The sequence below is a fragment of the Adiantum capillus-veneris genome, chromosome 9, assembly GCF_014529385.1.
Source record: "Adiantum capillus-veneris isolate H3 chromosome 9, ASM1452938v2, whole genome shotgun sequence".
NCBI lineage: Eukaryota > Viridiplantae > Streptophyta > Polypodiopsida > Polypodiales > Pteridaceae > Adiantum > Adiantum capillus-veneris.
Genome location: NC_140939.1, coordinates 120,382,149 through 120,526,327, shown reverse-complemented (window position 1 = coordinate 120,526,327; position 144,179 = coordinate 120,382,149). Strand labels below are relative to the sequence as shown.

Here is a 144,179-nt window from a genome sequence, read left to right as displayed (position 1 = left end):
ACTTTAACACAAACATTAGTCAACTTCGATCGGTGAAAATCAATTTCGATGACGAAGTGCGAGCTCTCCTTATACTATCATCTCTACCGGATAGTTGGGACAACCTTGTGATGGCTGTAAGTAATTCTATCTCTGGTACAAATACTCTTAAGTTTGATGATGTTGTGGGTGTTCTCCTAAGCGAGGAAATACAAAGGAGAAGCACATGAGAATCATCAAGTGCTGCATTGTCAGTGGAAACAATAGGAAAGCCTAAGGAGAGGTTCAAAAGCCAAAAGGGTCGTGATCGCTCAAGACGGAGCAAGTCTTGCACAAAGTCAGTTCTTGAATGTTGGAACTGCGGCAAGAAGGGCCACGTCAAGAAGGATTGCTGGTCCAAGAAGAAGAAGGAGACTGAGTCTCAAGACAACAGGCCAACATCGGAGGCCAATGTGGCAGGTAAAGTAGAGCAAGATGCTCTAATTCTCTCATTAGACAATGTGTCTAATTCCTGGATAGTAGATTCCGGGGCTTCATTCCATGCGACACCACACAAGCAACATTTCCAAGATTACACCAAAGGTAATTTTGGGTATGTATACTTGGGAGATGATGAAGCTTGTGAGATTCTCGGCAAAGGTACAGTTTCTGTCAAAACTGCTAACGGAAATGAATGGAAGCTTAAAGATGTTAGGCATGTTCCTTCTCTTCGCAAAAATTTGATCTCTACAGGACAATTGGACGATGAAGGTTACAACATTGCATTCGGAAACAAACAGTGGAAGATCTCAAAGGGATCTTTGGTGGTTGCCAAGGGAGAAAAGGTCGGTACACTTTACTTGTGTACTGTTAGCATGCAACCTTTAGCTTGTGCAACAACTACAGAAGTTGACAGTGCGGCGTGGCACTATCGACTTGGGCATATGAGTGCCAAAGGAATGCAAATCCTTCAAACAAAGAAGCTTCTACCACGTTTGAAAGAAGTGGACTTAGAGTTCTGTGAAGATTGTGTTTATGGTAAACAAAAGAGGGTAAAATTTCAAAAATCAGGAAATGACAGAAAAAATAAAAAACTTGAGTTGGTTCATTCTGATGTTTGGGGTCCTGCAAGTACACCATCACTTGGTGTCTCATTGTACTATGTAACATTCATAGACGATGCGACTAGAAAAACATGTGTTTATGTCATGAAGAATAAATCCGATGTATTTTCCATATTTCAAAGGTGGAAAGCCTTTGTGGAGAATAAAACAGGTACCAAGGTTAAATGCCTCAGATCCGACAATGGAGGTGAATATTGCAGCCAAGCTTTTGAAAGCTTTTGTGCTAGCAATGGCATTCGGAGGCAAAGGACAACCCCAAGGACACCTCAACAAAATGGGATTTCGGAAAGGATGAACAGGACAATCATGGAGCGAGCACGAAGCATGCGGCTACATGCTGGCCTACCGCTTGAGCTTTGGGCGGAAGCTGTAAGTACGTTTGTGTACTTAATCAATCGGTCACCCTCAATGGCATTGGATGAAGGAGTTCCATAAGAGGCATGGACAGGTAAACCGGTGAATTATGCATTTCTCAAAGTGTTTGGGTGTGAGGCTTTCATGCACATAGATAGAAGCCTAAGATCAAAGCTAGATGCAAAGTCCAAAAAGTGTTTCTTCATTGGCTATGGAGAAGGTGACTTTGGGTATTGCCTATGGAATTCCGAAGATGGTAAAATCTTAAGGAGTAGGGATGTAATTTTTAACGAACAAAATATGTACAAAGATTACTTGGAAAGAACAAAAACAAAAGAAACAGGTGATGAGTACATGGAGCTTGAGGACGGTGAAGACTCAAGGACTGCAAACGGTGAAAATGTGCAACAACGTCAACCAAATGAGGAGCCTCAACCTATTCCCCGAAGATCTACAAGAGCAAGTAGACCTCCAAAAAGGTTTGTTCCTTCCTTCAACCATCTCTTGATCTCAGATTCTGGAGAGCCAGAATCATACGAAGAAGCTATGCAACATGAATCCAAAGAAGAATGGACGAAGAGCATGCAAGTGGAGATGGACTCACTACATTGCAACCAAACATGGGAGTTGGTTGAGTTGCCTAAAGGTAAGCGGGCACTTCAAAACAAATGGGTGTACAAGCTGAAGGAAGAAGAAGGTGGGAAGAAAAGGTACAAGTCTAGGCTTGTGGTAAAAGGGTTTTCTCAAAAGAAAGGTATTGACTTCAATGAAATATTTTCTCCTGTTGTAAAAATGAACTCAATTAGGCTTGTCTTAAGCCTTGTGGCTGTTCATGATCTAAATCTCGAGCAAATGGATGTAAATACGGCATTTCCTCACGGTGACTTAGAGGAGGAAATCTACATGCTTCAACCAAAGGGGTATGAAGTAAAAGGTAAGGAGAAAATGGTTTGTAGATTAAAGAAGAGCTTGTATGGTTTAAAGCAAGCATCAAGACAATGGTACTTGAAGTTTGATCGATGGATGTTGGATCATGGATTCACAAGATGCAACTCGGATCACTGCGTCTACACGAAGAATTTGGGAGATGGGAAATTCATCATCCTAATGTTATATGTTGATGACATGTTGATTGCAAGTGCTAACATGCAGGACATCAAAGACCTAAAAGAGGAGCTGTCTAAATCTTTTTCAATGAAAGATTTAGGTGCTGCAAAGAGGATACTTGGTATGAAAATATCAAGGGATAGGACGAAGAAGACAATAAAGCTATCTCAAGAAGATTACATCAAGAAGGTACTAGAAAGGTTTGCAATGCAAAATGCAAAACCAGTTTCTACACCTTTGGCTGGTCACTTTAAACTAAAGAAGGATATGTGTCCAAATACACAAGAGGAGATAGCCTATATGTCTAAAGTTCCATATGCTGCAGCGGTAGGTTCTCTAATGTATGCTATGGTCTGGACAAGGCCAGACATTGCACATGCAATGGGAGTTGTGAGTAGGTTCATGGACAACCCAGGTAAAGAGCATTGGCAAGCTATGAAGTGGATACTTAGGTATCTAAAAGGGACAAAAACAAATGCTTTGTATTTTGGAGGAACTGATATTTTTCTAGAAGGGTATGCTGATGCAGATATGGCAAGTGACAAAGATACTCGAAGGAGCACTACTGGCTATGTGTTCATTATTAGAGGCACAGCAGTAAGTTGGGCTTCAAAGCTGCAGAAAGTGGTTTCACTTTCTACCACGGAAGCAGAGTATGTAGCAATGACGGAGGCAAGCAAAGAAATTCTGTGGCTTCACAGATTCTTAGAAGAGCTTGGATTCAAACAAGACAATTGTGTCTTGTACAGTGATAGCCAAAGCGCTATCTATCTTGCGAAGAACTCAGCCTTTCATTCAAGGACAAAGCACATTGAGGTGAGATATCACTTTATACGCACTCTTTTGGAAGAGGGACAACTAAAGCTAGGAAAGGTGCATACAAGTGAAAATCCTGCAGACATGTTTACAAGGGTGGTCAACAAGGAGAAGTTGAGCTTTTGCTCATCTTCAATCAGCATTCAAGGATAAGAAGCCAGGATGGAAAGCAGTCACAGGTTTGGTTTGGAGATCAGTTTCCAAGTGGGAGATTGTTAAGTATGAGCCTGATTTACCCTTGTAATTTTCTGTGTGGTAAAAGCACACATTTGTAAGGCCCCCATTATGAGGAGAAGCCATCGTGCGTGAAGGAAAATCACTCACCGGAAACCAAAATTTTCACGGACAAGAATTAGGGGCAACTTTAGGGGCCTCGGGGGTGAGGCCCCCGAGACTTTTTTTTCCCTCGCCGGAATATTCCTTTTCGTCAGAATATTATGGCCGGACGGCGGCCGGAAAGTGGTCGGAAAACAACCGATCGGTTGGCCGGTGGTCGGAAGTCAATGGCCAGTGGCCGTTGGCCGAATTCAAAAGCGGACTTGTCTTCTCAAGGACGGCCACACATGGGCGGATTGGAGGGTCCGATTTGGACTTATCTACACAAGGGCGGCTACACATGGCTGCCTCTCAAGAGAGAGGGCAGCTCTTTTTGCCTATAAAAGGAGGCCATTTCTACACACATTTCGTAGTGTGAAGTTGATGCAACAAGGTGAGTGTGAGGTGGTGAGAGTGAAGCAAGGCGGGAGCTCCATTAAGGGTATAATCCCTTTGTAAACTACTTCTTGTTTTGAAGTACTAAAGCCATTGAGTGGTTGCTTTCCCGTGGACGTAGCCCACATTGGGTGAACCACGTATATCGTGTGTACTCTCTCTCTCTCTCTACTCTATAATTTCGTGTATGTAAATCCGTCTCTCTCCATTAAGTAATCTACTCAATTATCTATTTAGCTACGTCTTATTTCTTAACAAACATGAGCCAAAGGAAGAGGCCAAGACTGAGTCTGAGCAAAAAGGATTAGATGAGGCCTATTATGCATTTTTGGACCTGCTAGCTGCAGGCTATACAAAGGAAGAAGCCTCCATAGTCGCATTTGACTTGGCGAGGACATGGCATAAAGAACAGATGCAAGGCATCTGGCTAGTGGAACTTAAAGAAATTGCTACAGACACTGTAGACCTGGACCCACCCTCTAATGACTGGGACATGGTAATGACAAAGCTAGCCGTGTTGCGAGCACAATCCATGGCTTCAGAGGAAGAAATGACGACTCTCAAATCCACTAAAGAACAGATCAAAAAGGAAGTGGATTCTCTGCAGGCACAAAGCCAAAGGCAAAAAGAGAGAGAAGATGACATGCAGGCCAGCTTGGCAATGGCTCTACAAAACTGCCAAGCAATGGAAGAAGCAAATGAGACAACAGCAAAAAGAATACAAGCAGCTGAAGAAGAGTGTCTGCAGCTCAGCAAGTCATTGCGAGATGCTGAAAAAGAACGGGATAATCTGACGCTACAGTTGGCAGAAGAAACAAAAGAAGTTGAGGCCATGAGGAATGCCAAGGAAAGAGCAGAAATAGAACAAGAAGCAAGCCTGGATGAAATCCTTGAGCTCAAGGACCAAGTAAAAGTTAAAGATCAAACCATCCAGAGGCTGCGAGCATCACCTGCTAGAGTCAGAGCTACGAGCTCGACTCAAATCATTTACGAGAGTCAAATATATGAAGAGCAAATGCAGGAACTTCAGAAAGAGCTGACTCTCAAGAAAAAGCAGAGGTTAATGATGGCTGAAGGTTCTATCGCAATGCAAACAAGAATGGAGGACAGCCAAAAAGTCCTACAAGAAGAAGTGGAGAGCATAAAGATAAAGCTCGAGGAGGCGGAAAGAGTAAACGCTGAACTTAATGACCTCCTCGTGAATATGGGCGGACAAGCTGAAGCGGAGAAGCAAACACTCCTCAGGCAAATTGAGGAGTTAAAAGGCCAGCAACAAGCAGAGGCAGAAAGCTCAGAGCCAGCCGCCAATGAGGGCATCGACCTCGAAAATGTGGCAGATCTTGTGGACACACCCATGCAAGAGGAAAGCATAGCAGGATCCTCTCAAGAGCCGCAGGATCTAACACAAGAAGAGGAGGAAAAATTGCGTAAGGCAATAGAGGCAAAGCTAAGAGAAAGCACAAAGGAAGCCTTGGAATGGGAGCAGAGGGTCTTCAAATCTATGACAATTCAGAAGATTGACGCCAGCAATCTCAGGCGCAAGTGGCTTCAACCCTCTCTCCCATATCCATTGCTGAAATATGAGGCAACAACAATCAACAAGCGGATCAGAGAAGAGCCAACGGTACCTCTCTACAATGCAGACACCTCGAGGCCAGAAGGAGTTAAGCTCATAGTGGATTCTCAACCAAAGTGGAGGAAGGCTTGGCTTACCAAGTACCACAATACCTAATCCATCTGGTAGAGGCAACTAAACATATCAGGGACAACCTCCGCTTCTGTCCTCTACCAAGAATTAGGACGTGGAAGACACAAGAAATTTTGCAAAGAAGCCAACCCACTTGGCTGAATTACCCAAAGCTATCGGGCGTGAAGGTAGGTGAGAGAATAAGTGTCCAATACATGGTGAAAACCCTAACGGGCGCCATAAAATTGTTCACTGGCTCACCTGACCTTACATGCATTATGATGAGAAAAATCTGCATAACCATCCTAGCAGTGTTCGAGACCTTCAAGCCAGGCCAGGTGACCGACAACATATTCTTCTTCCAGGATACATAAAAATGTGCTTATGATCTGTCAGGTCAGCCTTCCAAGGAGGTGATACATGCGTTGTACCAAAGAATCATGTTTCTACCATCCTATCACCTCCAGGCTTTTGAAGAAGCATTTTATACGGGGTTCTTCACCATGAATACAGATATCTTTGGCCCAACAATGCTGAACCTACATGCAAGGTACGAATCACTGCTAAAGATGCGGGAAACGATAAGATGAAGCAGCTGATCAAGGCCATGTAGGGGACGACATGAACAAGGAGGGGGGGGATGTTAGAAGCTAGACACACCCCACGGCATCTAACTACTCGGCGGACTATTATTTTTGTAATTATTCATTCATTGAGGAAAACCCGATTTTTCACCTTGTAAATATTGGGACTTACAGAAGTTTCCGGATTGTATCCCAGTTTTGATAGTTAGATTGAGTAGATGGTTGATTTTGGAACTTTAGGGTTTGAAAAGTTGTAAAGTATATATACCACTTTTTGACCTTAATGAAAAACCTTTTTGTCATCTTAAAACAGTTTGAAGTCTGTGAGTGAGCGTACTGTGTACGAGAGAGAGAGAGAGAGAGAGAGAGAGAGAGAGAGAGAGAGAGAGAGAGAGAGAGAGAGAGAGAGAGAGAGAGAGAGAGAGAGCTTCATCTTGATGCTACGTGTGCTACGGTGGTCGGAATCAAGTGCGGAGAAGTGCAGTGTGTCGCCCCCGACTAGAGCTACGCGCCGATACCAACATTGCACGCGTACGGTCCGGCTTTGTGAGCTCCTTCTACGAGCTTCATCGGTTGTTTGGGTGAGCATACGTTGTCCGATTTTGCATTGCAGCATATGGATCCACGCGTCCGATTTTGCATTGCAGCATATGGATCCACGCGTTCACATTGAGTAGAACTACACATTAGGCACTTTAGATTTTGGAAACGAAGACGTGCAGGTTTCAGCCAGACATCCTACGTGTTTCTGCACCGGGTGTTTTGGATTGTGATTTTGGTTAATAAACCTTAGGGAGAGCACCCTATTGGTATTAGTAGGGTCTCCTTCAAGTTCTATGGTGTTTCGAGATTGTTTGATGGGTATTCGGCTCTAGAAAGCGTTGTAGGAAGTTTCCTCTTTTGCACTCTTGAAGGTTGTGACTTAGACAATTGGTAGAGACCTCTGTAGGAATTAGTTAAGAGTCGGTCAAGTGTAGGTTGACACCTTATGCTTGCTTCCACGCGCTTACGGGTCAAGCTTCGTCCTTAGTTGACATTACATGTTAGGTGAGTTCTCGCTGTGCTGACGTCCATCGCGGCGTATCCGTCCAACAAGAGTCAGCGAGAGAGGCTTCTGATTCAGGAAAGACACAGTTGACTTTGACCGTGCAGGAAAGGGTGTCGATACGCGCCTCTGTGGCCTCTATGGAGAGTGACTCGGGAGGGCTAAACAATGAGGCAAAATGGGCCCTCACATATTCAAGATTCTGCTCGTCCGAACTAATTAGAGAAGCCCCTTTAAACAGTGAAATACGATCTCTGGCATTCTTCTTTTGAAGGGATTTGAACATTTCCTTCGTAGGCCTATCCACTTTTCCTGCCGACCACTGCTTGAAGAAAACATTAGCGTGCTTGTGAATTATCTCCTCCTGGTTGTTGATTTGCCTCCTGAGGGAGGAGATCTGATCTTGAATATCTGATGAGGGAGGGGCTGCCTCCAAGATAACCAGTTCGTCGTAAATTTCGTCCCTGTGTTGTTTGCGAATAGTGGTGACCTCCTTTCTGAACCTGATCAGGTTGGCCTGGGTGTCTTTGACTGCTTTGCTCCAAGCTTTAGAGGGGGAGCGGAATTCTTGGAAAGCTTGAGCCCAGACACTCTTAACAGATTCCTGGACCACTTTGAATTTGAAAAGGGAGGGATCGGTGTGGAACCAGCTATTTCTAATTTTAGAACATTTGTCATCCATCGTAAGGATGATAGGATAATGATCCGAAATGCAGGTGTTGTATCGGGTCTTGGCTTTTACCTTGGAAAAGGAATTTACAAGGGAAACATCCAGGTGGCACCTGTCTAGTCTAGCTTTCTTGGCAAGATTACCTTTGCCATAGTTTTGCCAGGTAAATTCACCAATCATCCCAGCATCCCAAAGCTGCTTAGTTTGCTTAAGGGAATCCCAAGCTTTCTGCTCCGCTCCTCTGACAGTAATTCCTTTGCACAGAAACCTATCCTCAAGGGTTTCAACCATAATAAAGTCACCCACGATAATAAGGGGTTCTTGGAGGAGTGATAGCTCCTCCCATAGCTTAGTACGGTCTGCCATAGACCCACCAACATAAACCCCAACTATCCTGGCGTTGAGAGGGTGGGGATGAAGAATGAGCACCAGTTGTGCCCTGAGCACTGGGCTAAGTAGGAGGATTTGAATTCTTCAGGGATTCCAAGAACGCAACCTCCCGAGCCATGGGAGTGAGAGTCGACAATCCAATGGTGCTTGGACGAAATAGATTCCAATGCAGAGGACAAGTTGGGCCCCGAGGTCTTGACTTCCTGGAGGACTAGAAAATCAGAGGGACTATTCCAAACCCAGGAGGCAATCCTCTTGACTTCGTTTGGGTCTGAGAGACCCTTCACATTCCAGGAAAGGACTTTCATTTGGTAACCCACTTGTTCTTGTTGTTACTAGCCTGCCTAGTCGGTGTCTGGGCAACACTCGCATGATTTCTTTTATTATCCTTCATCACTTCCATAGGTGAAGGACTATTATGGGCAGGGACCAAAGCCAGTTCGACTACCGGGACATTCTCTTTGTTGAGGTCCAACAGGGATTTCTTGTCGTGTGCATTGACTTCCTCATCCAGACTGATGTCTGTTTGAGGTTGTTGAGCTTGAGTTGGGGGGATGAATTCACCAGAATCATCCGAGTCGGAGTCCACAAACTCATGTAGCTTGGCCAGTATAGCGAAACGATTCGGGGATTTGCCTTTAGGGTCCTTTCTTTTGGCAGTGTTAGTTTTATTCGTGGCATTGTTGTCCCTCTGTCTCCCCTGGTTGGGAGGACTGGGATGCTGAGTGGGTATAAGGGATCTGGTTGGGGGGTCCGACTGAGGATGGGGGGTAGGTGCCGGGGGGTCAGGGGGAGCTTTGAGAGGACATGCACGCACAAAGTGGCCTCTTTTGCCACAAAGGAAACAATTATCAGGAAGATACTTGTACTCAATCGGCTGGTCGAGAACTTCACCATCATCAATCCGAATTTTGATGGAAGGGGGAAGCTTGTCGGGGTGGGAGATATCCATCTCCACCAGAACCTGAGGGTGCGAGTCAGGGTTGTAGAAGTCTTGCTTAGGTCTGCCTTCTAGAACCGCAATAGGGGAGAGGTGGCTATACAGATGGAGGGGAAGATTGGTAAATTCTACCCAGACAGGGAAGTTTCTGGAAGCAGAAACCTCAGGGTTGAAATCCTTGTTCCCCCAAAAAAGACAGAGGGGTGAGTTTCTTATGACCCACTGGCCATAGATCAACCCTTGAAAGGCCAACTCAGGCTCTCGAAAAACGAAGAGAAAATGGTTCTTGGGTAGACACTGAATGGACTCAACTTCCAACCCCCTAGAGGCCCACTGTTGTTTTACCCAGGATTTGAGAAAATCCACTGGAGGATGAGGTCCCGCCAAAAGACCAACCAGTGCTTTACTTTCCAACTCCCTTTCCACCTTTCTGACTTGAGAGGAAGGTAAAAGGGTTGAGGGCTTACTTGTTGAAGCTTGTCCTTCGCTCTGTTGACCATGTTCAACGCCTGGGCAGCATTGAAAAACTGGGGAGGACTGATGTACGCCTCCTCCGGGAGAAGCTCCAGCAACTTCTTGATGTCCTCCTGGTGACTGGTGGACGGGGAAAGGGCCATCGTGGAAAGATTTTTCCTCAGCAGGGACTGTCGAGCAGAAAGGGTCTATATGAGTTTATCCGCCAACTCTGGTGGAAGCACTTTGGAGATGAGGGGGTCCTCACTTGCCAGGGGTAGAGGGTGACCGATGGGGGCCAAGTGTGGGGAAGGGACATTCGGGAGCAGAAGTGACGTGCGATGAGGCAAGGCATTAGATGTGTCCCATACATTCGTTGAGGACGACGCGTGAGATTGGAAAGGGGGGCGCTGGGGAAATGATGAGGAGAACATCCCGCCCTTGCGGGCAGATACGGTGGAGCAGAAGAAGAGCTACGCAATAGCTAGCTTGCTAGATGCAGGCTAACCCTAGCTCCCGAGAGAGAGAGATTTTCACTCTACAAGCACTTAAGGAGCTCTTTTCTAAGTGCCCCATTCGCTCACTTCTCTTTATTGTTGTTGCTCTACAAGATTGCCACAGAAGTCCAACAACAAGAAAGTAACTTAATTGCACGGATTGGAGAAGTCTTTTACATCATATGAGACTTAGGTTGGTCCAAGCTCATGCAAATTGCAAAAATTGAGAATGAAAAGACAATTTATATAAGATACATTGCTTCAAAGAAAAAGGATTTGGGGAATATCTAAACTTGCATATTACAAATGTACCCATGGCTATGTTAGATTGAATCAGTGTGTGGCCGCGTCTTGTGCGGCCAAAAAAAGCATGGCCATTAGGTCACACACATACACATATCTATAGGTATGTGTGAGGGGTGTACTCTAGTCCTTATAATCACTCCAAGAAGAAGGCAACTTCCTCTCTCTTTTTTATTAGATCTTGAGATCAAGACTCGTCAAGTATATCTTTGATATCTGTTTGACAATAAAAATTCTCTCTCTCTCTCTCTCTCTCTCTCTCTCTCTCTCTCTCTCTCTCTCTCTCTCTCTCTCTCTCTCTCTCTCTCTCTTTTTGGGTGACTCTACTTTTCCTTTCAATGGCCATAAAGAAATCCAACCCTCAAATTTGAAGGGTAACTCTACTTTGATAATTATCTTAAAGAGCTTTCGGAAATCCGAGCTCTCGATGCTTCCAAGCATTGCACAATGCACACACACACACACACACACACACACACACACACACACACACACACACACACACACACACACACACACACACACACACACACACACACACACACACACACAGAAGCTTTGATGTCATAAGAACACATCAAGAGACCTCAAATCTCTATCTGACAAGTCTTGAACTTAAGACCTCGTATTTAAGAGGGAATTGTGATAACCAATCTAGCACACTCAACATTATTGGAGTGAGAAACCATACAACGAGCAAAAAAACCGAGCATGGTATTTTGTCGAGCAAAAGTAAAGAGAATTGTAACAGAAAAATCTTTTTTGTATTAAGCCCTACCATAATGTCAAGTGCAGGCAGTTTAACAAAATGGTCAATCCATAGAAGGTGATCGTTGCGACAATATAAATTCTTAATTGATTAAGTAGCATAAGCTATCAAAACAATGCAAGCATAATAGGCACCCATCTTGCAATGACGATTTTAGGGAATCCAAAAAAATAGCTAATCCATATGATAGTAAACCTTTGCTCAAATAGCCAATGCTATGTTGAAACTCTGGCCCCACACAATGCTTGGAAAAGCTCTACTTTTGTCAGAGATGCCTGATGCACAAACTCATGAGCTACAGAATCCAACCCAAGGACTAAAAAATACACAAAGTATATGCGTTTGCAAGGCACGTATGTGAGGTTTTTGTTGTCTTTTTTTTGGAAATCCTCACAAGTACATCGAGAGAAGTCTGCAATGTTCACAACATAAGTAACCCCCTTTTGAACCAAGCCAAGAGTGCTAACATGAAAAATATGCGACACATTAGGTACCAATATAGCCTCTCTCACTAGATGTGCTTGCATGCTTCGGCCCAATGCTATCCTCTCACTGAAGTATTTGGTAATTTTTGCCTCTATTAACATGCTTTCCATCTCTAAATCTAGCATGGAAAGAACTAGGTTGTGCTCCACATTGCCCACTAGGGCGGAGATTCTATTGTGCTGCCACATTGTTGCCTTGTAGCACAAATCCTTTTTTTAAAACAAAATCTCAATATCCCATGAAAACAGAAAGGTTCCCTCTTCCTCAATCCACATTCTTGGGGCTAGGCCAAGAGGTCTAATAATTATCTCATCAATATTCCATGCATGAGTGTTACTATCATTGCAAAATCGTACAAACCCCTCCACAATTCCTCTGGTTTGGCATCCACAGCTGGATATTTTCTCCTTCCCCAAAAGCAAGGGGCAGGAACACCATTTTGCACATTATCTAAAAAAATTTTTATGAACCTACCACAATGCACTTTCTCTCCAGGAAGAACACCAAAACACGTCATTTTTCTGCCAGCCGTTGTGCACCTAATTGCCCAAACTGTTTGAAGCACCTTCTTCTCCAGCCAGAGACTAGGAGTGATGGAAACATTTTTCTTGCTATATGATACAATGTAAACATGTGCAGTGACAATAACACACTCTCGTCTATGGCAATCTTCTTCAAGAGTTTCATGGGCGTCAAGAAAGATTGACCATGATTTTTGCACACTCTTTTCCCATAATGTATCTCTATTCTTCTTTGGACTTTGTATTTTTGTTTCTAGAACTATTGATTGAGATGCATCAAGAAGTTTTCCATTTTATGTGGACACAAACACTGGCTACCAGGTCTGCCCATAATTGTTCATATGGATGATTGCATGCCCTTCAGTAGGCAATGCAACACACACTTTGAAGAATTGCTAGTGACATATCTGCACAAGTAACTTCATAAAGACCAATGTTTTTTTATAACCAATTGAAGCATTCACACTTGCATGTTTAAACTTGGAAAGATTTGTTCTTGGGACAAAAGTATCTGACTCATCTTGAGCAACAAATTTGTCTCCCCATTGTGTCACTCTAACATTCCACCATGACAACCAAGTTTCCAATACTAGAACATCATGCAAAATATCATGTCGTGTTCTCCAAAATTGTTTGAGTTTGCCCTAGAGTTCACCCTAGCACACTTGTGCTGCACGTAACCATTTCAAACACAATATTTTATGCTCCATATCACTGTCAAATCCTAACAGTAAATGTTCATGATGACTTCCTATCCACCCACGTAGCCGGTTCCCCTCAACAGGTCAGTGGATTTGCTTGAGCATATTTGACATAGTCCTAAGTGTTTTTCCCCCCCACCTAAATCGACTACACCTCTCTCAACTCATTATTGGCGTTCAATTTCTCTCAGTAATGTTAATGGACTACACCTATATGTTCCATTTTCCTCCTGTATTGGGTTCCCTCAACTTCTTATCATTACAAGATTTTCAATGTCTCAAGCTAATCCCTCTAATTTACTTATCGTCTTAAAACCCTAGCCATCTAAGATTCTCATTGTTCAACTCGTTGCTTGGCATGTAATCTGGATGACTTTTGTTTATCGACAGGATCCGCCAATAGGCAGCATTCTTGCTGCTTTGAGCTTTTACGAAAACTTGTTGGACGGTACCCTAACTGCTCCCGTGTCGACGCGGGACAATCTAAGTTAGAGTCCCAATTTTTCTAGAGTGAAATAGAGTTGTGCAGTCTTTTGCAAGGCAAGAGAGGACATGGCTAAGAAAAGTTATCGCAAAAAGGAAACTTAATCGCCTGACCCAAAAAAAAATTCTCTTCAGAACACGATATGGGTGGTCACAAAAACATGTTGGACACTAACCTAACTACTCTTGTGTCGATGCGAGATAGTTTAGGGTAGAGTCCCAATTTTCTTGGCATCAAATGGATTGCCATATTGCACATATGATAACTGTAAAAAGACCAATATTTTGCTTATTGCATTTTGTTTAGAGTAGTGGTGCACTAGAGGTGAGCGAGTTCGAGCATCAAGGAAGGCCAAATATATTTTTATGTCTTTTTTCATTTAATTTATGATTTAATGTGAAAGCTTTAGCTCTTTCTTGTTAATTGGTTTTGTTCCTTAACTGGTTTTGCACCAACGCGGTATGCTGAAGGATCGTGTTCGGATAGAGAAAGAAGGCAATGGACTGAGGTATGTTGGGACCCTATCTTAATAGCCTCCGCGCCAATGGGGATCGCTTCAAGGGCCATGTCCAAGTTGAGGAGAAATTAAATAGATTGAGAAGATCATCTAGCGACCTTAATTGGGACACTATCCTAAAGGCTTCCGTGTCGACGTGGAATGGTTTAGGAGTGTCCCAAATGTACAAATTATCAATGTCTCGGTAGGTCTCCCCCATATGAGAAAAAGGAAAAATCTTCCTATTACTTTAGGATGAAACCTTGAAATGTGGAACACGAAAGAAATCAAAAGTCCTTAGAGAAAAATAAGAATCCTTTCAAAACAAGGCTTGCTTTAACAGGAATCTGCGTCGCGTCACTACTGCACGATGAAAACCCTAAGGCCAAGGGTTGGGCTAACTGTAGGGTGGCTAGTCTAGAGATCTAGAGCTACGTGAGCTTGGTGTTTTGGAGGTGTTGCAGCTTTGAAGGCTACCAGGGAAGGGCAGCTTTGAATGGGGGTAGGGGAGCTCCTGGGATGGAGCTCTCGGTTGCCCTCTCCTTCCTTGGGTGTCTGCAGGGGGACAACACAAGGCAGTTCTTTTTGGGGAAGGGCTTGGAGGCTGCCCGCCCTCATTCTGTTTGGTGTATGTTGGTCGAAGATGGGACTTTGTGAAATATTCAGATCTGATGGTCGGCAGCTTCACAACCCTCAACGTAGCATCTTTGGGTTGTTGGCATGGACTTGATGGGTTTGATGCTTTGCAGTTCTTGATGTTGTTTGGTAGGCGGTTGGCTAGTGACAGCTAGCATCTCCTTTAGTGGCTTTGATTGGCACTCTTGTTTCCGTTGATGGTGCCTAGCTCTCCGAAAAAGCCCGTGGTTCGTCTGTTTTCTTTGGCGGTTGGAGTTTCGGCGTACCAAGTGATGTTGCGGCCTCTGGTCTGAAGGTGATGGAGGCCCCCCCCCCCCCCCCTTCCCCGCTTTGAAAGCGAAGGTACTTTTTTCTCTATCTCTCGAGGGTGGCTCCATAATCAGTTGTTGTATTGGTGGGTTTCCTTCATGGGATGGGATCCTGCATAAAAGTGGCAGGTCTATGTAGGATTTGTGGTAGCCTCATGATGTATTTCCATGCTTTGCTAGATATGGTGATGTTCTGGCTCGTTTATGAGCCACCACCGGGACATTTTTTCCCTCACTAGGAGGTTGTTTCCCCGTGCATTGTATATACGCCCATCACTCTAGGACTATCTTATCTTTCCATTGCACACTAAGTAATATACTCTCTATTGTGTGCCTTGAGCTTCTTTTGTATTCTCTAAGTTATGTACATTTCCCTGCAACCCTATTTTCAACAATTGGTATCAGAGTAGGTTGCGTCCTCCCGGGCTTAGTCACCAGTAGCTCTAGCACACTTGCTCACTTTCTTCAATTTTTGTGAGCTTTGGTTAGCGTGAACAGGTCAATAAATACTTTGGGAGAGCATGTAGAGCTTGGTCTGCTCGAAATTTTCATTTGGACTCATTTCGGCCTTTGTTTCCATTACAGGCAGTACTGTACATGTTATTTCATCATTTTGTGTAGAATTTTTGTCAATGTTGCTTTTGCATAACAGGTCCCTTAAAGTCTTCTACAATTAGTGCTATATAGCGCGTGTTGGCCCCACCTCATTTATCCTCTGTTCTGGAAGTTTTCACATATGGTGCAGGGGCTAACAACAACATAGACGTGTTTAAGATGTTTGTCTGCTGAGGATAGATTGGATGGTGACAATTACCATATGTGGGCTTATACATGATGCAACATGTCCTTGTGTCAAAGGGTGTCTAGAATATTGTGCAGGGCATTGATGTACATCCTGGTTCTGAGGATGTAGGTGATGTTGAGGATGTTGCAGGTTTTGGTGGTAGGATTGTTGCTTTCAGAGCTGTTTTGCCTATGGCTCAACAAGCTTGTTGGGATGTAAAAGATGTGCAAGCTCATGCTTTGATTGTGTTGTCTCTAAAGCACACTATTACTCCTCACATTTTCTCAACAAAATCTACAAAACAAGCTAAGGATATTCTGGTTGGTCTTTATGCAAGTCGCAATGAGACAAAAATTGCATTGCTACGTAAAGAGTTGGAGTCAAAGATTATACATGAGGAAGATGAGATTGACACTTTCCTTGTTGGTGCCAAGGATATCAATAAGAAACTAATTTTTGCAGGCAAAGTGATTTATGATAGTTTGCTTGTGCAGACTATTCTTGATGCATTGCCAGATTCTTACCAGACTTTTGCTAGTACTTGGAAACTTATGACCCAAGGAAATTCAGAAGTTGTCGGGTTTGATGCATTATGCACATTGATGTTGCAAGATTCACTTTTAGAAAAAACAGGACTAGATAGCGTGCAATTGAACAAGCCTTTATTGATGCTCAAAGAAAAGGTGGTAACAACAATGTAGACAGTGGGCAACCTCTGTTCCGGTCGAGGGGGGGAGTATATGTATCATGAATTTAATACATTTTTGGTGAGTCGTGGGATAAAACACCAATCCATAGTTTTGTATACACCTCAACAAAATGGTGTTGCTGAGAGAAAAAATAGGTTTCTTATGAAAATGGCACGATATATGGTCAAAATAAAGCTTTATCACATTTGTTTTGGCTTGAGGCTATTATGTGTGCCACTTATGTACTTAATAGGTGTCCTACAAAAGCTTTACAGTCTATGACTCCTTATGAAGCATGGCATGATAGAAAGCCTTCTATTGAGCACATGCGTGTTTTTGGATGTTTGGCATATGCTTTGGTGCCGCAGATGTAGCACAAAAATTGGATGATTAGGTTGTCAAGTGCATTCTTGTTGCTTATAGTGCTAAAAGCAAAGGTTATAGGTTGTATCATCTGCAAACAAAGTGTATCTTGTTCTCATAGGATGTTGTGTTTGTGTTAGATTTTTTCTGACAGTAGTGTAAGCTCACAGGACATTTATAACGCTTCGTTGCCTCTTTTCAATGGTGGAAGTTCAAATGTAAATTCCAATGAGGAAAATGTATAGCATATGGGGGTTTTGAAAGTGTCACAGATTAGCCTATTACTGATGCAAATGTACATGATGTACTTGATGAGGAAAGGGCTGAGAATGAGTAGGCTAGAGGTATGCCAAAATGGCTGGTCCATATTTTGCGTGATAGTAAATTGGATGCACCTTTGTCTACTCGTACTTGTTGAGGTTCAGCATGCCTCGTATGCATCAGATTGTTATGCTTTGGCTGTGTCTAGCTTATGTGATGTTGAGGAACCTTTGTCTTTTGATGAAGCACAAAATTCAAAAAAATGGATGGCTTCCATGCAATCAGAATGTGATGCACTTATAGAAAATGACACATGTACTTTATGTGATTTTCCTCCTGGAAAAAAGGCCATTGGTACAAAGTGGATTTACAAGTTGAAATGCAAGCCGGATGGCAAGATTGATTGCTATAAGGCTTGACATGTTGCAAAGGGTTATGCACAACAAAAAGGCATAGATTATGAAGAGACTTTTTCTCCCACTTGTCGTATGACTACTGTGTGTTTTCTATGTGCATTGGCAGTAGCTCATTTTGATTGGGATGTACATCAGTCAAATATTGTTATTGCTTTCTTGAATGGTGACATATTTGAGGAAGCTTATGTAACGCAACCTCACGGTTTTGTCATTAAAGGGCAGGAAGATAAAGTGTGCAAATGTAAGAAATCTTTGTATGGGTTGAAGCAATCTCCTTATTCTTGGTATGAGAAGGCCTACACTCATTTGGTCAAACAAGGACTTCGTAACATTTCATGCTTGGCAGTTCATGCATATCATGGTTGAGCAAGAAGCAACCTACTATGGCCACTTCCAGTTGTGAGGTTGAGTACAAGGCAATCTTCTAAGCCACGGTTGAGTGTGTATGGTTTAGACGCCTTATTGCTGAATTGGGTGTTGGACAGACACTGCCAACAGTATCTACACTCACAATCAGAGTGCATTGACAGTTGCAAGGAACCCAATTTTCATGCTCTCACAAAGCACATTGAGGTACATTACCAGTATGTTAGAGAGAGTCTCTCAGCAAGAGAGATCAGCTTGGCTCATGTGCCAACTTCACAAAGGCATTGTCTCATGAGAAGTTTGAAGCTTTCTGCAAAGCTTTGGTCTTACTCCCCTTTGTGGACTAATCATGTCCTCAGGGCATGACACTTCCCTATACTTTATACTCCATGGGGGATTTATTACCATATGCATGTCATAGTGATGTGTGTGAGCACGCTTAAGACTGATGGGGCATTTTTTCCCTCACTAGGAGGTTTTTTCCCTGTGCATTGTATATACGCCCATCACTCTAGGGCTATCTTATCTTTCCATTGCAATATATTCTCTGTTGTGTGCCTTGAGCTTCCTTTGCCTTCTCCAAGATGTGTGCATTAACCTGCAACCCTATTTCCAACAAAAAGACTTTTCATGTCCATATAAAAGAAGTGGTCCAATACATTTCTTCTCCATTACCTTTTTTTAGACATTTTCTTCTCTTTAGAATTTCTTTGCACTATGCTATGTAGTAGAGTTTCTTTGTGCTATGTAAGGTCGTGAATTTTTCTATTTTATTATTTATAAATCATATTAGTAGGACTCTTCTATGTAGGTTTATTGTAATCCCACCAAAATTACACTTAACCTAGGGTTTTTTTGAATTTTTTGAAATCTTTAAGTTTTTTGAGGCCATTAGGAGATACCATTATGAGATTGTAAGTTTGTAGTGATTAATATTTGTCCAAAACAGGTATATAGATGGGAATAACATGCTACAAAAACTAACAAGTGTGTTTTTGATACCCAATGTGTCTCCCTTTTAGCATGAGGATTGTAGGTTTGGCAGCATAAACGGCTCCTTGTCTGCATACAACCGATGAATTTCTATTATGATATGCGTTTGTGGGATATATCTATCAACAGATGCAAAGGGCTGAACTGAAATAGAGTGCTAGAGTTAAAATGTCTTTATTTTCATTGCAGTACAAGCTTATGTCTAATTATGACCTTTTTGAGCAGTTGTTAATAATGTCCTTTAGCCTTATAAAATTAACCTTAAGATAATTGAAACTAATAAGCTATCACTATCCTTAGCATCATTTTCATAAAATGAACCTTTTGGGACACTACCTGAAACTATCTCGGGATTGCAATTGAAGCATTGGATTGAAGAAATAAAGTCTAGTGGTAATTATGGTTTTTTTCATGCTACTACAAATTGGAAATTGATTTATGGTCATCCTATTACTACCTTTATTATCATGTATATACAATTACCCTTTTGGGACATTGTCCTAGACTGTCTCTTATCAACACGAGACGGTTTAGAGCAATGTCCGATAAGGTTTGCATATTTGGCCCACAAGGTTTACATGATCTACTGCATAGAGAGATTGCATTTTCCATGTGTTAAATTTGGAGAGAATTAAGTGTCCAGGGTTAAAGTTTTTATTGAAATGAACAAAAGTCTTGATTTTAAATGGAAAATCTAGGTATATGTAATGGAAATTTTGTTGGATATTTCTCTAGCAATTGTTGAATTTTTTTAAAACGTAGTCCCTCTTCTTCTAAGGGAGGTCCTAGAAGATGCAACAGAAGTTCATCAACTTTAAAACCCGTTTGTAGTGATCAAGTAAGCTATGTGGCTGAAACAAAGTTGCTAAACGATAATGATAGTCATGATGTTGTTTTAGGATCTTTACATGATGTAGACCAAGAGATAGCTACAGTTGAAGCTGCTATAGAGGTAGTTCCATCTAGAATGAGACATGAAATATGTCCAAGTGTTGTAGATGAAGACGATAGCACATTGCACATGGAACATGGAGAGGACATTTTAAATAAAAAAATAGTTTTTGGTTACTTTGAATGTCCTCCAATACCACTTTGCAGACTTATACCACATGCCAAAGAACATGATTTGAGGCCAAATGTGAGTGTCTTGAGATCTAAATTTGCTAGAGAAGGCCATACAAAAGAGAAGGGTGCATTTATAGTTTCATTGTCTACATGTCAAAAGGAAGAAAATTTGGTCACAAGTATGCTTTCTTAATTTTATTTTTGTTCATTTCTTTCAATAGCCAAAATTAAAAGTATGTTTATTGTTTATAAAGATTCTATTATGGATGGGTGGAGATCCAATATGGAAACAAGTCAATTTAGAGTTTGAAAAGGGACTACATTGTCATTGATTGTGAGTTTTTTTTTTAGTGTGCAGTCACCGATATGGATGCCTCTACACGAGCATATGGTTAGAGTTTGGTTTATAGATGTTGGTGGACACAAGAGGGATGGTAGGCTCCTTTTGTTGGCTGTTGACTTTGTTTTAGTTGACTTGCCTTTTAGAGGTGTCTTGCATTCTACACCCCATAGGATGCTTGCACTGAGCAGCATCTAAGAGCTGCCATCCATTTGACACACAATACATTGGTAGATTCTTGATGTCTTGTTGATCTGGGATCTACTATAGGTATAAATATCTTCTATACTAAGCCAATGGTAGGTGATACTATTCATTGGATAGAGAAGATGAGTAGATCATCTAACATGGTTGTTCATCATCGGCTAGTGTACATTGAGGCCAAGGCTAAAAGGATGGTGCAAGATTCACGATACAGTGTTCAAACCTGTGACAAACCATGTAAATGACATGCCTTCATTGATGACGAGTGTGATCTACGCTAAAGTATCATGTTTTGTACTTGATGAAACCAAATGTTATAAATATTTTGTTGTTTGGAAATGATGTTATTGTTCTCTAAAGTGTTACTCATGACCTGGAAATGGAAATAAATATCCTTCTCCTATGGTCTGTGTGTGTGTGTGTGTGTGTAGCTGTTTAATCTTAGATAATAAGACATAATAGAACTTTTACATTCAAAAGACAGCTGGCAATGGAACAAAGAATAGATATGTACATAAAACAACTCAAGATTAGAATTATTTTAGTACAATGTTTGTAAGGAAGAGGTCCCCTTCCAGTATACAGATAGTAAAACTTGAACTTCCCAAGTCATAAGTGAGTATTCCATCCAATGTAGGTCAGCTTTGCCAAAGTCAAAAAGAACTTTCAAAGATAAGATAGAGTCCTTACTTGCATCCATCCAAACCAGACAATAGATATGTTAGCTTTGGATGTGTATTACAGGTATCAATGGACTATACCAGTTGTTCTCCATGTCCATCTTACAATTTTTTTTTTCCACTTTAACAAGCTTATTAATTTATGTGTTAAAAATGTTCTTCTTTTCTTTTTCTTTTTATATACCCAAGTTTCTAGAAAAAAAAGTATTTAGTCTGATTAGAAGGCCACCACCCCTTCTAATCCAAGTGTCATAATCCCCCATCAAAATATCCTTCAAGATTAATGAAACTCCACCATTTCAATTAATAAAAGAATCTATAAAAAAATAACATTTATAGTTCAAAAAAGTGTCAAGCTTGTTTATGTTATTTTAGGTCAAATAAAGTTTAAGCTCATCATGGTACATAGAATCCAAAACTTCCCTTAATTTGTATATCCTTTACCTTATAAATCTCCCAACATACCAAGTGGCAAGGAGCCCTTGAAGTATTAAGCTCGTCCTCATTTTAAACCATGAAGTTTAGAGAAATAAGTGCCATTATGGTTTTTGTTTTCAACTCTACCTGTCTTTGTGATACAAAGTACTGTAATACCTTAACAAGACAACCAGTAACAAAATAGGCCCAATATTTGTAAGCATTCGGAAAAAAATCCAAAAACCAAATAACTAAAAAACAGTCCACTACCCATATGCAGTCGGCGAGCCAAGCCTCCCAAATTCTACCATAAGCTAGAACAGAGCATTCATTTGTAAACAGTATCGATTCTAAAACAAGAAGATAACCAGAACCATATTATTCCTATGCCAAGCCAAGGGCCACATAACATATACCCACATATTATGGTGTAGAAAATAATGCAGTCCAAAAAACGGTCCCCGAGTGTATACTTACCTCAATTGGTAGAGGTTCCTTAGTATGAAAAAGGTGTTATTAAGTAGCAGGTGCAACACAACTTTGATTAGTTTAAGAATCTATACCCGCCAAGAAAATGCAACAGAAGTACTTCTCTATCTCATCAAAAACTACCTAGTTAGTGAGTTGGTACAGTAATCGTATGCAGCCAGGCCAACCATCCCCACAAATCATAATAATCAGTGCACAATACGTCAAAACCGTACTCCTCATATTCACATAGCCCACCCAATGGGTCTTACCAGGTTTTGAAATCGACAGTGATCCATGAAGTCATGCTTATGCGATAATATCAAGCTAATCCCAAACAACACCTGCTCATACAATTATTTTATTAAAGCCAGTGAAGTAATGAACCAATACAACACTGGTTAGCACCCCAGGAAAACACCCTTTTAATCCTTTATGAGAAAACTGTTAATATTCGTGCATAGTAGGTTACAGGAAGTGTATCCTAGGCTAAGCCAGCCAAGCGATACCAACCCCAATTTTCATTTCCATTACCAGTGGATGTAAAGTGGCATTTATTACCGACCATCCTTAACGCCATTTACCATGCTGAGTAAAAAACAAACACAAAGTGAGCATTCGTATGTAGCCGGGCCAATCATCCCCACAGTAGGTTAAAACAAGTGTAACCTAGCCCAAGCTAGCCAAGCGGCAACAACCCCAAGTATCAATTTCCACTACCAGTGGATGTAAAGTGAGAATATTAACCAACCATCCAATTTCTAGCCATATTTACCATGTTGATTAAAAACCACACATAGTGAGCTAATGCATAAGGAGGAGGATGCCATACCATTCTTACAGTAAAACAATCAGTTTGTAGGAAAAAGTTATGATAGTTAAGCAGAGTAACCAACCATTCCGTTTTTTTACCCTACAACAAAAAATAAAAGAGGCCAAGAGAGCAGACCTGCGTATTAGAAGCGGTGAGTTCCATGCTTCAAAGTCAAGAAACAACAGAGTTTACACTAGGCACAATAACAATCAAGCAGAGCTAAGTGAGGGCCTGAGAAGCGGCCTCACCTCTTTTTATAGAGGAAGAATGGAGTGGGCCCGCCAGATCCTAGTTTATGAGTACAATCACCATGAGTGAACAGACAACATTACACGATGGTGAGGCCGCCTAAGATTTGCAGAGACAGCCACTGCGCCATCACGGCAAGTAGATGGTAATAGGGTAGTAAAAACCCTTTAGGTAAAAACCCTATGTGTAGATAATATATACGGGCTTAGTCCCATGGTGAGACGGTGAAAACCCTTATAACTTAAGTCCCATAGTGTGTGTGTGTGTGTGTGTGTGTGTGTGTACCTGCCCTTACCCAGGCGCCATACACAATGGGTTGGTAGTAGGCCCATTGTGTATGGTCCCACTACCTTATAAGTGAAATGACTTTATCCTGGTTAAAGTGTAACCCATGCCAACTATGTTGGGTGAGAGATTGCGTAATAATGTTGCACACCTGGTTCCTATTAAACCCATTAATGCAATACCTTTTTATTAGTAACATAACATCCTCCCAGGCAAGAAAAAGATCAGAGGAAGAATGGAAAATTAAATGTAGTAGGCTGATACACGAGCTAATAGCAGCCTTGTGAGGCCTATTGCTATTCTTTTTTATGAATTCCACTAGTGGTAGTTTCAGGATATCTCTTTTCCAAACAAATCTTAGATTGTATCCACCGACAGTTGGAACCAGAAGAGAGATAGAAAGGTTAAGGAATTGAACTGGTGTGCAAAATTCCCCATTGGGTGTAATGATCTCATGTAAAGATGTGGGTTCAATTTTAAGCCAGTGAGGATAAATCAGACAAATTTCTTTGAGGAAGTCTCTATTGTTGACACTTATTAAGTCATCCATATATCTATAGGTATGTCTGAACTGTGAAAGATTATTATTGCAAATAGCTTTGAGGAACCAATTATATTCAAAGAAAGCAAGGTAAATATAACACATAAGTGCAAAACAAGAGAATCCCATGGGGATGCCTAGGCATTGGTTGAAGCAAAAACCACCAGAAACTATAGTGCAGTTACAAAGCAGCCAAGAGATGAAAGAGCAAAACTTTGCTTCATTAAACTGTAGTAAGGAGTGTGTTTTTTTAATCCACCTAGGTTTTTTGGAAAGAGAGATGTAAAAAAGTTTCCTCTTTCTAGCATTGGAGAAAGCCATTTTAATCACTTTGGCAAGGATGGTCTTAAGGCCAAGATCCCCATCGAGGGGAATGTTTTCGTAACATTGTGTGATGTCTACAGTGAAAATGTGGAAGATTTTCTGTGGAAGGTTAAGCGAGACTTCAGTAGAGTTGCTTGTAAGCCAAAAGGGGTTGTACAGAATATGAAAGAAGTCCTGACAGACTTTCTGCTTAGTGTCACAAATAAGTTCAAATTTGTCTAGTATAAGGTCAAGGCATAGCCTAATATCCTTGGTGATATTAGTAAAGATACCATAGGAAGCATCAGATATCCATCTGAACTTATGCTTATGAATTTTAAAGGTGGGAAATAGTACAGGTATCTTAGTGTTCTATACAGGGTAGCCTAGATTCCCTAAGTATTTTGAGATATTATCGGTCACAGTTTGTAGTGAAGAGTTAATACTACAGAATTCCTTTCCAGATACGCGATCGCGGGCAGCCTTCCAAGCAAGGTGTTTGAAAATAAGACTGGGACAGTTAGAGCTTTTGTCAAGCCCAACAACAAACCATTTATCAGAAATTTTTTGAAACTCAAAAGCTAGTTGTGATGTAAGCCAGGTTTCATCATAGGATAACCATTTTCTAGGTGTTTGTGATATTTTTTGAAGGAAGCATTCTTTCACAACTATCATTAAGACCGGTAGGACTGTCCTCTCTAGTTGGAGAGCACTGACAAGGTCAGTGAATCAGCTTAATATAGCTGATAGAGCAAGGTAGGGGTTTTTGGAAAGTTAGGTATATGGTTGAGCCCATTGGCCAAGATTCTACGTACCTTAGTATTTTCAATAATGCTAAGATCACAAGTACAAACATGTTTTCCATTGAAAGCAAGTACAATTAGGAATAGAATCCAGCCAAAGAAAGTCATTACTATAGACTAAATTCTTTACGGGATGTTGATACTTCCATCCTATGAGTATATTATCAAGTAATTTGTGATTGCCAAAAAATAGATCAAAGCACTCACAAAAAAGATTTTTTGGTTGAATCCAATCGAGAAGTACATTGTGAAAGAGACAGTGTATGTTGATAAATCCTTTGTTCTAATCCACTTTGTCAAGTGTTCTTCTTTCACAAGGGCTTGTAGTAACCTGCAATATCACCAAGGATTACATTTCAATGAAATTTCTGATAGGGGGAATCCTGCCTCTACCCTAGTGTAACTACGAGCTTTTCCCCAGTTAGAGGATGAGCTAGGTGTTAGAAAGGAAGTGAATTGAGTTGGGGGTAGTCAAAGAGTTGGGTCTTTTAAGAGCAAGGGAGTCATCTTTATCAATACATGGTTTAAGTAAACTAATGATGATCTTAACACCTTTAAAGTCGTTAAGTAGATCCCAGGTTCATCAGATTTTAACTCCTTTAGGATATCCAACATAAGTCCGTGGATGATGTTAAAGGCAATCTGTGCAATTAAAATTTGTTTAGCTTGGGCCCCTAACCAATAGCAAATAAGGGAGAGATGAAAATCCACAGGTTTTTCTAGGAAGAGTAGGTCCAGATGGTTGAGAATAAACCAAATGGTATGATCGAACCACATAATGCTGGATTCACAAGAGGCTTTAGCGTCAAGAAATCTGTAGTCACATTTTACATAAGGTCGAAAGACATTCCCAGTGTAGAAATCTGGGTTGCTCTTGGCAAATTCCATATTTCCTTTGGTACGGATGTAGAGGCCGGTATTGGAGGGGCATTTAGAGTGGTCAATGAGATTGAGGTTGAAGGGTACTTTGATAAGCTCCCCTTTGTCCAAACATTGTCCTCCTTTAAAAATCTTGAGTCTGCAATCTTCCACAGTAGAGGCAAGGAGGTTGGCAAAGTAAACCCATGTTTCACTCAAAATGGGTGCTAAGAAAGCTTTGTTGGTAAGGACCCAAAGCTGATGGTCAACCCCAAGGGATTCAATTTCTATTTGCCTAACGGGTAAGACAGGAAAAACTTTGGATATCTTAGGCACTATCTCCAGGAGGTTAGAGTCATTAAGGGAGCAAAGATTACTCTAAAACTCCTTGACTTCTTCAAGGGCTGCACTATGCGACAAAAGATATCACCAATTTGTGGAATAGTTGGAGTAGCCGGTGTACAGACAAAGGAGGGATTGAGACTGCACAATTTCCTTAGAAAGTTAGACAGCTCAGTACCAGAGGAAGAAAATAGGGCAAGATCTTGTTGGTATTGTGAGGATAGTAGGGGAAGTTGGGCTATGTATTAGGAAATTAAAGTCACCCCTTCCATGGAATCTTTATCAAGAGTAGCCAAAATCTTGACCCAATCATTAAAAGACAGCATATGTAAGACATACAATTTCTTGTCGAAGGTAAGAGCCGAGTCATATATTAGTTCAGAGGCATCCAAGATGTTAATACATCTGAGTACAAGAGATGTGGCCACTGAGAGGGGCTCCGAGGTCAATTTTAATCCTTGTGAGAGAGCAAGAGTATGCAATATTTCAAAAAAGTGTGGTGAGGTTTACTTTCCCTTACCGTAGTAATTAATACAATCTTTGACTTTCCTAGAAAGAAAGGATCTAGTTCTAACTGCCAAAGCATTCTTTTGGTTTATGGTCCTTAAGGTATAGCTTAATTTGTTCGAGAATCTTTGCATGATTCTCAGGGTTGTGTTTAGTGCTCATGCGGGCTGTCTTTCTATAGGGTATGCAATCCTGAAAAAGGAACAATAAAAATATGAATAAAAGTAGAAATAGTAACTGTTATTTTTGGGCCTACAAACCTTAAACCGATAAAGTCAAAGACTATAGTAGCCGTGAGTAGGGGACCAAAAATAGAGTTTAAAAGGGACCACCTAACATTAGTCAACCAATGAAGGGATTACAAACCGTGGGTCAAACCTAGAACTCTATTTCGAAGAAAATTTCCAAAGCCAGCATCCCGGTTTCTCTAGAAAGAAAAACCTTATGTATAGGATGTATGTGTAACTATTTAATCTTAGATAATAAGACATCATTGAACTTTTACATTCAAAAGACAGCTGGTAATGGAACAAAGAATAGATAAGTACATAAACAACTCAGTATTAGAATTATTTAAGTACAATGTTTGTAAGGAAGAGGTCCCCTTCCAGTATACGGATAGTAAAAGAACTTCCCAAGTCATAAGTGAGTATTCCATCCGGTGTAGGTCAGCTTTTCCAAAGTAAAAGAAAACTTCTGAAGATAAGATAGAGTCCTTACCTGCATCCATCCAAACAAGACAACAGATATGTTAGCCTTGGATGTGTATCACAGTATCAATGGACTATACCAATTGTTATCCATGTCCATCTTACAAAAAAAAAATTCCACTTTAACAAGCTTATTGATTTATGTGTAAAAAATGTTCTTCTTTTCTCTTTTTTTATATACCCAAGTTTCTAGCAAAAAAATTATTTATTATGATTAGAAGGCCACCACCCCTTCTAATCCAAGTGTCATAATCCCCCATCAAAATATCCTTCAAGATTAATGAAACTCCACCATATCAATTAATAAAATAAGCTATTAAAAATTTCCACTTATAGTTCAAAAAAGTGTCACGCTTGTTTGCGTTAGTTTAGGTCAAATAAAGTTTAAGCTCATCATGGTACATAGAATCCAAAACTTCCCTTAGTTTGTATATCCTTTACCTTATATATCTCCTAGCATACCAAGTGGCAAGGAGCCCTTGAAGTATTAAGTCCGTCCTCATTTTAAACCATGAAGTTTAGAGAAATAAGTGACATTATGGTTTTTGTTTCCAACTCTACCTATCTTTGTGATACAAAGTATTGTAATACCTTAACGACACAACCAGTAACAAAATAGGCCCAGTATTCGCAAGCATTCGGAAAAAATCCAAAAACCAAATCACTAAAAAACAGTCCACTACCCATATGCAGCCGGCAAGCCAGGCATCCCAAATTTTACCATAAGCTAGAATAGAGCGTTCATTTGTAACTAGTATCGATTCTAAAACAAGAATATAATCGGCACCATATTATTCCTAGGCCAAGCCAAGGGGCACATACCATATACCCACATATTATGGTGCAGAAAATAATGCAGTCCAAAAAACGGTCCCCCAGTGTATACTTACCTCAATTGGTAGAGGTTCCTTAGTATGAAAAAGGTGTTATTAAGTAGCAAGTGCAACAGAACTTTGATTTTTTTAAGAATTTAGACCCGCCAAGAAAATGCAACAAAAGTACTTCTCTATCTCATCAAAAACTACCTAGTTAATGAGTTGGTACAGTAATCGTATGCAGCAGGGCTAACCATCCCCACAAACCATAAAAATCAGTGCTCAATACGTCAGAACCGTACTCCTCATATTCACATAGCCCACCCAATGGGTCTTACCAGGTTTTTAAATTGACAGTGATCCATTAAGTCATGCTTCTGCGATAATATCAAGCCAATCCCAAAAAACACCTGCTCATGCAATTACCTTATTAAAGCCAGTCAAGCAATGAACCAGTACAACATTGGTTAGCCCCTGGGAAAAACACCCTTTTAATCCTTTATGAGAAAACTATTAATATTCATGCATAGCAGGTTACAACAAGTGTATCCTAGGCTAAGCCAGCCAAGAGATACCAACCCCAATTTTCATTTTCCACTACTAGTGGATGTAAAGTGGCAATTTTTACCGACCATCCTTAACACCATTTACCATGCTGAGTTGAAAACAAACACACAGTGAGCATCTGTGTGCAGCCGGGCCAATCATTCCCACAATAGGTTAAAACAAGTGTAATCTAGGCCAAACTAGCCAAGCGGCAACAACCCCAAGTATCAATTTCCACTACTAGTGGATGTAAAGTGACAATATTAACCAACCATCCAATTTCTAGCCATTTTTACCATGCTGAGTAAAACCACACATAGTGAGCTAATGCATAAGGCGGATGATGCCATACCATTCTTATAGTAAAACAATCAATTTGCAGGAAAAAGTTATGATAGTTAAGCAGAGTAACCAACCATCCCCTTTTTCTACCCTGCAACAAAAAATAAAAGAGGCCAAGAGAGCAGACTTGCGTATTAGAAGCAGTGAGTTCCATGCTTCAACGTCAAGACACAACGGAGTTTACACTCGGCACAATAACAACCAAGCAAAGCTAAGTGAGGGCCTGAGAAGTGCCCTCACCTCTTTTTATAGAGGAAGGATGGAGTCGGCCCACCAGATCGTGGTTTATGAGTACAATCACCATCAGTAAACAGATAGCACTACACGATGGTGAGGCCGCCTACGATTTGCAGAGAGCCACTACGCCATCACGGCAAGTAGATGGTAATAGGGTAGTAAAAACCCTTGAGGTAAAAACGCTATGTGTAGATAATATATACGGGCTTAGTCCCATGGTGAGACGGTGAAAACCCCTATAACTTAAGTCCCACAGTGTGTGTGTGTGTGTGTGTGTGTGTGAGAGAGAGAGAGAGAGAGGGGGGGGGGGGGGGGGGGGGGGAGGAGAAAAAATAAGAGAATTTATATTGTTATAAGAACAATCCAATCAGAAATAAAAAATTTATTCAACAAGTCTTGATCTTAATAAGAGAGAGAGAGAGAGAGAGAGAGAGAGAGAGAGAGAGAGAGAGAGAACTTTTATTGTTATAAGAACAATTCAATCATATATAAAAGATTTATTTGACAAGTCTTGATCTTAATGTCTGATGAGAGAGAGAGAGAGAGAGAGAGAGAGAGAGAGAGAGAGAGAGAGAGAGAGAGAGAGAATTTTCATCTTTGTGGAGTAATTATAGGGACTACAATCCACCCTTTTCACTTGTGCGTTCATACACGCACACATACACACACATAGAAATAATTGCAGCTTCCTACGAGCCTGCATTTTCCCATATAGAGATAAAGATTGATGGAGGGAGATAGAAAGGGTATCCACGGGCTTGAATGCCTGTGTGTGTGTGTGTGTGTGTGTGTGTGTGTGTGTGTGTGTGTGTGTGTGTGTGTGTGTGTGTGTGTGTGTGTGTGTGTGTGTGTGTGTGTGTGTAGCTGCTTTACTTATATAATAAAACATAAATGAACATTTTAGTTCAAAAGAAAGATGGCTTTAGACAAGTGACAATGATAAGTACGAAAAAAACTCAGCCTTAGAATTATTTTTGTACATTGCTATAAAAATGAGGTCTCATTCTAGTGTAAACGTCCAATGGTCGATCTAAAATGTATGTGCCATGAATTGGCAAGGGCCTGGTATGTCAAGGACATACATTTTCTTTAAGAAAAAAAATATTCAAGAAAGGATAGAGTCCTCAGCTGCATCCATTCAAACAAGACAACAGGTATGCTAGCCTTGAATACATTTTACAAGTGTCAATGGACTTTATCAGATGTTCTCCATGTCCATCTTACTATCTTTTTAACTTAAAACCAATGTCCAATCATTTACTTCTGTGTTTGAAAAGAGTCTCAGGATGTGAGTTATTTTTTGTTCTTTTTAAACTTGTAAAAAAAGGTCATTACTTCTTTAAGATACAAGTGTGTTAATATAGGTTATAGATAAGGTTATTACATACCCATTTTTTACATTACTTTAAAAATAGTTTATTCAAATAACTCAAATTTTGATCAAAAGGCCATCACCCCTTCCAATCCAAGTGTAGTAACCCTTTTTTTTTTTCTCACAAAGCATTTAGTATCTTTTATACCCAAAGTTTTTGCATATAAAGGTCTTTTTCCAGAGTCAAACTGCACCAAAAAATTATCAAAAAAACTATGTACCATCCATTCCAAAAAAAAAACTTAAAACTAGTAAGTCATCACAACAAGGTGTAGTATACCCAAGAGCAGAAATAAAACCAAGTCAAACCTTGAAACCTACATGCTATTGCATCCATGGCACTATTTGTGTCCGATGAAAAAAACCTTTTAGTTTTACTAAGTCAAGAGGAGGTTTATTAGAAAGATAACTGTGCCAAATTCCTCCAACTGACAACCAGCTCAGCTCAATCATATCAATATTACATATTTAGGCTACACCAAATTTTCGTGTAACAAAACAGGTAGTTTTACTCCACACCGTAAAAAGACATTAGATCAATGCCCAGTAACATAAACACCCAGCACATTGTTATCGTAACCATGGTCCTACGGGCAAGAAACCAAACATTTATGGTGTTGTAACTTACTTACAATCATTATTCTTATAGCAAGTACCTAATTATTGTATCATGAACAAACCAAACTCAAAGTTATCCGCGTCAAATGCTGTAACATACCTAAATCACAATGTACTACCAAGCTCAAAAAACACACTGTATGGTATAGTTATGTTATGTGACAAAAATGAGAAAAAACCAATATGTAACGGTAGTTGCCTGTGCTGGGTGCCAATCAAAACAACCACCAACACATGATGCCAGCAAAAAATAAAAAACCTTAATTATTCAGAATAGTCCGACTCTGAAAAACACAGTGTATACATCACATCACCACCCAAGCGAGAGCAGATCCTATGTTTGAAAACTAAAAAAGGGTGAGATAGTTTTGGTAAGGTACCAACCTTAGAAGTACCCCATGTTCCACCAATTCCATAGCTACACGGCAGGTAGTTGAGAAGAGGTAGCCCTCAAAAAAACCTCTCTTTCACATACACACACGATATGCAAAGGACAAGGCTAAGTGAGGGGCATAGAGAAACCCTCACCTCATTTAAATAGTGAAGCACGTCTAGTTGATGAAATTTGTAGCAAGGAGGATCCACTCCATGCTTGGTCATCAATAGGTTAGCATCCTGAGGTTGATGCTTCAGGCGACAGTTGCCAAGGAAGCTCCAGTGGGAGAGGGCTATGGAGCCCGGTGCTCGCATGCACAGCACACAGAGGCTCTTGATCGTGAGGCGGGGACTGGGGTATAAAGTGCACAGACACCAACAAGTATTAAAGATGTCAGATGAATACACCATGCGTCCCATTTGGGGGGTCGGTTTTAAAATTACCCATATTTTCTACCAGAGGAGGTCAAGCTCCCTAGTGAAGGGCCTTATTCCATGGAAAATTAGTGGATGCCCTAAGGTGGGAGTTTTTTATACATTTATTTTTATCAAAAAGGGTCCCGAACTCTGTGAATTGCTATGTATACACATGTTAAAATAAAGTATCTATTGAATTTATACTGTGCACCCATTTCAAGGGTCCACTCCCATGGCGAGAACCAATTAGGAGGTGACAACTAACTTTTTAGTGGGGTAAAAGATCCCCTATTAACTTGGTGCAGTGTTTCCAATCATATCAGGCTTTAAGAACGTGAGAGAGTGTTGTGAGCTGATCTGGTCTAATGAAGAGGTGTAGAGCTTTTGCTATATCAATACTTAAGAGAGAGAGAGAGAGAGAGAGAGAGAGAGAGAGAGAGAGAGAGAGAGAGAGAGAGATGATTCATGTCTCCCTGATGTATAGCTTCCAAAGATCCTGTTTGAGAACTCGACTCCTCTTGGTGTGTGAGAGGCATATATGAGGGGAGTCAGGATCAAACTAAAATGGAAGCAGGTCTGTGATGTCTAAACTATGGGATGTAAACCACTCTATGACCTTTGAGTACCATGCCCTTGTGTCCCCCTCCCGATGCAACTACATCAACACCTCAAAATCTCTACGGGTGAGTCTGTCTGGTGAGAGCTCTTGCATGTGCTAGATGAAGCAAAATGTAAAAGAGGGCCTCTACTGGCATTGATGGTGCAACTAACTTTGCTTTGATGATTTCATGTGGTACTGAGGGTTTGTTGTGGAGCAAACAAGAGATCATGATCATATGTGGGTGCCATATCTATGCCTAGAGAGATGGTGATAGCCCTAGTGCCCATACTGTAGCGGCATACATCATGGCAGGTGTGACTAAAGCGTCAAAAATCCACGCCTTGGTATGGGGCTCTTGGAAGTGTGCCTGACAGCATCTACGCTCTAAGGTGGCCAGCACTGCATATCCTTGTGTAAGTCGGTCTCGAGCACTGCATACTCTTGTGTAAGCCGGTCTCGAGCTTCTTCGGCCATGGAAAATCTTCCAGTGGTTCCAGTAAAAGTCACCCCCAAGTATACATATGAATCAACCACCTTGACCTGCCCGCCTACTGCTGTGAGTACTGCTCTGCTCCGAACTGTCCTGGAGGTGTGGAAGATCATGACCTTGGTCTTGCCAAGGTTCACTGTGAGCCCTCAATGTGTGCAAAAATCATCGAAGGCTTGTAGGTGGCTTTGTAGTCCCTCTTGTGTCTCAAAAATTAGAAAGATATCATCAGCATAAAGCATAATATGGACTGGTATACCTGCTAAGTTTGATCCCTCTCCGCCTTCTTGTAGGATGTAATCTGAGATCTCATCGATGTAGAGACCAAATAGAGTGGGGGAAAGGGGGCATCCTTGCTTCACACCAATGGTGCTAGCAATGGGATCTGATAGTCCACTTGGGCATCTCACTCTACCTATGATCTGTGCATACAAAGAATGGATGGGCCATATCATCTCAAATGGTATCTGCCATATCATCTCAGATGGTATCTGTAGCTCCTGAAGGTGCTAAAAGAGTCTCTCTTTGGGGATGGTGTCAAAGGATTTGCAAAAATCCACAAAGCAACAGTAGAGTCTCCTCTTCCATACTTTGGCATCGATCAGGCAGTGAAGCACAAAAATTTGGTCGATAGTCGAGAAAGTGCGTCAAAACCTGCCTGTCCTGGTGCACATAGCCCTGATGCCTCTGCATATGTATTAAGATCTACCTCAAGAAATGCCCCATACAATTTGGCCAATGTGTGACCGATCATGATATTCATGTAGTTCCCTAGATCCACGGTGTCACTAGATTTGTGGATAGACACAATGGTGTGCATAGTCCACTCCTTTGGTAGTCCCTCAATCAAAGTGCGGTTGAAGAGAGGTGCTATCAAGGGGGAGAGATTGACTGCTACATATATCAAGTTCTCACTCTGTAGTCTAGCGTGATCTGCTGAGTGGCCATGCTAAAAGCGTCGAATGGCCCTCTCCACCATACCAGATGTGAAGAAAGTCAAGGTGATAGGTCAGGGATCAGATGGCTCTAGGATCAGTGGCTACTCAGTATCTGGTATAAGCACTTGAGATAGTCATGCCAGATCTGGGGGTCCTCTAGGGGGTGGTGAGGTGTGGCTCTTTCAGAATCCTCCATGCTATGGCACAATCTGTACTCATGAGAAGGTGGTCAATCTCAAGCTCCTACGCCTCCTCAAAGGCCCGTCGTTTACGACATGTGATGGCCTTCATATGTCACTTGAACTCACTCTCGATGATCTCCTCCAAGGCTTGTCAAGCCCATAGCTATCTATAAAGATCTCTGCACTCCCCGTCATACCATTGGTTCTAGGGCATCGTCCTAGAAGTGTGGGGGTCAACCGCTATGGGTAGTGTGTGGAAAGCAGATGAGGGTTGATGTGTGTAAAACTGTAGAGAGATGGCTAGTGAGTGTAGAGAGTGCTGTGTCTGGGTTGAGAGTGTAGATCCCCTCATATACATGTGATGAGTAAACTTTGATTAGCTCATGTGTGAAGTGTATAGTGGTGTGTGGTGTGGGTGAAGGTGGTGTGTGTGAGATAGGTGAGCCAGTGTGAAACAAAGGGCGAGATATGCGTGGTCAGCACTAATATACTATGTCAATACTCAGGGAAGTGACTTGGACGGGGCACATAGACTCTTTGAAGGTATCACTCCTCAAGAAATGAACCTAGCAAACTAACATATCAACTCAACAAGCTAACCACCACTCTCTGATTTGAAAATTTGATTATGGTCTATCTCATCACTCTAGGTCATCACACAATTTTGTCAACTAAACGGACTCTAATTTTCACAAAACAATTCAAGGGAAGCTATATTAGGTCTAAGGGGAAACGTCTACAAAGTCTAGTGGTCATCTAACAAGGTACCAAAATTATGATCCACCATGTACCAGGCCATGAAAATTGTCAACAAAATAGCATAAACAAGTCGCCCTAAGATCTAATAGCACTTTTCTATGATCAAAATGTCAAAAAATAGTGATTTAAGTACTCAAATCTATAGATAAGGCTCACATATGTGTAGTCTCAAACCACTTAATTGAAAGAGCAAGAGAGAAGGAACACAATGCACTTCTCAAAATTGAATTTGGATTACCAAGTAAAGAGAAAATTAATTACAACTTGTACTTGGCAGCCGAACAAAAAAATCTCTTCAAACTCCAAAAGATAAGGATACAAGGGTGTGTTCAAACTAAGGTTTTTGAGCTTTATACCTAGGGCTTTTCAAAATGGCCAAGAGCTGACTCCTTGGGCTTTGGACACAAGATCAAATAATACCGCTTAGAGTGTACAACTTTTAAATCAAAATTACATAAACTCATTTATAAAGATTCCCAAAAAATAGGATAAATTACATTAAAAATGTGGCTTCAACAAGGTGTGACTGACTAGGAGGGTGCATGTCAGTTGCATTGGCCAAACAAGGACCAATTTAGGGCAAAAACCACCATGGCACTCCAACATTATATGAGCCTATTTGTAGGAGCGGAGCGAAAGCCGACAGAGTCTCGATTGGACATGGCAAGGATAGGAGAGTGAGCAGGAGAGAGAGAGAGAGAGAGAGAGAGAGAGAGAGAGAGAGAGAGGATAAGGCACAGGTGGAGGAAAAGAATAAAAGAGTGTTTTTTATTAGATTTTCTTAGCCTTGTATAGGCTTTACATCCCTATTCACACAAAGTTGGCCGCCCAATTTGGGTTGATCCCAACAATCGCCCCCTTCAGCCAAACTTGGCGTACAAGTGTAATCCTAGGAACTACTGATACATCTAGGCATAGTGCCTGATACATCATGGCGGTTCTCATAGCGGATGCATCGCCAAGGTTCACAAGGGCACTCGTCCTAGGCTCACAAGGCAGTCAAAATCTAGGTCGTCGGGAAGGTCTTACCCCGGCGTCATTCATCTTTGCGGGGACAGTGTCTAGTCCTGTGACAAATTATCATAATCATATGGGGGTTTCTTCATATAGATATTCATCATTTCATTGTATACATCAAAATAACATCATTGTTACGAAATTTCTGTGTGAACATCCTCCAAAAGTAAAGCAAGGCGAGTTGAAATTTCTTTAATATAAAACAAAAGTTGAATAAAATAAACAAAAAAAATTCAATGTGCAGATCCCTGATGACGTCATTATGTGTGTGTGAATTGTGCACCACTCCTAGTATGGCTCTGTTTGCCAGTCCCAGCTAGACAACCTGCATCACCTCTTCTTGGCCATAGGTCTCAGCTCCCCCTTTGTTGATGTGGCTCGATTCAGTTCTTCAGCTCTACCTCTACATTTCATCCTCAATAGCAAGAGCAGCTCGTCACCCTTCAAGCTGCCAGGTCACTCAACAATGAAGACCATGCATTTCTCTTTGATCCCCAAGGGCTAAGTTAAGGGCCATCTTTGATAGTGAGTGGGCTACCGTAACAACTGCCACCGTGAGCAGTCCACTTGATGCACTTTGTATTCCTTCTAGGAGGCTGATGGTTACGAGAGTTCTATAACCGAAGGCCAATTCCTTCTTTGGACGTCTTGGCTAGCCTACTGCCAACCACCAACACCACTTTGCTTGGGTTGAGCCCACCTATTATATGATTGGCTCCGCTTTGTTTGGGTTGAGTCTGCGTGCTACCATTGGTTCAACCCCTGGAGTTTTGGACCATCACGCCTTATCCGACTCTTCTTTGCACCCATGAGAACTTCCTTGGCTCTGATACCACTTGTAGGAGCAAAGCAAAATCCTACAAAGTCTCGATTGGACATGGCAAGGACACCTAGAGAATAGCACGACAAGGATTCAAAACCCTTGTTGGGACTTTAGGAGGCATATTCAAATCATTTTCAAGCTTGGGAAGTTTGGAGAGGAGAACAAGGGCGAGATTTTGTGCTTTCATCACCTTGTTCTCACACCCTAGTCACCCTTACTCTTCTTGAGGTGGATCTGTGCATTCCTTGCACAAGAAGGATCAAGGGGAGGTACAAAAATTGGTGTTTTTCACATGTACCCCACCATATTTGTGTAAAAATAGTATTGGCTTTGGCCACAATTGGAGTTTTGTTGCTTGGGTGCTTGAGGCCTAAGTCTTGCACTAGTGTGGCTTGGAGAGAGTACCCTCCATAAAACTTTCTTAATATTGAAACTTTGGTGAAACCTTTCAAAAATGCCCAATAACTTATCATTGCACTAACATTAACTTTCTAACTTAACAATAGGTCAAAATGGTAAGCCACAAACGTGAGCTCTACACAATCAAGTGTTGGATTGACAAAAAGCAACTTAAACGCCATGATGCCAACATCCTCAAGGGTTGTTTCAAGACTCCATCAACTGAATAAGCAATCACTAAGGCTCCCAACCCATAAACATGAAAGCTTCATAAGGCACATTATGCTCAACTCACTGTTAGTTTAGGAAGCACATGCACAGATTTTGATTGCATATTTCATTTGGGAACTTTTGTTGCAACAACAATAGTTTCTTGAACGAGTCAGTGAACATCCGTAGCTAAGTGTGGGATCACATATTGTAGGTACTAAACAATGTAGATAAACAACGCATGCAAAAAGGCTCAATGAATGCACATGCTAGCACGTCACCAACCACAAGGATGAGCATCACTAGAAGTAGCACTAATATTGATGGGAGACTTACCCAAACAATTCTTAATCTCACTCTTTTCAAATGCCTCATGTGGAGCCCTTTTAAAACTTCTTGTGTACTTGTAGATGTTGGCTCAAGGCTTGAGGTATAACTTCAGACCCATGCACATGGAGACTGAATGGCCATGTGCGTGCCTCTGAATGAGATATGCATCACTCCCTATTAGGTTTGAGCTACCATGAAGTTCCTATCATAGGGGCTCATGGTAATACTCCGCTCCCACCTATGTTGTAGGGTTGGCCCAATTGCAACTTTCCAGTTGAGCTGAAGCAACATACCATCAACCTCCAAGACTTTGACACAAGGAAAATCACCTAGCAAATACGAGAAGTTGTTCTCAAGGTCATAAGTGTAGTAGTAGAATGCACATTTGTGACCTTTCTATGGCTAGAGCAACGCGCGTGAGGTCTCACACATGCATGTGCATGAGGTCTCAACAAACTTAAGTTTACTAAGACCTAGCAAATACAAGAAATTGTTCTTAGGGTCATGGGCATAGCGGTAGAATGCACAAGTGTAACCTTATTGTGGCTAGTGCAATGCATGCGAGGTCTCACACATACATGTGCGTGACGTCTCAACAAACTTAAGTTTACTAAGACCTCACACATACATGTGCGTGAGGTCTCAACAAACTTAAGTTTTCTAAGACCTAGAAAATGAGAAGTTGTTCTCAGGGTCATGGGCATAGTAGTAGAATGCACATTTGTGACTTTATTGTGGCTAAAGCAACACATGCGAGGTCTCACACATGGATGTGTATGAGATCAACAAAAACTTAAGATCAAGCAAAGGCCTCTAAGTCACTACTTGAAGTGTCGTTAGTTTTGATGAGGCTCGAATCGCCTTAATGATAAGCTTGTAAAGCAACGTTAGATTTGAATTCAAATTAAATCAACATTAGATTAGGAAGCCCTTGCATCAGGCCTTGCGTCATCGTCCGTTCTAGACCTGTGAAGTCATCACTTCAAGGACCTAGATGCTTGTATGTCCACAGGGAATTCACCTACTGCCAGCTTGGCTTGACCATTGCAATCCCAATGGGGCTCTAATACTTCTTGTTGCCCAGCCTGGCCATTAGAGCTCCCACATGCTACACCTTTTACCTTCTAGAGCTCCCACTTGTTTGTGGAAATCACCTCCTACTGCACCACCCATACACAACTTGTTTAGTTGTAGCATCGCATAGTCTAGTGCAAATAGTGATCACTGGTGGCATGGGATGCTCGACCTTATAGACGTAGCTCCAGGCCCCTGGTATTGGTGATCGTGGGTGGCTATGTTGTCTGAGTGAGTGACATGCATTATCATATGCACAAGATTTAGAGTGCAGGGCAAGAAACTACTATCAGGTGTACATTCATCTACTTGTTTATGTTTATCATTTCCATGCTGCTTGGATTTTGGATTCTTTGAATGTTTGCATCATGCATGGAGAACTTTTACATTTGAATGACCGCATTGTCATGCTTTTGGATGTGCATATGGGCCTTGTCGAGAGAGAGAGAGAGAGAGAGAGAGAGAGAGAGAGAGAGAGAGAGAGAGAGGAATTAAGGGAGGTGCAGAATCAACATGCTAAGCCCATACATGTCGACCAACACAAGAGGTAGATAAACTAGATGTGATGAGGGAGGCATGACATGGGGACCACTAGTTGTATCCATCCAACTGCCAAGTACAACTACATTTTTTATAGTTAATTAATTTTGCCTTGGTGAATACAAAGAGCTTAAAGATCACCTTCTAGATAAGCTCACTACTAGTATTACTCAAAATAAACTTTCATTTTCAAGATGTTAGAAAAACTTTAGTGGAAATATAATAGGTAGAAGTATTTGTTTGTAAATAAATACATTATAAAATCTCAAGGACTTGTGGATTTTCCTTCCTACAACTTTGTTAAAATAAGGTAATTTTTGAATTTTGAAGGTGGGATTACACTTAATCTTAGTATTCTAAGCAGCTTCATAGCTTGAGCCTCTAGCCTAGAGTAGGCTCGAACGTAAGTTCGAGCATCTAAAGAGCCTCTAAGGGAGAGGCTTGGACTTAACCTTAGTAAAGGACTCTAACTTGTGCTTCAATAAAGACTCAAATTTAAAAAGATTGAGCTTCTACCTTAGCCTCTCTAAGCACACTTTTACGTTCGAGCATCTAAAGAGCCTCTAAGGGAGAGGCTTGGACTTAACCTTAGTAAAGGACTCCAACTTGTGCTTCAATAAAGACTCAAATTTAAAAAGATTGAGCTTCTACCTTAGCCTCTCTAAGCACACTTGAAGGAAGAGGTTTGAGTTTAAATGCTCAAAGCTTCAATAAAGGCTCAAATTTATTTAGTTTGAGCCTCTACATTAGTGGAGGTTGAAACTCAAGTTCAATCTTCTGAGGATTCTCTAAGGTAGAGGCTCACACTAGAGTTTGAGGCTTTGGAAGAGTCTTGAACTTAAGTGTCTTATGGGTCTTGCTTAGTGGAGGTTGGAACTTAAAATAATACGATCCTCTAACAAATCTTAGAGATGGAGATTTGAACTAAATTCCAAGCTTCTTCTCGATTGAGACTCATATTTGTATGCTAGCTTAGGACAATCACGTGGGGTTTTATACTTGGAGTTAAATATTCTTCCTTAGTCCAAGACTCACATTCATATGCTGATTTAGGGCAATCATTTGGGGATTTATACTTGAATTTCAAGGTTTTAGAAATAAGTGAGACTTGAACCTAGGTTCAAGCCTTGCCTTGATATTCTTGTGTAGCACTCAATGTGAGTCTAGTCTCATGAGCTCAATGTAGCCACTATAGCATATGTAAGTGAGGCTTATGCTAAATTTTTTACCCTCATAGATTAAAGATATGATCCTTGCCTCCATATAGTGGATGTAGCAAATGCAAGTTGCGTTTTAGTATGTGAAGTTCAAGTCCATCGCCCATGACCTCCATATGCTAATGTACATCAAAGACATGAACCTTCATACGCTAAGTTCTAGGTTTCTAGCTCTTTCAACCTAATGAGCTCAGTATAGTTTGTTATATAGGCAGATTTCTTGTGTGCACATCCTAACCACTATAAATCTTCTTTTTCTAGCAACCTTTTTGTCAAAATCCCAAGGCTACATTCCATGTTGAAGCTCATTTTCGCTCTCTTCCACGTTGATATTGAGCTGTCAATTGAGAATTGAGCATCATGAATTTGAGCCTCAATTGTACTTATTAAGTAATTGGGGACTCAATTTTAAGTTTTATGCCCCTTAATCTAGCACTCACAAGAGAGGAACATCCAAGCAACCAAGAGTCATGGGACCTTGTTTTTCATTCTACTAGGGTTGAACTCTTCATAGGGTATTTCCATGAGAGGCTCCACCTTGAGTAAAAGATGCACTTGCAATGGTCCTCAACCTCTAGGTTCAATTTCAAGTGAGCCTCAAACATATGCATGTTGCATATGATAGCCTTGGTACCTTGCACTTGCAAAGAGGATCTGACCAAAGTTGGATCCTTAGCCAACATATTAGAAGCTAAAACTTTTTAAGTAATAGGATCCTTATTTCTTAGACCCAAGAGGTGCATTTTGAACAAAGCACTTCCATGCTAGTCTTAATCAGAAGGTACTTGCTTTGAGGTGTTACTTGATAAAAAGCCTCATCTTACCTACCAATATTTGTATCTTTCTTGCATGGCTCAAATCTTGTAGTACAATTGCTATATGCAGATGCTTGGGAGTAACTTATGCCTCATAATGATGGCAAAGATAGAGATGGATTTGACACTAGCCAAGTAGCACAAGAACTTGTGGTGCCCTTTGATCAAGGTCATTGTAAAGATAATAGTATCGAGAAACTGCTGAAAATGATATCTAGACTACTGAACATGTGGTGCAGGTGGGGCAGATGACTTTTTTTGTTGAGAAAACATCTACAAATACCTCAAGATGAATGTGTCTAAAGGATCCATAGGGTGTCCCAACAAGAAGCATTTGAGAAGATGATGAGAATAAGTATCAAGGGAGTGAAAATTCTCAAAACTCCTTTACTAATATGGAGCTACAAGAGAAGTTAGCAAAGGGATACAAAGGATTGTAGGTGATGCAAAGCTATACAAGGCTTACTTGAGCCCATGTGTGGGACAATGGTGTGGTGTTCGCATAATCTAATTTGAATCTAATCAAAATCATATGTGATTTTCAAGTTGATAATATCTCAATGAGGTCTATGCAATCATTGTGATTCATTGAGCCATTAATGTGACTGTCAGTGGTTGTAAATAATTTTGAGGTTCTATTTTACTAATAAGATGAAGATATGTGTGTTTCTTTTCCAAAAAATCAATGTGTCTAACCAAAGTGGTTTGTTTTGGGTTCACTTATTTCAACACGAAGATTACTAAACCAATGTGGTGTTAACTCCTTTTGCATCTATGTACATGATGTTATCAACTTCATTTCATTATTAGTAATTGCCATGGCTACATTACTTTGATTGATTGAAAATATGTCATATCTAGTAATCAAGGTGTGCATGTCTTACAAATCATGCTTAAATTAGGACTTATTAAATACAATGTGCATTTTTTGAATATGTATGGTTATTGATTGAGAAGAGAGAGAGAGAGAGAGAGAGAGAGAGAGAGAGAGAGAGAGAGAGAACCTTGTATTTAAAGTTGGGAGTTTATGAAAAATTTTAATCATATTTCAAATATTTCTAATGTTAGATACTTACATGGCGTTAATTATCTATAGGAATGGCACTTAGTGTCTTGATTTCAATTTTTCACAATTATGCAATCAAACAACATAAGCCTTTTTCAGAAGAGAATTGCGACATGGTTATTTGAATGAGCTGATGCAAGAGGAAAGCATGATTAACTTGCACCATTGTTGTGAATGAATCTAGAGACAGAGAAATAGAGTACACATTGGCCTAATAAGGAGCATTTTCATAATAAGATTCTCATATATTAGAGTAGGATGGAATTTGACACACGTAAACAATCAATAAATGATTTGGGTTCATTACTTATTTTTTGTGTTTTTAAACACCACCATTTATTTGAGATACCTTCAATCCTTATATTATCCTTAGAAATCTCTTTGATTTCCCAATCATTGATAGCCAAAAATATGTGTGGTTCTGAATTTCTTGTAATATGTGAATTATTATATTAGTTTATTTCTAATACAATACAGTTATACCAATGTCAATTCAGATGTTCTTCCATGAAAATGTTTGATTTTCTAGGTAGTCTTGATATAGTTAGTGCAATCATATCAATGGAAAAAGTAAAATCCATCTATATCAAGTATTTTTTTCACATGGACAAATTGAGAGTTTAGATAAATTTCAAGGGCATCCTTCATGTTTGATGTATTCCTCAATGTGATTTTATACCAAGACACTCATATATTTATTAAAGGAGGGATACATTTTAATGACATAACCAAGGTCTTGCCAACATATGCTATTTACAACTGCACAATAGTACTAAGATTTCAAGTACCCTTTAAATAAATGGGACTTGAATAATTTCCAAAATTCCTAAATATGTCTTGTAAGTGGAAAGGAGTAGAGTTTCACGACAAACTCTTAGCCCCGACGTGGTCTAACCTAAGTCTGGGGAGGATCTCAAAGGAACTAGTAAGGACGAGTAAAAGAGCAGCTGAGGTTTTGGAGTGGGGGGAAGAAAAGCCAAGTACTTCGAGAACTCCATCTTGCAATGGTCCCCCCTGGCTCTATAAAGTTGTAGGACCACCACAAAGCCCCTAACATATGGAAGTCAAAGTGGATGTAGTTTATGAAGATATGTTTATGGAAGGGATGTGGCGTGCTCTACCAACAGGCAAAAAGATCTAGGAAAGAGGAATTGGGTCAGAGCGATGCTTGGGAAGAAGATAAGTTCTACCCTCAATAAATTTGGTACTTTGAACATGTTCCTTATAAGGGAATTTGGATAACCAATCTAGTACATATGGGAAAAAAAAAAAAATTAACTGCTCTCTCTCTCTCTCTCTCTCTCTCTCTCTCTCTCTCTCTCTCTCTCTCGCACGCGCGCGGGTGCGCACACACGCAAGGAAAAGAGGCTTACTTGTATTACTGAAAATTCTCTAAGAACACCCAAATGGTGACAAATTTGAGGGCACTAAAGCAACAAACTAGAACTCTGAGAACTCAATACAACTAGCCACATGGGAAAATTCGAAAACCCACAAACTAGAAAAAAACCTCTCCTCAAGAGATTTAAATTTTCCTTGGCTAGCTAAATGGAGAGAGGATGACAACATCCTTTATATATAAGTATGTGTGTGTGTGTGTGTGTGTGTGTGTGTGTCTATATCAATGTTTGGGAACTATCAATTTCACGGACATACAAAATTCCCTTTAGGCTAGATTCAAAGAGGAAATTTTCCAAAATAGCTAGCATTTTTTCCAATTTAACTATATATTTTTTAATTCTCCTAGCAGGTTTTCTCCCCCTCCCCCTCCCTTGAACTGGTTGTTTTGATTTTTCAATTGGCTTAAGGCTAAGCTGAGGCACACTTTTCACGAACACTAGTCTATCTATCTATATATATATATATATATATATATATAGAGAGAGAGAGAGAGAGAGAGAGAGAGAGAGAAAACCAAACATACATACATATTTATTCATTTATATTGATATATGTATGTGTGTGTATACATACATACTCGCACACATGTGCATACATACATATATATAATATTTATATTTATATTTATGTCTATATATGCATACATGCATACACACACACACACACATATATATACATATATATATATACATATATATATATATATATATATATATATATATATATATATATATATATATATATACGCATACATATATATATATATATATATATACATATATATATATATATATATACATATATATATATATATATATATATAGAATGGAGCTTAAGATTTTCAAGGAAGGAGAAACATCTAATGTAAAATGCAAAAGTGAAGGGTAACGATGTATGAATAAAAACCCTTTTGACAATGAAAAGTAAAAAGGCTTACTTTCTCTTTTTGCCAAAGGACTTTTTTTTTTTTGTTGCAAAACTCACAAGTGTGAGTGATTGTATTAGAATGTCATAAGAAAATTATAGACCAACCTCAAGTGCCAAGCCTTGAGGTACTGAAATTACATCCAACTCAAGCTAACAAACTATTATCAAAAGAGCTCATCCGAATGGCATGGGTTGCCTTGAGCCAGTCATTCAAGTTGTGACTTTTACCTATCACATATATAAGCTCCTCACTTTTTTGTACAATCACTGAGAAGCTAGCCACAGAAAGGTCGTTATAAAAAAGTGGCAGTTCTTGACCTTCTAGACATTATAAAAGAAGAAAAATATAACAATTTGGGTACAAACAGGAAGGGCAGGACTTTGAAACTGTTTCCCCCCTAGATACAGATCCTTCTTGAAGAAACCTATCTTACATGTTCTTTGTATCCACTTGCACACCTTCCCCGCCATTCCTCTAATAGTCGAACAGTCCATGAAAAGGTGTGCAAGGTCTTCACTAGCCCCTCGACACCCTAAGCACCTATTGGATCCTATGCCCCATGCCTGAATCTTGACGCCTGTCGGCAAGGCGCCCATAGCACCTTCCACAGAAACACCTTTATATATTGGGGCCACTATGGCCCCCAAATGTTCATCATGACATAGCCCAACGGGTTTCCAACCGTTCTTTTTTCCATTCTTTGTTCAAGGGGGTGAACCAACCATCCTTGTGCATGAGCTCTTGATAAATGTTCTTGGTGTGAGGTTTAAAGAAAAGGCTACTCTTGGGCCAGTTCTAAGCTTTCCACTCAAAAGTGGATTCCCGAATCGGCATGAGACCGTTGTCCAGGCCTTCAACCGCTCTACATACAATCACTTGGGCCAGTTCCAAGCTTTCCACTCAAAAGTGGATTCCCAAATCGGCATGAGACCGTTGTCCAGGCCTTTAGCCGCTCTGCATACAATCACCTTTCCCATGCCATTTAGTTGAAGTTGGTCAGGTAGAAAGCCAGAAGATTTCTAGCGCTTGCTGTTTTCATCCCAAAAATGGACCGGCTGTTGGAGTCCTTTATTGTTCAAACTTCTAGCAATTCCCCTCTAGTAAGAGTTCAGGATAACTCTAGCTGCTTTTGATAGCCAAAGGGACCAATGAGAGGTGGAGTTCTGAAAGTATCTAATTAATTCCCCCCATTCTAGAACCCATGTCGCTCTATTGCACTTTCCCACCAGCTCCCCCGTTATGCCACCCATTTTCAGAGTAGACCACCCTGGGGCTAATAGTTTGTCGTGCACCTCAATCCCTTTCCATTGACCACCTTCATGTGAGTGCGTGGGTGCGGTGCGCGTACGCAGAGAGTGCAAAGGGGAGAGAGGAAGAGAGAGAGCACGACGCAGGCTGTGGGGTGGAGCTCCCAAATCTCACTGTGTGAGCACCATGTGAGAATGTGTGTGAGAGCTACTTATTTTTTGTATGTATAAAGAATAAGGAGATAAATGTGGGCAACTGGACACTGGCCGGAGGACACGAGCAAAGCACAATGAGGCACACCGTTTTTACCTAACATTCTCTCACTAAAGGCTGTGTGCCGATAAGTGGCGAGAAGACTAGTCTACAACTAGTATATACAAGAGGTGAGAGAAGGCGACTCTCAACCTATGCCCATGGGCTCACTCCAAACATGCTCTAGTGTAGATGCAACATGCATACCACTAGGGCTAGAGCTATGATGACACTCATGATGCAGGTATCGAGTGACGACCTGCATAGCTCCACAATGCACAATGCCAGTGTCAGTCATCGCACGACTGACAACTCCCACTGCAAATGCACCAACTGCATAAGCAAGATCAGGTCTCGAAACCAAAAGGTCAGACATGAGAGACCCGAAAGCCGACGAAACATGCACTATGTGTGCCAACCTATCCCTGTCAGCAACCTCAGTGCATATGCATCCCATCAGGAACCACCTAACTATGCATCACCATGTCAGCATCATCTGGCAAAGGCATGTCCGCTGAGAATGACTGCAAAATCAAAAAATCAGCACCACTGCAATCACACATAGCTGTCTGAAGGACACCGTCACCCTCAAACGTATCAGACGCATCATAGAACAATGCATCGGTCTCTGGCTCAACTGATGTCACCTCAACTGATGACTGACAAAGCTGTGCATTCCCAAAGATACCACTGCCTGTGTGAACGTCACCACAAGACAAATGCACAACCTGCTCTCCATGCAGCACATCTGCAAAAGTGACACGCCTCGTCTCTTGCTCCAAACATGGCTGCAAATACACAGAGGATACACAGCCTCGTGTGTTAGAAATATGCAAAGGGTATACCAGACAGCTCCTAGCACCTCTGGCTATCACCAGTGATCCCCAATGCAGCTGAAATGACCGCTCTCCAAGCAGTACACAATATCCACTACTCTGCAAAACTGACGCACTGAAATGAGACTCTGACTGAGTCCTGGTACATAACGTACATCTCGTAGCGTAAGCAATGCACCGCTAGGTAAAGACATGCATACATCTCCAACACCCTCTATGTCATATGCTGAACCATTAGCAAAATGCACACAACCAAGTCTCCCACTAGAGAAAGAGCAAAACAAATCACGATGTGGCATCACGTGAAAACTGCATGCTCGTCTAGTAGAAAACGCGTAGATGATGTGCTATCCCAAGACACAAAGTAGTATGAAGGCAATCTAGAGTCAAAAGTGACATGCCCGTCACATGCATACTCTCTAGCATCTGTCCTAGATCATATAGATCTGAGTCAAAGTGTGCAAGATATGCCAAAAACACTGTTTTCGGCCAAAAAATGCAACAAAAACTTGTTGCTATTTCAAAAATTTCAGAGGTCAAAATTAGCTCAAATGGACATCACCATTGCGTCCGGAGCATGCCAAAACCCCAAGTTACACACTGACCTTGCATAAATTGCATTCCGTATGCAAAAGTTATGCAAAAAACATTGTTTTGGAGCTCGAAAAATGACTTGCGAAAATGAAAATATGCATTCTTCCTGCAAGTATGGCTGCAAATAACCATACACACTTGCAATACACTCTTCCCTCAAGCTTGGGAATGTCCCTCAAGCTTCCGTGAGCACAGAGCTGGTGGTTGCTTACCGATCTCAAGCTTCCACCGAAAACAAACTCACCATAGGCAAAAGCTCACTTCTTTGTATCACTCCACCTGTCGCGAAGCCAAAGCTCTAATACCAATTGTGAGTGCGCGGATGCGGTGCACGTACGTAGAGAGTGCAAAGGGGAGAGATGAAGAGAGAGATCACGACAAAGGATGTGGGATGGAGCTCCCAAATCTCACTGTGTGAGCACCATGCCATGTGAGAATGTGTGTGAGAGCTCCTTATTCTTTGTACGTATAAAGAATAAGGAGATAAATGTGGGCAGCCGGACACTGACCATGGACAAAGCACAGTGAGGCACACCGCTTTTACCTAACACTTCAAAGCAAAGATTTGACATGTTAATCATGTCCTTGGTCATGATAGCCCATGCATTTTCTTGTTTAGCTATAGAGACCACAAACTTGGCACAGAGAGCCTCAACATGGACAGTAGGGTTGAGGATTCCAAGGCCATCTTGGGTAATTGGACGAGCTATAGTTTCCCATTTTGCCCACTTCCATGGTGCTGAGGATTTACTGCTATTTTTCCATAAGAACCTTTTAATAGGTTTCAAAAAATCCTTCTAATTACAATTGGAAATTTTGAGGAGAGGGTTGGTGAAGGCAGTGTAAGGCATCATAAATGAGTTGATCACTTTTATCCTACTCTGGAAGGGAAGCAACACAAACTCCCACTTCCTCATTTTCTTCCAGATCTTCTCTAGGACCCACTGGAACCTTTGCTTGTGAGTGACATCTACCCCCAAGGGTGTACCCAGATGTCGAAAGATCCTTCCTTTAGATACAATCTCCCCGGACTAATCTGATGGGTCAAATGAGTCGTTTTTTGTAAGGGATATTAGTCGTGACTTCTTGATACTACAGTTTGACCCCAAAGCCATGGAGAATGTATGTATGATCTCTAGCGCTTTCCTGAGAACCTGAGGGAAGGCTTTCAAGAAAAGGAGGGAGTCATCTGCGAACATCTTGCCAAGGAGTTGATCATTTCCAAGCAGAGTTAAACCTTGAATTTCACCCTGAGTAGTAGCAGTTGCAAGCATCATTATTAGGGGATGCGATCCAATGGCGAAACAAAGAGGGTCTAGGGGCCATCCTTGCTTGATCAATCTTCTAGCTTCAAAGGAGCCCACAATTATTTTATTGAATAAGAGATCAGGTTTTCGCCGGCACCCAGTTTGTGAACGAGACGACAAAGGCGAGGCCCAAAGCCCAGATCTTTCATGACATCTACAATGAAGGACCACATAATCCTATCATATGCCTTGCCTAGATCGAGCTGAAGCAAGATGCACTCCTGCTTCGTGAATGCCACATACTCAATTCCAACCATTGCTAGCAAGATATTTCCATATATCAACCTCCCTTTGATGAACCCATGCTAATGGGGAGAGATTACCTTGTCTAGGATGGGAGAAATTCTAAGAGCGATTGCTTTGGTGATGACTTTATATGCCATAGACATCATAGTTATAGGGTGCTAGTGCTTAAGATGCGAGCAATGCACCTGCTTAGGGATAGGCTTAATGAACCCTCTTTTCACAGAAGGAGCCAACCACCCTTGAGAAATATATGTGATCGGGCCCTTGAGGTCATCCCAGAATTCCTTGAAAAATCTAGTGGTTAGACCATCCAAGCCAGGGGATTTCTCCTTGCCCAGAGCATGTAACGCAAGCGTGCACTCATCTTCCAAGAAGTCCAACTCAAGACGATTGGCTTCTGGTTGGTGTATTTTCATATTGATACTCTCAAGCAAGATCTCTTTGGCCTCATCCACTTCTTGAGAGTGGGTCTCTGGTTGGCCAATGATTTGGCTTAATGCACCTACATCATCCTAGCCATTTCATCCTAATCTTGTGTAGCATCCCCCTTCTTTTCTATGAGCAGAGCCCCGACTTTTCTTGATTTACAAGGGCCTAAAGAAATGTCCTTGATTAGCGGCCTTAGTCTGAAGGAAGGTCTCCCTAGATACCAATCTGGCCCTCCTGACCTCCTCGAGCTATTGCTCAGACAAATGGCTTTAGCTTCCAGTCACCTTTTGTGATCTTCATCGGAGGCAAGCCGGAAAGCTTTTTTTGAAGTGAGATAATCAACCTCCTCTTCAAGCTGCTTCACATGCTCTTCACGGGCCTTTTCATTTGAGGGCCCAATCTTTTGATCACTTTCTGGACACTCCGAGCAAAGAGGTCCCAAGCTTTAGGTTTTCCTAGGCAAATATCTTTAGTGAGTTTACACATAGCTTTCTTCGCAAGACTTCTAAACAAAGGGTCTTTGAATAAGTGTGCCCCTGTGACCAACAACTTCTTACTCCCATTGGGGGTCTTCCCATCCCCTTTGGCTTTCCTGAGTTCCAAGTTTAAGGGAAGATGGTCTGAGAGGCTCTTCAGTCAGCACCTTCATCTCAAGTAGCAACGCAATCTAGTCAGCTTGGTGAGAGCAGTAGCATCTGTCAAGCCAGGATGCAGTGCCGGCATCTTGGAGACTTGTGTATGTGAAACCCGTTGTATTGTTTTAGATTCCCTTGGACTGCCTCGCATAATATCTCGGCAGTTGTGGATCTAGTGCACTCTTTGGAGTTAGGACTCTTCAGGATTCTTGCAAATGAGATACATGGTGTGATAGCAGCAAAAGTGGTTGACCCCTTGTTCACCTCCGTACAAATCGGCCCCTAGAGCACGCCCGCCTTCAAGGCCTTCACCTCGAATCAAAGTAAATCTATTAAGATTCACCAAATTAGCAATTAGCCTCATGGTACTTACCCACCATAGGATATTGTAATCATCCACCACATCATTCCATTTTTGGTTGTTTTTTATGGATCGCGAGGGAGAGAGATATACATAGAAAGGCAGATACTCAGAGAGAGACTATCTTTACTAGCCATGACATGGTGTGTGTGTGTGTGTGTGTGTGTGTGTGTGTGTGTGTGTGTGTGTGTGTGTGTGTGTGTGTGTGTGTGAGAGAGAGAGAGAGAGAGAGAGAGAGGTGACATTCTTAAAGGCGGTGCCTATGTACTATTCTTGGCCCTCTCTCTGGCTCTCTCTCTCTCTCTCTCTCTCTCTCTCTCTCTCTCTCTCTCTCTCTCTCTCCCCACTAAGTTGGCTTCATAACTCTTTAGAGTTGAGGCTAATGAGTACTCAATCCTAATTACCTCTAGTATTGGTCTTTGGGCATGTCTATGCGGCGATTACCCTGGCCAATGATTAGCAATAATTGAATTGAGCATTAGGTTGTGTGTGGCTTTTCTTCTTCAGTGGACTTGATTACACTTGATGCTTGCAAAATTACATATCTATGCATATGTGCATGGGAAGCCTCCATCAAGAGCTCTCCAACGAGTGCCCTGATGTCTCATTTAGCCCAAGCACCAAGTAGTGGTGCTTTGATTAAATATTCATTTTAATGCTTGATTTCTACTCATTTCCATTGATAAAAAGCGTGTTGTGTGCGTGCGTGCGTCCGCATGCACACATTTCCTTGAATGTGTGCCCTTGAAGCCAAAACAACAATCTCTTCAATGCGTTTGCAAAAGGAGTAACCGGCTATGGGACCTATCTCTTGCTAGACTTCAAGGCGCCTTGAAGCTCCCATTGCCTATCGCCTAACGGAGCACCTCCGGGTTCACCAACAATTTGGTCACGCCTCGAAGTACCCATGCCCGCCCGCCGACTGGAGCTCATTGTGCACAAACGGTTTCCCATCTGTTTGGACCTGAAAAACCCTCAAATCAGCCCTAGAGCCCCATTTTTTCTTTGCAAGGTATCACTCCCATGCACAAACTCTCGCCCATTAGCGTCAGATGCCAAGGCTTCCCAACTTACTCCATTGTATTGTATTTTCTAGTCCGCCCTACACTAGCTCACCTTGCCACTGCAAGATAAACCCCGTCTTCCCATTGGTGCTATATTTGGGCACAAAGGCCTTATAAACATAGCAAAACAGTAACATTTCAAAACGAGTGAGGCATTAAAACTTAGAGAAATTCAAGAACCTCCCAATTGTAATTAAGAGGGTGACAACCTTCCTCTCAAATAGCTCCAATATTCTTTGTGTATACGGTTATATATTTGTCCTTTGGTTGTAAACCTCACTAGTGGTGTATGACATATTTGAGCTATAGGCTCTACCATATTGCCCTCTAAAAATTGTAAGGGTAAAGACATTGTCAAATTTATTTGGTAACACCATCCTCATGCACCATGTCTACCAAAATCATCGACAAATTCAATGGCATCGGGTTTCACACCTGGTAGACCAAAGTGAAGGGGATGATCATGATTTTTTGGAGCATTTTGAAACCACCAAAGGGAAGCTTCAACACGAACCTTAAATGCTCAACAAGAAGCCAAAAATGAGCAAGCATTCAAAATCATCACTAACCTTTCAGCTTACACTCTAATGTGATCAATCCTTAAAGCCAAGCGTACATGCATACGCCTCTATGTGCATGACACTCTCCTACATAAAACTCCCCGACACATGCTACACATTGTGACTCACATGCTACTTGTTGTAGCCCACATGCTACTTACCCTCTACCATATGTGGTATGCATTCCTCTCACCTTTATATCCACCTTTCATATTGGACCTATAAAAAGGTTGTATCAATCTGTGTCAATTCCCTAATCAATCAAGCAAGTTTCCATTCTATTTTGTATTGAGTGCAATCTATGTAATCTACTTATTCTCGATTGCTCAACATTATACAATGCGTAAAATCTGTGGGGGTCATTCGGACCATCGAAATTGGATTGTCGAGTAAATTCAGAGAAAAAAAGTAAATTCGGGCCAGCAAGTAAATTTGAGCTAATCAAGATTGTCTCACACCTTGCACGTCAAAGCCACGACCTGCCCTATTAAAGGCATGGGCTCTAACCACCACACTCACATGCTTTCACTGAAGATCATGGTACTCCTATACATTACATATTAAATGCAAATTGATTTGTAAAATTGGGTGCCGATCACATGGTCTACAATGCATGCGTGTCATGATCTATCACCTCCAACCTTGATCCCATTTAACCACGTCCATTCCATATAGTGCTCGGTGTTCTTTATGGCCTTCAAAATGCGAAGTAAAGCTACCCTTTAAAAAAACAAAAGTAATCACCCTCAAAATTGAAAACTGGAGCAAAACTCCATGGTCTTGCTAAAGAATTTAAATCATATGAATATAGATGTAGTACTAAGTATTGTGACTTTTTGACAAACCTGACAAGTCAAAACTAAAGTCTTTTTATTTTCTACCATCACAGTACTTGCTACTTGCCATTCACTTTTACATTTCAAACCAAATGACTGCTACTTACCCTTCACTTTACATTTCAAACCAAATGTTTCTTAAGGTTCTTGAAATGAATGAGAGAGTGTTAACTGAGTCAACGACAGTTAACAGAAGACCAAAGTGTACGGATGTACATCAAAGATCAACAAGAAGAAGCAATAAAGATTAGAGTTACACATTTTTCACGTTTTTTCAAAATGGTTATGTATTGTAAATTCTCGATTTATTTCAAGCCATTGTAATATTTTAATGTGTTACAGGCTCAATGGGAGTTTCAAGATGTAAAGAACAAATCAGTTAGTGTGTCTAGGTAGTAGATTCAGTAAGTGATGGAGCCCTAAAGGCCTTGAGCGCCCGGACATTGCATATTTTTGCCTTAGGTACATAAGGCAGTGTGTAAAGGAAATTAGGGTTCTCAAGCTCATTTGTTGAGAGCACTCTTTGGTGAGAGCTCTTGAGGTGTGTGGCTATGGAGTCCTTGAGCTTCTCCTTGCTCATGAGACTTGATTAACACTAATCAATGATTCATTCTCTTTCACTATGCTTCTTATAATTTCCTATGATGCTTAGATTAACTAGATCTTAACTAATTAATAGTTAATCCCTCTCTAATCTTGTGTGATTTCCCTCTCTTGTTTGTGTGTGCATGTAGGTTTGATTGGAGTGTGGTACTCAATAGATCTATGTGTGTGCTTGCAATTAGTGTGTTGCATGATAGGATTAGTGTTATGTGCGTCTTACAATCGTAGTGTGTGTGATTGGGTTGATTAGAGGTGAAGAGAATTGGATGTGGAGATTGCCCTTCATTGTGGTTAAGCTCCTCCATAGGCCGAGAAGCTCACCTCGTAGAGTTAACCATTTGTGTTGCCACGATTAGCTCACTAACCGTGTGAGTGTTTTCATGCCCTAGCCGGGTAGCTCATCCCTCTGGATTGATAATTTTGTTGGTCATTGAAGCTATTGTAACAATGGGACCCCCAACATTTGGCGCCGTTGCTGGGGACAATGGCTTACTCTAGTGTAATTGTGGCATAATCGAATGTGTTCCCTCGCTAATTTCTCTACTAATTTCACTTTTGTGTTTATGTTTTTGTGGATTTTGAATGTGTGTGCATGAAGCAATGTGTTCATAATTCCCTAATGTATCACCGTATCTTGCCAATTGTGTGTTTACACACTCTAATTTCACACTAACCCCTTGCTAATTTCACTAATTTTTGCTAACTTACTAATTTGCTATGAAGGATTGGAGCATCCGACCATTCAATTGATCTTCAATGAAAAAGTAATCAAGGTGGTATTCTCAACCTCCTTAGAATCTAAGGATGTGTAGAATTGTGTAGAGATCCCACCGTGATGCAATGTCATATTGATACAATGTAATGTTAGTGCAATGCAATGTGATGCTATGTTGGATTGAAAATTTTTCGATTGTTCGTTTTCATGCCCGTAATGCCGAAATTTTTAAGATTTGGTGGCGCATGAATTTGACAAGTTTCAATTGCTAATTGGTGAATTTGCGTTGCTAATTGGATGCTTAATTGAGTTAATTGCATGCTTGGATGGTCATTTACAAGTGTGTGTATACCTAATTTTAGGTGTGTGCACTATTTTGTCCATGTTTGTGCACTAAAAAATCAATGTGTGCTTAATGATTTTTTATTGTGATGAGTGATTTGTGTTGTACTCATGTCCAACTAATGATTTGTGAAGTCACATTGCAAATTCGACAAGTTTAACCCTTTTGTGTGCGCACCCTAAAGATTAGTAAAAACTACCAATTTTATTAGTGTGTGCGCTTAAACAGTGTTTAATTTGCATGATTGATCTGTGTAATGGTTAGTTGCTGCGTTTTTATGCTCAAAATAGGGATTGTATTACACACTCCAATTGAGTCAAATTTTGATCTAATTTTATCATTAATTTTGTCGGTTTAATTGCATAGTTTTGATTTTATTGATGAAATTATCGGCAATTGAATTGATGTGATGTGTGATTTTATTTGGCTGCACTAATCCCCAATGTGTGAAGAATTTGTAGAAATTTTTTGGATATTTTTCGGATAATTTTTACAAATTTTTGTATTGATTTCTGGTTAATTCCATAAAAAATTGATTTTTTGCAATCTTTATGAGCTATTTTGTGTGTGCATGTTTACGGCGTCATTTTGTTCGCATTTGCGATCACCATGGTCGATTTTTGAGCGTTTTGCTAATTCCGAGGGTCAGGTTGATGATTGTGTCGAAAATTACATTTTTGATAAAATCTGCTATTTTTGGTGTGCTTTTGTGTGTCGAAAATGTTCGGTTGTGAATGTCGATGATTTTCTAAGATTCCTAGATTTTTTTGCACTTTTCTAACAATTTTTGAAATTTTTGGTGATCTTTTGGAGTTTCGGCTAATTTCCGGCATGATTTTGGTATTTGTGGACATTTGGAAATAAAAATTTAATTAAAAAAACGGGTTTCGGGCTTCGATACCGTGCCTTGCAGCGCATCAAATTCTCAAGTACGATAAAATTTTAAGGTCAGTAAAAGTAGCTTCCGTCGACTTTAAAATTTCTCTTATTCTTCATCCCTCTCCGCACAAACCCACCCCACATCTCCCCCCCTCTCTCTCTCTCTCTCTCTCTCTCCTCTTACTCTCTCTCCTCCCCTGCCCAAACCCCGATTATTGTCTCTCTCACTAACTCTCTCTCCTCCCTCTCCTTTTTCCAGATTATTGTCTCTCTCCCTTTAACTTATTCACTTTCACTCTCTCTCTAACTCTCCCTTCTCTCTCGCGTTTCTTCGCTTCCCTACTGCTGCAGGCGTGCACCCGTATCTTCTCTCTCCCTTTTTTGCCTCACTCACACACACACCCCTTTTGTCCAACAGTACAACACCCCCCTGGCTCGCTGTCACGTTTCTTTGCTGCGCGCTACCAGCTGGGCCCCGCCTGTCGTCTCTCTCTCGTCTGTTAGCCAGCACGCCAAGCCGCCAAAGGACCCACCCACAGAACGGCTCTCTCTCTCTCTCTCTCTCTCTCTCTCTCTCTCTCTCTCTCTCTCTCTCTCTCTCTCTCTCTCTCTCTCTCTCGCGTGTCCGACTGTCAGGCGAAATCACCGAAGAGTGTCCCTCAAACCAGTGCTCCAGCCCACGCGCACGTACACGCCTCCTGCTCGTTGTCCCACTGTCTCTCACACTTTGCTGCGCGGCACACGCTACCATTGGACCCCGCATTCAACGCTGCCAGGTCCAACGCACGCGACAGTGCCAGGTTAGTTTAGGTTAGTTAATTAGTTAGTATAGATTAGTTTTTTTCTTTTTTTTTAATCACCAAATTAAAAATATATATATTTAAAAAAATCACAAAAATAATAAAAAAGAAACAAAAATTCATGAAAAAGAACAAAAAATCACCAAAAAAGTAAAAAATAAAAAATATATATAGAAAAATTTAAAAAAACTCATAGTTTTAAACATTATCAAAAAAATAAAAAATCACAAAAATAGTAAAAATACCAAAAATCTACAGATAATTCCCAAAATTAGTAAAAAAGTAAAAAACACATAAAAAATCAAAAAATTCACAAAAACTATAAAAATTTTATAAAAAGTCACAAAAAAATAATTAAAAATCCAACAAATAAAAAACTCAAAAAGTGACAGATAAATCCCTAAAATATAAAAAATCATAAAAACTCAATAAATTCATAAAACAAATCCAAAACTGATCGAAAAAAATCCCAAAAAAACGTAAAAATCATAAAACCTTGAAAGAAATTTAAAAAATTTGAAATTTACCAAAAAATTTATAAAAAATCAAAACTTTTCCAAAAAAAAAAGTAAAAAGTCATAGAAAGGTCAAAAAACTTAGGAAATTCAAAATTTCACAAAAAATTAAGAAACATAAAAAGAAACTAGACGGGAGTACTACAAAGAGCCAATAAAAGCCAAAAACACCCAGAAAAGCAAAAAAAATCACACGCCGAGCAAACAACACAACGAGCAAATCAAAAGCCGAAAAGCAAAGCCGGAGAAGTGCACCGCAAAGCGAGCACAAATCGAAAACAATGACCAAGAAAAATCGAACAAACGGTGAAAAAGCCCGAAACAGCAAAAGAACGACTAGGAAAAGCAAGCGAAACTATCAACTCGAAGCAGTGGAGCATCAATCAAAATTCAAAAATTTGACACGCTAAAAATTGACAGGTGCAAGTGATTGTGCTGCAAATGAGCCTCTCGTCGGACGAACAGGGACAGAACTCACATGTGATTGCGGATTAGGCTAGTACGAGCAGCAAAAATTCTGCTAATCGATACCAAAACTGCTAGGAGACAATTTTGGTAGATCAAGTCGACATGGACTTAAATCGAGCCGAGAGTTCAAGTACAACAGAGCAAGCTACTAACAGTGGCAACATAGGTACAACTGCAACAGAGCGGATGTTACAGCTATATGGCTACAGTGGACATAAAGTCTTATATGCAGATTCAGAAGTCTATAGGTATCTTATGAGTGGCAAAAGTAGCACAAGAGCCAAGATCCTGTTAATCAGAGTAAGCAAAATTCAGAAAAACTCCCAGATGTTCAAAGACTTCAGTGGAGCCAGGTATTGCAAGCTTAAAGATGAAGTGCAGATAGAAGTGCAAAAGATGGACCCAAGTGGTTCTCCAAAAATCTGCACAAGTTCGCGAAGCATCTAATTAGTGCATGTGCAATCAAGATCATTGTACGTGGATTACAGTGGTCAGATCTATAGTCGAGAACCTGCAATGAAAGATAAAACAGATCAGCCAATTGAAGCAAGTCTAATTGGAGAACCGAGTCAAAGACGATACAAAGGTCAAGATAGGGCAATCCACAACTTGATGCTCAGTGTTTTAAAAGAAAATGCCGACAACTTGGTCAGCATAGAAGCAGAAACTTCTCAGCTAGAGCTTGACATGACAGAATCAATTGAAATACCACCTGTAATAAACTTGGACACTCCAAGTCAAGAATCCACCACAATAGCACCAAATAACCACTTCAAAACAATTCACAGTTCACAAGAGATTTACACTGGCCCGGCGGAGTTCCGTGCCTAGAGATATTGGCCCCAAAGACTGGCGCCCCTTTCGGTATTTCTTTTTGTATTAATCTGAGTTCAAAGTACAAGAGCGGTTTGGTCTCACTCTCAGACTCTACGTCCAGATGCTCTGCAGAGTGGGAACCCAATCCACTTATTTATTTACAAGGGATGCCAAAAGCAGAGCCCCAAAAGTTTAAAGTCAAAAGCCTAAAAATAAAGCAAAAGCTTTTTTTTTTTCCTCTCAAGCTTCACTAAACAGAAAAGCTTCTAAAAAGAAGTCTCGCTCATATATTTTGCAAGTTTGACGAAAAATTGTGATCGGATTTCCCATAGAAGAGAAATCGGCCGTGCTCTGATACCACTGTAACAGACTTCGACACTCCAAGTCAAGAATCGACCACGACAACACCAAATAACCACTTCAAAACAGTTCACAGTTCACAAGAGATTTACACTAGCCCGGCGAAGTTCCGTGTCTAGAGATATTGCACCAAAGACTGACGACCCTTTCGGTTTTGCTTTTTGTATTAATCTGAGTTCAAAGTACAAGAGTGGTTGGGTCTCACTCTCAGACTCTGCGTCCAGATGCTCTGCAGAGTGGGAACCCAATCCACTTATTTATTTACAAGGGATGCCAAAAGCAGAGCCCCAAAAGCTTAAAGTCAAAAGCCTAAAAATGAAGCAAAGACTCTTTTTTTTCTCTCTCAAGATTCACTAAAACAAAAAAGCTTCTCTCTCTCTTGCTGAAATTGCGTAGCCAATAAAGCAACAAAAACCTCTGCAAATTACGCCACAAAACGCGAGCGTCCGTACAACCTTGCTACGTCAGCAGTTGCAGCCTGCCCAGGGTTAGGGTTTTGAAAATTAGGGTTAGAGTTTCAACAGATTAGGATTAGGGTTTCTAAAAATTAGGGTTAGGATTTCAACAGATTAGGGTTAGGGTTTCTGCTCTCAAGCAGCCACGTCATCACTTTGTGACACCACCAATCATCGCATACTACTCAGATTGTGGACGAAAAGGTGGACGAAAAGGTGGACATTTTTCTGAAAATTGTCCAAGAAATCCTGACAACAAGGACACATCAACCGCCAAGCTTGAAGGTATTTAAAGCAAATTGGAAATGCGAATCTCGGATGTAAGTACATTTAACTCGTCATTGTTAATGCAATCAAATGATTCTGCATTACCGTTAGAAGCACCAATAAAAGCACTGCAAATTCAAAATCATCATAAGGATGCATAGGCACCTGAAAAGCTTAAAATTAATCCTTTGAACAACAAATTCCTGCATGAATTTAGTCAAGGTATCGAGATATCATCGAAGTTTGAAAAGACTGTTAAATTTACAAACGATTTTGCATCCACTGCCACAAGTGTGCAATCATTTACGAGTCTAAGGGATACATCAAAAAGAATGATGTTAGCTTTGTATACCACACATAATTCATAAGCACACTATGTAGACCAAAAAAGAAAACTGTACAAAAAGGATCAACCAGTGTTTTAACGGCCCACATGCTAGCTCATAGAAGTACGTCCAGTGATAGATCAGAAAAGATGATTCATTTTAGAAGAAAGAATCTATTATAGCCCATCCTCTCTAGAGCTGAAGAATATTACCGGAGTGAACCCAAAAATCTGTTGAGAGCCAAACTCTCCTCCATCGAAAATCAAACTTCGATGTTGTGACCAAACGAGCATATACTTTGACCAAAACAGTGTTAAATATAAACGAAAGTTTAGTATCTATGATGCCTTGGGTCCTGAAACCACAGAAGCTCATATCATAAAAGACCCATGGGATAGACAATATCAGGGCAAAGATAATGCTATATATAGCTTAACTTGGGGAATAATTTGTCATGTTTTACGGAGATACATAGGAAACTATGTAGAAGGTTTACAGACACCAAATGTCAACAGTTCTTTTCAAAGTGTATCTTCACAATCCAAAAAGGTGAGACAAAAACAGAGCCAAACAATTTTGAACTCTTACAATGAAGCAGGCTATAGTGATCACCGTAAGAAGGGGGGAGCTGTAAATCCATCAAGCTCAGTTTATGTACCAGGAAATGCTACACCAGGTAGAAGCCCTAGAGCTTTAAGCCAACAAACCTCTTCAAAGCAAAAACCATTGAAAGATCATATGGTCGTTGGAAGTTTCCAATTGACCCAGGTTCCATCAGATTCTACAGATAAATGACTCTTTGAAGATCATCACGGACAAATGTTTCAATTAATCTCCACAAGTCAAAGCCAAAAGCTAACAAATCCAATAATGTTCAAACATGTGACCAAGCTCACATATCTATATCAAGATGCACATGGTAATGAAGTTCAGCTAGATCATGACTTAGTACAAACCAATACGGATGGTCCGACTGAAGTCAAAGACTATCTGAAGATGATGCAAAGCTTCAAGCTGCCAGTACAGGTAACAGAAAAGTCAAAGTCAATGGGAGATAAAGTCAAGAAAGCTACACAAAGTTCACCACCAAAATCTCCTCCGAAGAGACAGATTCTGCCAGAAAGTACAATGGATCTTCTACAATCAAAGGTTACTCAGATGCAAGAGGACAATGCTCATCAGTTGCAGACAAAAAGTGCAATATTACAGCCAATGGAGTCAACATCAATTGAAACAAGTGGTCAAAGCAAAGAGAATATAAATAAAGCTCAACCAAAGGACACTGCCACAGCAAAAGCAGTCAATTCGGATACAAATCCTGAGAAGATCAAGTGCAACATAATTGGTGAAAACGAAGAAAACTGTCAAGAGAAGTAAAGCTAGATTTTCAACTAGACAAGAACCTCATGTCCTTTCGCACTTGGAAAAGATGTGGCCAACCACAGCTGGAAGATGCTCCTGAATTTGTGAGCATATCTGGAAAGAAACGAGCAGAATACTGGAGAATCATCTCGACCACCATTGAAGTAAGTTAACTATTCATCATAGCTCAATTTTATGTGATCACAGCAAAGGATGTGTCAGACAACATCATAATGGGAATGTCAATGGCGCAGGAGATGCTAGAGATACAGAGTTCAAACAGGATGTAGCCAGCACAGACAACAAAGAATAAAGATCAAAACTAGTCACTTGTGAACGACAGCACAAAGTCCTCAAGCACAGTTAGAATGGATATTGATATCAAAGCAGATCTTATTTGAAGATGATTCATCTCTATCGAATAGAACTTCAGAAGATCTTAAAGCAAATCAGGCAATAGCAAATGCAGATCAAACAAAACAAAGAGCAACCACGATAGCTATTGAGCAGAAAATGCCACCAAAGCTAGAAGTAAAGAAGAACGGGGTTGCAAACAATCAAGAAGCTATAGACAATCCACAAATCCAGACATTGCCAGTCAACTCAACAGATGCAAGTCAGATTGGAAGGCAGAGTCTCAAGTCACCCTCCATAGAGACACCGTTAGATCAAGATGAGACCATGGCAAAAGCAAGACAGAGATCTTCAATAGAACCTCCAATGAGAATAGTTGTAGTTCTCAGCAGTACAAAAGAAGTAAGTGTCATATACAACGCTCTACTAGATAAAAGAAGCAAAGTTCAATATGGTTGCAGACAACATTCAGAGCATTCTTGAGATTACTCAGAGCAAGCCAAGTAATAGGGAAATCATGTGTAAGGTTACTAGTCAAAAACAAAATGGTTGCTACCTTAGCATCCAAAATCATGAAGAGTGGGTAAAGTTTCAAGTGAAGCCTTCAAAAAACATGCTTGCAGATGTCATACTTAGACATCAGTGGTTAGACCAACACAAGACCTACAAAGAAGATAAAATGATAATACTCTCTTCTCCAAGAGGTAGCAAGCAACAGATACAGGTACCGTTAATGCTAGATTCAAAATTGCAGAAGTCACAAGAATAAAAAACAAATCTTGCAGACAAAGGTAAAGCTAAAGTGAAACTTCCACCGATTAGCACAAACGGAGTGATGTCCTATGTCTCTACATCAAAGAACCCTCATGGATCAACTTCTTCAAGCAAGCCATGCTTTCAAAACTTCAAGTCAATTACTGACCCAATAGAAACCTCTAAGGAGAAACCCAGAAAAGCAAAGGTATATCAGCCAAAATACTCAAGAAATCAAAGGAAGGTCAAGAAAGTGTTTGTTCCAAACAGTTTAGTCAAAATCAATGATCCAGTTTGGATTAAGGACAAGAATTCAACACAGAAAGACAAACACATGGGATGGATAGCATCACAATGGAGCTTAAAAGGATGCAAGAGTACTATGGTGGTAACAGTCAGATTATGGGTACCAAAATTGAAGGTTAGGACATATGAAGTAACTTCAAGTCCCTCCCAAGAAAGAAGGCCCATAAGATATCAACCTCAACAATATCCTAAGATACAGAAGAAGCAAGTATACAACATAACAACATCGAAAGATGCTAAAGTAAACCACAACTCTCAAAAGGATACAGAAAAAGACGGATCTCAAAGAATCTTCCTCATAGACAAGAGTTCTACATAGGTTATACAAAGATTTGGCTACCAGTCAATCACAAGCCAAATGCAACCACACCAGATCTACATGAAGACCTAAAGAGCTCAACAAGATCTACAGCACAACAAAGTCAACAAAGAGATACAAAGGTCATTAAGAGATTTGGATTCTAAGTCTTCCAATGCTCCTAGTCAAAAGCCAAATGCCGACAGTGAGCAGAGGCCTACAACAACATCAAAGACTTCTTACAACATACCTAATTGGAGAATGAAACAGATAATGAAGTCTTCACAACCAAAGAAGGACAACCTAACCAACCAGAATGCAGATTCAAAGATGATAAAACAGGTATGGCAAAAAAAACCTTCAATGCAAACTTGGTCCTTCACTAATCCTTTTTTTGAATATTCAAGCTTACTTTTACCTGAAGAAATGTTTGTAGTAAGCACAAAAATGTAAAAAGTCAAGTCGTCAGGATGCAAAAACACTCTTTGGCATAGTCAGAGACAGACTGCTGAGCCATAAAATGAGCAAAGCATTAAACCCAAAGCTTCAAATCATATTAAACTCTATACTAAGAGTCGTAGTTATTGTGCTTACGCTCAAGCTGGAGAAGTTGAGAATATCTATGTCATCCTGGATGAGATGAGCATAAGAGTCGAAATCTATAACCTTACAATTGATGAAATGTCGTAGAGTCCAATACTCACGCACAATGTACAGTAAGATGAGAGCATATATCCTCGACAAAAAAAACCATTCTTAAAGAGGTGCCAGCTTGCAAAGCTATGTCATATGCTTTTATAGCTACACAATCTTTTTGAAGAACCCCTCAAAATCCTTCTTGCACAGTATATTGTTTCTCATGCATTTCTGTGTATGCATAAATAGGATGTCCCACCATTGGACATATGTATTATACACTCTTTTTTTCTTTCACCCATACACCTTGAGTGGACTACAACAGGCAAACCAATGTTTCATCATGCTACCCTCTCATATTTGTTGTCGTTTTAATTCCATATCTATCAGCAAATAATCCCTTGAGTACTTTATTAATATTTTCTATGCTAATAAGTAATCCAATAATGCGTTTATTCCAAAGGTACTTTTTTCCACTGGTGTTTTTTCCTTTGGTCATTTAGGTATTAAACCCTAATTTAAAACATCATCATTCTACTTTCCTTATACATACTTTTTATAAATAAACAGAAGCCTCCTCATTATGCTATTACAATGAACAAATGCAACATCATCTCTCATAACCAACATATTTTGATCAATCAAGATGCTGCAACAAATTGAACCTCATCAACAAATTCAACGACCAATGAAAACAATCAGCCCATCAACAACCAATCAAAAACCTTCCCTTGCCTCCACGGACACTTTTCAACAGTACCCGAAGGCAAGCACTAAAATCGAAAGGAGGGAATGTTAATTGAATCAACGTCAATTAACAGAAGCTACTAAAGACCAAAGACGTACGGATGCACATCGAAGATCAACAAGAAGTAGTAAAGATTGGAGTTACACATTTTTCACGCTTTCTCAAAATGGTCATGTATTAAAAGTTCTGAACTTATTTCAAACCATTGTAATATTTTAATGTGTTACAGGCTCAATGGCATTTCCAAGTTGTAAAGAACAGGTAAATTAGTATGCCTAGGTAACGGATTCAATAAGTGGTGGAGCCCTAAAAGCCTTGGGTGCCCGGACATTGCATATTTTTATCCTACGTACATAAGGCAGTGTGTAAAGGAAAATAGGATTCTCAAGCTCATTTGTTGAGAGAACTCTTTGATGAGAGCTCTTGAGGTGTGTGGCTATGGAGTCCTTGAGCTTCTCCTTGCTCATGAAACTTGATTAACACTAATCAATGATTCATTTTCTTTCACTATGTCTCTCTTATGCTTCTTATGATTGCCTATGATGCTTAGATTAACTAGATCTTAACTAATTAGTAGTTAATCCCTCTCTAAACTTGTGTGATTGCTTTCTCTTGCTTGTGTGTGCATGTAGGTTTGATTGACGTGTGATGCTCGATAGATCTGTGTATGTACTTACGATTAGTGTGTTGCATGATAGGATTAGTGTTGTGTGTGTCTTGCAATCGTAGTGTGTGTGATTGGATTGATTAGAGGTAAAGAGAAGTGGATGTGGAGATTGCCCTTCGTTGTGGCTTAACTCTTCCATAGGCCGAGAAACTCATCTCGTAGAGTTAACCATTTGTGTTGCCACGATTAGCTCACTAACCGTGTGAGTGTTTCCATGCCCTAGCCAAGTAGTTCATCCTTTCGGATTGATAATTTTGTTGGTCATTGTAGCTATTGCAATGATGGGACTCCTAACATAGAGTGACACATGGATGGCCTCTCCTTCCTTGAAAATTTTAAGCTCAATTATATATAGTATAGAAGTCATATTCTAAAAGTTTAGATAATCAAAAATCTAAAGTTCAAGGTTGTGAAATAGTACCACCGAGGGGATTCCTATTTTAAACACCTTGTCATAAAATCAAGAATTTTCATCAAGTCTCTTTTACGAATTTACCAAAAGGAATGATGCTCATGTAAGTTAGCTATCGTGCGGCTGTAAACACCGTCGCTGTGGCCGAAGCCAAAATTGCATGAAAGCCCTTCACCTCAGCTATTTGATGAGCGCATCTCCTTGCAAAGCCATCCACCATGCACAGAGAAGAAAGACGCACAATTTCGGCGCCTTTAAACCGGCTCCTCTACCCTAATGGCTGAATAGCTGGCTGGCCCACAAGTATCTATTTCTACATATCATAACTTATCTGGAACAAAGTTTGTGCACTTCTCAAAGGACACCATGGGCGAAATGCATCAATCAAGGCACTTCAAAACGATCATTAGCAAGAGGTGAAGGCCATTCAAGATAAAACAAGGCTTCTTAATAGCAACTGGCTATTGGCTGTTGTTTGCAGCAACACGAACAAAAGATCAAAATCCAATTCTAATCAGACCCTGCGAGAGATACTAGAAAGGAAGAAGGGAAAGGTGTGAGAGTGTGTGTGTGTGTGTGTGTGTGTGTGTGTGTGAGAGAGAGAGAGAGAGAGAGAGAGAGAGATGAAATGAAATGTTATACGGAAATTACAAAGTTACAAAAGAACAAACACTAAGGAGAAAGGAAATGGGGGGGGGGGGGGGGGGGGGGGGGGGGTTGTGGGTTCAGATGAAATCTCTCATCGGTCGTTGTCGGATCTCATCGACCTCCTCCATGGTCAGTACTCTGAGAGAGAGAGAGAGAGAGAGAGAGAGAGAGAGAGAGAGGGGGGGGAGAGAGAAAAATTTAATGTAATAGGAACCCTCAAAGATCTATCCGACGAGTCTTGAACTCAAGACTTGATACTCCAAAAGGAACTAGGATAACCAATCTACCACAATTGGGTGATAGAAAGGTTATCCCGGTTTCCTCTTCACACACACACACAAAGAGGCAAGTGAGTCCACTATCCAGGACTGGAACAAGCCATCACTCATAGACAGCAAAGCGTCAATGACATCACCCTTGGTGATCTGCATGTCCTGTACATGATAAACCTGGGCATTCAAGGAGACATAGTGACACACAGACTATCATCTATGTCAGACAGTTCCTCAATCACCACATTGGAGGCTACATTGACCTTCTCCTTGTTCTTGGAACTATCAATACATCTACCTTGTCATCCTTTTCTTCTTGTCACCCGCATTCTTTTTCCTTTCTTGCTCTTTCTTGAAGTACCTACAATTTGGCTTCTTATGGCCTTACCGACCACATTGGTAACAAGTGACATTAGATTGCTTTCCACACACACACGAGAGAGAGAGAGAGAGAGAGAGAGAGAGAGAGAGAGAGAGAGGACGGGGGGATGCGGCCCATATCTGCGGGGACGAGGCGGGGGACGCCGGGACGGGGATGCCATTTCAAGACGGGGGGCGAGACGCGTCCCGGGACACACGTCTCGGGTGACACAACCGTATGGGACGCGGGCAGGGGGAGGATGGGCAGCGGCGGGAGATTCAAAATTTGAAATTCAAATTTCAAACGTCCATTTTGGGGGGAGGCCTTTCTATTTAAGAGCACCCAAGGCTCATACCCACCTCAAGGCAACTTCCCAAGTTCCCATTGCCCAAGCCTTGCAACTTTGCAAGAGCCAAGTCGCCCTCCTCCCCCCTTGCAAAGAACTAGTGTTTTTTAAAGTGCGTCCCCTGTAGCGTTCCCCGTCCCGTGTTTTGCCACGTCCCCGAGACCCGTCCCCGTCCCCATGTGACTATATGAGAGAGAGAGAGAGAGAGAGAGAGAGAGAGAGAGAGAGAGAGAGTTGTCTGCAAATAATGCTCCTGCGTTCAACCTACAGTCGTACAGATATTGTAGCAACCAATTACATTTTTGCTCGTACAGCTACAAACACAGATCCTTTGTCACCCCTCCCTATTCGCATATCCTGATCTAGATATGTTGTGTCAACCCACCTGCTCAAGAGAGAAGTGACGACACTCACTAGATTGATTTTGATTTTAATGCCATAAACACACAGAATTATTTTGCAATGTTGCTCACCCTTGAGGATTTATCCATTGAAGGCTTATCCTGGGAGATGTCCAGCCACCAATTCGTACAAAAAAACTCTTAAACACAACTTCAAGCCTGGTTGTCTCTTTCTCCTTAACACAAGATGGAGCAGCCAGACCTTCAATGTTGAGAGTACCTGTGACAAGAAGTTGTATTTCCTCCATCAGTTACATAACCAGAGTTGGCAAAAATGCATTGATTGCTTATGAGCAGAAGTAACTAAGCTCAATGCCATTCAGGATCTGAATACAAGAGATACATCATCTGTTTGAAAGTTTGATAGCTTTCCAGCAGTTTCAGACTCTTCACAACCAAAGCACCTGGAACTTGGAAGGGAGTGCCAAAATGGCATCCCCTTTCTTACAGAATCTTTGGTGCTTTCATAGCTTTACCCTAAAACTTTAAAACTTCATTCTTTGATCAAGTTCCCTCTCAGGTGATCTCTTCCCAGCAATTCTTTTTTTTTTTCCTTGAAATACTGGTCTTTTCATCTTCTTCTAAGCAGCCCCGGTACTCTGTCAATGTAATGTTTGCTCAAACACAGCATGCATTTGATTAAAGGAATTCCTCAATCAGCAGGTAGTACTAAGAGCAGCACATAATAGTAGTGAAATCAAAGACAACCAAGGACACAGAAATCTTGAATATGCAACAAGGCTCCCATAAGTCTACCTATTTAGATGAATTTGCACGTAGTATTCCTCTTAAATGATGGATTTGCCTGTGGCAGGTCAACAACTTCAAAATTTGAACTTTTCCAGGCTGTGGATGTGGTGGCAGCAGCCGCCCGGCAGTGGTCCCTGGACCTGTCTCTAAGGATCAGTCACAGGAGACAGGAGGTTGTGGGCCTTTGTGGCTAGGCCTCTAGCTAAGATACAATGGACCCCTGGAGAATGGCTGTTTCAAAAAAAAATTGCCTCTCGATCGGCCTGGGTTCCTTTTCCTAGTACACGGCCTGGATGACACATCTTGATGGGCTCGTCACAAGGCCATCCCAACAGCATCTCAACATTCACAATGGCAAAGGATCACTGATGAGCTATACTCGCCTTTCAGCTAGACACCAGTCTTGCAAGATTATTGCTTTTAATGGCTAGTCGCACACAAAGGAACAAGGGTGGGGTCTGGCTAGCATACAGTGGACAACCCTCAATTTTCCCTGGATGTAACACGTCAAGGGGACCCAGAGACACTATCTATGGGACCACCGATCACGAGCACAACAGATATGGCTTCGGATCCTTCATGTGATGTCCTCCATTCTCCAAGATATGATGTACATGTGGAGACAGTCTTGGGATCAAGCTTCAGGCAAAACGGTGTCAGCAATGCCCGATGCCTGATTTCCTGGCAGCAGTTTGGACACGAGAGAGACACTATATATGGGAGCTGATCAGTAGGCTTGGCCTATGGGTTGGGCCCGATGCTTTAAGAGTCTTTGAAGGCAGACCCGATTGTCCTGCAGTGACAATGCATGCTTTCTGGCAGGAGCTGATTCACAGTTTTAGAGGACAGTACACTAGCATACAACGCAGCTCCAAGAGAATTGGGACCAGAAGCTTTAGTCTGTTCAGCTTCTTCTGAGCCGTCCTCTACATCTTCAAGTGGCTTCCATTCTGGTTTCGGGCACAACTCAGGCAGATCCGGGACTGGTTACATGGATTCCCACTCCTTATATAGCTAATATTGCTTTATCTTCAAGGAACATCTTCTCCTTGTAATTATTCATTGTCACATTGCTGGAGGATTTTTTTTCCCGTATACCTGGACCATCTGGCTTAAAAGCCCAGGTTTGGGAACTTCCCTGAATACATTGTACTTGGAACATTTGGTTGATTTGTAGAGACAGAAAGAAAGATTGGGTGTTCTCTGGGTATCCAGCAAAAAAGATAAAAGTGTCAAAAATAAACCTGTTACAAAACAAAATGGACTGACATAGGAGTGTGTGAATATCTATATGAGGGGTGGGGTGATGAATCTCTAACTCTCATGCGGAGAAGATGGTCTCGATAAGAATCTATCTTCGTAGCCAACTCATGTGACAAAGACAGCCAAGTCCTCCTAGTATCTAGCTAAATGAGATTGGGTCTAGTAATCCTGCTAATCTCTGAATGTGTGAGGATGAGGGATGGTACATCCAGGAATACTAAAAAGCCTATCCATAGTAAATTCATGTAGCTCAAACCAACATGAAGTATGTGCAAACCAACATGAAGTATTGCCCTCACTAGCCAATTGTCGCGATGACTCAAGCACTGGTCTTGCATATCTGTCGCATGGTACTCCCATGTGCTATGAATAAAACACAATGATCTAGCAAGGGCTATAACCGGCCTGTACACAATAGAGGGCGGTACTATTTCAATTACTTGTTAACTTTACATAGAGCACTGGGAAGAAAAGAGAACACAGATGCGTCCAGCGACTAGAATGTCATGCCATACATGAGATCGACACCCTGTAGGCCCCAAAGACAGCCACCCCTTACGGTATTTCTTTATTCAATTGAAAATAGACGAGCCGCACACTTAGATCACACTCTCACAAAGCTGTCCAAACCTGGCGAGGGCTGGAAACGCAGGTTCCAACCTGATTTTGGTAACATAACGGCGTCAGAACCCCAGTAGATCAAAAGTACCTAGATGATTGGCTGAGGAGAGATTGATTTGTACTCCTAGTAGCTTGAATAAGCTTTTCCAAAAGCTAGAGATAAATTGTGGGCCTCGATCGCAAAGTATGTCATCCGGTAATCCATGATAACGATAGATATGTTATAGAAAGAGTTTGGCCATACCTTCTCCGGTGATGGTTTTGGTGGTTGGAATGAAATGTGCCATCCTTGTAAACCGATCCATGACCACTAAAATGGAGTCAAATCCTTGTGACAAGGGTAGCTCTACAATGAAAACCATGGAAATGGATGACCATGGCTTGCTTGGAATGGACAAGGGATGGAGTAACCCATGAGGACGATGACGAGGGGCCTTTGTTCTATTGTCACAAGTGCCCAAATACTCCTTGACAAGCTTCCACATTTGAAGCCACCAAAAGTCAAGTGATAGAAGCTCAATTGTCTTATTAACCCCAAAATGCCTTGTTGATGGAAGGTCATGCCTCTGCTTAAGTATCTCCAAGCGTGTAGGACCTGGCGGAATATAGAGAAGACCCTTACTGTAACTTAGTCAATCAATTTCTTGAAAGTCCTCATTAACACCTTGACCTTGTAGTTGTTTTCTAATATTTTGGGCAAGTGGGTCCTTGGCAGTTTGCTGCTTCACTTTGAAAAGAAAAGTAGAATCTTCAGGAGCTTGGCTTATGGTGGTGTTTAGCTTAAGCTGCTCAAGTTTCAAAATCACTGACTCTTGTTGATCGGATGTTGCATCGCCTTCTTTAGGTGCAAGGTAGGACCTTCTTGATAAGGCATCTGACTTACCTTGTTGACGGCCAGGCCTATAAGAGATAATGAAATCAAACCTTGATAGAATACCACTCCACCTTGCTTGGCGATAATTCAAGACACGGGATGCCATGAAGTATTCCAAATTCTTGTGGTTTGTATAGACAATGATCTTATGAGGAGCTCCATCAAGTAGGTGACGCCAGGTTTTGGAAGAGTCGACGATTGCCAAGGACTCTTTATCATGGATTTCATAATTGATTTCTATAGCTGAGAACTTGCGAGAATGAAAAGCCACACTTGTCAGTCCAATGGTGCAAGAGCTTCAACCCCTAGTCTGAGAACAACGTAAAGCCAATACGTGCAAAAATCCACCCGTGGTTTCACCTAGTACACCACAACAAAGGAGGAAGCCCGAGGTCAACCCACCTGAAAAGAATGATGGGGAAAGACCCGGATGGTGCTTCTCAAGTTAGACTCTCAGTGGCACATTGCTTTCAACATACTTTGGAGAAGTAGTTGTCAAAACCAAGCTTTGCAAGCTATCACAAGGCTATCACCCTTCTTCATTCATTAGGGAAGGAATGGGAAAGCTTTTCTTTGCGGATATTTACTGCTATCATGGACTTCCAGGTGACATTGTTTCAAATCAAGAACCACAATTGATATCAAGCTTTTGGAAAGGCTTGTTCAAGCTTCAAGTAGTAAAGATTAGCTTCTTTTTATCCAATCATTCACAAAGTGAGACAAACAAAGGGGATAAATCAAGTCTTAGAGGAGTATCTTCGATGCACAATCTACTATCATCAGGAGAATTGGGTAAAATTGCTGACCCTATCTGAGTTTGCCTATAGCAACACTATTCATGCTTCCACTTGACATACCCCAATTTTTGCCAATTATGGTCAGCACCAAAGGATAGATGTCCACATAAATCATCAAGTGAAGAATCCGGCTCCCAAAGAATTGACAATGAATATCAGAAGAGCTCAACAGAGGTATAAAGTTAGCACAAACCAACACCGAATGCAACATCCACCATACGCAATTGGAGATCGAGTGTGGCTTCTCTGCCATGATCTACGTTCATCTCGCCCTTCGCAAAAGCTGGACTATCAAAGACTTGGGCCATTCAAGATAATTGGCCAAGTGAATCCAGTCACATGCCGTCTCCAGTTACCACATTCCATGAAGATTCATCCAGTCTTCCAAGTTTCATTGTTGGAGCCTTATTATCAATGCCAGATTCCTGACATGCTCACAACCATCACCACCCTTGGGGATTGATGGTCATGAAGAATATGAAGTCGAGTAAATCCTTGACTCCAGAATCTCTTGTGGAAGACTTCAGTACCTTGTACATTGGAAAGGCTATGATGCAAGCGAACAAACATGGGAACCTACATCTAACCTCCATCGCACACAGGCCAAAGTTCATGAGTTTCATCAACAATATCCATCGAAGCTTGCCCGTGCATCAAGGACAACCGCTCCTCGTGGAACTCATCGCTAGAGGAGGGGGTACTATCACGGATGTGAGCTCTTAGAAAAGTCCTAGAAAGTTCTACACTGTGTAGAGAGGATGCATATTGTGTCCATGTCTCTGTAGAAGTAACGATTGGAGAGGGTGAGTGCTCTCTAAAGAGTCGCCAATCCTCCTTAGAGTCCTGGCTCAAGAATATCTAATAAATATCTCTCTCAAGTGAGCTATGAAAGCTCTCTTCTTTTTGTTGTATAAGGCGTCGGAAGTGTATATCCGACTGCCCATGTGTGATCTCGGATGGCGATGTGCTGCATGATGAAAGCCACCAATAGTGTAAGTAAAATCTATTGCAAAAGATATTTGAGCATGGTCTACAGCCACTCCAACAGGACTAGGCGAGACTGATAAGTCCTAGAGAGAGGTCCAAACACCTCTCCAAAAAGGCAGTAGTAGCATCCTCTAATTTCGCTGCAAGCATGGCAGTGACATTTATTGTGCTCCTTTGCCTCTGGTGCTGCTACGCTACATACACTGCTGAAGTGGCACTCCATGGTATCTCTGCCACTCTACATCTCTAGCTGATATGAGGAGGTAGGCATCTGGTGTATAGCACATCTCACCCCATATGACATCTCAGACAAACAATAAAACACTCATCTGCAGTATGAAGAAGATGCTTCTGATAGAAATCCATATCGATCCTTAGCTCCTGTCTGAGGCCAATGCATGCTGGCTCAATCTGTGTAATATCATGTCTGCACTGGGGATGATATGAGTGCGGCTCCAAGTGACGATGGTGCATTCAGTGAATATTGACATAGAGGGAATTTGTTAATGCTGAGGCTATGTAATTCAAAACATGCTGACATCTGTTCACATTGTAATAAAGAATTCATAAAGCACAGCTTTTTACCCTTTTTATAAAAAAAAACTGGTTTCCGAAATGTGAGTAAAGGATTAACTGCAGATGATTTTGTAAGCATACCATTTTTGCCAAAGAAAGTAAAGTCTGCAATGTTTTTTGCAACACCGTTTTCCACATCGATCACCTGAGACAATGAAAACAACACAAGAAGAAGAAAAAGAAAGCATGACGTCAGCTGCATAAATAAGTCAGATGTCCCATTACCTGTCTACTTGAATTTTCACCGACCCCATACACTAAACTTCTCATGCTTGCTCCACATTTTCCGCCTGCCTTTCAGCCTCTCACCACCTTGCAGCACCCGGTTAATTCCCTAACCCTCCTTGCTGTACCCCATCTACTGTCCCCACTGGCTGCAAAGTTTACCTCAGCTACCCATGGCTCCACCCTCAGTGCTGCCTCCACCTCTTCCATTTTTCCACTCTTACTTCTCCGCTGCTTCCAGGTGTTAGCCACTCCCGCATGTCTTTGATGCTAGCTTTTCCCATTGCCTCTCCCCCCATTCCCTTCTCCCAACTTTCGTTCAGAGTCTAACAGTGTTTTTAACGACCTTAAACTAGTTACTGTGAGTACCTAAGTGGACATTATAGATGGGGCTATCCTGTATTCATGTCTAGTGCATGCTCCAGTCCCATCAGTAGCAAGGGGATGCAGCTGTGAGCTAGGTTTCCCACACCATGTTGCTATCTACACTGCCAATAAAAGTGAGATAGTAATCCCAGAAGCTTCAAGGGCACGCAAAGTAAGAAGATGCTGGAACATGATGTCCTACATTGAGTAAAAGATTAAGAGCTCTGGGCAGCACAACATTTACATGATAAGCCACCTTCTGCTATCAAAAAGGGCCTTTTCGTGGTCATTCTTTTCCTGCCCTACTCTCATTTCTACAAACAGTGTAAATAAATTTCTCCAGAAAAACCACTTTGTTTTATTCTGAGATTAGTTTTAAGATCAACGGGCCCACCTTTGAATTGGGACCATGGATTCCGTGGTAACCAAAGCTGAGGAAGGAAGGATTGTTTAGCACATTGTACTAGCCAAGTTTCATTCTGAGACTAGCAGTTAAATGAGCAATATTAGAAGTGTATCGATTACCATTCCATGGAAACCGTGTACTTCATGTAGTGGGAGTGATTCTCATATGGCAGCTCTTTGATGGTTTTTATACAAAAACATGTTCATTACTCAGCGGTCTATTGCACAAGCTCATCTAGAGGAAACTAGCATTTTGCATCCAAATCCGTACTTAGGCCCGATGCCGGTTTGTTTTTTTTTCACCAGCCTCTATGGCTCAAATAATCATATGTTTTCACTCAATCATTCAATCAGTTCAAATAACCATATGTTCTCACTCTATTCATTCAGTCGGCTCAAATAATCATTTGTTCTCACTCTATCGTTCAGCCTTGGAAAGTGGTCCTTGAGAAATCCTACTGAAATCACTCACTAATCGAGCTTGCAAATATTTCCATCATGTAATTCTTACTCCATCTAAGATTGTTTTGTGGCTCCGTAAACACCCGGTCAACTTAAAACGGAGAAATTGTAATCTATAGTGAATCCTCTTCTGCCTTCATGAAAACCACTGAGTCAGATGGGTTACTTCAACGGACTCTTTTTCTGCTGAGAGGAAAGAGAGCGGTTTGTGGTCCTCTATTACAGGCTTCTTGCTATCTTTTGGCATTCTTTTCTCTGATTAAACCTCGGCAAGATTGGAAACTGAAGGATATAGTGATCTTGGATAATATACTCAGAAAACGAGCTGTATTGTCTGCTCCGTGGATAACAGTAACTCTTTTGGAACATCAGGAAAGGTGGTGTTTGGTAGACATGTACAGTGATAGTGGGATTAACTACCGTGGGGTGGTCTCCCTTTGGCTGCTTGCATATCTGGAGGAAACATCTCCAACTCTTCTAAACTAGAGTTCTGGAAGGACTGGAGACATAGGTTTCTTTCTTGCCTCCAGCTCTATTCCATCTATGTTGTCTCAGGTATGGAACATAATTACTAGGGGAACCGAGCATCCGTGTGATTTAGTTTTTGGCAAATTAAATGTGGCAGGCCCTTCGAAGCCCCATGCCCTGATCGTTTTCCACTTTCTCCGGTTAGGGAGAATTACCAAAATGTCCCTGACATTTGTGAAAATTCCAGAAATACCCCTCAAATTTAAGAATTCCCATGATCCCCTCATATTTAGCAAAACTAGCCAAAAATTCCCAGCACTGCCCTCAAATCTTATTAAAATTCCCAAAATACTCCTCAATCTCCAAACTTCTCTCAAGACATTATTTCTTGCCACTGATCATAGAAAGATTGGTTTTTCATTATAAGCAGATGATAGAACTAAGACTTTTGATGGTATTGTGGGCTCTCAATATTCATTAGATGTAGACATAGATATGACTATTTGTGAGCTAATTGGTGTTCTTTTTACCTTCTTTTTTGTCTGAGACATTTAAAGGTAGAGCTCTATATTCAGTAAGGAAAACCTGGAGCAACCATCCAACATTGGTACTATTTTGGGAACTTTTTAAATGTTTGGGAATTTCACAAAGTACAGGAGTATTTCGGTAATTTTCCCATGTGATTACCCATTAATAAGAGAGAGAGAGAGAGAGAGAGAGAGAGAGAGAGAGAGAGAGAGAGAGAGATGAAATGCAATGCAATGCTATATTAAACGTCTTCAAAAGGCCGAAATGACCTATGAGACCCAAAAAGTTACATCTTGGGAGAATCTGATGAAGTGTCTGGAAGAAACTAAGAGAAACTAAAATTGAACGAGAAATGAGCTGGTATATTAAACGTCTTCAAAAGGCCAAAATGACCTATGAGACCAAATGTTACATCCCAATAGAATCTCATACTTTGTCTGGAAAGCTATGAAAATACAAAATGAATCGAGAATCTAAAATCTAGGTCTGTCAATACATTGATGGGTAGGTGGAGAGGTAACAGAGTAAACACGGTGAATAGGGTAGGGGAGACAAGAGCTAGAGACTATCATATACATCAGTACATCAATACATGGGAGGAGTGGGGGAATCAGGGCCAGAGAGAGAGAGAGAGAGAGAGAGAGAGAGAGAGACCTGAGAACTTCTAGTTTGTTTGATGGAACCAAAAGCCAAAGGTTTGACTCGAGCTAAGAATGGGCCTTCTTGGGTGCCAGCATACTTGTCGGATGTCATTTCTAAGCAAAACAGTCTAAGAGTCAATGCCCTTGATACTTTGACTGGCATAAAACAGTTAAAAAGCCAGCATGGATACTGAATCCACAAACAGCAATCAGAAGCTAAATAACTTTACTCGAAGCCAATGTTCTTGCATTCTTCATTAAAAAAAGAAAAAGGAAATCTGGATAGCTTGTACCCTTAATGACGGGCGTTTTAGAACAAAAAACATAAAATCTAAAACCTACAACTTCCAGAGTGAAACAAGGTGAATTGGCATTTTAAATTAAAAGATTGAAAAGGACGTCCTAGGCCCTAAATGAAGAGGCTATTTACAAACTAAAACAAGTCATTTTAATGCAAAAAGTTATAAAGGAAGTCATGAGGCTCTTCAATGAAGGGACCCATTTACAAACAAAAAAGTTGGGTCTCAAACATTTTTACGCCTTTTAATTTGTTCTCTAAGGCATGTTTTAACATGCCAAAAAGAAAGCATGCCACCAACGGCAACTCTAGCCTCGAATCTACTGCTATGAGTGGCACTTAAATCCTCTACCAAAAACTCATTTCGAGTGATGGTGTATTATGCTTCAGGTATAGGTGTCTCTCATTTTGATGCTTAGCACATCACAACATGAAATTAATGAACAGAACAAGAGAGTAAAGGCAGAAATGACACGAAAGGAAATGTACTACTAATGCCATCAAACAACCAACATGACATATGAGACCACCAAGTTACAACCATCACATAGATGATATATCATCATATAGCTATTAAGTATAAAACTCTAAAAATGAATGAAGTGTTGTAGCATGTCATAGACCCCTAGACAATGAAAGGGAGACTATATATAATCGCCCCATGGTGAAGTTTCTGGGCGATCATGCTCCTCTCAAGCCATGATGGCATGTATCCTCCTGCGCATAAGATGCCTATGTCTATATCTTTTAGGAATCGGACGCCTAGGGTGGCTGAGCTGTACAACATAATCCAATAGTATGACTGGTAGAACGTTACCCTGAATACTGCTAGTAAAGAAGTTCTTCAGCTATCTCTGAGTGGGAGCTCTATATGCATGTGCCCTGATTAGTAGGAGACTCTCTGAGGCATCTCCACAAAAAAGAGCCCTAAGCATTGCTGGTCAGCATATCCGTGACTCCAGAGAGCAGCCAGCCCTCCCTGAAGAGGCAATGGAAACGCCCTAAAATCTTATTGCATGAGATAGACATTGTACTAGAGTCACGCAAGGATGTAACCTTATGAAATTTGGTCTCACAGGCTATTTTGGCCATTTGAAGACCTCTCTCTCTCTCTCTCTCTCTCTCTCTCTCTCTCTCTCTCTCTCTCTCTCTCTCTATACACTACTAGAGACAGATATGCTAGACTGGCCCTCGAGTCTTCCAGACAGTGTCACGTGACACATCCAACCCTATTGGCTGTGGACAAAGCTACAGCACGACAAGGGTTCAGTCAGTCCAGTCAGTCTAGATTTAGAAGTGATCTGGCACTTTTGTGAGTCTATTCGTAGACCGTGCATGCCCAGTCACTTAGTGTAGATGCATATCCTCTGGTTGCACACAGCATGATCATAAGCATTCCCATCAAAATCCTTTAGGGGAATTTTCCAGTGCATTTAGTGTAGATGCATATCCTCTGGTTGCACACAGTGGAGACGTCTGCCCGCACTACTGGCATTCTCATAGACCGAGCATTGGAGCAAGGGAGATCTAGACGACCCCGATGGAGAAGAGGAGCTACACAATTTCGAAGGAGGCTACAGCAAAGGATTCGAGCCATACTTTTTCGTCAACGAGAGCGCAGATGAAGATGAATCTCTATGAAGATGGATCTCTACTTCCCTCCCATATTGTCTACACATTGTACTGCTTAGTTCACACATTTCACGCCTTTCACCTTTCACACCTATCAGCTTAGTTTAGGATTCCGCAGTATTTATATTTTGTTATCCTAGTTTTATTTTTTTGTCAATCTGACTTTGTATCAGAGACACCGCATTGTAACTTTCTGGTGTCATAGGTCACTTTGGCCTTTTGAAGACGTTAATATAACATTTCATTTCATTTCATTTTCTCTCTCTCTCTCTCTCTCTCTCTCTCTCTCTCTCTCTCTCTACACTACTAGAGACAGATATGCTAGACTGACCCTCGAGTCTTCCAGACAGTGTCACGTGTCACGTCCAACCCTATGTGTCCGTAGACAAGCTACAACACGACAAGGGTTCAGTCAGTCCAGTCAATCTAGATTTAGAAGTGATCTGGCACTTTTTGTGAGTCTATTCGTAGACCGTGCATGCCCAGTCACTTAGTGTAGATGCATATCCTTTGGTTGCACACAGCATGATCATAAGCATTCCCATCAGAATCCATCAAAATCCTTCAAGGGAATTTTCCAGTGCATTTAGCCTATTTTCCCTATTTTTGACATTTTTCACTTATTATTTTTAAGTGAATTTTGTTGGAAAGTAGGTAGGGCAATTTTGCTAAGTTTGTATATAAGCAAACTAGAGCTAGCACTATTTGGCAAAAGAGGCAGCAGGAGCACCTTGCTCAACATGCAACTTCTCAGCAAGACCAACCCCCACGACAACTCTGGTGTTTTCTCTCAACAAAAGGCCTAGCATTTTTGCACCAGATCAGCCAGCGTTTTTGCAATTGCAGATTCCCGGTGACATTAGACAATAGATCAGCCCTAGCTTTAGCAGATTCCCACAGCAACACAGCACATTCCCTAGCGTTAGCAGATTTCCCCGCAAGGACAGTTTTCAGCCCTAGCGCTTTTGGTTTGCAGATCGACCTCAGCATTTTTGCAAATCATCGCGACAGAATCAGCCCTAGACTCAGCGTTTTCAGTTTTCAGCAGTTAGAACCCGCAGAACAAGTCCCGAACCTCGCAGATCTCACCTTCCCGCAGCAGATCCTTGCCGCACGGTCAGATCCAGCGAAGTTCGCAGTTTCAGCCCGGAAAATGCAAATTTCAGCATCTGCGTTTTCAGCACGTCATTGTCGCATCGTCGCCATCGCCATCGTCATCAACATAGAGTCAGAATTCAGCAGATAAAGATTTGCAGATTTCAGCCCTTAGCATTCTCAGATTTCAGCCCGTCTCGTCGTCATCCTCATCGTCGTCGATATCATCGGCAAGTCCAAGCATTGTAAAGATTTGTGCAATCATAAGTAGACCACTCTCGCCATAGAGAGTGGGGCCTTTGGAGGAGGGTTTTACAACGTCTTTGGTATCGTATTCTCTTCTCTATCTCTCAGTCTCATGCACTTCCATTCACTGTGTCCATTCACTTTGTTTGTGTCCATTGCACTCTCTCACTAAGGGAACGGAAGGCTCTCCCTTCCGTAAGTAAAAGGAACCCTTGAGCACAGTTCGGAGAACTCATCTTGAGCAAAGCGCAAGCATTCATTCCGCTGCACCTTACATTGGTATCAGAGCTTTGGCAGTGTTCATTATTACTCAAGAAAAGAACCACAAGAACCACAGAATTTTCTTTTTTTTGCTTGTTGAGGTTGCACGAACCGAAGTTCGCTTGGGCGTGTCGATTCCTAATCGTGTTTTTGAAGAGTGACAGGAATCCCAGGAAAGAAGGGCTTGTCCAGCCTCCCCTTGTGTCTTTTTTCACTCATTGAGAGCGGTCCGTGCACTTAGCGGCCGGCCAATCGACGTGAGGTGGGAAAAAGCAACCTTGGTGTGAGCGCAAGGCCGCCAAGGGGTGCGCCCGCGGAAAAGAGCAGAACTCAGGTGAAGAGAAGATCCTTCTCAAACACGGTTTGCAAGCGAAAGAAAACCTCAAGAATCTCAAGAACTCAAGAACCTCAAGACCCCAAGAACCCAAGACCCTAGTGCATGGTCATCACCCGAAGCGGAATGGATACTTCGCATACAAATGGTGAGCATGAGAGAGGCGACGAAGAGCTCTCCCCACCAAGAGATTTTTCCCCAAGCATGGGCATTTCCGTTGTGAATTGCCACAGTTCATTGCTTTAGATCAAAAGAAAGAGAAGATTGGATCTCATTGTTTGTGTGTGTGTGGTGAACGGTTTGGCACTCCGTCTCTTTGTTCATCTACATTGCATGCATAGTCTTTGAGAAAGACAAGATTTTTTCCACTCACTTTACATGGAATAGGTATGTTCATGGTTTTGTGTTGGAAATGGTTTCAAAAATTTTCAGCCATGGAGATTCTTGAAGAAGAAAGAAGCATGACTCTCGACGAAGTTGAAGCATTGAAGGAGACTCAGAAGACTTTGTGTCGCTTTCGGCGCGGCCCAAAGAAGCAAGCGTTGCAGACCTTTATGAAGTTCAAGTACCGCACGACCCACACATCAGAGTGGGCTGGCAAAGAGTCCCTTCCAGGATTCCGGATGCTAGTGGCGATCTCCCTCGACGCCATACAGTTCGGTACCAGTATCTCACTTTGAAAAGGAGGGGATGTCACGTGACACATCCAACCCTATGTATCCGTGGACAAGCTACAGCACGACAAGGGTTCAGTCAGTCCAATCAGTCTAGATTTAGAAGTGATCTAGCACTTTTGTGAGTCTATTCGTAGACCGTGCATGCCCAGTCACTTAGTGTAGATGCATATCCTCTGGTTGCACACAGCATAAGCATTCCCATCAGAATCCATCAAAATCCTTCAGGGGAATTTTCCTGTGCATTTAGCCTATTTTCCCTATTTTTGACATTTTTCACTTATTATTCACCAAATCAGCCAGCGTTTTTGCAATTGCAGATTCCCGGCGACAGTAGATAGCAGATCAGCCCTAGCGTTAGCAGATTCCCACAGCAACACAGCAGATTTCCTAGCGTTAGCAGATTTCCCCACAAGGTCACTTCTCAGCCCTAGCGTTTTTGGTTTGCAGATCAGCCTCAGCGTTTTTGCAGATCATCGTGACAGAATCAGCCCTAGACTCAGCGTTTTCAGTTTTCAATAGTTAGAACCCATAGAACAAGTCCCGAACCTCGCAGATCTCACCTTCCCGTAGCAGATCCTTGCCGCACGGTCAGATCTGGCGAAAGTTCGCAGTTTCAGCCCGGAAAACGCAGATTTCAGCATCTGCGTTTTCAGCGCGTCGTCGTCGCATCGTCGCCATCGACATCGTCATCAACATAGAGTCAAAATTCAGCAGATAAAGATTTGCAGATTTCAGCCCTTGGCATTCTTAGATTCCAGCCCGTCTCGTCGTCGTCCTCATCGTCGTCGACATCATCGGCAAGTCCAAGCATTGTAGAGATTTGCGCAATCATAAGTAGACCACTCTCGCCATAGAGAGTGGGGCCTTTGGAGGAGGGTTTTACAATGTCTCTGGTGTCGTATTCTCTTCTCTATCTCGCAGTCTCATGCACTTCCATTCACTGTGTCCATTCACTTTGTTTGTGTCCATTGCACTCTCTCACTAAGGGAACGGAAGGCTCTCCCTTCCGTAAGTAAAAGCACAAACATTCATTCCGCTGCACCTTACAGACAGTTAGCTCTTCAGGGGGACACTTCATGCTGGTATGCACAAATGACATCATGGTTTCAGACGCATGGCTTCACCATGGACAGGCTGCCCCCTTTCCAGTACTCTCTTCACGCACCCTCGATGTCTCTTACATGGGTGGAGATTACTAGACTCATTTGTCAAGACCTGATCCAGCTGGATACCAAGAGGACATGGATAGAGCCACCACAGGAGTTGGACACAAAGATGATTTCTATAGAGAGCATCTTCTCCACCTCACAGGAGATGGGTTTGTGATTTGACCCAGCTACATGGACACACGTATGTCTCATGGTTTGCGGTATGCCATTGGTCAGATACGCACATCCTCACATCAGCTGGGGATTGAAACTGGTAGATTTAGAGGGATACCAGCAGACAGCAGGATATGCCGCTTATGCCAGCTAGAGCCAAAGACAGAGCTACATTACATATGTCATTGCACAGTGTACTATGGGATACGGGACCCTTTCCATTGCTTATTCAGAGAGGGTTCCGGTCCTTTCTCTAGGGTCATGAGTTATGAGGATCAAAGATGTCTTGGGCTATATCTACTTGAGTTACACAGATATAGAGACATTTTACTGAGGAGAGATAGAGAGACAGTCCCAGAGACAGATTACAGATTTCTTTTCACTAGATATGGGATAGCCAAAGGAGCAACCATCACTGCAGAGCTCGGCCCACACTCATTCGACCACTACCGGCACTTTCATCGACCGAGCACTAGTGTTACGGAGATCCAGACGGCCATGATTGAGGAGAGGGGCTACACAGCATCGACAAAGACTACAACAGAGGATTCGAGCCATACTCTCTCGACATCCAGAGTGCAGATGAGGATGGATTCTAGTAATAGTATCTTTGTTCTAGTTCTTTTGTACCCAGACATGGTATTAGATTCACCATTTTGTAACAGATTGGTCTCATAGGTCATTTTGGCCTTTTGAAGACGTTAATATAACATTTCATTTCATTTCGAAATGGCTAAAGCCGAATCAATAGGGACGGAGCCGTCCTTCAATTTTACATAAAGTACAATTTTCCTACCCTTCTCATTCGGCAAGGTCGCTTTCTTGGCCTGATAGTCATCCATAGCGTTCTTGTGGTACCAAGGGATTCCTAGGAGGACGTCACACCCTTCCAAAGGCATGATGTAAAAGTCCTCGTGCCCTAAATACCCCTAACAATGCAAACGAAGTCTGCCAATGACAGGTGTAATGGAAACATCCCGTCCGGGCACCGCTAGAACTGCCTTCGTCGGTGGCCCCATCCTGTCGGGAGTAATTCCAAGTCGAGCCGCCAATTCAAGTGAAATGAAACTGGCCTTAGCTCCTCCCAAAAGAAGATAAGAGCTTCCTGATCCTTTACTTTGCCCCATACGCGGTAAAGTTCTCTGCTTTCATCCATCTAACTCGGATCGGTCCCCATACAATCTGGTACCAGTCCTGCTTTCATCTTGCTTTTTCTGCCACGTTCTTCTGTTGCTCTGGAGCTCTCTGGCATATCTTCTGATTGTCCTCGATGTGCCTTTTTGGGGCACTTTGCAGAGATATGTCCGAGTTCCCCGCAACCAAAACAATTCCCCTCTTTGAGATAATTTGCTCTCTGTTCCTCAGTCAATCAGGGTCGTGCATTCTTCTTTTTCTAGAACTTCTTCTTCTTTCTATTGTCATTTGTCGAGTTCTATCCGGTCCTTGGTGTCGAAACTTCATCAGTGGGGTAGGTCAGGTTACCCGAATGTATCGAGAATCCCCGCTTAGCATGTCCCAATGTTGTATGGACTCGGACTTCTGCTCAAGGCAGTAATCTCGGACCTCTATGGGAAGTCCATAGCAAAACCGCTCGATTTGCTCTCTGAAAGTGACCTTCTAAAAAGAAGAGGTCAGTAGAAAAGAATCCCAAAATCTTTCATAGTAAGCATCCAAAGTGTCATCCTTGGTCATCCGAAGATGGTTCCAAGCAGTTCTCACATCTTGTTCGTACTCCTGAGTCAACCAATTAGTAATAAAGAGCCGTTTGAACTTTATCCACTTAGTCGGGGCTTCTCTTCTCAAAAGATGAGTGGACTACCATGTTCGTGCATTTCCCTTCAAAAATGATGTTGCCCTCCTGATCTTGGAGTGCTCTGAGTAGTGTCCTCCAGAGAATGCTATATCAAACTGATGAATGAAAGCTAAAGCCTTGGGAGCATCTCCGAATCTAGAAAAGGATTCAAATTTCACTGACTGTCCACCCTCTAAAAAGTCCTTACTTCTTTTTGCTCTTGTCTTCAAGAAAGTCATACTGGTTGGCTCTGTAAAAGTGTTCTTCTTTGCATAAAACATGTGATCATCGGAGTCCGAACTGTCAAAGGATGACTTCTCAATAGAACTGTCAAAAACTAGTCGGAATCTGATCTTCGTGGCCTTTTTCTTATTCTTTCCAAAATTTTGATTCTTGCTTCGCTTCTTGCCCTTTCTGTCCTCCTCACTCGAGTCGAAAGAGGAAGATCTAGAAGAATTGTCTAAAGAAGAAGAAGAACTAGGTAGTCCTTCGAAACATACATGCTTCTTCTCTTTCCGTGCAGTTGCCAAAGAAGATTGACTGGGGTAGTCAGTCCCCTTGTTGCGCTTCTTCAATTGCTTCTTCGCGCCTCAAAGTTGATTGATTCGGTTTTTGACGACAACATTAAGTTCTTCTTCAGTGAACATCCTTGGAGTAGGAGGTTTCTTGATTGCCGGTTTTATTGGTGACTCGATGGCTTTCTGCCATGAGTATGCACTTCATCCATCACGTGTCGGGTCAAAAATTTGGCATACTGTGGATCCTTTGCAAACTCGAGCATCTGCTTTGTGCACTCATGTGACGTTGAATCTCCATGAGCTGATACGCGTAGCCGAGGTGGCCCGTACTCCTGCTCTACTAATCCACTCGAATTCTCTGTGCTGCCTCCTGCTCCATAGCTGGAACGTGGGATCGTCTGATTCTTTCCGGAATCCATGTGCATGCCGCGAGAAGAGGGATCGGATTTCCCGGTGGAAGAGAAATCGATTGAGCTCTGATACCACTGTAACAAACATGGACACCCCAAGTCTGAAATCTGTCGCAACACGAGAGAGAGAGAGAGAGAGAGAGAGAGAGAGAGAGAGAGAGAGAGAGAGAGAGGTACTTAAAACACTTCACAAAATTCAATCACAGTTCAATTGAGTCGACATGGCCACACGTAGTTTCGTGCCAAGAGAGATTGGCCCCAAAGACTAGCGCCCCTTTTGGTATTCTTTTTGTATTAATCTTTGAGCAAAGTAAAACTCACGAGGGTCCTCTGCTCTTATACTCTGCGTCCAGATTCTCTACAGAGTGAGGCCCTTGGGTTCCTTTTTTTCTTACAAGGGATGCCAAAAGCAGAGCCCCGAAAGCAGTTACACAAAAACTTCTAACTCAAAAGCAGTAGGCCACAAAAGTAGCCAACACTATTCGCGAAAATCCGTACAGTTGTGCCACGTCAGCTCTGTCAATGCAATTTACGGAAATCTGTACGTCCTGCCATGTCAGGAGCCGGCACGATTTGCGGCATCTGTATAGCTAGCAGCCAGTCCCTATTTTTATTGTCCTAGTGTCCCTCGGGCCCCGTCGGATGGAACCCTATAAGTTGGAACACTTATAAGATCATGCCAGGGCAATGCCTGTTGATTCGATTACTGCTTTGTAGACTTTTGGAAGCTACTGATGAAGGATTTGCTGATCCCAAAGCTAAACATGCACGGCGTTTCCTTAAAGATGATATTAAACAACAAGTTTCCCTGATATGTACTAGGGAGGAATTGGTCAAAAGGACAATCAACAAAGCATGTAAACACTAACAACCATTTTTTTGTTTTTTCCTCCTACCTTTTAAATAAATAAGAATGAGAATTGCTATCAAAACAAATGGTTGTGACAAAAATCATTTACTTTTCTCCTTTCATTAGTCTAAATTTTCAAATATGCATAAACGCCGTTTTCTAAGAATGCTTCAACAAGTTTATTTCATGGATAGATCATACACACATTATCTAAGAATGTTTCAACAAATTTAGTAAAGTTTCATTGTTCACAAAGGCCTCACAAAAACTTGAATCTTCTGTGAATATTGGGTCATACCGTTTATGGGAGCTGTATATAATAGGGACCAATATCCTGACAAGAAAGCTGAGCTGACTGGATTGTCAGTAGGATTTGTGTTTTCTAATTCCTGCCAAAGATACAACACCTTTATTTATCACACTTGAACAGGAGCATTGCTTCATACATTATGCATGTTGTATGTGCTAACTTTCATCAGGGAAGTGGACAAGGTCATTGAGGTGTGCATGCACGTGTGTGTGTGTGTGTGTGTGTGTGTGTGTGTGTGTGTGTGAGAGAGAGAGAGAGAGAGAGAGAGAGAGAGAGAGAGGTGTGTGGGGGGGGGGGGGGGGGGGGTCTTCTTCACTTGGGTCAGATTTTGGGTTATGTGGACCATTTGGCACCAACGTAACTCTCAGATGTTTCATGCACTGGAAATTGACCCTTTCCCTTACTTCAAGTTTTAACTTGGACAAGCATCATACTATGCTTATGATGTGGGAGACATCTCTCTTGAAGCTTATAGGATTTTCTTTGATTGTTTCATGCTCTCGGAGCATCACAATGCTCCGTCTTTTGTACTTCTTATTGTGGGTTTTCCTCGCTTTGAGGTTTCCCACTTGTAAATTGAATCAAGATTTACAAAAAAAAGGTGTGAGTGTGTGTGTGTGTGTGTGTGTGTGTGTGTGTGAGAGAGAGAGAGAGAGAGAGAGAGAGAGAGAGAGAGAGAGAGTGTTACAATAATCATTTTCAGAATTTGCTTCCTCTGATCAAGTGTAGTCTCCTGAAATTGAAACAACAATTAGAGGTGGATTAAGAAGAGCATTTGAAAAGCATGATATCCTCATCCAAGTTATTTATGCAAACCTTGCCACGGTTTGTGTTTGCCACAGCACGGATCAAGGCCTTCTTAGCATCTACAAGGATTGGCTTCTTGTCTTCAATGGACTCTGAGCTCACAGCTGCTTTGATGCAAGGATATTGACGATCCCTAGCAGGCTTTCCCGGCATGCAATTCTCTTGGTCAAACATAAAAACCAAAAAAAGGATAGCAAATCATTAATGTTGGACACTCTCGCAGCAATCATTGTCCTCGGTGTCCTCTAGTATCTACAGAACCTGTGGCCTTAAACTTTAGGCGGTAATATGAATTACCAGGTGTCTAGCAGCTTGAAAAGAACCATCTAATCTCAATGCAGTTTTGTTGCCTTTACTGAGAACCTTAAGGTTCTTTGATGCCAAAAGCCTTCCTTCGGTGTCAAAACCAACCTTCCAAACAAATAGCATGCCAGACCTTAAGCGCTCTCTCTCTCTCTCTCTCTCTCTCTCTCTCTCTCTCTCCCCCCCCCCCCCCCCCCAAGAGAAAATCTTCTAGTAAAGTAAACATTTCAAGGGCACATCCTCAAGATAAAACGCACAAAAAGCCGATCACCACAGACAGGTGATCCCAAAAATGTTCATAAATATACAATGAATGACCAAGACTATTACTTGGTTTTCAAACGAATTCTATCAGATCTCCTAGCATACACAATTTTCTATGATCCAAGAGGGGCAAAATTCTCACAATACAGTGTAAAACGCATAGCAAAGGAACGTCGTCTCTCTAAGAACTACATAAAGGAACAGCAGATCTCCATGAACCCTAATGGAAATAGGCATGTAGGTGGTATCTTTGTGGAAGAAGATGGAGCTGTAGAGGTGATTCCTGTGGAGGATCCCTGCGTTTGTATACCTGTTTGACTGAAGGCACCTCTGTCTGCCTCTGCTACCGCATTCACCTCTTCTTTGCTTCTCTCCTCCAAGCTCTCTTAGCCCCTGGCCTCTTAGATCCTAATGATACCTCTTGTCCCTCCAGCATTGTCTGATGTCTCTACCCTAGACGCTTCCCTATCCTCCTAGTGCATCCAGCTGCCATATAGTCTTCGCTACCACATATTAAACAATGTCCCAGAATACCATTGATAAATTATCCCCTCCATAAGTACTAGGGAGAGAGATGAATCGAGAAGGGTTCTTCACAAGAGGGGTGAAGAGTGGGTGTATACATCATCGAGTTGTGCACCACCCTTCCCCCCCCACCCCCACCCCCACCCCCACCTGTCGCGTGACACATCCAGCCCTATGTGTCCGTGGACAAGCTACAGCATGACCAGGGTTCAGTGCAGTCAAGTCAGTCTAGAATAGGAAGTGACCTGGCACTTTCGTGAGTCTGTTCGCAGACCGTGCATGTCCAGGCACTTAGAGTAGATGCATATCCTCTGGTTGCACACAGCATGATCATCAGCATTACCATCAGAATCCATCAAGAGCATTTTCCAGTGCATTAAACCTATTTTCCCTATTTTTGACATTTTTCACTTATTATTTTTTAACGACTTTTGTTGAGAACTAGGTAGAGCAAATTTCATAAGTTTATATATAAGAAACCTAGCGCTAGCACTATTTGGCAGAAGAGGCAGTAGGAGCTTCGGTTCAATAGGCACCTTCTCAGCAGGGGAAACCCCCCCCCCCCCCCCCCCCTTCCCCCCCCAGCAAGGCCTAGCGTCTTTGCAATACAGCATCAACACTGGCGTTTTTGCACCATGGAAACCCTAGCAGATTATATCTTGAAATTTCTCAACATCTCTCAGTAGATGTCTCTTCTCGAGTTGATAACCTTGGAGGTTCGGTGTGATTGCTATCTCTTGGGACTACCATCGCCGCCAAAGAAACATTGTCTGTCCAAGAGCTGATGGACCATGCTGTGCTCGGCCACGACCCTACGGAAGAAACCTAACCCTAATTTCTGATGCAAGTTTCAGGATGGAAAGTCAGTCTACTTTTCGAGCTCGACTGATGTCGAGATTGCTTTTTAAGTTTGAGTTCTGTTTGATCTTGTTTGGTGATCCTGTTTGGAATTTGTTTGAAATGTTTGATCTTGTTTGGTGCTCCTGTTTGGAATTTGTTTGAAATGGATGGTATCTGTTTTGAACCTATTTTGGTGCTGATTTGAATTGTTTAACTCTGGTTTGATACTGGTTTCAATGATTGGTGATTTTACTCCCGGGTGGAGAAGTGCGAAATACTGTTTTGGTATTGTTTGAACCTCGGAACGACGCAGGCCGATGCCTGGGGAGCATTTCATTGTATGCTTGTAAAATAATTGTTGTTGGGACTCCCGGCCCGGACCTGGATGGTTATTCGGGAGGAGTATTAAGAAGTCTGAGCAGTGGTTACTCTCAGCACCTCCAAACAACGCAAGCTGCGGTCTGGAGGGCGTTTGGTTGTAAAAGGCCTCTATATCTCCCGGCCAAGACCTTTTTAGGTTATGCGGGAGGAGTGATGAGGGAGTCGTTGAATATCTCCCGGCCCGGACCTTGTTAGGTTATGCGGGAGGAGTGTTCATCGGCGGCTTTATGTTTGTATGTCTTGTAACATGCATATGTGAGCATTTGTGTTGCATTGTGATGTGCCAATCACTGAATATTCCTAATTGGATGAGATTGCCTGGGTATGTAATTTTAGTGCATCGACACCCGTGGAAGATCAGTACGGTCTGGGTATGATGGCTAATTTTACTACGCCGGAATATCAAGAGTTCTGATCTGGACGAAAGGAGAAGCTAACTCCTTGATCAAAACAGCCGAAAGGAGAAGCTAACTCCTTGATCAAAAGAGCAGAAAGGAGAAGCTAACTCCTTGATAAAAAGAGCAAACCGATTGTCCCTCGGAAATTTTTTTGAGCTAACTTGAGTTGTTTTGCAGATATGCTGTAATCGCGGACGATTACTCTGTTTCAAGAAGGGGAGATGTAACAAACTGCTGACGTGGCAAAACCCTACTTTCTGCTAGAAACCCTAACCCTAATTTCTACCAAAAACCCTAATTGTTGAAACCCTAATTTTGGAAACCCTAACCCTAAAACTATAGAAACCCTAACCCTAACCCTAAGGGCAACGTAGCAGATTTTTGAAAATTGCGTTGGCATGATGACATGGCAGGCTGTACGGATTTCCGCGTTTTGCGCTAGCTGATGACGTGGCAAGCTATACGGATTTTCGTGATTTACGCTGGCAGCTTTTTGGCTTTGCTTTTGGACCAAAAGCTTTTGAGTTTTAAAGGCTTTTTATTGTAATTGCTTTTTAGGCGAAGGGCCTTTAAATATGAGGCTAGGGCTCATTCTCTGGCATGCTTCCTAGCGAAGGTGCAAAGTCTCGAGTACCGGCTTGTATTGTGTTGATGCAATATAAAGAAATACCGAAAGGGGCGCCAAGGTTTGGGGCCAATACTCTCTGGGGCGGAATTCCGCCACTCCATGTCGCGTGTCGTCTCTCTCTTTCAGTTCAGTTGTTATTGAAGTGCTAAAAGTTTGTTCAGTCTGTTCTTTTTTATTGGCACGTGGTGCCCGTCTTGTGACACATGGATTCGGTTGAACAATGTATATATAAGCGTCGCAAAGGCATCGAATCCTCGGATATGGATGCTTTAAGCCTTATCAAAAATGTTTGCATGAGGACTTCGAGGATGCACGTCAAGCCTGGGAAGGATCCGCTCTCGTCATGGAAGTGTGCATCCCTATACAGGAGCTTATGGATCCTGTTGCTCAATATGCACTTAACGCGGTGATTCTTTTTTTTCCGGGAAGAATGCCTACGGCTCAGGATGTCGGCCAATGGGTTGATTTCCTGCTTAAACGGCAAGCAGTCCGAGGGGTTTACTTCGGCACGCCAGGGTTCTATGAAGTCTTGCAGGCCGACATGGATGCTCGGGATGCTTTGCTTGAAATGTCTCCTCTTTTCTTCAACACACAGATGACTCATGTACATCCCTGGGCTCTCACCAAGGACCATCAGAGTCTCATTCGTCACAAGTGTCCCATCTGGGTTGAGGTGGTCGATTTTCCTCGCACTTGGCGTGACTTCCTTCCTTTGTTGGCTGCTCAGTTGGGCAAAGTCATTTGCCCTCCTAAGCTAGACGCAAACACAAACCGTTTTTGTATTCTGTGGGACACAGATATCCCCACACCAACAGGTATTTCAATCGATTCTGGGGATGCAGTGGTTGGCAAGCGTCCATTTAAGCTTAAATGGGGCAAATTTGCAAATTCTTGCTTCCGCTGTGGCAAATTCGATCATATGCAGTCCGAATGTCCGGAACCAAACCTGCAACCACCGCCTTCAGCTATTCCTACTCCTCAACCTCACTCAACTCCGAAATCTTCTGCTGAGGTTCAAACCAAAGGTGCTTCAACCTCCTCTCCGACAACCGGGGCGAATAAAGGCAAAGGAAAACAACTACAATTGTTTGCACTTTCTGCCTCTCCGAATATTAAAGACAAAGGCAAAGAACAGGTTTCAACCTCCCAAACTTGGATGGTGCCCAAGAAACCCGTTAAAGCTGCTAGAGCCCATATTCCGGCATCTTCTCGTAATTATGTGCCCCCTTTGAAGAATGTTGCTCAGGAAAAACTCCCTTGTAATGACAGCAGTTCTTTGGCTGAAGCTTGGGACAAGGTGGTCCGCTCTTACAAGGAAGTTGTTACAGGCGAAGCCTCTTCATCGCAAGGTGCCTTTATTGTCAATCCTCCGGGTCCAGGTCTTCACTCACCTCCTCACGTGCCTGCAGCCGGGGAGGATGTGTCGATGGGCATTGGTACTTGAGTTTTCTCCCATTTTCCCATTTCCTCGCCCACTGTATATACCATATCAGAATGCATAGTTCTTTGAATTGCATCTCCTATAATGTGCGTGGGTTATGCAATCATGACAAGTGGCGGCTAACCTGGCACTATGTACATACATATCAAGCAGACATTGTGGTTCTTCAGGAGCATAACCAGCATCAATTTGCAGGATAGACTTCTTACTTTGCGGGCTACTAGATAGCTTATGCAGGCTCAGCTGGCTATTCTGGCGTGCTTATACTTGTTCGACACGAACTCTTCCTGACCTTGGTTTTCAATGACCCGGCTAGGAAATGGATGGTCATCCAATGTATTGTTAATGGGAAAGTTTTCGAATTTGGAGGCTTATATGCATACGCAACTTCTGCAGATAGTGCACGGTTGTGGAGTGCTATCTCCTCTTATTGTTGGCGTTCTAATACAGTTTTCTGTGGGGATTTTAATAATGCACCTAACCTTGCGGATAATACTATTGGGCATTCTCACATGCTTCATAAGGAACGGCAATCATGGGATAAATTTATGTTGACATGTAATGGGCTTGATTTGTGGCTCTTATCGCATGCGATTGATCCAGGATTCACTTTTCAACATGATGATCTATGGGTATCTTTTTCACATGCAACAGTATGATGACTTTGTATGCGAGATGAAGATTGATTATGCTATGTGTCTTTCGGATCATTTTCCTATATGCTTGAAACTTCGTTTTGGCCCCTTTGATGTCAATGATCGCCTGCCCAAGAAGAGGCTTTTGCATGTCAATAATGCTTATCTCAAGCATGAGCCTTTTCGCGCTATGATTGTGGATATCATCCCACCTTTGATCTCCCAAATGTATGTTGATATGGAATTAGCCTGGTTCCGCTTTGTTATGAGTGTTCAATGTGTTATCCAGGATTATGGCAGTGATTATTTGTCACAATTAAGGGAACACGTTAATCAGGCGAAGGATGCTTGTAGCAGACTGATGCACTTGGCGAATCATTCTTCTCTTACTGACACTCAAGCGACTGAGTTGTTTTCTGCTCACACTATGTTACGGCACAATGATGAGCGAAATTAGCCAAATGGCTAGACTCAAGCTCGATAACAGGCTTTTGCAGATAAAGGATGTTCTTCTAAACAATTTTTCCAGCATTTGCATCACTCCAAGCAGTCTCAAGCTATACGGAGAGTTAAATTACCGTCAGGGGAATGGACCTCCACTTTACAAGAGCTAGCACTAGCCCTACATTCTTATTATGGCAAGATTTTTGAGGCCCCTTCTTCTCCCACGAGAGCAGCTTGCCAAGCGCCTCACCTGTTTCTATCACATGTTACTCCCATCCTTTCGATGCGGCAGGCTCAAGACTTGGAAGCTATTTTCACTGAGCCGGAATTGCATGCAAGCTTGCTTGATTTGGGTCGATGGAGAGCTCCTGGTTGGGATAGTCTCTCTGTGAAATTTTTCTTGTCCTTCTGGGATTATTTGAAGTTGCCTCTGTTGTTCATAATGAAAATATAGCTTGGGAACAGCAGAGACTACCCTCCTCTTGGAAAGAAAGTTTGCTCAAGCTGATACCTAAGTATGCATTGTGCGAAGAATTCTCTCATTGGCGGCCTATTACACTTATGCCTGTGGTATATAAATTAATGGCAAAAATGCTAGCTAACCGACTCAAGTGCTTTCTGCATGAAGGCTTGCATCAATCTCAATACGGCTTCATTCCATTACTGATAACCTCGCAAATGTCATCATTGGTATGGAATATGCAAAATATACTTGACAGGATATCTTGGTCATGCAGGTTGACATTGAAAAAGCCTTTGATAGTGTTCTTTGGGATTATATTGCAGATACCATGCAACACTTGGGATTTGGGCCTAGGATATCCCGTGTCGTGCTTTTCTTGTATGCACACATCACTTCTGCAGGCTTGTTGGATGGATCTCTTACAGAATCTTGGCCTTTGGGACAATCGGTGAGGCATGGCTGCCTTTGAGTGCTTTGCTTTATGTGATCGCTACTCACCCCTTGTTTATGTATTTGGATTCCTTGACTTCCAGTGGAAGGCTACATGGCCTGAATTTACCTTCGGGACGGCAATTTGTTGGTCAGGCCTATGCGGATGACTCTTTGTTTATGCCTCGCAATCACTATGATGATATACAGCAAATTATGCATACTCTTCACTTGTTTGGACTCTTCACTTGTTTGGACTGGCAGCGGATCTCAAAGTTAACTTTTGTAAATCCAAGCTATTGCCTCTGAAGGAGTGTGACTGTCATAAGATATTGTGGCCTGGGGAGATTGTTCCTCCACATGTTCTGGTTCGCCATTTGGGTTATCCGTTGGGTTGGAATGTATCGGCTATGCAGAAACTGGATTGGGTGCTCCAACGTCTACATTCTAAGTGGAATTACTGGAAACTGTCCACGTGGCCACTTCATGTACGTCTCAGGATTGTCCAATGCATCCTTGTGGCTTATGTGCAGTTTTACTTGCCTTTGTTATCCTGGCCTCGGTTGTGCTTGCAATCCCTCATGTCCAATATTTTAGAGAATTTTTGGCGGACCTCGTCTACCAAGAAGGGTCTTCGGCTTCTCTCTATGGACAAGTTGTGTTCTCCCGAGCGGCTTGGAGGGTTAAATATTTTGGACTTGCGACATCATCTTTTGGCTCAGAAAGCTATGCTGTTGCCAGTTTTGGTGGAGCAGCAGCAACCCTGGGCTCTCATGGTCACACATTTGTGTACGCACATTGTCACCCCAGCTTTTGGTCATTGGCAACCGACTTATTGGGATGTTGTTTTTGGGAAGCTTGAAGGACATATTCCTGGATGTCCCTTTACTTCTTCTCTCATTGTTGATTGGAAGGTTGTCACTTCGCATTTGGCTTGGAATGGTCGACCATCCAATGTGGGTAGCTCTCTTCGTTTGGAGAGTCTACATTGGAGCAAGGCCTTCGCTTCGACTTCGGTTCAACGGTCTCCTTGCCAAGCATATTTTCTTGCCCAAAAAGGAATCTATCAGGTGCATCAGGTGCTTGATGACTCGGGTTATGTTCTTTTGTTCGCTGATGCAGTGTCCCGCTTTCGGTTGGGTCCTCACTATTCTTCTCTCGGGCGGGGAATTCAAAGGCTGCTTGTTGATCACTCACCCATTCCTCCTTTGGCTGTGGACTCTCGCTTCTCTGGTTGGAATATCGCTACTACTAGACTAGAGTGCATCTCAGCTGGCAGTGTATATGCCATCCTTCAGTCTGATATATGGATTGTGCATCATGGTAATCAGCCGTGGTTGCTCTCCAAGTCATCCTTGTGGTGGCAACACACAATGTCTCGTATTTGGTAGAGTCATCTCCCTTTGAAGGAACGTGTTTTCTTGTGGCGCTGCTTGGTGGGAGCTCTACCTGTTGGCAGTATGTTACATGCTCGGCATATTGCACCTTCCCACTGCCCCAGCTGCCTTGAAGCTGAGGAGCCCGTGCCACACTTACTATGGCATTGTCGCCACTCCAAAGCCTTCATTCGGCAAGTGTCGACTGCTCTTCGGCTGCGTTTTCCTTCAGGCTCTTTTCACATATGCTTTTGGCTCTTTGGGGTGCTTCAGTCACCGCATTCCCAGTTTGCGGTGTTCTTCACCTGGGTCAGATTTTGGACTTTGTGAACCATCTGGCACCACAGGAACTCCTTAATGTTCCAAGGCACTTATGTTGACCCCTTCCCCTATTTCAAATCATCTCTTGGTCAAGCACTACATTTTGCTTATGACGCTAGAGACATCATTCTTGATGCCTATAGGATTTACTTTGACTGTTTCTAGCTTTCGAGCCTCATAGTGCTCCGCTCTTTGTATCCCTTTCTTTTCATGGGTTTTCCTCGCTTGGAGGTTTCCCACTTGTAAAGTAATCAAAGCAGATTTACAAGAAAAGTGTGTGTGTGTGTGTGGGTCTCTTGCACGAGCTGCCCCTTTGCCTTGCGCCGGTTGCCCCCTCTACCCTGCGCGAAGTTCTTTGGCAGCCCCTCCTCGCGCGTTTTGGCCTGCACCCCTCTGCGTGCAGCTCGCTGTTTGCTGCCTGCCTGTGCAAGCCCACGGGCTTCTCTGTTGGAAGTGTGTGTGTGTGTGTGTGTTCACGCGCGCACGCACGTGTCTGTGTGTGCCCTGCGCGTGTGTGTTGTGTTGTGAGAGAGAGAGAGTAGGTGTTCAGCAAAGCGTCTGCTCTGCAGGAGACACAGGTTTTCAGCAGAAAGCGAGTGTCTAGCAGGTGTTACAGAAAATTTGATATTTTTTATTAAAAAAACCCAAAAAAAAGGGGAAGTGTTCAGTAGATGTACAGCAGAGTTAGCAGGTGTTACAGATAATCTAAATTTGTCAAAAAGGGGAAGAGTTTAGTAGACGTACTGCACAGTTTTTTTACGAGAATTTGTAGCAGCAGTGTGTTTTTGTACAGCTGTGTGGAAAGCGTAGCGATCGTTTCGCATGGACTCCAGTGAACAGTGTATATACAAGCGCCGGAAAGCCATGGAAGCTCAGCTATGGATGCTTTAACCCTAATCAAGGAATGTTTGCATGAGGACTTTGAAGATGCATGGCGAGCCTGGGAAGGCCCTGCTCTTGTCACGGAAGTGCACATTCCTGTACAAGAGCTTATGGATCTTGTTGCTCAATATGCCCTTAATGCTGTGATTCTCCTCTTCCCCGAGAAAATGCCTATGGTTCAGGATGTAGGCCAATGGGTTGACCTCCTACTCAAACAGCAAACAAGCAATCCGGGGAGTTTATTTTGCCGCATGAGGCTTTTATGAAGTATTGCTAGCCAACATGGATGCTCGGGATGCTTTCCTCGGAATGTCTCCTCTTTTCTTTAATACGCAGATGACTCATGTATTGCCTTGGGCTCTCACCAAGGATTACCAGTCTTATTCGTCATAAGTGTCCTGTCTGGGTCGAGGTGGTGGATTTTCCTCGTACTTGGCGTCATTTTCTTCCCTTATTGGCTACTCAGTTGGGCAAAGTCATGTGCCCTCCTAAGTTGGCCGCCAACATGAATCGCTTTAGTATTCTGTGGGACATGACATCCCTACTCCAACACGCATTTCGGTTAATTTGGGGGATATAGTGGTTGGAAAGCACCTGTTCAAACTCAAATGGGGTAAATTTGCCAATTCCTGCTTCCGTTGTGGCAAATTTGGGCCTCCTAAATCGTCTGTTGAGCCTCTGATCAAAGGCCTATCGGCTTCCACCGCCATGGCTAAGACGACTAAAGGCAAAGGAAAGCAAGCACAATTGCAGTCAAACCCTGTTTCTCTGAATCCTAATGATCAAGGCAAAGAACAGGTTACAGCTTCTCAAACTTGGCTGGTGCCGAAGAAAACTATTAAAGCCCGCACTTTGGCATCTTCTCATAAATATGTGCCCCCATTGAAAAATGTCCCTCAAAAAAAACTCCCTTGTAATGATAACACTTCTTTGGTTGAGGCCTCGGATAAAGTTGTTCGTTCCTACAAAGAAGTGGTTGCAGGGGAAGCCTCTTCATCGCATGGTGCCCCTGCTTTGAGCACTCCTGGTCTTGATTATGTCGTGCCACCTCATGTGCCCACTGTAGATGAGGATGTGGCAATGGGCACCAGTGCTTGAGTCCCTTTTATTGTGTGCTCCATTGTATATACTGTACAGAATGCATAGTTCTTTGAATTGCATTTCATATAATGTGTGGGGGTTATGCAACCACGACAAGTGGCGCCTTACTTGGCACTATGTACATACATGTAAGGCGGACATAGCTGTTCTTCAAGAGCGTAACCAGCACCATTTCGCCGGACAAACTTCTCATTTTGCCGCTTATTGGATAGCTTATGCAGGGTCGGCTGATTTTTTTGGAGTGCTTATGCTCGTTCGGCATCAGCTCTTCCCGACTCTGGTCTTCAATGACCCGGATGGGAGATGGATGGTTGTCCAATGTATTGTTAATGGGGAAGTAATTGAATTGCGGGGATTATATGCATACACAACGTCACCTGATCGTGCACGGTTATGGAATGCCATCTCCTCGTATTCTTGGCGTTCCAATGCTTTTCTCTGTGGGGATTTTAATAATGCTCCGAATATCATAGAAAATACTATTGGGCACTCTCATATGCTTCATGTGGAACGCCAATCATGGGATCATTTTATGCTGACTTGTCATGGTTTGGATTTATGGCCTCTTTTGAATACAAATGATCCTGGATTCACATTTCAACATAATGCTCAATCTATGTATCCGCTCGGCTAGATCGCCGATATCTTTTCAATATGCAGTAGTATGATGACTTTGTGTGTGACATGAGGATTGATAACACCCTGTGCCTCTCAGATCATGTTCCCGTTTGTTTGAATTTGCGCTTTGGATCTTTTTCTGCTGACGGCTCCCTTCCGAGGGCGTCTTTTGCATGTCAATAATGCTTATCTTAAGCATGATCTTTTCCGCTCTATGATTGGGGATATCATCCAGTCTTCGCAGATGCATCTTGATATGGACACAGCCTGGTTTCGCTTTGTTATGCGTTTTCAATGTGTTGTCCAAGATTATGGCAGGTTTTATTTGTAACACTTGTGCCACCAAGTTCAGCAGGCAAAGGATACTTGTCAAAGACTGATGCACTTGGCCAACACTTCCTCTCTTGCTGAGACTCAGTTGACTGAGTTGCTTTCTGCCCGTACTATGTTGCGTCATAGTGATGAGAGGAAATTGACCAAGTGGCAGACTTGCGCTTGTAAACAGGCTTTTACTGATAAAGGTTGTGCTTCAAAACAATTCTTCTAGCACTTGCATCATTCTCGGCAGTTGGAAGCCATCAAGAGAATTAAACTTCCATCCGGGGAGTGGACCTCTTCTTTACCGGAGTTGGCTCAGGCTCTGCACTCGCATTTTGGCAAGCTTTTTGAGGCTCCCTTACTTCTCACACGAGAAGCTTGCCAGGCGCGTCAATTGTTCCTGTCACATGTTACTCCCATTCTTTCGTTGCAGCAGGCTCAAGACTTGGAAGTCATTTTCACTAGGTCGGAATTGTATGCCAGCTTGCTTGACTTGGGTCATTGGAAAGCTCCCGGTTTGGATGGTCTTACTGTGGAATTTTTCTTGTCATTTTGGAAAGACCTAAAGATGCCCTTGTTGTTTATGATGAATACGACATGGGAGCAGCAATGCCTGCCTCTTGGAAAGAAGGCTTACTCAAGTTGATACCCAATCATGCGTTGTGTGAAGAGTTCTCTCATTGGAGGCCAATTACGCTCATGCCTATGGTGTATAAATTGATGGGTAAAATGCTTGTTAATCGCCTCAAGGGCTTTCTGTATGATGGCCTACATCAATATCAATATGGCTTCATTCCTCACCGTCAAATTTCTGATAATCTAGCGAATGTCATGATTGGCATGGAATATGTGAAATACACTCGGCACGATGTATTGGTCATGCAAGTTGACATTGAGAAGGCCTTTGACATTGCTCTTTTTTTTTTTTGAGAAAAAGATCCTTCTATTAGTTAATAAAACTGCCCATAGGGCTACAACCACCTCTACAAGAGAGGGCTACAACAATCATGAAGAGGAGACTCTCCCAATGAAAAAAAAGCATATGTACAATGAGGCTAAATCAAGAGATGGGAGGAGGGAAAAGCCACACAAGTGGACGGTAGTGCCATCTGAGCACACCCTGGACCATGGAGAAGAAAGGCCCAGGGTGCCAGAGTCGAAGGAAAGCCTCTCTACGCTCTTGCAGGAGGTCGAAGCTGCCCTGATGGAGTCTCTCGAACTATCCTCTGAGAGTATGGACTAGCTCTAGCCAAAGATCTCGAACAGTCTCTGTTGGTGGTATAGGGCAAGCCTCGAAGATGCGGAAGCAACGGGCCCGCCAGATGAACCAGAGTGTCAGGCCGCAAATGAGCTCCCAACACTCCTCTCTCACTGCACTACTCCTGCGGAGTAAGCTCTGTAGCATGCTGGAGTGTAGGTCGACCCCCCTGCAGCACTATCATCCTGCTGGTGGAGGACAGCTCAAATTGAAGCGCCGGGCCCGTGGGAGTGCACCAAGCAGCTGCCCCCCAAGTGTATTGCCGAGCTGTGGAAAGAGCTGGCATCAGCAGAAGGACACGAAGCCAAACCTGTTGTGCCAAAGGACAATCCCAAAGACACTGGCGCTGACTCTCCACAGGATGGTCGCAAGCTGTGCATGCTGCTGAGAGACTACTATGTACAAGCCAGCTCCCAACTGTTGTCGCCTGATGTGCAACCAGCCACTGGAACAAAGTGACACACCGCGGCTGTCTGGAGTCCCACAACCTCGCCCAAAAAGCTGACAAGAACTTAGCTATGAGACCCTCCTCCTGCCAATGAGGTGCTGCAGTAGGACGAGCCTCTCTCCGTGCTGCCAGTATGTGACGTCCCAGACGAACAGTGTACTGAAAGAAAGGGACACCTGGGTGGTCGACTGAGGAGAAAGGGTCCCTCCAAAACCACTCCCCAGGATCCCATTGCACTCGTGCCAGTGGACAACACTCCCAAGCCCACAGCCTCCAGTGGCCAGTCGCAAGAGCTGCTGGGGAGAGGATCTATGACACAAATCCTCCCACACATGCCCACCACTCGGATCCTCTGAAAACAACACTCTGCCACCTGTGGGGCCTCTACTGAAACTCGGTGTAAGCGTCCCTCACCCTTTAGCTCGAAGAACAGGGAGAGAACAGTCTCTGAGAAAGCCCGAACTACGATGAGAGCCTCCAGTCGCATGAAGGCCCCCATCCATCTGGGTGCTACTGACTCGACAGGCGTGAGCCACTCGGCTGGTACTGCCTCTGTGATGTCGTGACACATGTTCTCCACCCCTCTCATGCCCTGAAGTTGGATGCTCTGAAGCTCCTCTCACAAGCCTGAGAACTGTAGCCAATCACCTAAAGTGCATGCTGGACCCTCTGCCATGGGACCCCAGGAAACATGAGGCCTACTACCAACCAAGTGGCCTCTCTGACCATGGGGTTCCAAACAAGGGGCTGTCTCAGGCGCTCCTCCATGCAAGTAGGCTGGTGCTGCTCCAAGCCTCTCTGCAGCTGCTCCCACGATCGCAGAAGGTTCACAGCAAAACGGTCCTCTAGCCTCCTGCTCAGGCCAACTCTGCGCATCTCTGTGAAAATCCATCTGGTGGAAGGTCTCCAAGGGCCTCCAGCCTGAGGCACTCTAAGCCGCTGAAGCAAAAACTCCTTCCAGGGCTCCTTCTTTGGAAGCAGTCCTCTGACAACAAACTTCCCAAGAAGGGCTCTGCTCTGCTATGCTGGGTCTATGTAGTATGATCCCCAACCCCCCTGAGAACAAGGTAGAGTGATGACCTGCCAGGCCACTTTGGCCCGGGCTATCTGAGTGTCGCGCCCTGACCAAAGGAAGTTCCTGATCAGCCTCTCTACTTGGCTGATGCAAGAACAAGAAAAGATCCAACAAGAAGTGATGTACCACATAGTAGCCAACAACACCTGGTTGGCCACTACAACTCTCTCTGCCAAAAAAAGTCATGCGGAGCTCCAATGTAAGAGCTTCCTCCTGATGGACAAGAGGAGGGGAGCAATCTACTGCTCGAGAGACAAGTCCAAGCCAACCTGACAGTCCAAGTATCGAACTGCAGTCCCTGGTAGAATCCATCTGAAACCCTCCACTGGCATCCAATCAGGCATAGGAACACTACTAACCGAGAAAGCCACAGTCTTTCTCCGATTGATCAGTGCGCCTGATGCACAACAAAAGGTCTCAAGAGCCTGCTCACACCTGTGAAGGTTGGCCTCCTGGCCATCCAAGTACAAGGCTGAGTCGTCTGCAAACTCAGCATCCAATAGCTCATCTCCCCGAATAGGGAGCGGAGCGCTAAGCCACATAGACCAACCTACTGTGAAACCAAAAACCTGCTCATCGCCTCGGCATAGAACAGAAAGAGGAAGGGGGTAAGAGGGCGGCCCTGTTTGATCGAACGTATGAGCATGAAACGATCACCTCTACCTCCTGACAAAAGTACTCGTTTGTACAGAGCTGACACACCTCTGATCCAAGCATCAGAGAAGCCCATCCTGCATAGAGTGCCCTCCAAAAAGTCCAAGTCAACTCTATCGTAGGCCTTCTCAAAATCGAGAAGAAGTATCGCCAGATCCTCACCACGGAGCCGTGCAAGGACAGAAGCCTCCCAAAAAGTAAAGATGTTGTCAAGGATACTGCGCTCCTTGACAAAACCTGTCTGTGTCCCATGTATAATGCTCTCTAGAAGTGGCTGAATCTTGAAACTCAGAGCCTTGGCAATAATTTTGTAGGATGAGTTGAAGATGGTGATGAGCCGCCACTGTCGAATCTCATCCAAGGAGCCACCCTCCTTGGGAATGAGGTAAATCAGGCCCTCACTCATGCTGTCAGGCATCTCTCCTGTGTGCAGGATGTACTGAAAAGCGTTGCAGAGATCTGAGCCAAGCAAGTCCCAATACTCCAAGAAAAAGCTGGGAGTCTAACCATCCTCACCAGGACAGCTACCATGGGGAAGTGCTCTAAGGGCCGCGTGTAGCTCCTCCAGCTAAAGAGGCAGCTCAAGCCTCTGGCGCATCTCCGCAATCACAAGACAAGGCATCTGTGCCCACACCTGCTCTGCATGCATCCTGACGCTCTGACTGAGGCTCTACAGACAGTAGATCACGGTAAAAGTTAGTAACAATTGCACGCATGTCCTTTGGCTCTGAAGCAACTGACCCGTCGGGCCTCTTAAACTGGCTAACCTTGGCATGCGATTGCCAGGGTCCCACTGCCTCAAAGAAAGCCCATGTCACTCTGTCACCCACCTGGGTCCACTGAGATGTCTATCGATGGAAAGCAAACTCATGGCACCTCTCCTCTGTGCTGGTGAGCCTGCTGCAACTGCTCCTCCAACCAAGAACTGTCTGGATGCTGCTCCTGCATCCTCAAGGAAGCAACTCCCCGTCGGAGACGCTGCTGCTCCTCTCGCTGTAGCCAGGCGAGCCGAAGACTCCTGGAGAAAAAGCCGACTAAGCTGAGCAAGTCCAGAGGCCACTCTGTCAGCGGAAGAGTCCTGCAAGTCTAAGCCCTCTGTCCAAAGAGACACCACTCGTTCTCTGAGCGCAGAGTCCAGCAAGACTCTCTCTGCAATGCGTAGCATCGTACTCCTCCTCCTGTGTCTATCTGTCACTGTGAGGATCATTGGTGCATGATCCGAAAAAGAGGTCCCAGGCAGGCTGCAAACTGACCCACCCAAGTCACAGAAATGGTCACTAGTGTAAAAGCGATCTATCCGAGATAGATTCACTCCTCGCACTCTACGTTCCGAACGAGAGAAGTCTAGGTTGTCAAGTGGCCTCACAAAGCTAGAATGTTGCCACACATCTAATACATAACCTCTCCCAAGCTGCCAACTCAACTTCATGTACAGTAGTGTGGCTACCTCCAATCCTGTCAGAGGGATCCTCCAACATGTTGAAGTCACCCCCAATGCACCATTACTCTGCCAACGGCAGTGACTCAACAATCTGAGACCAAAAGTCTGCACGTGCATTCACCACATTGGGCGCGTAGATGTTCAGGAAGCCCATGAGGCAACCCTGAACCTGCATAGTGATCCACTAAGCCCTGCCTGGCACAATAATCTCTCTGCACACAAGGGCCTGCTGCAAAGAGTCCGCAATAGTCATACATACCCCACCCTAGATGCCTCCAAGTCCAAAAGCAGCAGACCAAAACGTCTCATATCGTCCACGCAAAATCTGACCACATCGTCGAATGCGGCTCTCACAAAGATGATGCTCCTGTAGCATAAGAATGTCAATCTCACCACCCACAAGGCATCTCTGAAGCTCCTCACGCAGCCGATCCCTCTAACGCTGAAACTGGGGCCCTCCTAATCCCTGCACAATCCATGAGATGATCCTCATGGAGTTAGTGAGAGAAAACAGATGCTGCCGCAGCAACCAACCTCGCTATCTTTGAGGCTAGTTTGGATGGGGAGTAATCCCCATCCGAACGACCTCTAGACAAGCGTGAAAGAAGTGGCTGTCACGCCCAGGCCCAAGCCGAGCGTGCTGCCCGAAGGGCTATATCCTTTGTCCAAGAATCCTCATGCACAAACACATAACAAGGAGGGCACTGAGTGTCAGCAAACAAGTGCACCACAATGTGCCTGCAACCTGCTGCATCCGGAGGCGTCACGCTGAACTTGGCCAGAGGCCAAAGTGTCTGCACCAGATCTTGTCACCCCTAAGTCCCCTGTGTGGTGTGAGAACTCAGTAGCCTGAATCTGGAGCCAGTTGAGGACTGTGTGATGGGTCCACTCTGTGAGATCCCTACCACACAACGAAAAGGAGAAACCCACTGCTGTGTCCAGAGCCTCAATGCCTCTAGCTGCAAGAAAGAGGACGTGGACTCGAAAAGCTAGCCTCCTCCAGGTCATGAGAAGAGTCGCCCAGAAACCGAGTGAAGCTGTAGTCGAGAAGCTGTAGTCGAAGAAGTCCCAACATCTGCGTATGTCGAAGCTAGTCAAACCTCGAGGAACTGTTGCAAGGAGAGGTCTGCACCAAGAAAGGCAGCCTCAGGTCGGGGGGCTGTCCCTCTCGAGCCACACGGCTCGTAGTGAAAGCACTACCAAGAGAACGCCTCGTGGCAGAAGAGTGTCCAGAACCCTACCTCTGAGGAGGAGTGGAGGAGGGGTCGGGAGATGAGGTTGTGGGCCCCATCAAGGAGAGAGGAGGGGCGGGAAGCGAGGAAGGAGGTGGGGGAGGAGAAGGAGGTGGGGGAGGCGGAGCGGCAGCATCTGAGGAAGGAGGCAGTGGTGGAGGAGCTGAAGTGGGCGGGGCCTCCTCAGGCGGGGCCTCCTCAGGCGGGTCATGCAGAAGGGGGTCAAAACGGTTCCCAGTCGGAACCCAGTGCTACTACGCTGCAAAAGGTCGGCCACCAGGGGGAGCAGTGGGGCGAGCCCGCCCTTGTCGAAGGCGGCTAGCAACTTGCTGCCAACTGTCAGCTGTCTGATCACTGGTGTCTGTTGAGGTACCAGCCTGTGCGTCCTATATATCTGGCTGCTTGGCTTGCTCAGCCTTGGGAGGCTACCCATGCGCTGTGGGTCGAGGTCTCTTGCGAGGATATGCCTTTGCCAAATGGCCCATCTGCCTGCAAATGAAACACTAGTTCGGGAGACCCGAATACTCCACACTCTATCTGATCTATCCCCCACTCACCCAAGGCAGCAGTACCACCTTGGGGAGGGAGTGTGTGTCACAAACAAGAACCCGCAGAGTAGGTAAACCTGCGGCCTTGGCCACAACTGAAGCTGCAGTGCGCGGGGACTCCAGAATTGTCCCGAACATGGAACCAATCCTGAGGAGAAGAGGGAGGTACTCTCTCCTCAATCCTGGGAAACAGACCGAAATCGGCAAGTCTGCCTCCTCCTCGAGCACATTTGTAGTAGGGTCGAAACCACGATGCCATCGTCGAAAGTAAGCTCGAGCTGCTCGGATGCAGAGCGGACTCATCGAAATCACCTTGGCCGTCATATCTGCAAACTCGAACTCTACCTGGTAGTACCCTCTCCGGAGGATTTGGACATCTGTGATCTTGCCCACATCGGAGAGAAGACTGGCCTGAAGCAGATCCCGAACCTCGCCCCGATTGGGCCGAGTGCCAATGATCTTACAGATAACCGAAGTGGCTTGCAAGCGCTCCACTTCGGCCATCATGCTCGCTTGCTCTTCTTGCGAAAGAGCAAGTCGAAGGGTCGGCTCCGTGGTGTCGGGCGAGGGGGCTTCAGTGGAGTCGCTCTGAGATGGAGCAGAAGCCGCCATTCTGTGTCTGCTGCTGCGAAGGCGAACGAAGGGGAGTCGAAGGCGTCGAGGCGAGCTAAGAATCGGAGTCGCTATGAACCAACTCCAATAGAGACACGAGGTGGAAGAGGGGGAATGCGGGCAAGCTCCGGGCAAATTTTTCCCACTGAACTGCATAAATGGGGCGGGGGGGAATTCTGTAACAAACTGCTGACGTGTCAAAGCCCTGAAGAATAGAGTCAACTTGCAGATGCCGGCCGAGGGGCCTAAACCCTAAGAGAACAAGTAACAAAAGAAGAAGTCCTACCAACTTATGGGGACCCCGTCCGATGGGGCCCCAAGTGACATAAAGAATTAAAATAAAGCAAGACTCACACACACACACAAGAAATCGCGAAGCTGGCTGATGACGTGGCAGATTTTCGAAAATCACGTTGGCTGATAACGTGGCATGCTATATGGAATTCTGCGTTTTGCGCTCGTTGATGACGTGGCAGGCTGTACGGATTTTCGTGAATTACGCTGGCAGCTTTTTGGCTTTGCTTTTGGACCAGAAGCTTTTGAGTTTTAAAGGCTTTTCACTATAACTGCTTTTTAGGCCAAGGGCCTTTAAATATGAGGTTAGGGCTCATTCTCTGGCATGCTTCCTGGAGAAGGTGCAGAGTCTCGAGTACCGGCTTATGCTGAGTTGATGCAATATAAAGAAATACCGAAAGGGAGCCAAGGTTTGGGGCCAATACAATTCCACCACTCCGTGTCGCGTGTCGTCTCTTTCTTTCAGTTCAGTTGTTATTGAAGTGCTAAAAGTCTGTTCAGTCTGTTCTTTTCTATTGGCACGTGGTGCCCGTCTTGTGACAAGTTCACTGTACAACAAACCAGCGGGGGCAGGGGGGTAATCGTTGCTCAGCAAAAAACCAGTAAGGGGCGGGCAGGGGGCAGCGAGCGACTGAGCAGGTGGGTAGCGGGCGAATGTGCAGGGGGGGCAGTGAGCGATTGTGCAGGTGGGCAGCATAGCCAACTGTGCAAGGGGGCAGCACGAGGGGAAGGGTAGGGTGGGGTGACTGTGCAGGCGCAGCGGGGGGGGGGGGGGGGGGCACAAGCGATGGCGAGGGAGGGGGAGAGGGGGAGGGTGCGCAGCAGCAGCGAGCGGGTAGCCGAGTACTCACCAATGTGAACTATTGCGGGTAGGGCTACGCAATGAAGCAGCTCTATCAGCCTTTGACATTGTTCTTTGGGACTACATTTCGGACGCCATGCGCCAATTGAGATTTGGGCCTAAGCTTTCTCGTGTTGTGTTTTGCTTATATGCTTTCTCACAGACTCTTGGCCTTTGGGACGGTCTGTCAGGCAAGGATGTCCTCTCACCGCTTTGTTTTATGCAATCGCCACTCACCCCCTGCTTATGTATTTGGATGTTCTGACTTCTACTAGTAGATTGCATGGTCTCGTATGATCATCAGGCAACACTTTGCTGGTCAGGCTTATGCGGATGACTCTTTGTTTATGCCTCATAACCATGATGTGGAACAAATTATGCATGTTCTTCACTTGTCTGGTTTGGCGGCAAGCCTCAAAGTTAATTTCTGTAAATCTAAGTTGCTTCCTTTGAATGAGTATGATTGGCATAAGCTATTGTGGCCAAGGGAGATTGTTCCTCCACACGTCATACTTCATCATTTGGGTTATCCCCTCGCTTAGAATGTATCAGCTTCACAGAAAACGGATTGGATACTGCAACATTTGCACTCCACGTTAAATTATTGGAAATTGTCCACTTGACTTCTACATGTGTGGCTCAGGATTGTCCAGTGCATTCTTATGGCTTATGTGCAATTTTACTTGCCTCTGTTATCATGGTCTCAATCATGCTTGCATTCCCTTATGTCTACTATTTTGGAGCATTGTTGGTGCACTTCAACTCGCAGAAGGGGTCTCCGGCTCTTATCTATGGACAAGTTGTGTTCTCCCAAGCGCCTTGGCGGGCTGAATATTTTGGATTTGCGTACTAATGTTTTGGCTCGGAAAGCTACCCTATTGCCGGTCTTGGTGGCACAACGACAACCTTGGTCGCTTATGGTATCACATTTATGTGCGCATATTGTCACTCCGTCCTTTGGTCATTGGCAGCCAACCTATTGGGATGTCATTTTTGGGAAGCTTGAAGGGCACATTCCTGGAAGTTCCTTTGCTTCTTCGCTCCTTGTTGATTGGAAGGCAATGACGGTGCATTTGGAATGGAATGGCCGGCAATCTTCTCTTGGCAATTCCCTCCGTTTGGAGAGCCTGCATTAGAGCAAGGCTTTCTCTTTTACATTGGTCCAACGCCCTTCTCATCAAGCATATTTTCTCTCTCAAAAAGGGATATGCCAGGTGCATCAGGTGGTTGGTGACACCGGTGTTGCTCTTTCATTCTCTGCTGCGAGGTCTCTTTTCTGATTGGGACCTCATTATTCTCCTCTCTGGCGAGAAATTCGCGGCATGCTTGCTGATCTCTCTCTTGTTCCTCCTTCGAATGAAGATTCCCGTTGTTTGGATTGGAATCTTGCCGATGTCAACTTGGAATGCATTTCAGCCAATAGTGTCTACGCTCTCCTCCAATCTGATGTGTGGATTGTGCGTCATGGTAATCAGTTGTGGTCAATCTCCAAGACATCCTTATGGTGGAGACAAACGTTGTCTTCCATTTGACAGAGTCATCCCCCGTTCAAGGAACGTATTTTCTTGTGGCGTTGTTTGGTGGGAGCTTTACCTGTGGGCAGCACATTGCATGCTCGGCACATTGCCCCTTCTTGTTATTTCACATGTCGTGTAGCAGAGGAGACTGTGCCACACTTATTGCGGGAGTGTCGTTGCTCCAAATTCTTCATTCGACAGGTGTCGGCTGCTCCTCAGCTCCGTTTCCCTTCCGCCACTTTTCACAGACGGTTTTGGCTTTTTAAGACGCTTCAGTCTCCGTTTGCAGTCTTTTTTGCTTGGGTCAAATTTTGGGTTCTATGGACCATCTGGCACCATCGCAACTTCTTGATGTTTCAAGGCATTGACGGTACCCTGTTTCCCTATTTTAATTGTCGCTTGGCCAAGCGCTGCATTTCAATTATGAGGCTAGGGATATTACTCCTGATGCATACAGAATTTACTTTGAATGTTTCTAGCCCTCGAAGCATCATACAGCTCCGCTTTTTATACTTCTTCTTTTTCGTGGGTTTTCCTCGGTTTGAGGTTTCCCACTTGTAAATTAATCAAATCCGATTTACAAAAGAAAGAGTGTGTGTGTGTGTGTGTGTGTGTTGAGACAGGTGTGTGTGGTGTGTGTGTGTGTGAGAGAGAGAGAGAGACCAGCGCAAATTGTAGTCCTCCTCGCGAACCCTAAGCCTACACAGACAGCAGCCTTCCACCTCGCGAGTCACAACCTGCCGCTCTGGTGGTTGTCTGCCCTGTGCTCTCGCTCTCTGCAGCATTGGGCAGTAAGCAGCATCTGCGCGCCCTCAGCTTTGGGAGACTTGCACGAATTGCCTTCCCTGAGCCCCTGCCCAATCTTCTTGCAGTGATAAGCCCTCAGCGCAGCAGTCTATCTTTGTGCAATGAGCCTTTGTCCTCCGCACAGCTTGCATTCTGGTTTTGATTCATCTGCACAGGTTTGGTCTTCACGTGTGGGACAGAGAGTGTTTGTTTATTTCTCCACCTTGGTTGCAGATTATTTTCAGTAAGCAGTCTTGTGCACAGAAGAAGTTTTTTTGATACAGTGTTGTGGACAGTGTACAGAGCTTTGTTTCTTGGCTTTTAGTAGTAAGCAGTACATAAACGCTAAGTTTTCAGCTTATGTCCGATTTTGGTGAGTCCTTTATTAGCTCATACAAACGCAGAAAACAGATGGCGCCTGAGACTTCGGAAATGGGTGAAATTTGAGCATGTTTGCTAGAGGATTTTGAAGGTGCACGAAATGCTTGGGACGGGCAGGAACCCGCTACTGAAGTGCTCATTCTTGTTCAAGCATTGATGGACCCAATGGCGCAATATGCTTTAAATGCAATTATTTTGTTCTTCCCGAACAAGATGCCCACTGCGCAAGACGTGGGTCAATGGGTAGATTTCCTCCTTAAACGACAGGCGGTTCAAGGCGTGTACTTTGGTGCCAAAGGATTCTATGAAGTTTTGCTAGCACACACTGATGCTCGCAACATGTTGCTTGAGTTGTCTCCGTTGTTTTTTGTACTCAGATGACACGTATTACCGTGGGCACTTACCAAGGACTGTCAAAGCCTAATCCGTCATAAGTGCCCCGTATGGGTGGAAATCCTTGACTTTCCACGCACTTGGCGCCACTTCCTTCCTATGCTCACCTCTCGTTTGGGAAAAGTGATTTGTCCTCCCAAACTCGATGCCAATACAAATCGCTTTTGTGTGCTTTAGGACGTGTGACATTAGGGATTTTCCCTTTCTTCTTGCGTGTGTGTGTGCTACCCTGCACCTCCAAGACCTCAACAGGGCAAGAGTCTGCCAATGAAAAGAATGAATTAGGGGAACCGGATTACAACTCGTCGTAGGATTCTGGAGAATCAGATGGTAGCACATCCGAAGGTTCCGACGAACTAAGGGAACCACATGCAAGTTCATAAAAGGATTCCGGAGAAAGGGGATCAGATGATAGTGCGTCTTAGGGTTCCGAAGACTGACGCGTCAATGGATAGGGGAAGCTAGCGAAGCTACCCACAAGTCCCAGGGCACAAGGAAAGAAAGGAAACATGGAATCAGTTGGTAGATCACAGGATTCCCTAGACCCATAGTAAGATTTTTGAAGCAGATTGGTATGGTCTAGATTTGAATACTGCTTTTGCCAAGCTGCACGAGGCTCTCGAGAAGTCTCAAGCACAGCATAAGAAGGCAATCGACAAGATTCGACGTGACTTGCAGCTAAAGGAAGAAGATCAGTTGCTCTTATGGTTTGAGTTTCCAGATACTTGGAAGATTAACAATGCTTTTCATGTGAGTCTCTTGAAACCTTTCAAGAGTGAGGTGCCAGTCGACAAGGAGCCTGAGGAGCAACCTAAAGTGGAAGAGAGCGAGGAGATACTCGTTTCGGAAGAGATACCGGTTCACAAGGAAAGTGAAAGGTAAAGTGAACGGCAGCTCTTAGTCAAGAACTATCCGGCATTGCATGCAAAGTGGATGGAGGAGGAGGACCTAGCAGATACTCCTTAAATTTGGAACTTTACCTTGAGGTTTTTGGTCTAGCTTCGACTATTCTGAGAGATCCCGTGGATCAACAGGGTTAAATCTGGTGCATACAGAACTGCACAAGAGGAGAGTCACTCCACTCCTTTGTCATATATTACGGAGATGGAATAAAGTCACTGGTTTTCCTTTGTATTTCAGGAATACTGACGGGCTGACAATATTCTGCTAGATGACTTTATGAAAGAAGTACTTCGACATGGGAATTCTCGAAATGATTCTGATTGATGAGTACTCTTAACATGTAACTGTGTTTGATGCAGGTTTGAAAGACGAAATGACTGCAGCATTTTGTCTTGAGAGTCTATGGACATGATCGCAATAAGGATTGTTTAATCCGCCATCGTTGAGGTCTCCTGTGGATCTAGATCGATTGCTAAATATGTAAATTCATAGATACATCGTTTATCTTTTCATGATTAGGAGTGGACTATGCTTTGGATGAAATGCAAATGAAAAATGTATCTCTCCGTAGGATAAGTCAATGAGCCGGCATGCATTAAAATCGTTCCTTAGCATGTTGCATAAGTCTTTGAATAGAGTCAGACTTCTGGTTTAGACAATTGTCTCGAATCTCTTTTACCAAACCACAATAAAACGCTCAATCTGGTCTTTCGAAGTAATCTTCCGAAACGAAGACACTAGCAAATAAGTATCCCAAACCTCTGGCAGTAGTCATCCAATGTATCGTTCTCATTCATTTTCAAGTGATGACAAGCTGTGATGACATCTCTTGCATATTCATCTGATATCCAAGTTGACGTGAAAATGGACTTGAAGCAATCACATCGCAGGTGCTTCTTTGCGCAACATCAGAGTAGACCACCATCTCTATTCAGTTCCTTTCAAGTAAGATGCTGCCTTTCGCACCCTAGAGTATTCTGTGAACTGTCCTACAGAGAAGGCGGCGTCAAATTGTTGTACAAACTCAAGGGCTCGATGGGTGCCCTGGTAGCTTGAAAACATCTCAATCCTGACACTTGACTCCCTTCCTTGAACTCCTTGGTTTTCTTGTTGATCTGGTCGCTGTCAAAAGAGGACGAGCTCTCCTCCTTTGAACTACTAGATGGCCTTCCATGCCTTCTAGACTTTTTCAAAAATCTTCTTCAAAAACAATCTTGTCTTTGGTGCTTAGAAATTAAGGAACCTTAGCACCATCAAATACCTCAAATGGCGCCTTCCCCGTGTGTTGTTGTAGGCAAACTCCACCAAGGGCAAATACTTTCCCCATTAAGTCTTCTAATATGAAATATAAATCCAAAACTATTGAATTGCCTATCTGAAATTGCCCATCTGTTTGCGGGTGGAACGAGGACTTGAACTGCAACCGCGTGCCAATGTTCTCCCAAATTGCCCTCCAAAACAAACTAATAAACCGGGAATCTCTGTCCAAAGCAATGAACTCAGGCATGCCATCTATTCGAAAAATATGTGAGACAGTTTCGCCAAATGATCAGGCTTAACTGTCTTCTTTACCGGGATGAAGTGGGCCTGTTTACTGAATCTATTGATGACTGTCCAACTGCCATCATGCCCACTTTGATTCTTGGGAAGATAAAATAAAATAAAATCCATGGCAATGCTTTCCAAGGGACGGGAGGGTATGGGTAAAGCCTATAGAAATCCTAGTGCCTTATGCCTATCAAACTTGACCTTTTGGCATACTAAGCAACTGCCAACAAACTCGTCCACATCCTTCTTGAGCCTCGGCCAGTAAAAGTAACGGTCAATACTCTTCAAGGTGGTATCTATGCTGTGATGGCCGGAAAAAGGTGGACAATGGCACTCTGGCAAAACCTTTTCCTCAAAGGCTGTGTAACACACATCGTTTTCCACATCAAATAGCCGTCTCGTATGGATTAGCCTGCAATTGTCTCTCCACTCAGTATCCTGTGAAAGATATTTGCAAAATCGGGATCTGTGGCGTACTGATCTACCATATATTCTCGAAGCTTCGATGATGTATCACGGAAATAGCCAGAACCAAGGGCTTTCGAGACAATGCATCTGCCACAATGTTTTTCGATCCCTGAACATGGACTATTTGAAAGTGAAACTGTGACAAGATGTTAGCCCACCGCATTTTGCTTTTCCGAAATCCGCTTCTGCGACAAGAGGTAGCGTAAACTCTGGTGATCTGTAAAGACTGTAAAGTCAGGTCCAAAAAGATAGTGTCGCCATTGCGTAAGAGCATGGATAACTGCCAAAAGCTCTTGCTCATAAATCTGTGCAACCATTTCAGGACGTAAAAACATACTGCTCTCGTAAGCAATGACATGGCCTTCTTGCATCAAGAATGCTCGCAGGCTGCGACCACAAGCATCACAGTAAACTTCGAATGGCTTTTGTAAGTCTGGCAAGGCCAACACTAGTCCTGTAGTCAACTTTTCGTTGAGAGTCCGAAAGGCTGCAATCTCTGTCAGTCACCAAGTAAAAGGAACTCCTTTCTGAGTAAGCATATGCAAAGGAGAAGATGCAAATTTCCGAATGAACCACCGATAATATGAGCACAAGCCCAGAAAGATTCGAACAATCTTTAAATCAATGCAATCACGAGTCGTCTCAATTTTGGCCAGGTCCATCTTTACCCCTTATGCTAAGACAATGTGTCCCAAGAAATGTATCTCAAGCAAGAAAAATGTACTCGTTTTTGCATTTATAACCAATTTATAGTTCCGCAGTGCGTGGAAAAACGTGCAACAAGTGGTGTTTATGTTCTGCTTCATTCTTGGAGAAAACGATAATGTTGTCAAAGAAAGTACCCACAAATGATCGGTACCCTCTAAAAATCCTATCCATCATGCGGTTGAATGTAGCCAGAGCATTCGTAAAAAGGCATCACCAAATATTTGTACAAACCAAAAGTCGTCCTGAAAGCTGTCTTGTAGACATCTCTAGGAGCAATTCGGATCTCATGGTAACCAGTCTTCAAATCAATTCGGCAAGTAGAACTTGAAGTCTGTCGAGCATATCATCAATCCTTGGAATGGGGAAAATTAGGTCTGGTTCATTATGTTGGGCTCAACTAGGTCGGTAAGATGGCCGGTTCGGTGGTGTACTCAAATCAATCGTGTGATCTTCAGGACATGAAGGAGGCAATTCGCCTGGTAAGCCCTCAAAGAAATAGTCAGCCTGAGCTTGCAGAAAATCTTCTCGTTCCTTTTCGAGGTCAGACATATTTGACCTTTGTTCATCATTCAGTTCTTTCAAGAAGATCGAATAAATAGAAAGAAACTGAATTTCATCAAGTGGGACGAACTCACCTTTCAGTTTTCCATCAAGTACAATCTCTTTGCCCTTCTCATTCTTCAAGATGGCTTTCCCTGCCCTATAATCGACCATGACACTGTTCTTGTGGAACCAATAGATTCCTCGGAGGACGTTACACCCTTCCAAAGGCATGATGTAAAAGTCCTCGTGCCCTAAATACCCCTAACAATGCAAACGTAGTTTGCCAATGACAAGTGTAATGGCAACATCCCGCCCGGGTTCTGCTAGAACAGCCTCGGCTTGTGGCCCCATTTCCTTGGGCGTAATTCCAAATCGAACCACCAATTTGGTTGAAGTTGGCCTTGGCTTCTCCATCAAAGAATATAAGGGTTTCCTGGCTTTGCACTTTGCCCCATGCTGATTTTTGTTCATTTGATCAAGGTCGGCGTCCCCACAAAATCTAGTACAGGTCTTACTTTCGTCTTTCCTTTTCTTCCGCGCTTAGCTACTGCTCTATAACTCTCTGGCTTATCTTCTCGTGGTCCTCTGGTTCTTCTTTTCAAGAATTCTGTCCAACTTTCCGCGAGTATAGGTTTTGCTTTTTTTTTTGCATTCGTCTGTCCTTTTAACTTTCCTCCCTACCCAAGAGGAGAATCGATGGCCTCTCGCCATCTTGAGTAAATCTCATCAATCAAGTAATTCTTCATGTATTTCTCAAATCTTGAATCTCTAGAGTACTTGATCAATCTTTTCACACATGTATCAACTTGCAGTTGACGTTTGTACTCCGTTCTAGCAAACTATTCTGCCAAGAATTTGTCCAAATCTTCATTCTTTTCTTCAGTTTCCGCGCCAGATTTCAACTTTTCTCCGCCTACCCACCAAGAAGTGTCTCTCTGTTAGATTCTCCGCAAGAACCCATGTGTAATATGGGGTTCTTTATGGCTTATGCCCTGTAAGACAGAGCGATGAAGACGGGAGATGCGCAATGTACGAAGGGTGGGAGTGGCTAATAAATATGGGGTCGGGACACGAAGATTCTTTCAAAACAAAAAGACCTACGTGTGCTAAAAAAAGGATCAGATTCTCCGTAGAAGAAGAATCTTTCTGAGCTCTAATACCACTCTAATAGGCTTGGACACTCCAAGAGAGAATGAATAACAACACACGAATAGAAACTTCAAAATCACTGAACTTTAATAGAGAGAGATAGAGTCGACACGGCCGGCGGAGTTCCGTGCCCAGAGGTATTGGCCCCAAAGTCTTGGCGCCCCTTTTCGTATTTCTTTGTCATTAATCATTGCAAAGTACAACTCCCGAGGGAGCTCTACTCTTAGACTCTGCGTCCAGATGCTCTGCAAAGTGAGGCCCCAAGGGTCAATTTATTTTTACAAGGAATACCCCAAAAGCAGAGTCCCCCAAAGAAGTCAAATCCCAAAAGCATCTGGTCCAAAAACTGCCAAAAAGCAGCCATCGCAATTGGTGGAAATCCGTACTGCTTGTCACGTAGCACAGCCAACGCAAAACGCGAAAATTTTCGTACGGTATTCCACGTCAGTTGTCAGCACAATTCGCGAGCAATCCGTACAGCTCTGCCACGTCAACATGTGATTTTCTTTTCTCATGTGTCCCTTGGGCCCCGTCGGAAAGGACCCATAAGTTGGTTCAATTTAAAAATTCATTTTCATCTCCTTGTTCGGGTGGTCATGCCACGTCATCACTTTGTGACACGAAGCCTTGTAAAATTCCCACTAGGCAGTATCGAATTGTTGGAGGAAGGTAAGAGCCTTCATCTCGTCTTCGAAACCATTAACAGTGTCAAACTTCACAGTTGCACCACCTTTGTATGGTTTCGGCTTCTCAAGCACTATCAAATTGTCATAAGGAAGTGTCTACAGCATGGGTACACTGCGTGGGATCATTTGTGCTCCTTGGCCATTATCATTCTGGCTTTCTGATGCCACATTTGCCTGCTAATTGGAAAAACCAGCCATATCAAAATTGCTTTGTGGCATCCCAAACTAGCCCTAAGTACACTGAAACCCTGACTATAAGCCGATATCACCATACATGGGGTTTGGCATCATGCCTTGCGTATCCCCAAACACTATTCTTGGCATGTACTGCTGATTTCTAGGCGCATAACTAGCCATGCTTTGGAACACAGATCCACCTCCAAAATACCCAAGATGTACCGTGGGTGGTGGAAACACTTGATGCATAGCCTGGAAAGTAGTTCCCTTTCCATTTAAGCCAACACTTGGACATTCAAAGGTGGCTGGCTGAACTAGTATAGCCTGAGGATTTGGCATCCTAGCCACCTGTTCATGGACAGAAAAGGTTTGCCTTGGAGCCTCAAGTGACTCCGCAGCATGCGAATGCTCCCTATCCTGCTGGGTCGCATTGGGACCTGCCCTTGAGCCTACTCTACTCGATGAGAAAGCTGCTTTGTCTCCTATGAAACTAGTGGAGCTTGCGGAAACTCCATAAACCTCGGATTTCGCACCAACCGGGTAAACAGATTCACAGCTACCAACTATCCTGAACACATCCTCATCTAGCTGCCCAGTCATTATCCCATGAGCTTGTGGCGCACACAGCAATAAAAGGTACAGACAGTGGTGGCCGTGATCTTTCACAGACCTCATACACCGGAGGAATAGACTGTCTATCCTATGAAGACGAACCCTCTTCTCTATTGTCATTCGTCAATTCAGCCATAGTAGAATTCCAAGTTCTTGTCCAGATTTCGGAAGCATAACAACAGTAGAAGGCTTCACAGACAAAATCCCCATGTAATAAGTGACTTTCCACATGCATCAGAGCACTTTTACAAACTTGGCGAGAAAATACAGCACACTGAATTCTCTGTTTTTAGCCTCTAAAATGGACCAGAACACATGTTTGATAGCTAATCCAATACATATGCAAGAGGCTCTTGCCTCGGCAATCGAGCACAATTTCCCCCACAATTGTACATTTACATGAAAAGCCCTTGAGCTGGGCATCACGATTCTGTATCCAAAAGGGGAGAGAGGTGCACGAGAGCAGAATCATCGTGCTACATAAGACAGAGGAGAAGGCAAGCTTTCCATTAAAGTTGTGAACCTACACCCACTACTCACTCACACACTGTAGTGACTTAATGAGTAAAAATCAGCCTCCCTCTCATTTTTGGGCGCCCTCTCTTGGGATGAGCTCTTTTAGAAGTTGAGTTGGCCTGCACGTTGCTCTCGTACTGCCATGTTCCAGTCTACCCATTTGGTTTAATTTCCTAGTACCCACGAGCTTATAAAGTCCTATCGAGGGGTCTAAATGACTTTAACTGAGCCTAGCCACTTCTTTACTAGTTTGATTCCAATGCCGATTGGCCCAATCAGCTCGTGGCTACCTGGCCTTGATTCCTACGGGTGAAACTTTCGGCCAACGGCCGTTTCACACTAGCCATGCAATGTCCGGGCATTTGTGATTTCAACAAGAGAGTCCCACAAATTCAATAAAAATCCAAGGGAAGAAAACCAACAAATAAAGTTAGTGGTTGTCACGAGGTAACCAACAAATAAAGTTAGTGGTTGTCACAACCTCGTGACAACCTCCTTGAACGCTCAAACTTCCTCATCACTCAAATAAGGCTTCTCTAAGAGTTTGACCATACTATCGCATGGCTCCCAAACTCATGCATGCTTGGACCTATTGCCGTATCATTTCCTCTAGATGTTATCACATCACATACTTTCTTCAAAATTCGGATTCGGTGTGGCCATTGCATCAGAGTGATTTGAAAGCATGCAAGTCTTGTTGGGGTCTTCCTCAGTGGAATTTAGTTTCTTACTGTCCTTTATGAGCGTTACCACTCTCCCACGGAGCCCTATGCTAGAGAGAATCTCCTCGAGCACGAATTGCTTCCTCTCATTTCGGTTGGTTGTATGTTCCATGCATAGTTCACATGGAGCATGGTATGCCATGGTTAGCTTGTTTAGAATTCTTACGCACGCATGTAGAGTACACACGTGCACTAGACGAAGTGGAACGTCAAGAATTGGATTCCTCCTCGTCACGACAAGGAGGCTTGGTGATGTCATAACTTAGTATGCCATTGAACTGCCCCAACAAGAAGGGGCTACATCAAAATGTGGGGAAACTCTCCCAGTGAAGTGAAATAGTGAGATATGTACAATGATGGCTAAATCAAGATATGGGAGGAGAAACAACCATACACGTGGGCGGTAATGCCATCTAGAAGCCCCATGGACCATGATGTAGAAAGGCCTTGGTCACCAGAGTCATTGGAATCCCTCATGGCGCTCCTGCATGCGCTCGGAGCTGCCCAGAAGCTTCTCAAACTATCCTCTGATCATATGGATCAGCTCCAGCCAAGGTATCGTATACTCTCTGCCAGTGGGATGGGGCGGGCCTCAAAAATGCGGAAGCATCGGGCTCTCCAAATGAACCAAAGTGTCACAACTGCTAGCTCAAGACAAGTCGAAACGAAGCGCTAGCCCGGTTAGGGTGGACTAGGCTACAGCACCCCAAGTACAATGTCTAGCTGTCGACAGGGCAGGCATCAGCCATAGAATCTGATGCCCAACCTGCTGCACCATGGGGCAGTCCCACAAACAATGCCGCTGTGACTTAAGTGGATGGTCACACGTGGCACAGTCCACTGGATGGCCATTGTAGACCAACCAACTTCGAGCTGCAGCGGCTCGATGGGCATGTAACCACTTCCGGCAAGGGATCGTACAAAAACACAGAGATAATTGCAATCTACACACTTGACAACACTTTAGTACTTCAAAACAACTTGAAACAAAGAGAGAGAAGACGACACAACGCGGTGGAGTTCCGAGCCAAGATGCGTTGGCCCAAAAAACTCGCGCCCCTTTCAGAATTTGTTTATTATTGATTCACAAAGAATACACTCCCGTCGGAACCAATCTGCGTCCAGATGCCTGAAAGAATGGCCCTAAGGGCACTTATAAAGAGTACATGGGATACTAGAAGCAGAGCCCCAAAAGCTACAGGCCTAAAAGCGTCTAATCCCAAAAGAAATTGCTCAAAAGGATAGCACTGAAAATTGCCCAATCAGCCAGCAAATCTGCGACCAGATGCCTCAAAGAATGGCCCTAAGGGCACTTATAAAGAGTACATGGGATACTAGAAGCAGAGCCCCAAAAGCTACAGGCCTAAAAGCGTCTAATCCCAAAAGAAATTGCTCAAAAGGATAGCACTGAAAATTGCCCAATCAGCCAGCACAAATTTCGAAAATCTGCCACGTCACCAGCCAACGAAAAATCCGGGGTCCGTCTGGCTGCCACGTCATTGGCTTGTCACATACCCCTCTCTTAAAGAAGAGTAATCGTCCTCGATTACACCTGCAAAACAACTTGTCTTTACTCTAGGGTTTAGGCTCCTCGGTCGAAATCTGCAAAACATAGTCAAGTTAGCCCACGACCCGAAGGCCACTCAGATGTCCTAGTGCCACACAGATGATCACCGATGCAAATACCAGAGAGAGAATTGTTCACGACACAGAGGATTCTAGCTTTGACCAAGAGATTGGCATAGACCACCTTCCTAGGAGAGTGAATCTGTGACTAGCCAAACGGAACGCATGGATCAGATGCATCTATGACCTCGACGCAGAAACCCTTACCTTAAAACCTGTCACATACCGCCATGTAAAATCACAAGGATCGTCCTTGATTGTAGGGTGCAAGAAAATGCTCACACTTCTAATATTTATGCAACTTAAAATTTCACAATTGATCATTCAGTCATGCATTCTAGAGGCTCCATGTGACATGATATTGAATTTTGGATACCAAAAATGCTGACAGAGTCAGTATTTAGCAAGTCTAGATATCATACGCGTATGATGTCTATTCTTGAAAAAGTAAAATGTGAGCATGGGGATAGGATGTCTATCATGTGCGCATGCCTTGTGTCAAGTTTTCCTAAGTTTGAAGCATTATTCCTATGGATAAGACCATATTTTACTCGAGGACTCCAACTTAGCGGTTTTTGGCCAAATGGTGGCTTTATGTGGTCCAATTTACATGAAACTTGGTACATGAGCTGTAATGAACATGATGAAGAGGCTTGTGTGGATAATTTACCACTTGCGTGTGTAAAAAGGCTGGTTGTGCACAAAGAAAAGCTGGCTGCAGACACCTCGAGTGCGTCTGAAAATCTGTCTTAGACTGATATCTTAGCAACCGCTTGTAAAAAGGTCGTTGGATCTTGCTTGGATGTCGATCACACACCCAAGATCTTAGCCAATGCCTATAAAAGTTCATTGGATCTTGCTTGCGGTGCCTGCAAACACCCAAGATCATAACCTTAATCATAATCATGATCATAATCTTTATTCATCATATATTCATTCAAATGTCATAAAAAAATAAGATTCTAATCTTCAAATCATCACATTCATTCCTAGCCATCGTTGCTCCCAATTGCTTTCAAATGCAAATTCCTCGCCATCTTATCCTCAATTTCACCTGCAAAACAGGTAAAATTTTAAGCAATAGAGTGAATGTCTAGTTCCATGCTTCCAAATGCATGTTCCTTGTGCCTATCACCGGTTATCTACACACAAACAACAAGATCTTCCAAAAACATTAATTTCACACATGCTGAAATTTTCTGCGAAAACCCTCATTTTTCAAAATTACCGGAATCAAAATCTGTTCGCGTCAATGCATAGACCTTGTCGAAAGGATCAAGTTTGCCGTCTGTCGCATATCCAAATCTCGACCGTTTGAAGAGATTTTTAGCGGCCTTCGCAACACAAAAAGGCGTCAAAAAGCATGGTTTTAGAGCCTTTTAGGGCCAAAACGAACTCCTTTTCCTCCTTCTCCTCTTCCTCTTGTCGTTTCTTCTCCATCCCACTCCATAGCTTCCATCTGTAGGTTAACGTAGGATCGGTTCTCTCCTGAAAAAAGGGAAAAAATAAATAACTCTAGTAGGATCTCTCTATTCTCCGTCCATGTCGACAGGATCATACTCCGGTTTGCAGGGGGCAAGGAAACAAGTTGTGCTCTTTATGGCTTATGCCCCTTAAGACAGAGCGATGAAGACGAGAGCACGCCAGATGCGTGATGGACTAAGGGAGGGACACAGATTCTTTGCAAAAAAAAACTCCTATAAAATCTAGAAGCGTTGTCTTGCTCTCTCTGCTCTTTGGTAGGACCAGTAAGCTTTCAAAAAAGCATCCGCCTCAAGCTCTGATACCACTATAATCGCTTTCGGCGAGGGATTGGACGAAAACATAGAGATAACTGCAATCCACACACTTGGCAACACTGAAGTACTTCAAAACAACTTGCAAACAAAGAGAGAGAAGACGATATGGCGCGGCGGAGTTCCAAGCCGAGACTCGCTAGCCCCAAAGACTGGCGCCCCTTTCGGTATTTCTTTATTATTCATTCACAAAGAATACACTTCCGTCGGAACCAATCTTCCAACTCTCCGTCCAGAATGGCCCTAAGGGCACTTATAAAGAGTACATGGGATGCTAAAAGCAGAGCCCCAAAAGCTACCAACCTAAAAGCATCTTATCCCAAAAGCAACTGCTCCAAAAATCTAGCGCTAAAAATTGCCCAATCAGCCAGCGCGAATTTCGGAAATCTGCCACGTCACCGGCCAGCGCAAAATCTGGGTGTCCGTCCAGCTCCCACGTCACTTGCTTGTCACAGGACAACTAGGCACTGGAACATGGAGACTCTCCTTGGCTGTCTACTGTCCCACAAGCACCCCCGGAAATCTATCAGAAACTCAGTCGTGAACCCTCTCCTGCCAGTGATCTGCGATAGCAGAATGGGCCTCCCTCCATGCGGCAAGTATGTGACGCCCAAGGCATGTTGTGTATTGAAAGAAGGGGATCCTTCGGTGATCAGCTGAAGTAAAAGGATCCCACCAAAACCACTCACCAGGGTTTCATTGCACTCGCGCCACAGGGCAACTCTCCCAAGGCCATAGCCTCCATTGTCTCGTCTCAACATCTAACCGGTCAGGATCTAGCATACACGTCCTCCCTTTGATGCCCACAGCTCGAATGCGCTGTAAGCAGCACTCTGCTACCTCTGATGCCTCAATAGTAACTCTAAGGAGGCGACCCTCTCCCTGGACGTCAAAGAACATGCCAAGGCCTGAGTCTGAACAAGCCCTAACTACGATGAGGACCTGCGCATCTCCATGAAAATCCATCGAGTGGTAGGGCTCCAAGGGCCGCCCATCTGTGGAACTAGACCGCGAATCCGGTGAAGCAAAAGCTCCTTCCAGGGCTCCTCACCTGGAAGGAGACCTTGCCAATGAGCTTCCCAAGGAGGGATCAACTCTGTCGTGCTGGATCTATGATCCCCAACCCTCCCTAAGAGCAAGGTAAGGTAATGACCTGCCAAGAAACCTTGGAGCAGCCCAAGTAACAAACCAGTGACCCTTGAGGAATCGAACGAAAGCCCTCGCCAAACGACCAATCAGATGTGGGAGCATCACCAATCCAAAAAGCCACTGTCTTTCTCCAGTTGATCAATGCTCTTGACGCACAATAGAACACCTCTAGTGCCTGCTCACACCTATGAAAATTGGCCTCACAGCCCTACTGAAACATGCCCGAGTCATCAACAAACTTACCGTCCAAGAGCTGCTCTCCCCAAATGGGTAACTCTAGGCCACGCAAACCAACCTCCTGTGAAGTCAAAATCTACTCATCACCTCTGCATAGAAAAGAAATAGGAAGGGGGCAAGAGGGCAGCCATGCCGTACTGAGCGTGTAAGCATGAAGCGTTCCCCTCGACCCCCTACCAACAAGTTACAACACCTAGTTGTAAGCACATCTGTAAGGAGTAGAACCCCTTTGTTCCATGCATCTGAAAAACCTATCATGCGCGTAGTGCCCGTAAGGAACCGCAATCAACTCTGTCGTAGGCCTTCTCAAAGTCAAGGAGCACCACAAGATCCTCTCCTCAGAGACGAGCGAGGGTAGTCGCCTCCCAGAAAGTGAAGATGTTGGCAAGGATGTTGCGCTCCTTGACAACCCGTCTATGTCTCATGTATAATGCTCTCAAGTAGTGGCTGAATTCTCAGACTCAGAGCCTTTGCTAAGATTTGGTAGGCTTGCTAAGATTTGGTAGGCTGAGTTGAGAATGGTGATGGGTCGCCACTGCCGAATCTTGTGCAAAGAACGTCTCTCCTTGGGGATAAGATAGATCAAACCCTCACTCATGTTGTCTGCCATCTCCCCAATGTGCAGAATGTGTTGGTAAGCACTACAAAGGTCACAACCAAGCAGCTCCCAATACTCCAAGAAGAAACTAGGAGTCACAGCATCCTCCCATGGGTAGTTACCCCTGGGAAATGCCCTCAAGGCCTCCTGAAGCTCCTCTCGCTGGAGAGGACTCTCAAGCCTCTAACGCATCTCCTCAGTGACTAAACAAGGCATCTTGACCCACACCTGCTCTTTGCATGCATCAAGATGCTCTGACTGTGCCTCGGCTGAAAGCAACTCGTGGTAAAAGTCAATAGTAACTGCACGCGTATCCTCGGGCTCTGTAGCAACAGACCCATCTAGCCTCCTCAACTGGCAAACACTAGTGTGCGCATGGCAAAGACCCACAATCTCAAAGAACTAACCAGTAACTCTATCACACACCTGAGTCCACTGAGATGCCTGACGATGGAACTTGGAAGGCAAACTTGTGGCGCCGCTCCTTTATGGTGACCAGCTCCTGCCAAGCCTATTGCATCTGCTCCTCCATCCAAGGCCTGCTTGGGTGACGCTCCTGCATTCTCTGTACGGAGGCAATGCCCCGTCGTAGCCGCTTCTTCTCCTCCCTCGTCTCAGCTAGAATCTTGCAAATGATGGTGGTGGCTTGAAGGCGCTCCACCTCTGCTACTAAGCTCGCTTGCTCCGTCATTGATAGAGCAAGCCGGATGGTCGGCTCCGCATGGTCAGTTGAGGGGCCTCGTCAGAGACCCTCTTGGGCGAAGCAAGGGCCTCCATCTGTGTCTACTACTGCTGCAGGGCGAGGTGCCGACGCGACCTTTGCTGCAACAAACCCTCTATCCGATGAAATCCGAGTGGCAAGGAGGCGGTCGATACAGTGAGGGGTGGGTGAAGACTGCGGGTGATGCGGGAGGAGCGGAAGATGAGGGAGAGCGGCGGCGGGGGCGCGGGAGGGGGGGGGGGGGGGGGGGATACGCAAGGGCGAAAGCAGCAAGCTGTTTCCTTCCGGAGGGGTTCGTTGATCTTCAACCCTCACTGTGTCTCTTTTTAGTCTCTTTGATTATTCTTGTACGCATTATGATTAAGTCTTCTCTAAGTGGTGAGCATTAAATAAGCACTCGGCGTTGTACGGGTCTCTTACATGAGGCATCCATCTATGTCCTACACATATACATACACCGACTCCAATACAAGACACCAACTATAGGTCCCAAAATGTAAAAGATGCACCAGGACGTAGTTTGCCACACCAGCTGGTATATGCCAAGAAGAGTTTGCACTCCTGCACAAAAAGTACATCTACATTACCAACCACATGCCTATGAAAATCCTGTCCCAACAAAAGCTTTCTAGGACCACTCTCCATAATACGACAGTTGATTCTCTCCATAATACGACAGTTGAGTAAAGTCTAAAGCACTACAATGGCATACATCACGGTAGAGCCCAGTTTGTTTGGCCCCAGGACATTGAGACACTCAGGCCAAACTACCCCTTTGCCTCCCATTGTGTGGTGTGTGTGTGTGTCTGTGCTTATGCATGGATATTGGGTTGCGGGTTTGAGTTAATCTATGTGAGTGGCCTTTGTGGGTGCCCCTCCTCTGGTCCTTGTTTGCTTTTGTTTTCCTTGCTGGTTTTGTATATTCTTTCCTATTTTGTTTGTGTTTGTTTGTAGTTAATTGCTTGTGTGCAAGGGAGCTCCTCTTTCCTCTTTGTTGAGTTCCCCTCTCAGCTTCTTTCTTCACTCTTGGCTTCGGTGCCCTCGCCTTCCTGGTGGCGATGTGTTCAATTCTACATCCAATAGCCACCTTCAGCAATTGGACTCAGTTCTTCACCAGCTTAGAATTCCTCCGGGACTATTCCAATTGCTCTTAGTATCTCCTTTTAGCTTCTTTATTCTTGCCTTCAGCTGCCACTTCTCCTTGGTTTCCCTTTGGTTCTATGATGCCAGCTGCTGCTAGTTGGCAGTTTTGTTGCAGACGGTTGTTGAAGTGGGCAGCTAACACTCTCATCAACTGCTGGGTTCATTTGCCCCCTAGCCTTTGGAAATCACTAAGCCTTTGACCAATGGTACTTGAGTGCCTATCTGTGAGAAATTGCTAGGAGTTCCTCTCTGCTTGTAGGTGGCCAAATCAACTTTTACTTTTGCCCAGTAGCAATGCAATGAGATAAAGGTTGCCAAGGCAACTTTGACTATAAGCCAATGTCAGCACCTATTACAAGAATGCACATAAGAAGTTCACAAATTGCAAACAGCGGTGCTGCTCTATTTCAATGACACCCAAGCACGCAATTGACACGCAGTACTTCCGCTTTGATTGAGTCAAAATGGCTTCTGGCAAATCTTGAATAGTCGTAAGCTGGAATTCCTCTCTCTCTCTCTCTCTCTCTCTCTCTCTCTCTCTCTCTCTCTCTCTACATATATATATATATGTGGGCTACTGACTACCTTGCTCCATGTGAAGGTCGATGAGACAGCCGCCATCGTCCGACGTCCTCTTTACAAAGATAATGCTCGAGTCGAGAGAAGCCAAACTAGAGGTTTGGATACTCTTGACGCACCACCCTGTTTTTCGAAAATGGCCAGCCACACGGAGTCACACTGGGTCATTAACAAAACGATGCTCGCAGCTCACATCTTCAGCAAATTGGTTGTAGCCAAGTGATAGGGTGTCCGTGTTGCTGGCTGAGTCAAATTCTGTGAGGCTCTTTCGTCCACACACCTTTTGCAGTTGGCCGCTTCAATGGAAAGTTGGCCGGCCTCTCCCTTGTCACTAAATGACACCTCCCTAGGGAGGTGGGATCAATGGCCCACAGTAGGCGTCGTGAGGCAGGTGTATCCGGGCCGTCCGATCGACATTTGAACTAGGTGTGAACTAAGCGTGAACTCGGAGATGTGTGCACCACACCAAATTTGGTATGAACTCGACGTGAACACGGTGTGAACTAGGGAGGGCCTGCACATCACACCAAATTTGGTGTGAACTCGGTGTGAACTAGGTGTGAACTACGTGTAAACTTGTCCGTGACGTCGTGTTCTATAAACTTATCCCACACACACCTTCCAACGAGCGCGCGTTAGCCTAATGGTTAGAGTCAATCCCGTGGGGGAGAGGGTAGTGGGTTCAAGTCCCGGATCCGAGAAAGTGGGAATCTTTTGCATTCCGTAGGCAATCCAACGGTCACAATCAACCGATGATCGTGATCCATTGATCCCACCTTCCAAATGGAGGTGTCAATTAGTAACCGGCCTCTCTTATCCGCCTCTCTGACAAATGCTCGCAGCCAACTTTCACCTTTTTCATGGCGAATGGAATGCTTCCACCAGTGTGACACAGGTCTAAGGTTGGGCCAACCGTGGAAGGAAAGTGGATTGCATGGGCTATTGTGATTGGATGCACAAAAGGGAACGTACTTCAAATAGTGGGATCGATGGATTGAGCACGGGGATCTCAAAGCGGGGTGACTTGAACCCATGACCTGCCCCCTATCAGAACCCATGACCTGCCCGTTGACAGGCAAACGCTCTAACCACATGGGCGCGTAGCTTTTGATGGCATCCATGTAGAACTAAGAAGCTTGCTACTGTCTCCTTTCCAAGAGTCCAACCTTCGACTTGGGCCAATCAACTCCTCTCTTGGAAGCTTTTCTCACTTCATGAATTCGATGCTCTACTTCAAAGTGCTATCCTTCAAACCCATTTGGCCTCATCCTTGAACTCGGTGGCACATAATGCTAGGAAGAGAGCACAAGCCACCATTTTGGAAGAAGCGGAGACTCTATCCAAAGAGGAAACGGTGGGAGAATTGATCCATCATGAGGTCACCGCTCAAATGAAGAACCTTCTCTCACCTCCCCCTAAGAGGCCACCGTACCATAAAGCCTCCCATCGGGTGATCCACAATAAAAAACCCCTCCCTTTGGCAAAAACCTCACATGAGGAGGTCTTGCATCAACCCTTCAAGAAGCCCAAATCCTCTCCCCCGGGGATCCTATTTTCCTCCTCCACCCCTTGTAAACCTCCCCATACTTCTTCCCCCAAGAACCACCTCTTTCCTCTCCCCTCTCCCAACCTCACCTTCGTTCCTCCCCTTTTAAAAACACCTAATTACCCTTTGAGCCCTTGTACTTCTTCCACCCCTTTCCCTCACCCTCAACATCCCCATCCCAAACATAGCCTCCCCCAAAATCATAGAGTATCAAAAAACTTGCAGTGGAGGAGGAAGAAGTACGTTTAGAGCACCCTTCCTCTTGGGTCCACTTGCTCTTCTCCCATACCCCTCTCTTTCCTACTAACCTTTGGACCCCTCCTCCATGTAACTCCTCTTTTCTTCCTCTCTCTTACCACAATTATAGAAAAATGTTTAAATATTGGCTTCCCTTCACCAATCCACATGTCTACAAAATCTTAGCATTGGGTAAGCAAACAATTTTCGCTCTTGAGCATAAAATAACCAACCTCTCCTTTCACAACTTGGCTAAGCGCTCTCTCTCCTCCGCGGAGCGTAAAATTTTAGGCCTTGGACTTAACTACATCCCCCCCTCCCCTCCTCCACCTTCTTCTTCTATCCTCGAGGCGTATTCCAATCTCGAGAGGAGCCTACAATTCAAACTCTTTTTTAATAATAACTCACCCCCTCTCTCTCCTTCATTTTCTATCCCTAATTCATTTTCTATCCCCCCTCCCCCTCCCCTCCTCCACCTTCTTCTTCTATCCTCAAGGCGTATTCCAATCTCGAGAGGAGCCTGCAACTCAAACTCTTTTTTAATAATAACTCACCCCCTCTCTCTCCTTCCATTTCTATCCCTAATTCATTTTCTATCCCTAATCCCTCTTGGAACCCTCCTTCTCACTCCACCACCCTTAGGCTTACCTTTGATAATACTTTCTCCCGGTTAAAACCCCTCCTGAATCCTTCTCCGCTTTTTTTTGCTAAACCTTTCTTGTTAGACGCTATTTCCTCTCTCAAAAATGATCATAAATTTATAATCAAACCGACCGACAAAAATCTTAGCCCCATCATCCTCTCCCAATCCTGGTACATTAAGGAAGCTCTACGCCACCTCTTGGACCCTCTAACCTACTCTCCTATCTCATCACCACCTTTGTTGTTTGTCCAATCCACTCTTCTTTCTATTGTTACGCACTTTCATCTCCTCCCTTCCAAAGAAAGATCTTTCATCAACTCCTCCGCTCAATCTTTTCCCAAACCTTGTTCCTTCTTCCTTTTACCCAAAATCCATAAACCTGCCCTTGTAGGCCGCCCTATTTGTTCTCACAAGGGGTATATCTTGGAGAATGCTTCGAAATGGCTGCATGTTCAACTCTTCCCCATACTCCTAGCCAAAAAACAACACCTCAAAGACTCTCATTCTCTTATCTTGGACTTAGCCTCCATCACCTTCTCCCCCCATGTTACTCTCTTTATCTTTGACGTTGAGTCACTCTACCCTAGCATTCCTATCCGTGAAGGACTCTACGCTCTTAAAAACTCTATCCAAGATCTCTTTCCCTTTTCGAAAGTCAACTTCATCCTTTCCCTTGCCTCTCTCATTCTCAACCACCATTGCATCTCTTTCCAAGGTAAGTTTTAGCATCAGGTTAAAGGCACCACTATGGGGTCGAATTTTGCGGTGTTGTATGCCTGTCTTTTTCTGTGTTCCTTGGAGGAAGGAGGGAACCTTGTCTCTTCCCCTTCTCTCCTTTACTTTAAAAGGTTCATAGACAACGCTTTTGGAGTTTGAAATGGCCCCCCCTCTAGCCTTAAAAAGCTCCTCCTTGATTATGGGCATCCTCTCCCAGAGAACATAAAGATCACTCCCTTCATCTCCTCGCACAAAGCTTTTATTTTGGACATCCACTTCTTCAAAGGGCAATCTTTTCGCTCTAAAGGGGTTTTTGACACACATTGCCACCAAAAGCCACTTAACTCCTACAACTACATCCTGTGGCAATCTTGGCACCCTACCCACCAGAAAATTGCCTTTATCTTATCAGAGCTCAAGAGGTATATTATTAGGGAAAACTCGCTTGAGGGTTTTATCTCCATTCGAAACCTCTTCTTCTCCAGGCTTAGGGCTAAAGGCTACCCTTCACCGTTCTTGAAGGCATGTTTTCTCTATGTAACCTATGCTTCCAGGCCCTCTCTCCTTGTAAAGGGTAACCACAAGAATGCCCCGCCCTCCATTGTCAAAATCCCCTTTTTGCCCTTTACCTGCCAACTCAATCTAGCCCGTTCCATTAACAAACCTCTCTCTAAGCATTTAGAAAGAAACTCTGAGCTCCCGCCTTTTGCCAAACCAATCATTTGTTGGCTTAATGCACCCAACCTTGGCAAGCTTCTCTCAAGTAAGAGCCCTTCTCCCTGTTCTCCCTTTCCCGTTCCTTCTTCTTCCCTACCTTAGCTTTGGTCCCGTAGCCCTATTCTAGGGATACAACCATATGAACTCCCTCTTCTTTCCCCCCTTCCCCCCCCCCCTCTCCCTTTCCTCCATTTAATTTGGGTCAAAGTCCCCACGTCTTGGTGCCCCCTTGTAATCTGCACCCTTTAAACCTCCCCTTTTCCCTCTTTAAACCTCTCCTTTTCCCTCCTTTTCCTACCCCATTAAAGGGATAATTCTTCCCTATTGAAGAGGCCTCCTCCTCTTTAAACTATGTACTTGCCTCCTTGGAAACCCCTCCACCCTTTGTTGGATACCTATTTAAAACCACCTACACCACTTGTATGGGTTACACCACAGAAGAGCTAATTGCAAAACGCGTTTGGTGTTAACCCCATTTGCAAAGGTCCCCCTCTCCCTCCTCCCTTCCACATTTTGGCTCTCCCCCTCTCTCTCACCTCTTACCCCTTCCTTTTTGGCAAAAAGTCGTTTTTTTCGCTCGCTAAGTTTGTAGATAGCTACTTATGCTTTTTTTTTAAACACAAATAGCCAAAAGCAAACTCGAACAACAAAATGAATCTCAAACACCATTCGATGGTGCATGCAAGTTTTGAATCATGCACCATGGTCTCCCGCCGCCGATCCCACTGCTCAATCTTCATTGAAGACCCCATGTCATGTTGTGTGAATAATGGATGGAAAGGGATACCCTGCACCAAAAACCTTCCGATGTGCCATATGAGCCTTTCCAAACTACTACGAGGCATTGAGAATGAAGTTCAAGCAATGGCATCGACGTCGTTGAAGTGGGGCACGATTCTCATGAAGTGGGGATGCCATCCAATTTGTCCAAATTTACTTTTCATGTCCGAGTTTACTATTGCCATTTCCTTCCCTATCCAACTTCACTTTATAGGGGAGTAAAGTGGCTTGGGGGACAAGGAATCCCATGCAGGCATGTGGTTAGAGCAGTAAGCTACCAAGCAAGAGGTCTTAGTCTCAAAAGTAGGACGTAGTAGGGGCGAGTCAACCTGTTGACTTTTTTCAGCTACTGATCCACCTTGAGATCCGTGCAAGCTTCCTTTTACCGTCGATCCCACTATTTTGAGGTCATTAAGACCTTTGTGGTATATAGTGTCATGGCACCTCATCCTCCTCTCTCAAGGATCAATAGTCCTATATCTTCTAATGAATCCATGGCGTCATGATTTGATAAGCATCGTTCAATCCACAGATTATTATGAAGTACATATAAAATAAATGTGAACTCCATGTAGATTGTGTACATGATGTCAACTCATGTGCTCTTCCATGAGCAGAGGATGGATTAAATGTGAAGTGGATGTGACCTTTGCTGACATCCTTAAATGTACCATTAATTTTTTTCACACATACATCAATAGCGCTATCATGGTGCCCAATATCATAGCGCTAAGAGGGCTCCCATGTAGGCCCTCTTATGGTGTCCCCTTATGACATGCTTCAACACCCCATACAAGATCGTGGACTAGCAAGTGACCCGCAAATTGTGCAGCTTTTTCTCATTGGGGGTCAAACACCCTCCACAATAAAGAAACGCAATTTACTGCAACATTGGTTAGAGCCAAATTTTGGAAGTCAGTGACCATTGTCAGCGCGCAAAGGTTCAGCTACATGAAGGGCCCTTTGTTCATGCCACCCTTTAAGGGTGTGTTGGGGGCCCTCTAAGGCCTTGAAGGTGAGCTAATTGTTCAACACCTTGGGGGAGCACACAAATCCACCCTTTCATCCTCTCTCTCGATGAAAGAGATGACCCACACCTTTCAAACATCTTGGGTCATCACTCCCTCTTGGAAAGGTGTTGCGGGGGGGGGGGGGGGGGGGGAGATATACTTAGTCACATGGAATCCCCATGATATACTTACCTCCTTGTGAAGGCTAGAGACCAACAAGACCTACAGTTAACCTCCTTAAACTAGCCACCACCGATTTATGTATTGGTCCCCCCAACGTCCAATGAATTGATAAAATGAGACATTGTAATGGGAGTTCCCATCATTCCATGCATGTTTATGGCACTTTATGCAGAGTGACAATGTCCATGCTTTTCATGTTTTCTTGAGGTAAATTCTAGGCAAGTGGGAGTGTTGACATTATTTGCTTACTTCGATACTTGTGCACGCACAGATACTATTGTCAGTAGGTTTTCTTGTCTTTCTCTTTCTTATATCTGTATGATTTCTCTATATACTACCTTTGTACATTCATGAGGTTGACCTATTTCTTATAGCACAAGTATGACATTTACTACAAGGGACTATTAAGACTCGAGAAACAAAAAACGATATTGTTGAACTGAGTCTTTAATGCCTGCAGCGGTTGTAAAACCATCACACACAGTGTTGATATAAAAGTGTCGCTATACACGTCGCCGCACTACTCTGGTGAAGACATCTCCTCCCGTTGTAGGGGAAAATCGAACAAGTTCAGCAAATAAAAAAGAGAAAACCAAGAAAGTAAAGTAACATCAATGTAATTAATGTTTAAAGTTTGTATAGCTTATTGAGCTAGTTTGACACTTCAGCTTCTAGATCAATGAATGGAGACCCTTCTTTGTGCCATGACTACATTCAAGCGGGTAGAATCCCTCCTAGTAATGGTCCATTATTGGAAGGAATAAACATAACAAAAAGATTAGAGCAAGCAATTAAAAATTTTAACCATAAAAGAAATACAAAACCACTTACAAAATCATTCTCAAATGTCCCCCATTTGTTGCTACCTAGGTGATGTCAGTTGTTCGCATCCAGTGATGCCCTAGTAGCCTCTCTCTGCAGGCTCCACTAGTTGAGGTTGTCATTCCATTCCTTCTTGCATCCCTAGAGAGCCATCCTCATTCATGATCATCTAAGAGGTCATCTCTGTTTACTGCTTCTAGTGCATTCTCTTCTACATTCACCGCTTCCTTTGTGTTGTCCACTTTGTTTCCCTTAACGATTCCCTCTACAATTTCTATGATTGGGAGATTGTTGCCCGTCTCGTAGACTCATGCACTTCACGAGGTTACCTCAATCACATACAACCATTTCGGTTGCAAAGTCTTGGGATAGAAAATCACCTGAAAAGAGAAGTGAGCTTACATCAAATAATATGTGTAAAGTTCCTACAATTACATGTGATAAGATACAACGGTGTACTTGTTCACAGTGCTCAATTAGGACAAATATGTCTCAAAGATCGATCCATTTTTTTTACGAGTCCACCTCAAGGAAGCTTGAATCCCCTTTATGCACACTAGTAGCATGGACCTCCATGTTTAGCATAAGCCATTTCACATCAAACATCTCTACTAAATACCCTTTGTAATCCACCCTCAAAAATTCTTGTAGCATTCCAAAATGTAAGGATTTTTCCACCATCATAACTGCACTTTGATGATCGTCTGCTTGAAATTTTCCATGACCCCATCATCAAATGTGCATTGCTTTGTGTTAGCCTACTCTACCCCAAAGTGGCGACCTTTATACCAAGTTGTTGTATACGACTTGTACAACGACAAAACATAGAAGTGAGTGTCAACCAATAAAATCGTGCCAAACGAGCATAAGGGTTAGAGATTAGAGATTTACATTCGGGCTACAACTGCATCACCTATTAATTTGTTCACGTTGTTGTTAGGCCCATTCCATAGCATTGTGTAGCCATATTAAAGTAATAAAAAATGGCAAGCTCTCAAGATCTTCAGGGTAATGCATCGGTGGTTGTTTCCCCCTTGTAAAGGCATATGCATAGCTTGTGCATCTTTATATTGGGCAAGCCACTTCTACATTGTTGGGTTCTGAAGTATACGTAATGGATTGATCATTGCCTCTAGGTCTGTGCTCATTCTCTTTTCCATGCTTGCACACACCATCACAACTTCAGTCAGACACTCATCATCAACTGTCTACCAAAGCATGTCATCTGCATGATCAACTCCAGAGAGCCACACTCTAATGTATACTAGTGACTTTGAAACCAAACAACCCTTGGCCATGCTTCCCTCTAGGCACACCCTTTGACGTTCATATTCTGTTAACGTCTTCATAAAGTGCTCTAAGAGGAACATCCATCTTGAATGCATGATTCCCTTTATTTCCACCTCGCCAACTATGTGTACAAGAAGACACACATGAATGATAAGAATGGTGGTGGGAAAGTGTGTTCCAAACATGAAAACAACTTGCACTGCATTCTGCTTTACGGAGGGTATGGAGGTAGTGGCAATCTCCTTTTGGGATATCCAATGAACCACTGTCACAAACTTGTAAATTGTGGCACGGATGCTTGAGGACAAAGAATCCTCAACAAATATGGGCAAAATAAAGTGCAAAACAAGTTCAGTGTCTTATAGTGATTGTTACATGCAACCTACTATGGTATACACAAGCTAATATGGAATAAATCTGACACGTCTTATGCCAATCATATGACTTTAGACATGTGAGCTTTCCTTCCTTCGTGAATGCCATTCTGAGTACACTTGTTGACACTTGCACGAATCGTATAATTTTTTTCACCTTGTGGTCTTGGGCAGCTATCAAAATCCAAGGGATTTGGGGTTGCTTTGTTGACCCATTGGTAACTGTTTATATCCAATAGTGCTCCATATGGACAATATTTCACAAATCAACCCTGGTGCCAAGCGTATCTTTCTTTCTTGGTCCCACGATAAGCTTCCCACATGCTTGAATATGTGTGTCGGATTTGGCAAGTGGTTGATTCTTGATCTTGTCCAGTATGGTAACTCATACCATAATGTGAATCTATTCATCCTTGGGAAAAGGCGCTCATCAAAACTCTCCTTTTTCTCCAATCACTCCCAACTGAACATCCTTATTGGCTCCTTTCTCGAGAATCCCTCTCATAGTGTATGGTTCTCTAGAAGATATGATTGATGACCTTCATAAATTTTCTTCCTCAGCATCGGTGATGAGCATGCATACAACCTTGGGACACACGCGACACATGCATTGTAGCCACTAGTTTTCAATCTTGCACACATCATAGATTAGCAAGGCTAGCATCATGTTATTAATAAAAAATATGTGCTCCTTAAGCAACCTACAAACAAAAAAGAAGTAATGTAGATTCTAGAAATGGTCATTGCATAATTGAGGTTAATACAGCTTAAATAGTTACCTAAAAAGTTCTTTGACGATAGTGTCACTTCATCCAAACTTTGCTTGCATGTTGAGAAGGACCAAGAGTCTCTTTAATCTAAACACTTTGGCTCCCACATATAGTCATGTGCAGGCCTCACATTTCATGTCATCATACAAAAACCTCTTTGAGTCCATGATTGTGTCAATCATATCATTAATCTTTGGCACAAACATCTCTCGGTCGGGGTGCTGATCATTGTTGTCACTCTCCGAGCTTGAAGGAGATTTAGGCATAGGGGCCATATTTTTTATTGGTGAATCACCTACAAACGCGCCTTGTGGGTTGCAAAGTTGTTTTGATGTCCATGTTAACCCTCACGGCTCACGGACACCCTATCACCTATGACGGATGTTGTAACCTACGGCGGACATTGTATTATTTATTTGGTAGAGTCAGGTACCGGGCTTGTCGGTCCAATAGGAAAAGGGTAAGAGTGATCGCCGATGAGAGGTGCACTCTAATTGGAACATTCAAGGGATTAGTTGGCTAAGCATGGGTGCCCAAGTGTGAATGGGGCGAGCTCATATAAAAGTCAACTAAACCTAAAATTCACTCATTCTCTCATTTGTGCAATAGAAGAGTGCTCTTGCTCCATCTCCATCTCTATCTTCTTCTTCTTCACCTCCTTGTGTGTGTGTGTATGTGTGTGTGTGAGAGAGAGAGAGAGAGTGTGTGTGTGGGCGATCGAGCATTACGAAGGCACAACGGCGGCGGCTCCTTCTTCTTCGCGGTGAGGAATCCTCCACGAAGCAAGCGTAGAGCGGTGAGTGACACACCATCGCCTTCTTTGAGCTTACTAGTTTAGGCTTGTTGTGTGCTTGGAGCCATTTTTGGCTCGCACACGGTGTATCAGCAAGTTCCTTGCATTGACACATGAGATATACGCGCACATTTTTGGCGCCGCTGCCGGGGAATGCCATACATTAAGCTTGAGTAGCACTGTGTGCTTCTTCGTGGTGCAATTTCAATTATAGGAAAGGTAGGGAAGGAGTGTGTGTGTGTTGAGAAGAGGGATTTGGTGTTATACTGTGTGTTTTTTTTGTTAATGGAGTTTTCAAAGGTACTGTGTTTATTCTCTGTGTATTAAGGTTGTTAGTTTTCTTTGTTAATAGAGTTTTCAAAGGTACTGTGTTTATTCTCTATGTATTAAGGTAGTTAGTTTTCTGTGTACAGTAAGTAGGAAGTAGATTAGTGAGAGTTAATAGAGTGTGTTAGTGTGTAAGAGTAGGTATATTAGTTAGAAGTAGGTAGATAGAGTGTGTGTGTGCTCTCGCGCAGGCCGCGACGACCTTATCCTTTAAATTTAAAAAAAAAAAAGAAAAAAAAAAGGACCGGGACCGAGAATATCTCCCTGACCCAAGCCCAGACCCAAGCCCAAGCTCACGCTCAGACCTAGGCCTTAGTCGCCTTTTAAAAAAACGAATTTTAGCTTCACACGTAGCTAAAAATCGATTTCTTGAGGACCAACGGTACGTCAGATGCCCGAAAATTGTGATGTAAAGCACACAGCGACCCTCTAAGTGATACGCTAATTTCGAGCTATCACACACTTCAATAAAAAAAATCAAACATTAAAAAAATATCAAAAACAAGAAAAAATCAAGTAGAAAACGGGGTGCAAAACACCCACAAAACAAAGCAAGTAACCTTTGAGGGTACTTGCCGACACTTGTACGGCACCCAAAGCACATGTATCTACGCTCTGGTCGTGTGCTAGAGTCCGAACAACTAGCTAGTGCTTTGATTTACGGGGGTACTCACTATCCTTCCACGCTAGGGTCTACGCCCTTGGCGGGGACCCAAGGTAGTGCAACCCAAGACCCAAATATAGCGGCTAGCGACTCTTCCTCTGACTACGATATTATGGAAGAGCATCTTACACAAAGCCCCGGGGGAACAAATGAAACCGTGCCTAGCTGGGCCCAACAACCTGGAACTAGTGTTTTTAGCCGTTTGATGGAAACTTTTAGTAGAGCTACGCGCTCTGAACCTACGGCTAGTGAAGTAAACGAAGGGGGTGGGGAAGTAGAATCACCATTCACATCTCCTGTAGACCCCACCCTCCCTCAGAGTGTCCACGTGGACATTCTACCTACCTCATTTAATGAGGGCCCTACCGAGCTACCACCTTCCAAAGTCGCCTCTAAGGTAGAGGTGACTAAAAGTCAAAACACGGGAAGCAACATTGCATCCACCTCATGGCAACCCTCTAGTACACCAAGTTTGGACGGGGTATTTCTCAATGAAAATTGGGAATATGACCTACACATGGAGACTTTGACCGACCTATACATGGGCTACACATACCATTTGGGTTGGTTAGAAGTTGTACAATCCACATCTAGTGCCACTAGTCTAGAGGAACAACAACACATGATCTGCAATGTAAACCATAGGATTATCCAGTCCGAGAGGCAAAATCGAGGAATAAACATTTCTTCGACGGGTCCTATGCGATTTTTAGACACGGGCAAAGGGAAACAACCCACTCTATCACAAATGGAGACTCCCCCAGTGAGTCCCATCGATCCCCCATATGTTGTTTCGCCAGGGGTCTCAATGCAATCTGAGCCCACAAGTGATAGCTTTACTTTTCCAAGTCTAGCTCATCTTTCCCTTGATGACACCACGGCTACCATGCCTATCCCAATGATGGGCATGCCAAGAAACACGCCATGGACCTCGTTTGTTAGTAAAGCACCGCTACATGGTAGCTCAATGCCTGCAATAGTACCTACAAGTGCGAACCAATCGTATGCACCTATGGGTCCACGTACTCATGTAGTCCCTACCCCTCCCATTGTTTCAACTACCTATGCTCCACAACCACAATACACAAGTTCTTATTTCCATGGGACTATACCGGCTAGCATTAGCATGTCACATCCGACGTCTGCTATGCCTAGGGCCACTCATATGAACTATGGACCACCACATGGCACAACATCGTACCCAACGTGGAACCCAAGGGCTTCCTATGCACCAAGCCCAATGCCAATACCTACTCCACATGTAGTCTCTGGAGCACCTTCACCCACGGTGCCTGCTCACTTAGGTGACTTGGCAACATTTGCTCAAGCTATTGGTCGATCTATTGCTGAGAATATGCGTAACACGCCTGATAGAGAGCCTAGAAGTAAGGCAGTACAAATAGCCAAGCTCACACAAAAATTTAGTGGAGACGGGGATGTGAGAAAGCATATCGAAGTGTTTGAACAAATATGTGATTCTCTAGGAGAACACAATGACCTACATAAGAGCAATGCTTTAAGCCTAACCTTAAGTGGAAAGGCTGGGGATTGGTATAGAACCCTAAGGGTGGAAGAAAAAACGATTTACCCTACTCTTAGGAGACTGTTCTTAAAGGAATACATACGAGAGGGAGTGCTTTGGGGTGTATCCTCTCAGCTCCAGAAAGCCCAACGAGAGAAAGGAGAGTCGGTGAGAGACTTTATAAGTCACTTGAAGCATTTGAATTCTTGTTGTAATCCAAATGAACGCTTCAACAATAACCAATTGCTTGATAGATTCATTAGGGGGTTATGACATGAGGATATCTACAATGGCCTAGTCATTAGAGGTATCACCACTTGGGAAGCAGTCACCACCAATGAGATCCAATTGGAGGATAATTTAATGATCAAGGAGAAAGAGTGTCTGTTGAGCCTAAATCTATTAGCTCGCAAGCATCAGGGCATCGGTCAATGACCCTAAAGCCTATTGCTAAGGAGCCAAAGATATCTGAGATGACTTTAGTAGATCTCACCAAGGCTATTCAAGAGAGTCTTAGAGACAATCGTGCTCCGCAAAACAATCATATGTATCCAAGAAGGGAGCAGCAATGGTGCTTAGTATGCTATGGACCGCATAGTACCAGTGAATGCCCTACTTTTAGAGTAAAATTCAATGGGAACTGCAATGCATGTGGGAGGTATGGTCATCAAGCTAAGGATTGCATAGTATTTAAGTGCGCGATGGCCAATAGGCCAACCTTAGCATGGACAAACACACGTCGAGTGCCTGCATTGATGCCGGCCCCACCTCTTGAACAAACATCACAACATATGGTCCCTAGGACCCAAAATGTTGTTCAGACAACACCCTTACCACCTCTAGTGCTAGGACCGCAACCACCACATTTGAGAATCACTTCTATGAATCAAGTGGGTTGTGAGTCATCTATTTTTTGTTTGGAAGGATATGAGGAAGATATAGATCCTAATATCACCTATGGGATGGATGTGCTTGAAGAAAGTCCACAATACTACATGGAGGACTATTGGGGACAAGTCAAACCTGTATATCAAGTAGCTGCTCTTGCGGCAAGAGGCCAAAATATCAATTACACTGCTAAGATACCACCTCTTCAATGCTATGAGTGTGGAGGTCCACATCGTGTAGCCGAGTGTCCTATTAGGCTACAAAAGAACGCCACACTAATGCAAACCAATCAAGTGAGTACGTCTACAATGCCGATACTCATGTGTAATCGATGTGGCATAGATCATTTGATTGCCCAATGTCCAAATAATCCAAATGCACCGAAGATCACGCCATTAAACTTGATTGAAGTTACTGAGGAGCCATCACCAAGTACACCCGTGGTACCAGTAAACGTACTCACACGATCGATGCTCCAAAAACAAAATTATATTCTTGAGGAAAGAGACACGGCATCAATTGCCCAATCTCAGAAAAAGAAGAAAACACGAAGAAAGAGATCGCAAAAAGCAGCGAAGTCAGACCCCATTTCAAAGACCAACATAGGGACTGGTGACGACCCCGTATATATGAACGACGCTGAAGAAGATTCTGATTCAGGTGAAACTATGGAGACCAAAACGACCACTAACATAGAAACCAACAAGGAAGATCTTCATGAGCCACAATGGCCAGGATCGAAAAAGAAGATAGGAATTTACCCAAACCCTACAAAGGAGAATGAGCGAGTCAAGCAATTAAGGAGTTTGGTAGAAGATACCCAAAGGGATCTAGAACCAACACCTAGGAAGATCCAGATTACAGACACCGTGTTCCCTACGCAACAACAACCTCACCAAGTCCATAGACCCTTGGACATACCTAGTGTCATCCAAGAAGAAAGTGACTTAAAGTCATGGGAAAGTGGGCGTACTCACTTCTTAATGGAAAGAATGTTTACAGAGGGACTACCCGATCCTATCGAAGAAATGGAGATCCCATCTTCCCCACGTCAAGGGACTCAAGGCCAAAAGGTGCCGTTAAACATTGCCAAATTGATGGATTTCATGTCTTCAGAAGTTAGAACCACCATCATGTCCAAACTATATAAAGACCCTGAGCTAGTCTCAGCTCTTCGAGCCTTCCTCAATGGAGAACTGAAGTTTGGGCTACCACAATTTGCACAGATGGATGGAGTTGAGGAGATGCCAATAGAGGAGGAATACATAGATCCACAACACAACCTAGAGGAGAACCTTGTTATAGAAATACCTGTTAACAAGTTGGGACAATACTTTGAGGGTGATGAATCCAATGCGACTATACCAATCACTACTAAGAGATTAACTGTGAAGGGAATCCTTGATGGTGGCGCTAGGGTTAGCATTGTGACTAAAAATTGCTGGGAAACTATGGGAAGACCTCACCTTGCGACCACAACCATAGTAGTGAAGATGGCCAATGGGTCTATTGTTAAACCTATTGGGATGCTAGAAGATCACAAGATCAAGGTCTTTGGACATAAAATAAGAGTTACCTTTATTGTTATGGATTTCTCCAAACACACTATGGCATCGGAGATGATCTTAGGACGTCCTTTCATGAGGGAAGCAAAAATGGTGCATGACTGGTCTAAAAATCATGTCTACTTGCAGTTCCAAGATTCTGTCATTCGAGTGGATCTTGTGACGGGTCGAGCACATCCTCTAGGAAATAGGTTTATAATTGATCATAGATCTGACACCACAGTTCACTCGGCCCCATTGCAGTATTGTTACACGTGTAAAGCGGACATTGATGATGGGGAAGATTCTCCTTATATGGATGTACTACCTGGGATGACTGAGTCGGACAATGTGGATTGGGTCCACCTAGCAGTAACCATAGACACTTGGGGAAACAGGGGGACGACCTGGGTAACACCTGAGGGGGATGAAATGCCCATACCATTAAATATTCTACAAGCAATGCATATAACTTTTGACAAGACTCATCCTAATATAACGAAGAAAACATACAAGTGGGTCCCTAAAGCTTCTTTAGCGACCATAGCTAGTGCTAAAAAACAGAAGCCTTATAAGAAACGTACCACTCGCTCCAAGAAAGTAAGAAAATGTTGCGATGGATTCCTAAACGACTATTGGAAGCCCAAGGCTACTATAAAGGAAATGATCAAATCTGGTTGCCAAAACGCAGATTGTGTTTTTACTTGTCACCTGACCCATGTGAGCCCAATCCCGTAGCTCCAAAACAAATCAATAATCGCGGAAAGAAAAAAATCACAGAATGCTACACACCCGCTCTAGAGCTAGTTTGGGTACCGAAGAAAGAACGATTTGTTCCACCTAGCTCAGGAAGGGGGGAGTCCCATGAAGCTTCTAGCTCCTCATGTAATGCATCCATAGAGGTAAAAGCTTCTCCACAGCCTCCACCTACAATAGTGGACCTCCATAAAGCTACAAAGGAATCCACACCTCCCAATGTTCAAGAATCACCTGATGAACCACTTCAAGTTCGATCCTGGGAGAGTACCTTACCACCATTGCAACTCGATGAGGCACCTAAGGTAAGAGAAAATTAATGGTAAAAATCTCCACCTATTACCAACTGGAACAATTGGTTTCAAAGGGTGACAAGCTCATTTCAAACGGTATGATCTACCCAAGGAAGGGGGGAGTGTTTTCTGACAATTATCATTCACTTACTCCCCTCTCAACCTTGTTTCCCTGACCTCTCAATCACCAATCTTAGGGAATGTATATATAAAGCCTTATACTCATTAAAAAAAAAAAAAAAGAGCAAGAGCAATTAGCAAACGAGTATGCACAATAAAAGTCAAAACATTGACCTAGACCTACACATTCACATCCGGTACACTGAAACAGAAATCTATGTCATCAAACACCTTTGATCCTCAGCACTCAAGTGATGGAGGGTAGGTAAGATTAGTACGATAGGAGTGTTTCTGTTTTAGAGTTGAGTGATTAGCAAAGTTCCTTTTTCCCACTGATGTGCCTCCTAGAGGTATTCTTTGTGTTTCCTAGTGTGTACAGGAACGTCTTGCTGTGGTTAGGATTTGGACCTTCATGGAATCTTTCTCTTGTTCACTTTTCAAATCAAGCGCGATCATCAACACAAACAGGTGTTTCTTGTCCATTAGCATTGCCCCTTATCTTTTTGCATCCATGTTTGTCTGCTTTATTTGTGATTGGTAGCATAATATTCATCGCATTTGCTTAGTATCAAACATTTAATTCAATGTAATTTTTTGTCATAATCACTTGTTTAGGTTTAAAAATTAAGCAGTCCGACTAAGCTAGTTTGACCAAGTTATGTGTTACATATCTTCTCTTAATACCATGGGGAATGCCTTCCTAATAATCAATGGTTACTTAGGTTCTTAATCCGATTTAGGTAGCATTGTGTGAAATGTACTAGGGCTTTCTAGTGGGCTTGACCCTATTGACCTTTAGCTTAAGTATTATACCATCGCCTTCTTTGAGCTTACTAGTTTAGGCTTGTTGTGTGCTTGGAGCCATTTGTGGCTTGCACACGGTGTATCGGCAAGTTCCTTGCATTGACACGTGCGACATACGCGCACAGTCCATTATCAGAGTCCTGATGAATTGAAAGTAGACAGTTTTTAGGACAAAAATGCACAACAATTATCTTAGTGTGGCCGCCACACATACTGATGTATTATTATTGGCAATAACTTAATCTATAATGGATGGATCAAACACTCCATATTTGCACACATGTTGCAAAGCAATGCATTGAGTTTGACACACAACCCATTTGCAATGATTATGAGGAAATGACACCTTGGTTGAGAGAGAGAAATCTTGATTAGATGCACCCATATCGTCATCACTACTCACAATGCCTATCCACACAAACTTAAAGTTATTCTTTGGGATCACATTCAATTCAAAACAAAATTCTAAAACCAAAACATAAACTCAAAAACATATAAATACATAAACATAAAACACAAGCCCTAATCTAAAACTCAAACTACAAGTGTAAATTATAAACCTAAACCACAAACACAAACACAAACCACAAACCTAATTAGCACTAGTGTTGTAATGGGCCACAAAAGTGGCTCATGCCTAGATTCTAGTATTTTAAGCATAACTTTTGTATATGACATCAAAACTTCATGAAACTTCTTGAGCATCTTGTTAGGATATTTCTAAGACTATGAGAGCCATATTTAAACTAGAAGTACTAAAACTATTTTTAACTTTTTTTTAAAACGATCATTTTGCACAAAATTGTACTTTAGTACTTAACTTGGGCGAGTACTAAATGTTGTTAGACTTTATGTAAGCAACATAGAAGTGTGATAGGCTCATTACATACCTCTCACAAGATTTTTCAAAGAAGTTTGAGTCTGTTACAAACAAAATTGGTCTACCATTGAGTTAATTTAGTAAAATTATACGGATTTTACCAAATTAGTCCTTTGAGATGGCCATGCAAAGACAACGTTAACCCTTGATTTATTTTCTTGACATTTTTTATCAACTCATACTATATGTTGGGCATATATCCTTGAGAGAGTTTTTTTGTTAGACATCTAAATAGTGTTGAATTAATTTTTACAAAAGCCTCTCAAAGCCACAAAAGTGCCTTTTTTTTATAGGACTAGTGCTAAAGCTAAAACATAATTGCAAATGCTCACTTAAGCTGCAAACGCTAACTTGACACCACAAGCACTAGTCTACATTATAAGCAGAAGCCTAAACCACAAATCGCAAACACAAACCTAAACTGCATATCTAAACTTTAAACAAAATCGCAATGCTTATACTAGAAACACAAACCTAAACTTTAAACGCAAAGTTTAAATTAGAAATGAAAAACCTAAACTTAAGCACACACCTAAAATCTAAACCACAAGCCTTAATTGCAATTGCAAATTGAAAATGCAAGTGCAACCTAACACATAAGTTTATTACACTTTCCTTAACTTGAACCTAAACTTAAAACTACTACCTATATCTAAGTTTGAGCCTAAAAGCTTAAATTATATAATAATCTAAACTATTCACAATAACATATACTAATCATAAACTAACTTAAACAACCATAAACATGTGCAAATTAACCTAAAAATTAA

The 144,179-nt window shown here is 43.1% G+C and overlaps 1 protein-coding gene and 1 pseudogene across 10 annotated transcripts; one reads left to right on the top strand and one right to left on the bottom strand.

Annotated features, from left to right (window-relative positions):
• Positions 1-67,319: 67,319 nt before the first annotated feature.
• Positions 67,320-125,968, bottom strand: LOC147451089 (chromoplast-specific carotenoid-associated protein, chromoplastic-like). Of its 10 annotated transcripts, none has more exons than XM_086520046.1 (11): positions 125,736-125,959; positions 120,488-120,560; positions 120,177-120,375; positions 87,299-87,412; positions 87,011-87,142; positions 86,883-86,927; positions 86,183-86,273; positions 76,463-76,563; positions 73,436-73,499; positions 67,559-67,706; positions 67,320-67,470 (listed from the first exon to the last, which is right to left on the bottom strand). In XM_086520046.1, coding segments are annotated over exons 2-11 (987 nt in total). In that variant the 5' UTR covers positions 120,490-120,560; positions 125,736-125,959; the 3' UTR covers positions 67,320-67,379. The 10 variants fall into 10 exon arrangements, with proteins under 10 accessions (XP_086376172.1, XP_086376170.1, XP_086376171.1 ...); XM_086520044.1 differs by having other exon boundaries at positions 87,011-87,174; positions 87,301-87,412; positions 125,736-125,950; XM_086520045.1 differs by having other exon boundaries at positions 87,011-87,160; positions 125,736-125,948.
• On the top strand, positions 67,715-73,420 carry LOC147451090 (uncharacterized; annotated as a pseudogene).
• Positions 125,969-144,179: the final 18,211 nt, after the last annotated feature.

What these genes read in the sequence shown, in the direction of transcription:
- LOC147451089 (XM_086520044.1), bottom strand. An exon ending in CCTTTTTACACACGCAAGTG is followed by an intron (nt 87,413 to 120,176) that starts GTAAATTATCCA and finishes TTTGTTTGGAAG; the next exon opens with GTTGGTTTTGACACCGAAGG. An exon ending in CAAACACAAACCGTGGCAAG is followed by an intron (nt 86,928 to 87,010) that starts GTTTGCATAAAT and finishes TTTCAATTTCAG; the next exon opens with GAGACTACACTTGATCAGAG.